Source organism: Solea senegalensis, linkage group LG2, assembly GCF_019176455.1.
Source record: "Solea senegalensis isolate Sse05_10M linkage group LG2, IFAPA_SoseM_1, whole genome shotgun sequence".
NCBI lineage: Eukaryota > Metazoa > Chordata > Actinopteri > Pleuronectiformes > Soleidae > Solea > Solea senegalensis.
This window is the reverse complement of record NC_058022.1, coordinates 31,180,800-31,324,978: the sequence shown is the minus strand read 5'-3', so window position 1 is coordinate 31,324,978 and position 144,179 is coordinate 31,180,800. Positions and strand designations below refer to the sequence as shown.

The 144,179-nt window shown below is 41.2% G+C and overlaps 4 protein-coding genes and 1 long non-coding RNA gene across 14 annotated transcripts; 4 read left to right on the top strand and 1 right to left on the bottom strand.

Annotated features, from left to right (window-relative positions):
- The first annotated feature begins 17,590 nt into the window (after window positions 1-17,590).
- Window positions 17,591-23,957, top strand: LOC122765076 (cyclic AMP-responsive element-binding protein 1-like). Its single transcript, XM_044019145.1, has 8 exons — window positions 17,591-17,745; window positions 19,206-19,299; window positions 19,409-19,555; window positions 19,713-19,813; window positions 20,073-20,212; window positions 20,900-21,082; window positions 21,169-21,322; window positions 22,086-23,957. The coding sequence occupies exons 2-8, from the start codon at window positions 19,213-19,215 to the stop codon at window positions 22,228-22,230; spliced, it is 957 nt and encodes a 318-aa protein (XP_043875080.1). The 5' UTR covers window positions 17,591-17,745; window positions 19,206-19,212; the 3' UTR covers window positions 22,231-23,957.
- A 279-nt stretch (window positions 23,958-24,236) lies between these two features.
- mettl21a (methyltransferase 21A, HSPA lysine) lies at window positions 24,237-26,002 on the bottom strand. Its single transcript, XM_044019146.1, has 3 exons — window positions 25,803-26,002; window positions 25,242-25,353; window positions 24,237-25,162 (listed from the first exon to the last, which is right to left on the bottom strand). The coding sequence occupies exons 1-3, from the start codon at window positions 25,947-25,949 to the stop codon at window positions 24,765-24,767; spliced, it is 657 nt and encodes a 218-aa protein (XP_043875081.1). The 5' UTR covers window positions 25,950-26,002; the 3' UTR covers window positions 24,237-24,764.
- A 644-nt stretch (window positions 26,003-26,646) lies between these two features.
- On the top strand, window positions 26,647-30,925 carry LOC122765631 (cyclin-Y-like protein 1). The gene is made up of 10 exons (XM_044020028.1): window positions 26,647-27,514; window positions 27,603-27,677; window positions 27,776-27,810; window positions 28,326-28,426; window positions 28,655-28,690; window positions 28,828-28,879; window positions 28,980-29,099; window positions 29,677-29,843; window positions 29,931-30,093; window positions 30,201-30,925. The coding sequence occupies exons 1-10, from the start codon at window positions 27,355-27,357 to the stop codon at window positions 30,315-30,317; spliced, it is 1,026 nt and encodes a 341-aa protein (XP_043875963.1). The 5' UTR covers window positions 26,647-27,354; the 3' UTR covers window positions 30,318-30,925.
- A 4,069-nt stretch (window positions 30,926-34,994) lies between these two features.
- LOC122759685 lies at window positions 34,995-45,874 on the top strand. Its single transcript, XR_006358289.1, has 4 exons — window positions 34,995-35,023; window positions 45,145-45,241; window positions 45,330-45,471; window positions 45,771-45,874. It is a non-coding gene; the product is annotated as an uncharacterized LOC122759685 (long non-coding RNA).
- A 2,320-nt stretch (window positions 45,875-48,194) lies between these two features.
- On the top strand, window positions 48,195-142,064 carry tns1a (tensin 1a). Of its 10 annotated transcripts, none has more exons than XM_044014691.1 (35): window positions 48,195-48,280; window positions 75,428-75,542; window positions 78,153-78,190; window positions 98,035-98,073; window positions 99,725-99,766; window positions 102,032-102,081; window positions 103,049-103,220; window positions 103,308-103,358; window positions 103,463-103,585; window positions 104,083-104,147; window positions 105,467-105,550; window positions 109,167-109,279; window positions 109,364-109,424; window positions 109,529-109,604; window positions 110,137-110,266; window positions 111,055-111,126; window positions 111,239-111,364; window positions 125,073-126,755; window positions 128,251-128,331; window positions 128,638-128,801; window positions 130,025-130,142; window positions 133,679-133,753; window positions 134,946-134,972; window positions 135,230-135,311; window positions 135,786-136,399; window positions 136,961-137,047; window positions 137,131-137,259; window positions 137,355-137,450; window positions 137,534-137,611; window positions 137,769-137,840; window positions 138,338-138,364; window positions 138,883-139,051; window positions 139,408-139,476; window positions 139,560-139,589; window positions 140,118-142,064. In XM_044014691.1, exons 7-35 carry the CDS (start codon window positions 103,071-103,073, stop codon window positions 140,245-140,247), a joined length of 4,782 nt encoding a protein of 1,593 aa, XP_043870626.1. In that variant the 5' UTR covers window positions 48,195-48,280; window positions 75,428-75,542; window positions 78,153-78,190; window positions 98,035-98,073; window positions 99,725-99,766; window positions 102,032-102,081; window positions 103,049-103,070; the 3' UTR covers window positions 140,248-142,064. The 10 variants fall into 10 exon arrangements, with proteins under 10 accessions (XP_043870626.1, XP_043870578.1, XP_043870551.1 ...); XM_044014643.1 differs by lacking the exon at window positions 48,195-48,280 and adding an exon at window positions 52,605-52,744 and having other exon boundaries at window positions 111,055-111,120; window positions 130,025-130,106; XM_044014616.1 differs by lacking the exon at window positions 48,195-48,280 and adding an exon at window positions 52,605-52,744 and having other exon boundaries at window positions 111,055-111,120.
- The last annotated feature ends 2,115 nt before the right edge of the window (window positions 142,065-144,179 follow it).

The following is a 144,179-nucleotide window of genomic DNA, read 5'->3' as shown; positions in this document are numbered from 1 at the left end:
ACACACATGCATACACGTATGCACACTGTTTGCAGGCAACAACACTGTCACACCTCCATGAGAACATGCACAAACAAATGCAATCATTATTTAAACCTGCGCCTAACATGTACGTAATTTTCACTAATAAAAGAAAATGTTTAAACCTGGGGTTCAAACCATAGACTGTCAATAAAAAATGGTTGTGGTGACATAGTTGATAGGCCTAGGTGATGTCACCAGTCCATCGCAGGGCCACATAAAGACCAACAACCATTCAATTTACCTAATCCCCATATTGCATGTTTTTAGACTGGGAGGAAGTCAAATAATAGCATAATAAGCTATTAACAACAAAATGTTTCTCTTTATTTTACATTAAATGAAAGTATCTTTTTACCAAACATACATAAGATTGGACTCACTGGCGGGGCCAGTTCCGGCCCGCGGGCCGTACGTTTGACACCCCTGATGTAGAGCATCATACGTTTGCATCCATGGTTTTTTTCTGACTTCTCAGCTAGAAAGTGGTCAACTCGGAGGTTCCTAGTTCCGATTTCCGATGTGAATAGAACGTAGCATATGTACACATGTTTTGACATAGGTCAAGGGTTTAAACAGGGATTTTGACCAATGGGAATGCATCACTCCTCGCAATGCTAGGGGGTTTTAATCTGCATAAGTGGGAATGCAGACACACATTCATGAAGGTTTTTAGTAACCCTCAGTTTTTACCACTTGGGACTCTGGTCAGTATTTTTCATTTCAAGGACTTAAAGTAAGAGATACATGATAGTAGCCACTGTTTTGTTTTCAGCATGTTTGGGACATAGTGATGCAGTACAATGGAAATGATATTAATCACCTTTTTTTTCTTTTTGGCCAGGGTGACCCAGGTAAAAAAAAAAAAAAAGGTATACTTTTACACACAAACTGTCCAGCTACTGTACCTAAAAACCCTAGTGGCTTAAAACAAAAAGTGTGTGGGACCCCAGCAGAGACTGTCTCTCTTCATTAGGAGTTGGAGCACTCCTGCACACACACACCCACACACACACAGAAGGGCACGATGCAAATGCCACAGTGGGTTGCGCTGACGACTCTGCTGACTTTGCACATTGAGAGGCTGCAGCAGGAAAAGGTTGCATCCATTTTCTCGAGTGCGGGGAGGAGGATGAGCCAAGAGGAGGCTCGAAAGCAGAAGTGAGATGTGCTGAATGTTGTAGCCGCACAGAAAGTTTTGCAACGCGCAGCGAGTTGTTTTAAATCTCCCTCACTCATTAAAAAACACGTCAACAAGGCTGTTGGCCTGAAGCCTGCCTCTTAAAAGTCTGCTGCTTCCCTTTCTGTGGTTTAAGGATCCACATCTATGAGTTTCATTTTTGACGAGTTATTGCAAAAAAAAACCCACCTCTGCAGCATAATCTACATATCCTATAAGTGTTTAAGAGTGAATTAAATTAAAATGCCCTTATTTTACAGTGTTAGAGAAGGTGAAAAGAAACGTATCCATCCCCTTAATCGGATAAATCCAAACTTTCCTGGTATCTCGGGTTTAAGTGCGTAGACGGAGACGTTTCATCTGTAGACAGTGTGAAGTGAGGCAAAGGAAACATTTCTGCTCCTCCTCGCTCCGAAATGCTTCCACACAGAAGAGAAAATGTGAAGCGCTGTCACAGAAACAGGCGAATTCTGCGTCTGCATCAGTGTGTTTCGGCAAAACGCACTTACTCTCTGGCGGGTTGTTACAGTTTATCACGTCTTTATTGGGGATAGTCGGGCTCGCAGTCATTAATTCAAAGAGTAAATTAAGATTTTTTTGTTGTTGTTGAAGTGTTCTTTGTAAAAGCAGTTTCACTACCGTGCCGCCGCCTGAAATGGCTTCATTTCACACACTGTTGCAAAATCGGCACCACCTCGACAGCTCCTCGCCTTCTCGACATCAGCAGGTTAAAGGCGAACGCCGCTCTCCCCCCCCGCGAGGCCTCTGCGCCCCCATCCACCCGCCCCGACTGCCAGCAAGCCTTACAGCCAACCTTCGTCAGCAGCTAATTAAATCTACCGCTATTCATTTGGCTCTAATGTGCTTTTAATTGAATTACAGGGCCGGGGCGTGGGGAGGGTTCAGGATGGGGTGAGGAGGATGACAAGGGAGCAAGAGTGAGGTGAGGAAGAGACAGGCTGTTTGACACGAGCGCGAGCGAGATAACCTTATTATTCCGTCCAAACAGAGGGGCAGAAAGAGGGAAGGAAAGAGACGGTGGGAAGTGAAAAGCCTTCATAATGATGTGACGACTGCTCCTTTGTGCAGTCAGCAGGATCCGTGTTTTCAGAGAAAGTTTGCACATCTGTAACCAGCAGGGGAGGGGCACAGAGACGAGACGGGCGCTTTGATGTGGCGATAAGAAAGTTACCGTATATGCAGGTGTGTTCTGGCATCCGTGAGTAAAATAAGAGCAGCGAAAGAACGACGGCACCCAGTGATAGCCAGAGAGGAAAGAAAAGATCAGAAGAGCAGGAGGAGTGACACGAATATGAATGTTGGGGAGAGGAAGTGAAGTTGTGCCGCCGCAGAGAGAATTGTTTACTGTCAGAAGTGGAAGTCCTAAGGGTTTGGGGGAGACGCCGCAGTTGTGAAGAGCAGAGCGTAATAGTCTCGCGTTTGAATTCTGAAGCGAGGGGGGGGGTGGAATGTGGAAGAAAAAAAAGCTGCTGTTTCAACACAACGACTTGTTTGAACTTTTTTTTTTAGGGAATTAAAAGGCCCCACATTTGACCGCTGGCTTTTGTATTCCAGTCACTATACGTCCAGCAAGATTAAAGGAGGGGATTTTTGAAGAACGAGGTCAATGTTTAATTTTTGGTCGAATTGATACATAAATTACAGGCGGATCGATGGAGGTTTAATCTGCGCCAGGTCTTGACAGGCAGCCAAGTCCTGCTCGCCCTCCCGCCCACTGTGTGGAGCCAGAGCTGGCTGCCTGATTATGAATGAAGCTGGTGTCCAGCAGTCTGACCCTTTATCTCTGCTGCCCACTTGATTCTAGACTGTATACTTTTTGTTTAATCTGTTTATCTGCTATAATAAAGGTTTAAATGAAAATTGGCCATGGGAGGATAACGTTTTCTGTGATGTGGGTTTTTTTCTGTAGTGATACAGCTTCAAAAAATATAACAAATGTAATAACAACCGTTTACAAAGGGCTTTCGAAGACCAGATGAATAAAAAAAGAGTCGCCAAGACACAAACAAACGTTACAACAAGGAATTTACAAGTGTGAAATAATAACTGTCAATATAAAGTGGTCAAGGGCAGATAGATTAATGTAGAGATGAATGAATAAATAAATGAATAAATCAAATAAAAAGACAAGGTCACAAGAATGCCAGTGTAACCAGGTAGATATTACAGATTGAGGGGAATTTTATGGATTGGATTTATATATCGCGAGTAAGCTGCTTCTGGACGTGTCTTGGCGAGGTTTTTGAGATTCCCTGTATTTAGAAAATTCAAATTCTGCTTGGCGAAGGAGAGGGCGAGCCACCTTTGAACCCCTATCACCTCCTTACCTCAAGGAAGTAGATGAAGGGGTAGGAATGTTAAAGAGATATGGAGGTGTACTTACAAACATGAAGTTATTTTTATGGTCAAAAACCTCACAGCCGATGTAAATGTCTCATCACTGACGCTCTCGTCAGCCGCGCTGTTTCAGACCCAACTGGCTGAACTGATTGTTATGGGTTTACAGAGAACGGTCCAAAAAGAACATCTTGGTGTCCTTCGTACCTAATAAATTGGCCTGTGAGCTTAAGTGAATGCAAAATGTAATCTCCCGTGTAAATTAGATTGTTTTTATTTGTGTAATGAAACAATGCGGTGGGAAAAGTGGACACTGACTGAATGAGTGCATTATTTAATGTGTTTTCTGTTGTACAGCGGAGCAGCAGAATGTGGCCCAGTGGCCCATTACGCAAATGCAATGCAGAGGCTGTTAATTGGTCTTATTTGTTTGGCGTAATTAAACGAATGTGTCAATAAATCAATGCAATAATGATTTATTGATGAAGTCACACCGTAATTTGTTTTTTTTCCATGCCTACAGTGTACAGTGTCTAATTCCACCAGCAGTTCTGCTTGTCTGGCTCTACTGTGTTTTCCTCTGCAGGTTTGTTTTTTCAGCCACCCATTGTTTTCAAAAAAAAATCCATTAATGGGCACTGTTTTCTTTTCTTTTTCTATTACGGTGCACTGCTTCATACTTCTTCTGGCTGCAATGAAGTGTCAAAACAAAAAAACCAACAACATAAGGCAGAGTGGCAGGCAAATTTAGGTGCAGACTGCGCATTGATTTCCCCACTTTCTAGTTCTGGTAGAATGCAGCCACTTTCAATACCAACGGAATGATTGCGACATTACGGATCTGCATCGCTGTGCTTGGTAAAATTAAAAGGGTCATCATCCATCCAAGTGATGAATCATGTGTGCCAGTGCGGCAGCGACTGCTTTAATTCACTTTTGAAAACAATGGGAGACTGTGACCTCCTCGGTGGGAGGCAAACCTGCAGCGGTGAAAAGAAAAACTTGTTCTAACACACTTTGTATGTAACTTTTGGGTGGCTTTAGTAGGATCGTTTCAGTGTAAAATCGCCTTACAATTATACGTATTTTGGGCATGGGTCTCGTTCTAGCGAGGTCACCATGGACAAACTGAATAAATGCTTTTTGTCCCCCTGCCGTCTGATAGTATTGCATGACATGAAGGCCACACAGGGGATAATAACATTGAAAAGAAAAAGAAAAGTGACACACTGCAGCTTTGAATAAGAAACTTTCTCGTCTTTGACCCAGCCGCAGCCAGTGTTAAGCTCGGAGAAGCACAGCTGGCACCTTGATGGCCCTGGAAGCCTGCTGACACAAACAAGGTGACATTTTGGTCACCTTGGTTTAAGACCAAGCCTCTAAGGCGCATCCCGAGCAGATGATGTCAAAATCAATAAGGCAATGGCAACAGTGTTTGCTCCAATGGCTGAGGCCCCTCAACCTGCTCTGAAGTCATACACATGCACACAAACACACCCACAACGCTCCTCCCTCCGTCCCTCCCGCCCCCATTCCTTCATCATATCATCAAGCCCATCGCGAGGCTTAATGGGGAAGAGATCAATACATCGCAGGGGTCGAGGTGAGTGAGGCGAGCGCACTGGCGGCTCGTGACACTCGTACTAATGGCCCTGCGAGGCCGAACCTCCTCCACCCGTCACTGTCAGAGTAACTGTCCCGCGTAAGCCGCCCATTGTCTTTATCATCACTGTCCCCACCCTTGCTTAAGCCACTCACTGTCTCTCCGTGCGAGCGGCGTGTTGGATGATAACAGGCCGAAGGTCAATCCCTGTTGATACTGCTTGGTCTTTAGTTAAGTGCGGAGAACGACGCCACTCCTGACATCCAAATGAGAGCTTGCGGGATTATAGTCAGGGGTTTTCTGAGACCTCTTTTATTCTAAAGTTAGTGATTGTTTTCAACCCAGGTGATTTTACCTAAAAAAAAAAAGAAAAAGGGGGGGGCGATTAACTCCATTCCAGTTAAAAATAATACAAGTTGGAGGAAGAGGAAAACATCAACAAAATGATTGCATTTTGAGCCACTGGATCAAGCGACTCTCTGGATCTGGATCAACTGACGGTCTTTGAAACAGGGGAACATGCCCATATATGCATTCAAAAACTGAAATGCTATGATAGTGTTGTTTTTTACAGTGTAAAACAAAAACAACACACAACAACCAGCTATTTGTCTACACACTTCACTCGCAAAATCCACACAGGACTGAGGCAGAAAAGTCTCCAACGTTGTCAATCAAAAACTGGTTCCGCCTTCCAGACATAACATTGGGTTACTGCATTCAGTCGCTCCGACCTTTTGACCTCTGATCTCATTAAAAGTGACTGTATCATCTTTTTTACCTACATCTCTTCATATGTTTCCATTATCAGTAAATCTGCGATGGACCTTTACGGTCTACTTTAAACTTCAGGACTTCTCATCCTGGTTTGGTGTTCGTGCAACGGACTAAGCCGGGACGAACTTAGTAGCACAGGATAAGGCCATCTTTTTGTCAGATATCCTGGATATCTTAATTCTACCTTCGTGCAACAGGCCCTAGGCATACTGACGGGGGAGAAAACAAACAGACAAATAACGAGAAGGAGAAAAGGACGGAAACTACACAGAGACAGGCAAAAGTGCAGGAGGAGGATCGCATTGACAGACAATATGTTTTTCTCATTCTCAAATGATTCGGAAGAAGATCCAGCATTTCTGCAGGAGGGACGTTTCAGTCACATGATTTTCTAAACGTCCTCCTTTAATTTACTGATGCGCGATACTTCAAGACTTATTTACTGTCATGCGACAGTTGTTACTAATTTGTACCTTTTACTTTTAATTCCTCGTTCAAACACAAGCTTGAGTAAATGATTTGAAGCCACTGACAAATGAAGGGGAATGTTCTAAATAAAATAAAATAAAATAAATAAATAAATGTCTTAGAGAATTTGCATCAATTTGATTTGATTTGTGCTGCCAAAAATTAAGCAGTTGAAGAGGAAGTGAGTTCACCTGGGCCTTTCTCACATTCTCACTAAAGCTGGAGCCAAAACCGATAAAAACCTGTGTGCATTGCAGAGTCATCTGACCCACAGGAGTGAATGCTGATTAAACGCATCCCCACTGGTGAAAAAACCTGTTTAAACCCAGGATTAAACAGGTTTTTGACCAATGGGGAATGGGTTATGAGATTCTTTGGGCCCAGTGTGCTCATTTCGTGGAGTGCAGGTTTATGTTGAGTCTGTCGCCTCACCCTAACCCCTCATTACCGCCAGTTTATCATGCCAGGAAGAGAGTGGCAAAAAACAAATTAGTCCACAGAAGGGGAAAATAGCCGGGGATATCGATTTCGCCTTTTCATGCCAGAGTGGAGCACAGAAAATATTGGGCTATAAAAGGGAAACAAGGATATAAAGCCATTACGGTGCGCACTTAATTGATCCCACTTCCCATAACAAATTAATTGAGCGGAAAATGGCAGATGGCTTTGATGAATGTCATAAAAAAGGCTTGTCAGCAGGCCCATTGTGAGCGACCCTTTCCTGCTCACTCGCTGTATCACACGGAGGAGCCGCTCAGGAGCGGAGGACGGCGTGCAGCGTGCGTTCCTTCCAGTAGTTACATCCCAGTGATCCTGATCTTAACCACGTTGACATATTGACATCATTGCTAATTGCATCCTGCTACTTGGTGTTTTTTTTTTTGTTTTTCCCCTCCTTCTCCCCCCCTTATTGTCTTGTTTCTCTCCGTGTGTGTGTGTGTTCTGTCGCTGCAGTGTGGAACACAGGTGCAGCTGTGTGTGTGTGTGTGTGTGTCAGTGCATGTTTATACTGACAGGCTGCTGCCCCCAGTAGCAGAACAAATGCTAATTTAATCAATTGGCTATAAATCCTACTGGCCGCTGACTCATGCGTCTTCTGCCCAGGGGAGTCCAACAAAAACCCTGCCAGTGCAGTTTGTTCAGCACACACACACACACACACACACACTCGTGCCCACACACACACATACGCACACACTGGTACACGTACAGTAGAGGCATCCATCTTCCATACTCATTTTGTTTCCTTTCTTGTTTTCAGGGCAACATCAGAATTACAGTTTGAAAGGGCCAGTGAGTACAAACACACATGCAGACGTTGACACACTCTGTGTCCAGCTGTAAATATCCAATTGTGATCTTTCTGGAAGATATTGCAACTGGTATTTGATTTGAAATGGTCTTTTCTTTTTAAGTCAGGTGTCATTAGAGAATTTCCACATAAGAAAGAAAATGTTAACTTTAATAATAGCTGACAAGCATGTGGATTTCAACCACAATGTCTATTATATATTACCCCTTTAACTGGCATGAAATTAACAACAACACAAAATAGAACACTTAAATAGCAGCCAATGCCATTTGCTAATTGCCTTATTTCACATTGACATTGCACAATTTCTGTGAATAAAAACAAAATTTTCTAATTCGGCGATGTACCTGACAATCTACCGGACATTAGAGCAGAGACTGAAAAGGGGAGTTCACCATTCATCCATTACCAGGACTATAAACACAGATTTCTATCCATCTATTCTAATACCTAGCACTTGTTCTGTCATTTGTAGCTATTCTAATGTATAAAAGCTGCATAGTATACCTTTAAAATGACTCATCTCTGAGGCCTGTTGTGCAGACGCTGCAGGTGATCTGGGTTAGAGTTCATGAACACACACACATCCATCTCACGTTGACTTTCCTCCTCACCATCTTCACCAGAAAATTATTTATTTAGCGAATATACTCCTCCCCACTTTTGCCTTCTCCAACACTCACACTCTTGTCCTGTCACACACACACATACACACACACACCTGCAGTTTTGTGACATCCAAGTCTGCAAAAGCTGCTGAGACAGCGCATTGGGAGAGAGAGGCAGGAGGAGAGGGGGGTTGTGTGACTGGTTTTGTGGGGCAGCAGAGCACAGACGGGCATCAGAGTGACAGAGACAGAAAAACAGATATGCAGAAAGCATCAGAGTGACAGAGAAATGAGGGGGGGAAGAAGCCAAGGCGAGCAATAGAGCGATAAAGAAAAGTTGGACAAAAAAAAAAACGAGAGAGAGGAGCTGCCGTGTGCCAGAGCAGCATGGCTGGGTGGGAGCCACAGGCGCTCTGTTCAGAATTCTGCAGGGCCTCTGTGGCCCCCATATTCCCCATCAATCTCAGCCTGCAGTGGCAGCCGCTAGCGGCTGCATCTTAATCTGCTGGGGCTGGACGTGAGGACAGACAGGTCGCCTGGGCCATGCAGTAAATAACCCCTCTCCTCACTGTCCCCTCCGATTCCCCGATGAATACACAGGCATGGAAACACACACTTGTACACATGCACATACATTTATTCTGTCTGCTTGCACACTACACAAATGTTTCCACAACTTCTGATGGCCAAAAAAACACAGCAAATACATTTCTCTGTGTCATGTTATAGAAGATTTGCCATCATGTGCATGCATAGCGACCACATATATGAAAAAAGATGTCTTGGAAGCCTCGAAATTTGCAATTTGACAATCGCTGAGTCAGTTAGAGGTACAACCAGGCAAATACTAGATGATACCATGTTTATCATCAATTTCACATCATTTATAAAATGTACATCATGTTTCTTTGAAGAGGACATAAAAATTTGAACTGATATTTTACATGCAGTTCTATTTGCAACCAGCATAGTTGCCCCCTGGTCCTGGTATTCACTGTGTGATTGTTTTCAAAACGTCATTAAGCTCTACCACAAAACACCATTGGAATATGAACTATAACTAATTTTAAAGTTGGCTGTATTCTAATGCGGGAATGGGAATTTGAAAATATGAAGTATATTTACTATGTGTTATCGACATATATTAAATTATTTCAATTGTCACAGACAAACCGCAGCCAATCACATGGTTTCAAACTGCGATTTTCATACGATAAAAGTAGAGTGTGCAAGAATTAGTGATCGATCGGTGCAGATTGTAACAAGCGGAGGACTCCTCCATGCAGAAAGCTACAAAAACCAAGATTTTTTTTTATTTCTAGAGCAATTATACACTTATACAAATCTACTAATATTCATTTTCTACCATTAAATCATCCTCAGTGTTACATTCTGTAAGGAAAAGTAACTACTGTGTGTCTTTTTCCAAGGAACGGTATGAAAACACTGTGCAAAAGCAACTAGTAAATGGTTAAATTTTACTGAGGGTTTGCTCCTAATTAAACTCGTAATTCATGTAAAAATAAGCAATTTTAGGATTAAGGATGGTTAAAATGAAGAAAGAAAAAAGAATAAAAGCTGACGTTTGTATGCTTCTCGTTTAGAATGAATATTTCACATTAATTGTGCGATTTTCCATGTATATCACACACACACACACACACACACAAGTACAGAGCCGGCATCATCCTGACAAGCGGCAGCGGTGACAGCTGCAAAGATCTGACACAATAGATGCACTATCTGAGGAACACGGAGGAGGCAAGGTGAGAGAGCCTCGGCGGATTAAAGGGCGGCTATCTCGCTCGGCCAGGGCCCCTCTGAAATCCAGGAGGCAGCTGGCACGAGTCTCCGGGCTCAGAAGTGACGAGGCCACTCTCCGCCCACGACACTGCGCCTCCTCTCAGTGAGGATCAGTTGAATTTACAACCCCTGCTCCACTGACACCTCCCACCCCCTCCCTCCGCTGCTACTGCCCTCCAATGGTGTAAGACCTTGACGTGTCAAAGGTCAACGTATTCTCCCTCCCTACCCCGCCAAGCACGCTTACTCCGATGGCTCCGGGGCAAGAGCGCATTGTGTTCCCACTGGGACGCCGGTAGCCATGGCAACCTTTGAACTCGGCAGCAAGAGGAGGCGAGGGATGAGAGGCGGGTTGTGAGGTATCAGTGTTGGGCCTGTGTGAGTGACAGTTTCCCGGGCTCTTGCTATACGGTGTGTTACATCCAGAGCTTGTGCATAAGTCACCACTAACTTTGTTGTTTTATTTATTTTCCACTCTCTTTATTAAGATAGAGGCAGAAAATGCATGAAATATGTATGCATTACTATGTTAAAACATACAGTATATACAGAGGCTATAAGAACGTGCAATATAGAGTATCTTATATCCTTTTTTTTCAGCACAACTGAGGCAATCTGATGAAACAAATACAAATGTTCACCCACTACTTTAGCACACCTGAGCAAAAAGTACTTTAAAATGGGACTGAATTTGTGAAATTTGTAAATACATCACAGCTCAAAGTTCACTCGGCTCGTTTTTATGAAAAAAAGAAAAGGACAGCGGTCTATTTTGTGACTCCTGCACAATTATTGCTACTTGAAATCGCTATACTAAAAATGCGATGTAAAATCAGAACTTTGACTCAACACATAAGACAAAAAAATGCTTATTTTAAAGCCTGAACATGTGACCTATAAACACACACGCCCCCAGGATGTCCATTAAAGGAGTTACGTATTATTCCCACAGCAATTTACTAAGGTTTACTAATACTATGACAAATAATCTTCAGAGCAAAATCATCCAATTAGTTGAAGTGTACAACATCTGCATTCAGGCCATTTTCAACACATGTGTCATCAATGACATCAAGTAAGGACACACTCCGTGGCTGACTGAAAGTATAAACTAATAAAGAGGAAGAAAATGAATTATATAAATCATAGTGCAGCCCAGACAGAGAGTGTATACGTGGAAAAAAAACACACATTTTCATTCTGTACAGACACACACGCGACGCACACTCGGCTCCCCTGTTTGACGGATGACCTTACGCTCCGTGTCACTGAGCCGCAGCGTCTGCCTCTGTTGGGAGTAATAGTGTCCAGAATGACATGTTATGACGGGAAGGAGCACTGCGGTACATTCACACAGAAACACAACTCCACACACAGTCGAGACATTTTAGTGAATCACTGAGGGGGGGAAAATGGGAAAATGCCCATATGAATGCATGTCCAGACACCAGTCTGATGTGACTTTGGGTATTTTAACCTGAACTTCCTGAGCGTGCATCAAACTTGCGCAGAGGTGGGACCACGTGTTCCACCTACAAACGCAAGCACCTGAACAAGCAGTTACTGTATCTCTCAGTGCTGCAGAACCCTAATTAAAGCACAATTAAAGAGCTCTTGCATCCGTCTGCACTTCCACTACATTCACAAATGCCCCTCTACAAACACAGGCAAAGAGTCTGTGCACTACGGAGACAAAGCTTCAAAGTTGTGACGATCAAAGACGCAGCTGTACAAAAAAAGAAGCTGGCGTAAGAAGCTGGAGCTAAATTTAAAAAAAAAAGAAAAAGACATTGTGTTTGCAGGATTGGTGAGAGCTATTTCCATTTGATTTATTTGATATTGGCTGAGAATGAAGCACAAAGGAATGGGAACAATACGATTTAGAAACAAGGATATTTTTGTTGCGGGATCTTGTGGGATCACAGCTTCAGTCGTAAAAAAAAGAAAAGAAGAATCAGTCAGCTATAGCTACTTTTCAAAATAAAAGACAGTTCTGTATTTTTGACGCGTGGTTGGATGAGATGGTGATACATTATCAATCCTGGAAATCAGTTCCTCCTGCGCCAAAGTCCAAATAGAAAATCAGTGATTTTACATCACAGCAGACAGGAGTTCTTAATTCACCGTTTCAAATATGATATATAATATGAATATTTTCTTAATTGGAAACCACGTTGTCTGTGAGAGTGAGTGTCCGGCACACAGGAAGTCAGTGTTAATAATGTCTCACTAAATCTCTTTTGCAATTTAACAAGCAGCTGGCTCCAGTGCTTCCTCTACTCATTTAGATTGTATCCATCTACTGAGATTAAACTACCGATTAAAGCAAGTATAAAACAGGTTTTTAGTGTGCAATCTTTGCGCTTTCAGTTTTAAGCAGATTCTTTGAAAAGCTGATTCCTTGAAACTGTCACTACTATAACTTTGGCGCACAGCAAACACGAGTTGTCAGTTCCATGCGGTGAGATATACAGATATTTTATTCACAAGAAAGAGAGGAGAAGTGAATGTCAGAGGTTTCTGAATCAGAGTGAAAGGGGCTGGGGGAAACACACACACACACACACACACAAGTGGGTTGGTGCATTCATAAATTTGACTTGGCACCACAGTGTAAAGAACACCGGTGGAGCCGCTGGTGTTGTTTTAACACACAGTTTTCCATCTGAATGGCCTGTAAAGCAGACTGCTCGCTCTGGCTTAGCTTTATGTAAAAGGAAACTGCAGAATTTATGACTCATCTCTGAAACCAGGAGAGTCACTGACCTGTTGTGTTCAGGTTAATCCTGCGTTTGAATGTGCACCATCTATGGGCGAGGGACTACTTGTGCGTTGACGCTGGAAGTCGGGGCGTCCTCACATCGGGTTTCTAACCTTGCCATTTAAAGTGCCTTGAGAGAACATATACTGTGATTTGGTGCCGTACAAATAAAGTTTTATTTGACATACCTCGGAATAGGATTTCAAGATGGCCGCCGTTTGCGTCAACAGTTCAAACACTCCGCTACTTCCTTCTTTGTTTCACGTTGAACTTTTATCAGTGGCACGTGAACTTCCTCTGCGTCACCTTATCTCCCGCTCCATCTTAATCTAAGAAACAAGAGAAGAAGTTTTAAAGAGCTTTATTGACTCCTTTAACCAGCAAACAAAAGGGAAAAAACAGCTAAACGCTAAGCTAAACTTGACCTTAAATAACTGAGAAACAAACAAAAACATAAGCTGGACCAACACAACAAAACAGCTCTTTTTTTGGTTCAGAACCTGAAGTGGCACGGACACTGACAACACACGGAAGACGCTCTTGGCAACAGGAAAAGGGAGAAGGGAGTATATTTAGGGAGTGAGGGTGAAGGAGCACCAGGTGAAAACAATCAGGTAATCAGGCGAGACAGGAAGTAGAGAAAACCCCCTTACCAAAATAAAACAGGACGTGACACTGAACTAAAACTAACTAAATATTAGTTTTTGTATATTTCTAATGAACTGATTCTAATGATTCAGTTACACTGAAAACAACTGCTTTACAAGTCACGTGCCACTCGTTTGTGCGCGTGAAACAAAGTCACGGCAGTTTCATGCAGCCGTGCAGTGATGACTCCGCCCATGTTGAGTATGTGCTATTTTGTCGTGGAAAAACCAGCATAAACAGCGCCGTGCCACGCTGTGCCGAGGCGAGCTGGGAATTGGAGTCGAAAAGGGCCTTAAGTGCATGAAAAGTGCTTAAGAAATGAACCTGCCTTTTTGTTAGTGGACCAACGTCTTATTTCAGTGTTCTCCCTACTATTTAGACAGACTTACAAAAACCTGTGTCCAAACCTGTGTCCAACTTGTCCAAGAAAGTAAGACAAGTGATTGTTCAGATTAAAGAAGCAGGGGGAGGGGAGTGAGAGGGCGAGAGGAGGGAAAAAAACGCTTGCAGGAGGAGAGGATACAGAGGGAGGGAGGTGCTGACACCTTGACGGATTGATTGAGATCGCCCAATACACGATGTTGCCTGCAGCCTAGATTAGCGAGAGGTCTGGGTCAGCACAATCTCGGTTTGTTAGATAACGCTCCTACCTCGCAGCTGTGGCTTGATACTGCACCTCGGCAACAAAATATTTCACTGGGTATCTCTGAAACTCACATCTTCAGATTTGAGAAACCTGTGCATGTATGATAGAACAGGAGCGAGAGAGGGAGGGAGAAAGAGAGACTGCGGGGCCTAGTATCCATGGCAACCCCAGCCAGGTGCAATGGTTCATATGCAATTCAGGTAATTCAACCTACAATGAAAAGTATGCATATAAGGTCAGTGGTATTCAAATGCAGCACACATTCTCCCCTGTCTGTATTCATATTTAGCCACCGCTATCTCCCACAATGCCTCGCCTGACTGACAGGTATGATATTTCCATGCGGTTTGATTGAGGACTGCGTTTTAAAATTCATCGACAGCGTTGACAGAATATATCAGGCACGTTATTAATACACTCAATATTGCGACAACATGCGGCTAAGACATGCCCGACGCCGTGGTGCGCCGAGTACATGCGCCGCCTCAGGCTGTGATTTAGGTAAGGGTCGTGATTTTTCATGTGACCGTGTGAATTAAAACACACACACACACACACACACAGACAGACAAGGACAGCTGGACAAATGAAGTTAAACAGAGGGAAAAAAAGAGGAAGAAAAAGGGTAAAAAAATTGGGTGGGGGGGGGAAAGTGTAACAAGGTTTGCTGTCGATAGGGTTTTTGGAGGCTTGTGTTAAGCCAGGAGCTTTGACAGCTGGGTTTAGGAAGAGAGAGGAGAGTGCTATGGATTGGAGTCAGGTCTTTGCTTTCATATTCTGAAGATTAAACTCCTATCCTCCTCCTCCCACACTGCTGTGGACGTCTATGGCATCCTTTTCACTCGGCTGTTTGTGGGTGTTTTTCAGCAGCAATTTACACACACAGGGGTCGCTGCTGTGGTTGGGGCTTGCTGCAGAGCAGAGCTTGAGAGAAAAAAAGAAAAAAAAGAAAAAGTAATCAGACATTCTGCACCAGAAGCTACCAAAGCATTGGCAGTGAGAAAATTTGCTTTAATCAGTGGGCACACCAAGCCATGTGTTCCAATGCTGTCAGGAAAATGTGATGTGAATGTGATGGAGAGAAGAATAATGAGAGGATATAAGGGACTGTGTGATTCCATGTGTTTTCAACAATTTAAAATAGTGCTTGTGTGTCCCTAATAGTGCTCGTCTATGCATTGTCTAATAGTAAATCGACAAATGTGGGTTTTTCTATCTCATCTCGTAAAATTAAAACGGTTTTATAGTAACAAATTATACACAGAGTTGTTTGAATAAACATGAATTGAGCAAACACCAATGGTCCGTCTCCCCGATCTGCATTTGTGTCTGCACTACAGTGCGCGTCGTAATAATAATAATAATAATAATAATAATATGCATTATTTCAATTAAAAAACAAAGTACGGAGTAGATTAAACACATGAAACGGACCATTTAGAAAGTGTAATTTGTCAAATGAACTTCTACAAGTTGAGCAACATTTATCAAGTGTTTAAGAAGGAATTTCAACTAAGAATGCCTGTTATTATAAAATGGAAGGAATATTGGCTCAATAAATTGATGTACCTCTATCGTTCCGCTGTGGACTTTGAGTTGCTAAAAAAACTTGTGGGATATTGTATGTTTTAGTAAGTATTTACTAATAGTATTCCAATTTTTGTTAGAAAATGGCACAAGGCTTGTGCCATTTTGTTTTCCTTTTTCCAGCACATCCGAAGCTTACACTCTCTCTCAAAGATTAATCGACTGATATATACTGTATCATGAAACAATAGCAAATGTCACAATTAAATTGCCGCTTTTTCTGTTTGCAAATTGCATTTACAAGAGGTCTCCTCTTGTGTAGGGAAGCAAACGCTAGACAGCGGTTAATATAGAGACAGATCAATCACTGGTGTAGGCTCAGGAGCAGATGCCTCTCTGAGACTAATATTTATTTTATTTGCGATGTGACTTTTAACGGATGAAGCAGGTACAGTTCATTATTAGTCTTTTTCTTTGGTGGAGAAGGTAAAGGCTGTGTTGCAGAAAGCTATTTGGCGAGTTGTGCTAGTAAAGGCCACTAGATTGGTTGGAGCAGGATAGTGAATATGTTTGCAGCAATAGGAGCAGTCAATCACTCGATAGGTGAAGATGGGTATGTTTGACATCTGCGTGTGTATCGAGAGGGCCTCTGAAATGACCTCGCACATCGAGATGATGGCCATAAATTGGCCTGAAGTCTCATTTTCCCCGCAGGACTCTGACCAGCTGCCACAGCTTGAACCCATTTCACTCGCGCCGCTCCAGTCCTCACACACCGAGTCAAGTGACAGAGTTAATGAGCACATTTTATGGCCGGAGACGATGAGCAAGGAGAAGAAAATGTGAATCACGAGGACTGTAAATAGTGCACAATAATAATAAGTAACACACAGCCAGGGCCCCTCTGGTTTTCTCATTAAACGCAACAATGTGGCTTGGTGGTTCAAAGACAGTACCACGATTACAACTAATCTAATCTAAGTCATCATATCAGACTGGGATAAAAGAAACGTGTCCCTCTTCATGACATAACGGGACACAGTCAGTGCCTGTGCCTGTGGTGGGAAGACATAAAGAAGGATTTTGCTGCCACCAAGCGGAGAGATTGTGAATTTTAAAGGCCATCTCAACAATATGACTAATTACTGAAAGAAACTATTTATTTCATTAAAATAAAAATATAGGATATCAGTGTTACATTTTTGTATGAATGGTGTTCATACAAATACTAATTTTATAGTTTGTGTGTTTTAGCTTCAGTTTTCTTACGGTGCACATATTTATTTATTCATTTAATTTTAATGGTACAAAAATCTTGAATATCATTAATATTCTTGTATAAATGTATACAATAAAGACCTTTTAGCCGTCCATTTTGTCAGTGAGCATCCACTGTTGCTTTTTGTCTTTCCACACCCCCACTTATTTTTGGTTTTAGTGTGTCAGTCCTCATTGTTGTTTTACAGTTTCATAGAATAGAGCTTGAATTGTAAAATGAAAATCAGTTGATGACCATTTGAAAAAGACAAGGGCATAAAGTGACCAAAGTGTACTGTGTGTGATAATCTTAATAATTAACCATTATTATTTATTAAATGGCACTTGGTTTACAACAGTAATCCCCACGATATCCTAAAGATTACCACTATTGTTAACATTCTTTTAACATTCTTCTATTTTACCGAGTTTATTAACCTAGAAATATTTTCATAGATAATAGATACATGTTTTTTTATTTCGTTAGTTTGCACAGCGCATGCGCAGATAAAATTCGAGGGACGCAAGTCATCGGCTGTGTCCGTGGTTTTACCTCGTTTCCTCGGCGGACATTCGTGGCTTTCCGGCAGCCTCCGTATCCACTCGGGTCCCGTCGACGGAGCTGATTTTCGCTGTCGTCGTCTGCCTCGTCCTCCTCTCATTGTTGTTGTTCTCGGTGACGCGACGGAGGTGTAGCCTGACGCGGTCTCTTACGTGTCGGTCTGAATAAAAGTGGAGCTCCGTAGACTCGGGAGTGACGAAGCGAGCCTGTGTTGGTAAGAGGATACGCATCCGATGTTTGCTAGAGAGATAGATGGCTGCCCAGAGAAGTTGTTTTCGCCTGCTATCCGCACAAAGCCAACAAAGAGATCATGGCGGCGGTGTTGCAGAGGCTCACAAAATGAGTCAGTCTCTGCAAGCCCCGTTGGCTTCCAACATAGGTATTATTAAGGGAGTGGGCTTGAATTATTTATCCGTATTATTAAACTATTTAGAAATAAGTTACAAAAGCAGCTAATCATGTGCATCTGGCTCACGGCAGCATCGTGTTCTGGTTGTTTGAGTCAATAAAAACTCTCAAGTGAAAGTGGACTGTCTCAGTTAGAAACAAAACTGGCATACAATGCATGCAGACATTTCCCTCCATGTAGGCTCTCAGCTAGCAGCCCAGTGCTAGCACCGTTAGCTAACGCAGAGCCACTTCCAACTGTGTTTGAATATCACTATGAAGCGGCAAATTGCAACACGACATGCTAACTGTTAACATGACTAATAACTTTTTTTCATTTTGAATAGCTGCCCGCTGCCGCTTAAATGCTGTGCAGTCCCAATAGCTTGTTAGCATGCTACACGCTAACTTAAACTTGGTCACCTACAGAGAGACAGGAGGAGCTGCGTTTAGCCTTGGGCGTTTATATGAAATAGAAGCGTGTCGCTGCAAGTCTTAATATTTATTTTGTCGAATATTGAGCATTGCAACTTATACATGTATTTAAATCCATCTGTTTCTACAAGGGAACAGTATGAACGAATCGTGAACTAGCATGCTAAGCTAAGCCACACCCTCCTTTTAAGGCATCAGAAACCACTGAAGTTGACACTGAACCTACAACACCACCGTATCCAATGCTGCTTTTAAATTTAGTAGTCACTTAGCCAGTCTGGAACCTTTTTTCACTGCAATTTAACTGTCAAAATTTATGTTTCACATATCTATAATGCCATTACAGATATTATTGATTCCACAGTGTGAGCAGATGTCTGTAAATAAATCACTACAATCCATAAATGTTTTTTTTTTACCACTTTATCCTCCACACAGTTATGATTCAGTCATAATTCCAGTTAAATATGCATTCATATGTTATTGTTAATTGTGAATATTATTGTTAATTGTGAATATCATAAGTCTAAACAACAGTATAGGTAGTCTTAACTGTGTAGCTTTTAATTGTTGCTTGCCAATGTAATGTTATAGATGTGTTTTCCTGTTTATTTCCTGATTTTCAAATTATTATTATTATTATTTTGATACTCTTGTTGAATAAACAGAGAAACATTTTGTACATCTGACACCAAACATTCAAAGCATTTGCATGTGTTCTGTCTCATTGTGTTTACTTTATGCATCTACATTATTTTGATATTGAAAAAAGTTATTTTTCAATAAATATTGTATATTAAGACTAGCCAAATTTAAGGTAGCATTTATTTATGTGTCTATCATGTATTTCAGATTCTAAATGACCATGGAGGCTGGTGCAGACACACAGCAAAGTGGTGAAACGGGTGTCTCAGAGTCTGAGGTCCAGCAGATCACTCTGACACAGGTAAACCTCATCTTTCCAAATGCGTAACCAGCACCTAAATATCACAGAAATTGATTGTTTGTAACACTGCATGTCGATAATCAAGGACTGAGGCTTGTCGTCATTGCAGGCGTCCATAGCTGCAGGCCAGGTGACCACCAGTAGTCCCACAGTCACCCTTGTGCAGTTACCCAACGGTCAGACGGTCCAAGTGCACGGGGTGATCCAAGCTGCACAGCCCTCTGTCATCCAGTCCCCACAAGTCCAGACTGTACAGGTGAGAAGAGATAAAAACAACCTTTGTTTTATCACAGCGCAGCACATCAGGTTTTGATATCCTGCATAAATGTTGTAATACTACCTGCAAGCTTGTTATTCCTTTTTTAGTCCACTATTGAGCTAAAGGTGTGATTTTTTTTTTTTCTCACATGCAGATCTCAACTGTTGCTGAGAGTGAAGACTCGCAGGAGTCTGTCGACAGCGTGATAGACTCTCAGAAAAGGAGAGAGATCCTGTCCAGACGACCGTCTTACAGGTCTGCCCAACGTCTTGTACAAAAAGTTAGGAATGAGTTTTGTCGATTTTATGACTTGTGTGCTTGTATACGTTAAGCTGGACCATCTGCTTTACATTAAATACCCAAAATGTATTCTGTTTTTTACTGCTTTGATCTTGACCTAGTTTGGGAGAAAGATAAATACCTCTTCTTAGGGAGAAGTTCTCTCAGTGAAATTGTTAGGTGTTGGTTTTATATGCAATAGCTGAGAGCTCTCTTTGACTGTTCTCCTCTATAGGAAGATTCTCAACGACTTATCATCAGACGTGCCAGCAGTGCCTAAAATCGAGGAAGAGAAGTCAGAGGACGACACGGCTCCAGCCATCACCACAGTCACAATGCCCACTCCCATCTATCAGACCAGCAGCGGCCAGTACAGTGAGTACTATAAGACTGTGATGCCGCAACAAACCTATCATATGTGAATTTAGTCTGATGTGCAGTTGTTGCAACATTGACGGAAATGTTAAGATTCCTCCTTGGAGTCGGTGTGTAGCTTCCTACTAATAAATCCAGACATCTGGCCTCATGTCAGTGGGTCTTTGGGGGTAAAGGGATCGTTGTCAAATGAGCAAGTGCAAGAGCAAGTTTCAGTGCTGTGCTGTTGGTTTTTTATCCGGTTGCCAAGCAACGAAATTTCATTGCCAGTTTTCACTGCTGTGTTTTCTGTGCAATGACAATGGTAGGAAGTCTAAGTCTAAGTGTTTAGAAAATAGAAGGACAAAGATGAACAGAAAGAAAGATTATTGGATTCATTAGTCGGATTATGTGTCTAAGGAAAACCTGAATTTATAGACTGTTGGTCTGCAAAGTCTTGATCATCAGATGTCATATAACGCTGTGACACTGATGATTATAAGTTTTGGCCTAGAATACTGTCTTTTTTTTCTTGGACACGTGTTAAAGCCCCTGATCATCAATAGACACATTGTTAGATGTTGTCACACACATATGCTGCTACTGAACACATTACAATGATTTGTCTGTGTCTTGATGTGCTGTATTTGCAAGGCATTAGTTGACTATTTGTTTTTAACATGTGACAATGTCTTGTGTTTATTTAAGTTGCCATAACCCAGGGCGGGGCCATCCAGCTGGCCAACAACGGCACAGATGCAGTTCAGGGTCTGCAGGCGCTGACCATGGCGAACACCGCTGCGGCCCAGCCTGGCACCACCATCCTGCAGTACGCGCAGACCAGCGACGGGCAGCAAATCCTGGTGCCTAGCAACCAAGTGGTTGTACAAGGTGGGAAATTAATTCTAATTTATGTGAGAGCCAGTTTCAGATGTGACGCGCGTCTCTTACCGTAAAATAACTCTTTTGTCCGTCAGCCGCCTCTGGTGACGTCCAGGCCTATCAGATCCGCACAGCCCCCACCAGCGCCATGACCCAAGGGGTTGTCATGGCGACGTCACCCGCTCTGGGAACAGGAGGAGGAACGGAGGAGGTGACGCGTAAAAGGGAGGTTCGACTTATGAAAAACAGGTATGTGACTTGGGGGCTGGGCAATACATCATTATTGTGACATTAGACAAGATAGGGTCTTTGATTTTGGATGTCGTCAGTTCGTGATAACGTGATCTGTGGTGACTTTTAAAGGCTGTTGCGTTGATGATAATCATATTATTTATATTGAATAAATTAGTGAAATGCAGTACGTTTTAAAAAGTCTGTAACATTTAATTTCAAGCCTTATTACTTGTGTTATAGCAGAGTTTGATTTCGTAATATCCTTCATCAGGTATTATATGAAATAATTAACAGTAGATATTTTATTTTCTAGTGTATTTGCGGTGTAGTGTCACTCTCCTTTGTGAAGTGCAAACATCTCAAAAGAAAACTTTTAATGAGCCTAGAGAGACAATCTTGGTGCAGCTTTTTGTTTTGATATATTTTATCACATAGGAGAAATCAGAAGCATTCATTCATTCATTCAGTGAGGCTGCATCAACTTCAGTCATTTCAGCAGCTTTCAGCTTGTGGTTGCAGAAGCACAACCCCTGAGCACCTTAAAAATGCATCTGGCGGTAAACAGTTGTGTTGTAGCTTTTTCATTTTCTGTTGTAATGCATTGGTAATGATGCAACAACACCTTGTTTGCCTTTTTGCATCACACATAATCTGGTGTTTAAGTAGTTAAGAGGATTTGGGGTCAAGGCCTGGGTGAAGCAGTTGCTTCCCAACTCTTGCTTTAATATGTGCTTTAACTGCTGACACACAATCACCCCCCGCTCTTCATGTCACACAGAGAGGCAGCTCGCGAATGTCGTAGGAAGAAGAAGGAGTACGTCAAGTGTCTGGAGAACCGCGTGGCCGTGCTGGAGAACCAGAACAAAACCCTCATCGAGGAACTCAAAGCCCTCAAAGACTTGTACTGCCACAAATCCGACTAGAACTGTTACCAAATGCCTGCCGGGGGCTCGACAGGTGAACAGAGACTTAGCACAGAGCTATGCACCTGGATGCTCCTTCCCCCTTTTCTACTCCTTTGCTTTCTTTTTAAAAAAAAACTGCTGAAAATCTATAAAGTGACTCACCAGGAATACACACAATTCCTCAACTTCACTGGTTTTAAATTTCCCCGCTCCTATCGGTTTCACGTGAACAAGCGAGGCAACGAGAAATGAGGATGCGGAGGAGTTTGTAAACTATACAGGGTCCTTGTGGTGACGTATGATTTATTTTTATTTTTTTTTTGGCACCACTAAATGGAACCATTCCACTCTCTGGTGTGAAGACATACTGGGCAACATCACCAGCAACAGGACGACATCACCCCTAACAACGGACCTTTTTACACTTTCAACTCCCAAAGACACTCAGATCATCTCGAGGTTATCTTTGCGTTTGTTATCGTACTGAGCTCTTGCATTAACCTCTGTTACTTACTAATGCTTTGACCTGTAGATGGCGCCTGTGTCATGGATATTTTATCTTTTGAGCTGTGTTTCGGTTTATGTATAAGATTATCTGCTCTGTTAATGCCATGTATTTCTTTTTAGTTACATTTTATTTACCATGCCGTGATACATGAACAAAAAAGCAGACCATGTAGTCAGGTTGTAAAATTGTGTTAATGTTAATTGCAGCTTCTTTTTTTTTTTTTTTCAAAGGGTAAAAATACTGGAGAATATGGACAAAGTATGGAGACACCATGTCTTTTTAGCTATTTTTTGTCCCCATTTATGATTTAAATGTCTTCAAATGTCAATAATTGGGGGAAAAATAATGAAAACAAACATGGTTAAAGTTTTTTTTTAACTGATTTTGTTTTCATTCATGTTTATGTTTTGTTTTTAACCCGGTTTTTAAAATGTCTCTAAAAATAATTCCAGAATTATGGACAAAAAAAAATGAAGCCACATGTGTCACGCTACAGGACACATACTTGCGTAATTATGAACAAATTTGACATCGTTATATCTGTATTTTCAAAAAGAATTTAACTGAATGCTGTCTGAATTAATTGTATAACCTAAGAGAAAAGAATCCTGCAGGTAGTTGTTGGTAAAAAAAAAGTGGGAAAGAATCCAAGTCAACGGGACGCCTCTGCATTGTCGACCCCGCCCCCAGAGGCTGCGTCCACATTGTTTACACAATTACAGAGTGGCATTCGCACTTTTCTTGCCTTGCATATACAATCCTACTACATTTCACAACAGTAATCTTGCCACTGCAGGGTAAGACACCCCCTTTAAGATTGTACTTGAAAGTAACACAGTACGTGATATAGCGTCAAAGTGTCTACTACTAATAATAATTTCCAGCAGGTGTAAAGCTTTCCTCCACAGTTTGAAGTTTTTAAATCACGTTTTGGTTATTTATCAAGACGTTATCATGTTTTGATCTTAATCGGACATCTTAAATTGCACCAAACCATCAAACGCCCAGTGAGAGGATGGCAGATATTTCACAGTGAGCAAATGAGGATAATTTTAAATACTTATGGACTGTTGTTCAGTATTCTCTTAGGTATTATGTATAGTCATGAAAGTATGCTTTTTTTTATGTTGCTTTTCACTGATTTTATTTTCACAAACTTGTGTTATACAGTGCATTATGTCAGAGCAACTCAAATATTACATTTTTTGGCAGCTGGTAATAAATGTGTTTCTGGTAATATTTGAATGAATTTATTAAAAAGAAGGAAAAATCTTTCGAGTAAGGTAAGTGGATTAAAGTAAAACCTTTATGCTCATAACTCTCTTCTCATTTACCATATTTAACTGTGTTTACAGCCCCAAAACAAAATATTTAAACTTTCCTAAACGCATCTATCGCACTTAAATATTTTTTTTTTTTAAATTTATTTATACAAATGTAGTTGTCACCCAGAGCGATCGGAACTCCCAATTTTTCCAATTGTGTGCTGTGAATTACTCGTAAGTGCGGACACTTCTCATTCAATGGTTTTTCTTTATTTTTTTTGCATTGTAGATTAATACTGAAGACATCCAAACTATGAAGGAACACAGACTTGAGTAGTAAACAAAAAAGTGTTAAACCGCCACTCGACTAAGTAAAGAGAAACGACAGTCCATCAGTACTTGATCATATCCTCAAGTTACAGTTGCAAAGACCATCAAACGCTGTAATGGAAGTGGCTCTCATGAGGTTCGCCCCAGGAAAGGAAGACCAAGAGTTACCTCTGCTGCAGAGGACAAGTTCATCAGAGTTACCAGCCTCAGAAACTGCAAATTAAGAGCACCTCAGATTTGAGCCCACGTGAATTCTTCAGAGTTCAAGTACCAGACACATCTCAACATCAACTGGGATGCAAAGAAGCCACTTCTGAGGAAGAACAACAACAAGAGAACTACCACATTATCATTACTAATCATCACTTGCACATGATTTTAAAATGTATTTAATTCATCTACAACTCTGAGAAATTATTACAAAGCAGTTAGGACACGCAACTCAGTGGTCACAAATCCCTCCTGTGTGGCAGTTTCAGTGCTTTGTAAATATGGATGTCCCTTTCTCTCTCATAGTAGACCTCATCGACCGTGAACCGTTGTCTGAGCATGCTTAAAAAGTCTGTATCCCGCTCATAGCGGATCTTGCAGGCCAGCAGTACCACAGTGGTGTCCGAGCACAGGTGCTCCAGGGTCTGCAGCAGCGCCACAAACGTGTCCTCCAGGTAAACTATGTCCGCTCCCAACACAAGGTCAAATCCTCCTGCTGGGTAAAGGTCAAGCTTCTCGCCCCAGGTCAGCTCAGACACTGTCACTGATTCCTGGGAGTCTGCAGGCAGGTTGGCCTTCACATTGGCAGAGAGGAAGTCCAGTGCAGCCTCTCTATCAGTGATAGTCACTTTGGCACCTGGAAGAGATTGAAATCAGTTTTAATTTTCCAACTTGTGATTTGTCATGAAAGCCATTGTTGTTAAAGATATTCTCACCCAGTAGAGCTGCAACAATCCCCACCAGTCCAGTTCCAGCTCCCAGTTCGATCACCGCCTTGCCCTTCAGCTCCACCTTCCCCAGCTCCAGGTACATGCACATGACAACTGCCTGGAAAACAAGAATGAATTGGAATTCAAATACGTTTATTGTTTCCTATTTATTTAAATAAAACTAAAATCAAACATTTAGCTGTTTGTTTATGTATCTATTTCACATGTTCTTAGTGTTGCATTTAATATTTTCTTATTGTTTAAGTTTTAGTTCTTTTTTCATCCTCGTTTTACAACCGGAAGTGTTTAACTTATTTGTAAAATGAGCTCGTTTTGTTTGTTGGTAGTATGAATAAATAAAGTTTTTTTATTTTCAATCATTGTGCCTACTCAAAACTGAAGTACGGAAATGTCTAACTGTATAATTATTTTCTCGTTATGGCTAATGTTAATTCCGGAAAGACGCATTTATTTAAACGCTTGGCATACATCGTATGTTGTTATTATATACTGAGTAAAATATAGCGAACAGCATTAGACGGCAGGTAAAACTGGATGCTAGCTCACCGCATCCCACACAACTGCTGCTACTCCAAACTTTTTCCAGTCCTGAGAGAGACGCAGCTGGTGACTGGCGAAACTAAACTGAGCTGAAGAATTGTGGAGCTTCGAAAGCGCAGGTAGCGAATTCTCAACATAAGGAACGAGAGCCATGTTGAGAAATAACAGTAAGCAGAGTACCTCCCCTTCGTCTTTTACTTCTTTGTGATTAGTTTGGCGGTCGGCAAACACATTGTAGGTGCATTACCGCCACCTACCGGACGAGTGTGGAACAGAAGATTGGCGTGATAAAAAAACACATGAATTTTGGGCATCCACAGGGCTCACTTATTGTATTCAGTGTGTGATTGAGCGCCGTATACACGATCATGAGTCGTGTAATGGTTGTTTTAGGGCTATCAGCAACGGTTGATGAGGACTGTACTCTCCACCGCAGGGAATTCAGAAGCAGGAAGTGTACATTAACACATACAACATCTTCTGGTATATTTTCTTTACTGAAAAAGTCATAATTTACTATTTAATGATTTAGTAATACCCAGAGACACGCTTCGTGTCGATAATGGAGTGTATGCACTTATTTTTCCCACTTCACGCACAGTGGTAGGAACCTTGTGTGGGATGTACTGTACAGTACAACATCCCACACAAGGTTCCTACCATGGATGTATTATAAGAACTGGAACTGGACACTTTTAACTACTAAATAATTTTACCTCATAATGTTATTTTATTTGTAATAGTTTTAACCGTTGCAAATTAGACCCTCGAAATCGTTCGGTCTAAAATCAATTGTACGTTTGTGACGGTGGGAGCTTTTAATTTGAAACGCTGCGTAACAGGAAGTTTCCTTTAAACTTCTCGGCTTCGGTAGTTTTGACATCCCCGAAGTGTATGCGAAGCTATCGTCGGCGCTGAATTAATCCGGCTCAGGCTGCGTTTCTACTTCTTAGTTTTCTCCGGGGGTGTTCGACACTCAATGAATGTGCGTTTTTGTCTTTTAGGAGGGGGTTTGAGGGGCTACAGAGACAAAAAATGGAGTGGTCTATGCTGTTGAAGAAGCAAGCAAGAACAGATTGAGGTGCGGTAGCTAGCGTTAGCCGGCTAGCCATGGAGGCGGGTAGAGGAGCTAGTTGTGAATTTGAAATGTTGGCCTCTGTGCCGTATAATGAGTTTAATAGAAGTCACTCCACGTTCAGAACCGACCAGTCCACGCATGTAATGGTTATTAAAGTGCGCAAGTGCTGTGTTGCGCACACGCCATGAATGTGACAACTGCAGAAACCTACTGGGCTGTCAGTGCTTAGAGCCCATCCTCCTCAGAAGCTGCTTGTTTTCATTCTACAGCCAAACACACAGGTCTGGCTACTTCCTAATACACTGAATCAAAATATATGAGATCATTCTAAATCCGTGTCCACCAAACTAAATTGAAATTTAACTAGTGCTAGAATTACATTGATCTTGAAGTTCCACTGTGCAAATCAGTGCATCCCAGTCTGAGTGGTAGTTGTATGGGAAACAGTAGTGGCTGTAGTAGGACTGTTGTAGATCGACAATGGGAGGTTCAGTGTCTTGCTGTATCTCCACTGGAGAGAGTCCCAAGATCTACAGGAGAGAGGTGGAGCTGGAGGAGTGTCCCATCACCACAGCCGAAGACGTGAGTGAAGACACTGGGACCTACCTGCAGCACATCAGTGACAGGGAACTTCCAGACGGTGGGTTTTTATTGCTCTACTGCTGATCCAAGTTGATCACCTTTGTTAACATACATTTGTAATTTAATATATACTTTTCATTTTACAGAACTGGCCCAAGAAGCCAACCCTTCGGACCACCCCAGAGCCAGCACGCTGTTCCTCAATAAGTCACAGACTGATGGTATCTGAATTACTCTGTTTAAGATGCTTGTGTGTGTCTTAGTTTCCCACTCCTCTAGGTCTTCCAATCTAACGATACTTTTTTTTTCCACTTTTCAGTGCGTGAGAAAAGGAAAAGTAACTACTTGAATCACGTAAGTGACATATAGGGTTCAGGCTTTCTGTGCTGGCTGGAAAACAACAGAAAACAACACCTGGAAATGTTATTTAAAGGTCCAGTGTCTAACATGTAAGGGGCAGAAATATAGCAGTACAGAATATTGTACTGAATAAGTGTATAATTCCCTTAAAATAACAATCGTTTTATATTTTTTAGCTATGAATAAGCTTTTTCATGTACTTTAGGCAAAGGGTCATGCTTCGAGGCCGCCATCTTGAGTTTCTAGAGGAGTCCATAAACACAAGTAAAGTTTTTGCAATCAGAAACTAAGTGCTCTAAAACTTTTCAAAAACAAATATCTTGATTTGGCATAGTGTAGGTTTTTAATTCATTGTATTACTCACAGTCGACCTCTAGATGTCACATATTTATACACACTGGACCTTTTAAGCATTTATCACTGGTCTATTAATTGTATTCAATCAGACTCTCCGATTTGTGCTTCTCCAATATTTATTTCTGTAAACATCATTATCGTTTCTGTAACAGATGTCCCCAGGTCTCCTGACAAAAAAGTACAGCTCCTGCTCAACGATATTTATCGACGATAGCACAGTCAGCCAGCCCAACCTCAAGAGCACGATCAGATGGTAAGAGACTTCACCGCCTTTCCTCGTTGAGCGAGTTGAGATATTGTTACAAATGTTCAAAACACTATCTTTTATCCAAACTTGTTCATGGAGTAGTGGTGCACGGTAATTCTGGATTGCAGGCGAATTAGTGAGATGCAGCAGAAAGACGCACTGGAGCTCCTGTTTGCAAAAGAACACAATCACAACTAATAGTTAATCATCTGTGTTGATTTCTTTCTTTTCCAGTGTCGCACTGGCTATATACTATCATATAAAGAACAGGTAGGAAGAATTTAACATTTTGAATTTAAAATTGTTAATGGAAGCAACCCAAACCTGAAAAAATAATAATAATAATAATAATAATGTTATAAGCATGTTTGACATTTAACAGTGAGTTTGTTCATGTTCTCCTGCAGAGATTCAAACCGCTCTCTGGATATTTTTGATGAAAAGAAGCATCCTCTGTCGGTGAGTCCAAGTGTTAAGATTACATGAAGCAGCGTGAGAAAGTGTCCGCAAACTGGTTAGGTCGATGACTCTTTTTTTTTTCTTTTTTTTTTCCTGACAGCGGGAGAAGGTCCCGGACGACTACTCCGTGATCGACCCAGAGCACAAACTCATCTACCGCTTCATCAGAACGCTCTTCAGCTCGGCACAGCTCACTGCCGAGTGCGCCATCGTCACTCTGGTGAGTTTGCAGTAGTGGATTTGTGTCAAGAGTCTAGAAAATGGAAAGAAATCGGGGGGTGGGGGGGAAAGCTATGTCAGGTTACTTCTGGTGTGTGTGTGTGTGTGTGTACTCAATAATGCCGTGCCAAAAAATAACAACACAGCAGAATAAACACCGTGCTCAGATGTGTCTGAATCAAAATGGCAGCAAATGCTCTGATGGAATGCTGGCTGGAGTAAAGCCAATGGGCGGCGGCATAGTTCAGTTGATGTGACAAAAACACATTAACAAAGTAGCCATGTATTCTGTGTAGGAAATGGTCAAAGGCTGACAGATTTTTGCTATTGTCGTAAACAAACATTGACTTATGAAGCACTTTTTACCTCAGATTTGTGAAAACATTGTCTTTCTACAAGTGTTGTTTCTGACCATATACAACTTGAAAATCACAATTTACAATAATTTATCATGATAATCATGAATATCATCTGATTTGAATATAATGATGGCGATAACCGTATCATCCAGCTCTCACCTTTCATATGATGAGGTTGTGGTATTAACTCTGTGAATGGATGGTCATGTGCTGCGTTAGGTTTACCTGGAGAGGCTGCTGACTTACGCCGAGATGGACATTTGTCCTTGTAACTGGAAGCGCATCGTCCTCGGTGCCATCCTTCTGGCCTCCAAGGTCTGGGACGACCAGGCCGTGTGGAACGTGGACTACTGCCAGATCCTCAAAGACATCACCGTGGAAGACATGTGAGAGTTGTGCTCTGTCAAATACAGAAACCTACTTTTTTTATTGTGATAACTAAAATCTACCCCGCTGTGCTCTGTGTAACACAGGAATGAAATGGAGCGCCACTTCCTGGAGCTGCTGCAGTTCAACATCAACGTCCCAGCCAGCGTCTACGCCAAGTATTACTTTGACCTGCGCTCACTGGCTGATGACAATAATCTTAGTTTCCCGCTGGAGCCGCTGAGCAACAAGCGGGCGCAGAAACTGGAAGTAAGTAGATCCGTTCCTGCAGCTGATTGTGTCCAAATTCAGATTCACTTTTTTGGCACTTTTTTGTGGGTAAATAAAGAGATTTGTGCATATTTGGTTGTCCCCAGGCCATCTCCAGGCTGTGCGAGGATAAGTACAAGGACCTGAGTAAATCCAACATGAGGAGGTCCGTCAGTGCCGACAACCTGGTTGGTGTCAAGAACTCGCATGCCGTGCTCTCTTAAGCCCCGCAAACAGCTGATTGTAAGCATGCGGAGGAAGTGGAAGAGCGCGATGCTTCACTCAAAAAGTTCATCAAGAGAAATCACCAAAGCCAAAAAGTCACTATATGTCGACTTTGGACTGGAACAATAAAAAGAAAAAAGAAAAAAACAATTTTACCGTTAAGTATCTCTAAAATATTATTAATTCAGCCTCTATATGTCCACTACAGAGACCTTGAGGCGTTAAACTTGTATAGCATGGTAATTTGGTGAAATCCTTTTTATTTCAAATCATGGATGTACCAACTTTGGAAGGACTCGGCACGGAAACGCTTCCCCCGGTGCCACAAATTCAGGACCTCGCCATCTTCTTTTTTTTTTTGCATCATGCAGTCATTTGGGCAGTTTTTTCTCTCTCTCGGGCTTCATGCCTCTCTTCTCTCGCTCTCTCTTTCTTTCTCTCTCTCCTTCATTCAGATGATGGCAAAACTTTCTTGAACTACCCTGTGGTGTAGTTAAGCACATGGACAAAGAGTAGACTTTGTTTTGCTTACTATGTAGGCCTCTATAGCTGTGAAATGTACTTCATTTAATTCAAAAAATAAATCTGAATCGTTGGTTAAAGTGAATGCTGCTCAGGTGGACTTTATTTTTTCCAGAGTAACTTTCAATATCTGGCAGATATTTACAATTGACTGCATGGTAAAAATGTGTATTAACAATTTAGATTTGCTATCAAATCTTGTTTTGATCTAATTCTGCAGCCACAGTACATTCTGATTAAGAACATTGCAGCCTGCAGTTTCAGGGCTAACAGTTGGAGCGCTTTCATCACCCCGCGCTCCCTAGTGCATAAACAGACGCAGATCTTCGGAGGCTGGTGCATCATGCAGTTCTGCATATTTGCGCTTCCTTTTCGCGACCTCTCAGATGACCTTGGCTCTCATGGCTGTGGAACACGACATATTCATCTGTCACAGCATCCACTACCACAAGATGATCAACAGCATGAGTTTGGGAGTTATTTGGCTGACTAGTGGAGTTTTGAGCATTCGGGGGGGTTGGTGTTGAACAGGATGAAGAGTGGCCAACACTTTTCCTACTACGAGAACCTGAGCATATTTGGGGCCCCATCTGTCATTGCAATTGTCTGCATATTGTCTGCTATTCTGTTATTGCTACGGCTGCATGTATAAAGCAGCACTCAAGGTGAACAAAGCTCTTAAACTCAGTAACCTGCGAGCCAACTGCACCATGGGACTCTACCTGTTGATGTTCTTGCTCCAGATGGTGCCATGCTCTTTTTTCATCATCCTCACGTTTGTGGGGAAAGCGAAACCTCCCCCCTCCCCGTGTGATCACACCACTGCTGACACCAGTGCTGATAATGATACCTTCAGCCATTCAGGCCATTTTCTTTCTCATCCGCAACTGGCAGATTAGAGCGCTGCTTGGAAAATGTGAAAATTAGGTAAGCGATGATGACGTGCCGTATACAAAAAATGTAATCCCTTAAAGCTCCAGTGTTGAGCTGTGTCATTTTTAGATTAATTACCCAGATGTTACCATCAAACAGATTAGTTTGGTACAGTAAGGTTTGGTTTGCAAAGCCTGGGTCAGGCAACAACAGACGGGACATCAATGGAGGACATCCAGCAGCTCTTTTTATTTTCCCAGCTCAGTTTGTGACTGTTTTTCTCATCAAGCTTTATATGAGAATAGAATGCCAATGTTGAAGAAACACCGGTAGCAAAGTAGTGACTTTTATTGACACCCAATCAGCTGACTGTCTTGGGTGCAGCTAGACCTGTTTAGTGTTTCTGAGAGTGTTGTTCTAATGATTACATTACATGTCATTTAGCAGACGCTTTTATCCAAAGCGACTTACAATGGAATCAAGTACAATTAGCCAGGGGTGGAATCGAACTTGCGACCATGATGTCTTTGGTACACAAGGTAGGGTCTTAACCACTGAGCCACTCCACCCCCTAATGATAATGCAAACATGTCAATGTTAATATCAAACATCAAATATGCATATATGTATATATATATATATATATATATGTATATATATATATATGTATATATATGTATATATATATATGTGTATATACATATATATGTATGTGTATATACATATATATGTATGTGTATATACATATATATGTATGTATATATATATATATATACTGTATATATACACGTGTGTGTGTGTTAAACATTGTCTAAATGCATTTCAAATGTGGAACTTGAAGGGTGAAATGCTGAAAAAATATATACTTTTTTACATGATCAGGTTTGATGCTGCTATAAAAAAGTACTTAATATCAGTTTGAGTATGATACATTTTGTGTTCATTGTAAATAACTTGCATGAGATTACACATTAACCTGTTTTCAATGCCAAGATGATCTAATCTGTGCAATGCCAGTCCAATGCACAATAGCGATTGTGTTCATGATTGTGTTGATGATTAATTGTATTTATAGCATTTTTTGCATGTTTCTAATGTACTATGTCTAATTGCAATATTATTTTGTGGACAATAAGTATGTAAATATGAATTATGAAACAACAGTAAACAAATGTATATTTTCCACTCCTGGGGCAACATTCAGAGTTTATAGAAACTGCTTTATATCATATTCTTAATTCTGACCTTTTGTGTTTGAAGTATAAAAATAAGAAAAGAGATAGATAGTAATAAAATATAATTACAAAATATTCAAAGAAAAACAATGATGCCCACATTCCACAGGTATACACGGAACACAAATAACAAGTACTACATATTAGAATAAAATATTGAAATCAAAAAGTAAGAAACATTCCACAGCTGTGCAAAGAATATAAAGATTAAGTAATAAAATATAAGACTAAAATATTACAAAATATGTATAAGCTAACAATTATACAACAAGTGTTTAATATTAGAATATGACATTTAAGTAATAAAAAGAAAAGAAAAGAAATGTGTTTTACATCTATATAAAGAATAAAAATACAGTTTAAAATGTACATGATATTATTAACATGATAAATATATGCATTACATTGAGCAATATGCAATGTGTGGAAGGTGTCATGATATCATTTTGTCATTATTACGTCAGGGATCACGTATGGGTATAAAACAATAAAAGCCTAAATACTGTTTAATCACAATTATGGTTAAACATACAACATACATTTTTTTTTAAAAAAAGACAGAAATAATAATGGTAAAATCGTATTTTATTTTACTTCAGGACTCCCCTCCAGTCTGGGAAGTGGTACATGCCCTGAGTTTGCAGAGCTGTAGTACAGATTTGAAGCCACACGGGGGCAGTGTTGTATTTTTAAAGAGCACGGCAGTGACTGCAGGTGTGCGACGATTAGTCCTCGTGTTAATGCGACATTCAGCCGAACTGTGGTGCAGCCTTCTCGTGTCATCGTCCGACGGTGCGGGTGCACGAGACAAACCGACCACTTTAATCTACGAGAGGAAGGTTTGCACATTTGTTATTGATGATGCGTTGTTGTAATTGCCATGTTATCCTGTAGTACGCCACTGACATTATCAGTGGCGGAGTGAAAGATTTCACTTGATGCTGACTTCAGTGTGAATGTCCCTGCCTTAGTATAGTACATACCTGCTCCCTGTAAAAGGAATAGTTCTGGGTTTTTAAAAGTGTGGTAGTATGAGGTTGTCACGACCCCCGGCGCTTTTTTGTTCGACTTTTTATTCATCTGTTTTCTTTATATTGTGCTTTTAGTTCTGTCTGGTTTTCAGTTCTTTGTTTCCTGTTTTATTTTGAAGTTTCACATGTGTGTACCTGTCTTGCTTCCTGTCCTGTCTTCCCTGTTGATTGTCTTCCCTGCCCTAATGTGTTTCACCTGTGTCTCGTTTGTTTCACCTGTGATTGATTGGTTGTATGTGTTCCTCGTTTGCTCCCCGTGTTTCTGCTCAATGTTGTTTTTTGTTTTACTTTTTGCCTTTTTGATAGTTTTAGTTAACTGAAGACTCTTTCTGTTCATTTTTGGCAAACTGCATTTGGGTCCTCCACATTTTACATCCTTGTTACAGAGGTATGTGTGTATATGTATATGTAACTTCAGGTCATTAGCTACGGTCATTTTAGACCTAATAATGACCATAATTATCCGACTGTGTAGCATATTCTGCTCCTATAAAGATTAAATAAATACCCCTGAACATAACTTTGCTAAAATGCTGGTTTTTATTCAGACTTTTACAGTCTCCATAGAAAAGTATGCAACGCAAGCAAAATGGAGCTTGACATAGTAACAAATAGCTGGCAGCTAGCTTAATAGCTAAAGTTGTTTTGCTATCAACAGGCTGAATTGGGGGCAGCTAGTGCAGAGGAGACGGACACACTACATTCAATTAATCGTTTCCCTGCTAGTGTTTTTGTATAGGACACTTAAGTATAGCTCTTAACTGTGCGTGGAAACGTCCTGAATGAAAACATGGCTGCCAGGACAGACGGAAGAAAACAAATCAGATTTTAGCCACTTAACAGAAAGCCCACTTAATAAAATATACACCTGCTTAAGTCTATGACATCCTAATAACGCTGCTCTCTTATCTTGGCGTTTAGATTTCCAACTGGAAAGAAAAGTTTGTAAACTGAATGAACTCCTACACCAAAGTCCATGTATAAAATTGAGGTTTTTATTTTGCAGGGGATAAAGGAGCTGCTGGTCTACTGCTGTCTCATTTGGTAAGTTTGTGTCACTCAGGTCAATCTAAAAGGATTTTCAAGTGCTAAAGTCATAGTTTAATACATTTGAACTTCGGGACGGAAGCAACAGTCGGGCATCAACTTATATCTTCTGTGATCTTAAATTGCTAATTTTCCCTATGGAGTTTGGTGCTGGAGAGTGAGCAGTCAACAAACTTAGTTTCCCTCTTTGTCCCTGGCTGCTGGGAGCCAGGTTATAAGTGAGAGCAAGTGTTCAGGGTCCCAGGCTGCTTGACAAAGTCGTGAAAGTATTGATGATGTGTCAATACCTCATACTGCCACAGTTCAATAAACCTGAACTATCCCTTTTAAGCTCACATCAGTGCAGGCACATGGAAACTGATCTGAAATGAATGGTGTCTGTGTGAGTGTGTCCTGTAAGGGATCACAGTGCCAGTGCAGCTTCATTAATCTCTCAGCATCCTGGGAGATGTCCGAACTCTAAAAGAGGGCTACAGAGAACAAGCTGCCCCCCCCGGGAGTCACTCCGTTTACCCTCCACACACTCGGGTCACCCCTCATATCACACAGTCGTCAACTATACAATGTCAAATCCTCCTGCCGGGCCTGAAAAAACTCATACGCCGCTGCACATCTTCACAGAATGTGGGCAGTGTGCCTGTACTGTGTATTTCGGTTTGTCTGTGCATGACGAGTGATCCAAGGTGAGATTAGACCGTGAGACATTTGTGTGGGTCTTTTCCAGTGTGATGTATGATTTTTCTTTTGTTTTTTTTCCAAGTAGAAAAGTCTGTGCCACAACTGTATCATTAATATTCATCCTGCCCTTCAATATTGTATAGGACAGCATATAATACATAGCAACATTTAACATTTTAACAGTACTGGGTATACAACTGATTTTCTGTGTAACGCAAGTGCTATTAATGGTAAAATTAGCAGTGTTTATGCGGTGGTGTTGAGGTTGGTTACGTTGTTTTGAGTATCAGAGTTGGAGAAATTCTGACATCTGACCGCAAATGGAATGCACCAAGGTGGCGTCTTGGGTTGCCATGTTTCTACTGTACTGTTATTGAAAGCGCAGACTTGTTATTGTAGCAGAAGGCACACTGAATTTGATATCAGAAAAATAAAATCCAAGACAAACTATGAACCCTTAATCGGTTTCACAGAGACTTTTTCGATACCACGTTAATGTGACAAGGATGAGAGTGAGATGCGTTGTATTTGAGGCATCATGTTTTTGACGTGGCTGGTTATTGCTAGGTTGTACGTGCATTAACGCAGGTGTCTTATTAACAGTTGTTGTTTTTGTTGGACCGATATTAGTGTCAGTAGAAGTAGAATTCAAATTCAGGTTTGTGATATTGGTATGATATTGGACCAAAAAGTGGTATAGAACATATTTTCTAGTATAGAGTAATCCATTTGTTAATTTGGTGCCTGAAAAAGCTAACGTTATCTTTCACACCTTTTGCACAAGAGTTGAAATTCAAAGTCTGTTATCATTCACAAGCCCATAATCAAATCCCCTGTTTTCTTCTTAAGATGATCCAACACTCCCACAGATCTGAACAGTCCCTAGTGAATTCACCACATGAAGATTCTGCTTGTGGAGATGGTAGTTTTCCCCGTGTGGAAGATGAATGAGAAAATAAATGGCACTTTTAATTAAATTAGCCTGGAAGGATGTAACACATTTGGCTTCCATGCTGCTCTGATCCACAGGCGAGTCCCTGACACAGCGACTCAGCGGTTTCCTCCTGGTGTGTCATGGTGTGTACATTACGGGTGCTTCTTTCCCGAACAGCAAGATGTCACAGCCTCATGTGGGTGGCATGTAAAACTGTGCTAGTTGTTTTACCTGCTTTATAGAATCGTATAAAAGTGATCAGTTCCGTTTACCATGGGGAAAATTGTCTTGGCTTTGTGTGGAGTTTTATTTTGTATTATTGTGTATCGTATCTAGTTTACTTTCTAGTTTCATTCCCTCTCTGTTTCCCTTTTTATGCATTGCCAATTTGTCTCATTTGTTCAATGCATACCATTTGCATAGGAAGTCAGAAACATGGACACAAGGCCAGGCTAACCATTGCGATTAGCAATACCAGTCGACATGAGTATGAGTTATTGTTTTAAACTATTGACGAGTAAGGCAGCACTGTCTTGGAATACTTTTGTCAAGGTTTGTGACGTTGCTTTGACTTTCCAAGTTGGAAATCCGAATTGAGGGTGAATTCCTTCACTGTGACTGTTTCAAAACCTTGTTTACATTTGTTTCTCACTCTCTAATTGGCTCCCTTTCGAGGTTGGTTCTTTGTTTTTGTAAATGATGAAATCATACAGGGGCTGGGGAGTTTTTTCCTACTTGTCTTTATCATATTACCTTCATGCTTTTAGTGGGTTTTCTTCCTTGTGTGAGCTTGGAAATGGTCAAATGTTCATACGTGGTGGAGCAAAATATGCTGGTTGTCCGATCACGGATCTCTAATCCAACCGCTGACCTTGTCAAGGATGGGATTTGCCACCCCACTGTTGCTGCTACTGTGCTGGCACATATGTCTGTCGACTGCTGGTTTGTCTTTCCTCTAATGAGCTTGGCGTACCATTTCAAACTTGTCCTGCACCCCTGGCCTCTGGCATTGGAGAAAACCATTTGTCGGGATAACCAGTTTGTCAGTGTTAAACCAGACATTAGGCAGATGCCAACAGTCAGTTTGGTCCAAAGAATGTCCAAAGGCGCAGAAACCTTATTCCTCACCGCAGGCTTCAACATTAAAATGGTAGACGTAGGACGCCGTGTGAATTATAGCACATGTAGTGGTGACGATACATGCGCTGCGTGATTGCAAATGTCATACATGACTGAGCCGCTGTGTTGTGCTGGCTGGTGGGAGTCGATTTGTCCCTTTACACAACAGCTTTCATCACAAACACAAAAGTGCTTATCCATATACTGTACATGTTTTCATTTTCACAGCAAATGACAAAATGTTGGCTGTGCTGTACTGGCAAGCTGAGGGTATTCTGATGCGATTTGTCCAGGTTTTTAGCTTTTCACTGTACAAAATGTGTATTTGCATGATCATATACACTTATGTTTTTGAAAAGAAGAAGGGGTTTTATTTTGGATTCCCATATAAAACGGCGATTGCTAATACCGATTGGAACATTAATATGTAAGGATTGTCACTGTCAAATTTGACTTTTAAAGGTTCACTGTGTAAGAATGAGTGACCTCTAATGATGAGAAGAAGAGAAAAAATGACCAAACTGATAAATTGTATTACATTAACCAGTTTGCACAAACAATCGCTCCATTCATCTCTGATCTTGATGTTGCATCAAAAATGCCATCAGGACTCTTTCTTATTCCGCTCCTGAAAATTCTGTTTTGACTGAACTTGTAAAGAGGGAATTACAGAGGAAAGAGTTTTGGGAGGATTGACATGCGGCCCCTTGGTCACCTGGCAACAGACGCAGCCTGTGTTTTAATGTTCCTCCATGTGCTGTGATCAGCAGATGCATTAGAATGATGATGACGCGCTGAGTAGAACAAAACTGTGTTTAATGGGCAAGAGGCCTGGCTGCTGTGCAGTGTTGGCACAGTGTAGAGCGGAGAGCGACGGATCAAGCTTGGTTTCCTGCACATGGATGGTACTCGTCAGCCTATGGAAAGGATTGTAGTCTCTTCTGTTCTCTTATGATGGGAAGTTTAGGATATAGTTATAGTTGACAACCAGGCAACTGTAGTTTAGTTTTCAACAGGCATGGAAGACATTTTTGACAGATCACATATCGGAAGATTACAGATGTAAGCAATTTAAGCGCTGTATGAAGAATGGTTGAATGGCAGAACTTCAATGTGACGCAGCTCTGATTTGGTGTCAAGAATAGAAAAGTAACATATATATATGTATACACCATTTAGTTGTAGTTTTCCAGCAAACAAGGGTCAAAATGACAGCAGTGCAAAGGGCTTGTGAAAATTCTAAAAGTCTAAATATTGGCTGGTGATGTTCGGTGATAAGTCCATTGATGGTGTTCTTGCAGTTTTAGCTCCCTTTGTTGACCTCAGACAGGAGTCACCACTTTAAGTCCGTTTATATCTCCACCACTATATCTCACCCTCTAGTAATCGCTGAAAATATACGAGTAAATATACTCAATTACCAGGTTTTTTGGGCATATTCTAAGGTGACAATGTAAGGATTAATTGGGCTCTAAATGTGAAAGACTGGTTCAGGGAACATGAGTCACTATTTTCACATGCGTATTGGCACATATACACATGTATAACCGTATTGTACATTGAAATAAATGTATAGCATAAGATAGTCAGAGCAATGTTGTAGTCAAAGCTAGCTTGACATTTTTGGTCAGGCAGTGTGTGTCGAGTTCATAATGTCTTCAGAAAAGATTCCCACCCAACTATTTTTTTCCCCCCCGTCTATATTCCTAATGCTACCCACAAGCTAGCTTGCGTTGCCTAGCAACAGTGTTGTCAAATTTGAATGCAAAGCATGTCGTGCTCAAAATGTCCTTTTGTCTTGAATACAGGTTGACAAGTCCCATTTGTAGCTATACCAAAAGCCACAATGACACTATTGTTGGACTTCAAGAGATCAAGTGATCAAGTCACCTCAGCCAAGAAGCTGTAATAAAACCAATGGGGCAAAAGACAATAGAGAAAATGGGGGGAGGAGACCAGGAACCAGGAGACATGCACGCATATATAGGCTCTTCCATGAACTGTATGTACGTGACGTGTCATCATCCACGTCTGCTTTGGCTCAAGCTCTTCTCTTTCATGTCTGTATAATCCTCTTTCGTGTGACTCGTTCATACGGTGTGCTCCTTCATCAGAATAATTAGGCTCAGACTTCTCCCATGCCACTCCTTTCTTGTAGAAGATGGTGGACACAGTGTTCACGTACTGAATAATGCTGCCATTAATAAAAGGATAATCGTCAAAAAAAATTATCTAAAGGTTATAATTCACGACAGCGGTGAAGGTTGAAGATAAGGCAGCTAAGGTTGGGGTTTATGGTCCGTGATGCTTTGGATTGTCCCGGACAAAATCCATTTCAGTGACAGGGCCATATACACTTTAGAGATGTGAGGATACAAGGCTGCATCGCAGGATCCTTCTCCGCTTTCTGTGTCTTGCCTTCACTTATTGTCTCTTCAGCTGTGCCGACACAAAAGATCTTTGGTCACATGTGATCACGTTTGGGCAGGCATAGAAATTTTATCTCCTGGTAGAAGTTACGGGATTAGCATCAGCGAGTTCTCATTCATTTTTAAAAATGACCTTGACCTAAAGCTGCAGTGGGTACCTTTTCACCGAAACAATGCAAGATTGTGTTTGCTGCATCCTTAATGTGAAACAGGATCTGTCAGTCAAACCTATCAGCCCTGAATGAGGGAGCATTTATGTGAATACAGTGGCAGAGCAAAGAAGCATTTATCCCTTCAAACTGCAGCACAACTGGGTGTTTTTGAGCAGTAGAATTCACCTTATAATTCAGGTTATAAATAAAATGCTCTTTTGGTCAGAATTTGGAGATTGATGGTTTAAGATTAATTTAAAATTAAAAAAAAGCTTTATGACTGCAAATCCTGTATACAAAGAATTTATTTATTAATTAATTTCTACGTGTATGCCCCTTTAACGAGTCTTCCCCAGGCAAAAGTGGACAATTTTCACTTGTTTCAGATTAAAAAAAAAAAAGACAGTATTCCATAAAAGGGCATACAGTAGCAGATAGACATTTTTTGCAATACAGCATTGCCAAGCACTTATGCTGCTCAGCAGCTGCAGTAACCATTAACAGGATTAGACATGGCTTACATAAACATCTCCCATGGCAACAGTGCACCAGCGCCAGGCGAAGGCAGGGAGAGGAAAGCATCGTCGTCGCTCTGGTCAGTCGTTGGCGTTTGCAGCCACGTGTTTCCTGTGCATATAAAACATGTCCATCTCAGCTTATCCTTTTAATCAGTCACCTATATATCAATCATACCATCAAATTATCACAGCTACCGCCATCAATTTTTAGCCACTAAAAATCAGTTTGGTAATTGATGTGTATTTTAATCCATTTCATCATAAATATGTTATGTGCAGCTCTAACAGTTTCTTGTAGGGTCTGTGTGACAGTGTATCGTGGCCTGCCAGTGTTGTGACACTTTGGCAGCGACGCCTGAAGTTGTGTCCCTTTTGGATATGCAAGGCCTTTAGAGCGGTTCATTTCCCATAATTCCCTCAGGAGAGGGAGAGACGTTGCTCACTGCCTCTCGTGACTTTGGATATCGCTCTGAACCCTCTGAAATGTTTGCCATGAGGCATTTTTATTTTCAGACAAAGTTGAAGATTCAACTGTAGTGTTAGTTTGGTGTTTTACCCCTGTAACCACACAATTGTAATAACATAAACATAGTTTTATTGGTTTTTAACTTGTTGTTATGAGGTATATTGACACATTTTCAACAAAAGGATAATAAACTCTACACCTGCTTATATGTCCACCGCTATATCTCACCATTCGACACCCTTTTCCCGCCAGAAGCTCAAATTTGTAAATCGTTCACACCAAATCCCATAGAGAAAAATCTGCATTTTTAGCACACAGGAATACATGAGATGCGGGTCTATTGCAGCCTTGTTTGATAAGTTTGTCACTTTATTAAATCCAAACAAAGTATTTCAAACATCAGTCATAAAAACAAATACACGTTTGAACTTACTGATGGAGGCAGAAGTGGATCGACGACTCCCTTTTGCGCTGATGAAAATTTGCTGATTTTCTCTATGGACTTTGGTGCAGGGAGTGAGTGTTTTACAAGCTTGAGTTTCTAGATGGCATAAAACATAGTCTTTAGATGAGAGAGCCTTAAGTGGGTGCAGATTCTATAGCCTTTTGTTAAGTGGCTAACATCAGTTTTTCCTTAACCACACCATCTTTTTAAGAGATGGTTGATTTGGCAACAGACATGTTTGTTTTCATAATTTTTACGGGACCATCCTTATTTTCTCTCCACATCCATTTAATCTCTCCTTGTAATCGTCACCCCATTCAGTCTCCGCTATAAATTTGACCTCCTCTCTCTGTGTCTGTGTTGACGTCCACTTTGCTGTGTCCTTTCCCAGTTTGTCCCTTTTTATTTCTTCTCTCAGCTGAGATGAGAAGATTTCCAGAGGAGAATTGCTCCAAGCACCTCATGTGTTCTGCCTTTGCTTTATTTATAAATTTTTTATGGTCAAGGTCTTTTTTACTCAGAAATAGACGGACGTCAGTGCCATTATGTAAATGTACTGTCACTCGGTGTGCCAGTTAAGTATTGGCTATCCAGTTTGTCCTCTCCCTCTCATGTCTCTATATTTCGCTCTTGTTCAAGGCCACTGGGCACTTGATGTCACATGTGTCCAGAGAAAGGACGCTGGTTTTGAAATCACCCTCATGAAGTGTGCAAAAATTGTTTTTTACACATTAATATTGTATTTAAAATATGTAGCACAGCATATCTCATAGCAGCCAAACTTAAAAATGTCACAACTTATTTATGTATATATATATATGTATATACTGTATGTATTTATATATATGTATTTATATATGTATTTATATATATGTATATGTATGTATATATGTATATGTATATATGTATGTATATGTATATATGTATATATGTATATATGTATGTATATGTATATATATGTATATGTATATGTATGTATGTATATATGTATATATGTATATGTATATATATATATGTGTGTATATATATGTATATATATATATATGTATGTATGTATATGTATATATATAGAGTGTTTTCTAAAGAATTAAAACCAGTCTCTGTGACTTTTCAGCTTCTTAAAAGTGAATATTGTCTAGTTTCTTTGCTCCATGTAACAAAGAAATCATTAAAATGCAATCGTTTTGGTTTTGTGGACAAAACAAGTCATTTGAGAACATCGTCATTTCCAGGTTTGACAAACTCTGATCAATATTACTCAACATTTTATGGACTAAACGATAGAAACTAAAGTCGTTAGTTGCAGCCCTAATAGAAATTATAATATATAGTGTATTGAAAGCATAATTTCACAATAGAAAAACCTTTCTATTTGTATGTCTTCTTGTGGAAATATCAGGCTGTACACAATTGCATCTTATCTTTAAAGTTCATTTCTATGAACATTTCCATGCTGCGTCACGGCGACCAAATTAAATAACAAACTGTGTAGTTGGTCCCTGCCCTCCAGAACGACACATACAGGAGTTTTTCTGATCGGACGCGACGATCAACAGATTGTTACTGTAGGAACGTCGATGAGGGTTTTTGAAACAGAAGGTGTGCGCTTGTTTAGTTCATAGAGACGAGGCGTGAGCAAGGCGACCTGCCAAGAACACGGCGTCAGATTGATGACTTCCATTTCTGAAACTCAAAGTCTCCTGCAGATTGGTCCAGACAGTTCTCTGTATCTTTCTGCTGCACTGTAATTGCAGGGATTACTGCATTTTCTCGTGAAAGGCTGGAGGAGCGCGAAGGACCACGCTCTGCCTCCTCTCATGCAGTCTAAAAGGCAATGTTCTGTGAAGACATACCGCCTCGTCCATACTGTGCACCCCTCCTCCCTCTGGTTTCACGGGTATTTTCTCTCATCTTTATCCCCAGCTCTGCAAATCACTTATAACCCCCCCCCACCCACTTTATATCACGTTGCTGAGTCTTGCTTAAACTGTCCGGGACTGGACTATCACTTTGCCTCCACAGTACAGCAAAGTCAAATCCAAGGCTGTGATTGGTGATAAATGCATATAATTAGACTGAGTAAGACCTTGTTGTCTTCCCATTGATTTCATGGCTCATTTAGGGAATTAGGAGGTCTGCGAAATCCTAAGCAAAGCAGACAGAATAAAATGAAGTGGAGCAGGCTCCATCTATCAGGGAAGAAAAGTTGATTCCTTGCACGTGCTTACAGTACTTTGTTTAAATTCTTGTAATTCAGATGCAGTTGTTTTAAAATGTGCCTCGATCGTGTTTATCACAATGTTTTCTTCCTCCGCTGCCACTTAGAATAAATCAACCACAGCTGAATTGTGTGTCTGTGACATTGCTGTTCCTGTCCTATTTGCTGTTGCCGGTCCCCGTGAACGGGGCCGTGTGCGTGATCTGAACACGGTGTTCACCTTGAGATGTCTCCCCAGGCACTGGTGTGTTTTGTCGACCGCAAGGGGGTCTTTAACCTACATAGGTAGCTACATTAGCGGGGCTAAAAGCATGTCAGAGTAGAGCCAAGTCAGCACAAAGATGCGGTGTATGTGTTGGATGGAGGGGTGGTGGTGTGGGGAGATCTTCCCTTAGGGTTTTTGTTTTTCAATTTTGCACCAAATGGACAGTACACTATCCTTCCACTATGTTTCAGGCTTGTGATGACCAGAAGGAGAATGATTTGAAGCAACTGAGGCATTTTCAGGAAAAAAAATATTAACGCATAGGTCAAGTTATCAAGTAGCTCAACTTTATATCCTAGTAGCTGTCAATGGTGCTGTGTCCATGCCCTCATAAATTTCAGACATCCCCAACTACCGGGACACACATTTGGTACTGGGGCCCACAGAAAGACTGAATAATAGAAGTATTTTATTGATCATCAGAGTCTGAAAGATCTTTTATTTTGAGAAAAAAAAACAATCTTCTCTGTCACGTGATATGGTATGTCAAAAACATAAAATGAGTCTTTGGAGATCTTCTTTGGAAAGGGAAAAAGGCCCAAAGAGGAGACGGAATTCAGTAGACAACATCAGGATTCCTACTTAAAATATAGTTTTATTGCTACAGGTGATTCTCACACACCGAGCCCGCTCTGCATAAGCACCTTTCTTAGTTTTTAGTTGTTTCTATACCAGTCCGTGAAAATATTGTTTTACATGAAACTGGTCCATGACGCAAAAAGGTTGAGGACTGCTGGTCTATTTGACTCTAAATGGGATTTCATTCACAAAACGGATGTCCTACCGATGAAGACCTGAAACTAGGAATTGAGACCGTTTATAGATGAAGTCGGGAGTTTGGTGTCGAGAGTAAAGTGGTTGAGTGAAACTACGTCTGTCATACATTGGAAAAAGGAGGGGAGGGACGGAGGATCGGCGAAGCCTGCCGTGCATGCTTCGTTTCGACGGCAACAGACGCTCATGTACTGAGAGCAACATGGAACGCACACCGGTAAGCCAACGGTACAGCTAATATAAATCTAAAAGTACATTTTAGCATTTTCTGTTGTGAATGTGTGACGTTTCTTCTATTTGTCTAGAGAGTTTTGAGAGAGAAGAGTCTGCTACACGTAGAGGGACGATGGCACCACGCCGTTGAGGTGCATCACTCTGGGGTCGCCTTGTGTGCCCTCAACACCCGATGAGTCAAGAGTTTAATTGCAGAGGATTGCATGTAAACGTGTAAGCAGTAGTCTTTGTAAATGCAGGGTCTTTAATTCAGACTGTTCTTGACTGTTTTTACCAACACTGTTATTAGTATTTATTCATTTACACTGTTATTTGTACGGTTGTTTTTAGCGATTTTGCTGCTACCATAGAGCTGCTTTAAGTTTCTGTTCTACTTAAGAATAATATTCTAAATTGTTGTTTTTTTTTTTTTAAATGCAAGCTATTGCTTATCAAGTAATATTTGTGTCAAGATATATTCAACAAATCTGATATTTTATGTGATCTGCCATTTACCTCATACCCCCTCCCAGCTGTGTCTGCGGGAGGACTACCATGGTGCATCTGCCAGAGGAGCAGGGAGAGGCCTACATCAGTGGAGGAAATGCTGTAGTCAACAGCCAGCGATGTGCATTTCTTCTCTACCTCACATTGATGCTTAGTATTATAATAAATATAAAGTATTATACTGTTTTTTTTATGTGCATTATTATGAAATTCAATTAAACAAGTATATTTAATTGCACGGGCTTGCAGCTGCTGGTGCCACTGTTGCACGTGGTCTACAAGAGGTTATTGACGGTGTTGTGTGTGTGTGAATTATTTGACGTTCCGGTAGATTGCCCTCAGTGTTCAATCTGTCAAAATGACGGACAGCCTTCAGATTTTTCATGGTAGAACAAGCGGAATTCTCGGTTAACATGAACCAGTTTTAAGTCCCGATGTAAAATACAGGTTTCAAGCACTTTTTAGAAACCTGGTGACTGCACCAGTTTTTACATCGTGTCTATGATTTTAAGTTTTTAAAATTGTGACTACTCGCTCAATATAGTCTTTGCATTATTTCAGTGACCGTTATATATCACTAAACCTCAACCTCCGGCTTCTAAACTTGAAGAAATGCAGTGGCGAGTCGGAGGTCGATTCTAATTTGGCCCCCGGCCTGCAGCTGATTGAGACGATAACGGTGCTGTTGAGTTGCATTATGCTGCTGTCGTCTGGCTGATACCTGATTGCCGCTTATCGGGAGCTTTTACATCGCGGAGTACCTTTAGCCTGCTGCTGCTGCTGTGTCCAGATCCTGTGTCCACTCTATTAGACGGTAAATCTGACAAAAATCCGTCATCTATTTGTGAAAATAACAATTGGCGCTTTGAAATTTTGCAAGTGTCGACAAGAATGTAAATAGTTCATAAATGATTGTGATCTGGGTGGTATAATTCAGTTACAATGCTTGTTTATGCTCACCTACTAAAATCTACAATTACTAAAGTTTACTACACCTCAATACCTCAAGGAAGTTGATGGTTTTTTATATTCCTCACACTCCCGCACCAAAGTCCGAACTCATCAAAGAGGCAGCAGTCGATCAATAACACCACTGTGTAGTAATGTAAAATTGTTGATTTTCTCTGTGGACTTTGGTATGAGGTTTACAAAATTCAGTGCTGCAAACTCTCAAGATATCATAGGAGTAGATCGAAACGGTAGCAGGACCTCCATACAACGAAAACCCTCAACAATCCTTTTTGACATGATGTCGACAGTCTGGCTAATCTGTCAAAGGTACTTGTCCTGTGTGAGTTGTTGGCAAACGTTGCATTTGTAGAACTCAACAAGCGTCCAGATTGCATTAAGCTTCACCTCCACTTTGTCAAAGTTTTACAAATAAAAGTAAAAGCATGAAGTACCAATCATGTTGTCGCTCATGTCCCGAGAGAGAAGTGGTCCACTTCTCTGTCAATAGCCTCATTATCTCCCCATTTCCCTGGTGCCCTCCTTTTTCCCTTGGGGTCAAAAACGAAAGGTTGGAAGTCACACGTGTGTGTGTGTTGGGGGAGGGGAGAAGAGGGGAGGGGGAGTAGACGTTGCTGGATAAGTGAGTTTCTCTTGGCAGCAGGCCCCAGAAGCGTCAGCGCTCATAGCCCTCCACTCTAAGCACATCCAAGCACTGTCCCGCCACATAATCTGCTCCCTCTAAAGATGAACCTGTCACCTGAAGCGGTGATGTACACCCCACACACACACACACACACACTGTGATCCTAATGAGCATGTTCCAGAAGAATCTTTACCTTGATTTTATTTTAAGGGAAAAAGAGGAAAATCTCACGGTTTTGGGGTGGGGGGGGGCTATACGAAGTCAAACACCCGTGACGGCCGGTTCATGTGGAGATCACCGAAGTACAGTGAGCACTGTCATTGTAGGATTACTGATCAAAGCACCTTCACTTAATAGACTGACTCATTGATCACAGGCCACAGGGGTCACCTCTATCTCTGCAGAGCTTTCTCTTGGATTAGATGAGAGGGAGAGGGATGTTTCTGATACAACACGGTGTTGTCATTATTATGTATTACGATGTGTTGAATATGGCTCCCTGCACGCAGGAGTCAGGACTAGAATATTCACACAGCCGATGGACGAGCTGTGTTGTGTACATTTTGTTGGAGAGAAGGTAAAAAACACAAATATCGCAACTGTTGGCTCAGGAAATTAAAATAAAATTTAAAAAAAGAGTTACAATGGAGGAGAAGTATGTAAGTGTGAGTGGGAGAGAAACTGAAGCCAGATGAATCTGCGTTTTAGTGAATGATGTGTGCGATGGGACCTAATCTGCTGTCTGCTCAGTACAGTGCACACTCTGTGCGCTGAATGTGAATGGGATGCTGGTGCAGAAAACTAAACTCTGCACCTCCTGCTGTTGTCTCCTGTTTCTCTTGTAGCGCGTGTGCAGCAGGCTGTTCCAGCTGTCTCATTGCCACCAGCGTGGCTATCCGGTCTCCAATCGTGGACGCCGGCAAAATCTCCACGAGTCTGACGGTGAGCTGCTTTTTTACGATTGGCTGATTATTATCCATTATATTTTAGTAGGGGATAGGCGAGATATATATATCGTTGTTCTACCAGATATGCAAATTGGCATCATGGTGTATTTAAATGACTTGGCAAAAACTGACGAAACGCACACACTGAAACTCCACACGTTCCCTGAATGCTGCAGCAGAAGCCCTCCCTGCTGCAGCAGTGAGCAGGATTCAGTGTCACAAGACCACTCGTGGGCCAATGTGATCACATGAACTCTCGCTACTCGCCAGCATCCTCCCTGCCACACAGGTCAGCCACATGTGGCGATGCCAATAGAGAGAAAACATGAAAACACAACTAAGTATTTGAATTGTTTTATTGTGTTTTTATTATTTTGATATTTAATATTTAATTTAATTTTTTTTTTTAAATGCTGAAGAAACTAAAATTTGTTTTCCTGAAACATTGTGTCCATTGATATAACCTATTATTTTTAGCCAACCAATTTTTTTTTTTACAAATTACAAAGCCTCAAGTCTGTGGAGGAGGGACAAAGCTCTCCATTATTTTAAATTTGTCTCGCAGTACCCATTTTAAATAGTGGTGGCTTCAACTTTTACATATAGCTCCTTTTTATACCCTTTGAAATACCATTTGGCAAAAAGATTGAACCTGAAACTGGGTTTTTATTTTAGAATCAAATCCTGCCTTTCTTTTAAATCAAAAAAGAGACTGGTTGCTGCCACTTTCATGTCTGTTCTGGAATACGGTGATGTTGTATACATGCAAGCCTCGTCTAAAAGCTTACATGCTCTTGACACTGTACACTGTATGAACGGGTTGGATGGTCCTCCTTATCAATACATGGACTCAGGCTAACTTAGGTTTTATTCCTTCTTACCTTTTGTCCTTCTTACATTAACCAAAATAATACTGGGACTTATAGTCTTCAGTCTGGGGATTTGTTCTTACTGTCTGTTCCAAAAGTCAAAACTGAACTGGGAAAGAAAGTGTTTAGGTTTGCTGCTCCCTCTGCCTGTAACATGTTACAGAAAACTTTCAAACAAAAGGAGTTGGTCTCATTGAACACTTTTAAAAGGAAAATAAATGACTTGGAGGCAGAAACATCTGGCTTTTTTTCTGTAGCTGACCCTGAAATGTTTGCAGTTTTGGATGATAAGTGATTTTGATGTTTGTGTCCCCCATGTGTTTGTGTGTGACTATGCTGCTGCCTGTCTTGGCCAGGACACTCTTGTAAAAGATGACAATCTGAGTAGCTAACTATGGTCCAATCAGTTTTATTTGAACATTAAAGGCAAAAAAAAGCATGAATAAATGAAACGAAAACAAATGAAACGTGAGGTTGTTATACCTCAAAGACTGTTGCATACATTAATAGTATATCAGTATACAGTATCTCTAAATACATCATCATCTCGTGTGACATCACGTAATTCTAATGGAAGAACACACACACACACACACACTGAAGTTATTTTTTTGTCGGCTGCACTTTTTCACAGGTTTTCCCGTCAAAGGGATAGACAGTGTGACAGGCCAGTCAATAGAAGTCAGCAGTGATTATGCAAGTTGCTTATGCCTAATGAGAAAGGTCAGCGCATTGCCAAGAGAGTGGGACACATGCCCAGTCTCACACTGAGATGTCCAGCACCAGGCTGCACAAAAACATATTCCTGTTTTCATGTGCGCCGCAGAGAGCAAAAATAATCCCACATTACGTTGTTGCTCTGCTGCAAACTACTAACAAACGCAGCCCAGTTTCAGTGTAAAAGGAGGCAGCTCCACAACATCATTAATATTATTGACATGAAGGGGGGGGGCGGGGGGCGTCCTGTCTGCTTTGCATTTCTGGGTCCATTTGCGTTTTTGGAGACACATTTGTCTTATGGCTGCAGACAAGTACTCAGGCATTCTCGTGTGTCTTCAGTTTCTTTTGGAATAGTAAAAGGCTCAAACCCTTCATATGTATATATATATATATACGAGTGTGTATGTATATATATATGTGTGTGTATATATGTATATGTGTGTATATATATGTACATATAAATACATACTATATGTATGAATCCTATATTCTGACATGGTATGTGCTGCATGCCATGTTATTATAAACATACTCATTGTGTTGTATCAACAGCTGCAAGTGCAAATTCTATTCTTGCTTCCAGATATCTTTTGTTACATTTTTACTGTTTATTTGTTATACTCACTCACTCACAAACATTGTGAGTAACATTTGCAGCGACAGACTCAAACTGCTGTCTCCCTGTACCAAACCCACCCGTCAGTGTCTGAAATCATTTGTTTATTTCTACACAAGTAACACAAGCTTCACAAATGAGGCAGCACTAGACTAGCAGCTCCTGTTTCCAAGTGAGCTAAAAACACCAATTTTCTCTATGGACTTTGGTGCAGGAGAGTGAGCGTCGCTTTGGTGAGGTAAGCTTAAGTACCTCCTACAATCACACTATTTATCCCTTTAAGCAAGTCATTGGCGGATGGTGTTCATTCAGAAACAAAAGGACACATCACGCACCGTATGTACTGTGTATAAAGCAGATATTAGTATAATGTTTTGATAGCACAATTCTCATTGGGCCAAACTATTTTGTGTCATACCCACCACCACCACCACCAACACCACCTCCCCCAACCCCTTATACCCATCTCATCCACCTCAGGCTAATCTAGCTGTGGTTGACAGAACAGCACCCTCTCTCTCTCGCCACACTTTCTCTCACTCATTGCTTTGATGTGTTGTGATTGTGTTGGTGTGGCAGTTGTGCACAGGCTGGGAGGCGATTGTGTGTGTGTGTGTGTGTGTGTGTGTGTGTGGGTTCGGAGTGGGGGGGGATGTACGTAGCAGAGAAAAGCGTTCTGCAGTAAAAATGTGCTCCCACTGAAGCGTAGAGAGACTGCAGCAGAGTGAACGAGCCTGTGCACCACCTGCAGTCGTTTGTGTGTGTGTGTGTGAGAGTGTGTGTGTGAGGGAAATAATCAGCCAGGACACAATGATTCAACACCCAGCTCCTCTCCTCTCCTTCCACCCTCCATCCTTTCTCTCTCTCCTCCCTCCTTTGCTGCCTTCGACCCAGTTCCTCACACATTCTACAATCATCTCACCCCGTGCCTGCCTCGTAGCAGCCACTGCACATCCATTTGTGTGTGCGCATGTGTTTTCACCAGTCGTCATTATTTAACACACTTTTCCCTCCTCTTCCAACTGACTGTCGTTGTTTCCCCCCCTCCCCTCACTCTCTCCGTCCGTTCTGTCACTCCCGCTCCACCTCTCCTGGCGATCACTACTTGATGCGCACTTTTTCCTCCGTGTCGTTTCCCCTTCTCTCCGGCAAACACCAGGGCTCAACTCTGAAAACATAAAACACAGAATGAATACACGCGATACGTCATTCACAATAGAAACCCCTTTTTTTTTGCCCCCACCCCCCTCGTGAACCGTTATGTTCCCAATCATTTCTCTCTCTCTCTCTCTCTCTCTCTCTCTCTCCCCTCACTCTTTTGCTACCCTCCTCCCACACTGGCTGAGTGAGTGCTGCAGCATCGGTGCATGTGTGTATGTGTGAGAGAGCAGCACACGGAGGGAAAGAGAGAGAGAGGAGTGTGTGAGTGTGAAGCACCGGGGATCCTGAGCCTGGAAGAGGGGATCTGTGTGATGGGGAGGGGGGGCTCTTCTCCCTGTGGATGTATGTGCAAGGAGTCAGGACAGCGTCTTTTGATTTTTCCTTTTTAAATTCTTCCTTCTTTGCAGACAATTGTACATGTGCATGTGTGTGTGCATTTGCGACTGAGATAACGAGTGCAGGCATGCCAGTGTGTTTATGTGTAACAGTGTCGTCGATCAGTGCCAGGCTCTTCGCATTATGCAGCCGACGGTGCTCGTCTCACTTTGAGGACTGACTCATCTCGACTGGACTGTGGAGACGATTTAAAAAGAAAGAAAAAAAGGGGGTAGATGGCAGGACAGGAGGACAGCTTTAGGCTCTTGATGCTCTAGTCTGGGTCCTCCTAGACCTTCCAAGGGTCTAGTCCGTTTCTGGGACACCAGTACCCTCACATCATAACCCCCATCCCCCCCCATCTCTTGTCCCCCCTTCCCACAAATTGGAATTGCAGACACACAGGCAGACAGCTAGCAAGACCACCAGACCTCATTAAAGGAGAATAAAACTGCACACTTTAAAGGAAGACCTTCAGTTCGGGATCTCGTCCCACTTTGGCATCGTTCTTTTTTCGGGCGGTGGGGGTTTGGGGCAGGTGGGGTTTTCAGGATCCTAACCCGAGCCAAAAAGGGGCTGGGGGAGATAAGAGGCTGGCAGACGAGACGGGACAGACGCAGGCATGGCTCGCCTCAACTGGTGCCTGGCTGCCGTCATCAGCTGGGGCAAGTTCCTCTTCGCCTGCTTCTTCCCGCTGCGGGGGGCCAAACGAGACAAGGTAAGACTTTCACAGAGGGAGGGAGGGGGAGGGGGGGTGCTGGGAACGAGGGGGAGGGAATCAAAGGACTTAGAGGATGTGCTTCAGCCTGTGCAGGTGACTGTCTTTTGCAATAGAAAATACATAGAGCATTATTGTCCTGCATGAAATATACATCAGGATGGGCCTCAGCTCAGTCATACCACTCAGCAGTGACATGGCGTCACCTCAACTACCAAATGACGTAGCAGCAAAAACGACATGGACCACAGGCTCTGGAAGGCTGGTTGGTGTCCCTTGTAGTTGCTGCTTCAAGGTCAGTGTTACATCTCCAAGTGGTCTCCAGGCAGCAGCTGCTCCACATAAACATGGTGGTGGAGCCATGGAGATCGGATTTTGTTCTTGTTTTTTTTTTTGGTTTGTTTTGCTCCCACGAGCACCTGGAGGACAATCTGAGTTTCTCCACATACTTCAGGTCACCTTGCTTTCACAACTGCAGAAATGTGATGCACCATTGTTTGGGAGATTTTTTTTTTCTCCTGCTGTACACCCACTCATTTCCCATGCCATGCTGTATTTTCTCATTTTTGATGGGGTTGAGTGAGAAAGAAAGGCCAACTTCAGTGAATGTTATCAGCCAAATGCACACCTTTGTGTCTTTGTCCGTGTCTGCAGGAGCCAGCGTTATTAACAAAACCTGCAACCGCAATCTTTGCTTTATGCCCCAAAAAAGATAATCATTCATGTGGAACAACTCTAGCTTGTCCTAATGGCACTGTTTCCTGTGACACACTCCAACATGCGCACTTACACATGTGCAAGGACCAGGAACAGAGCCCTAGGTGATCTTCTGATGAATGGTTATATGGTGGGATGCTTTTTGGAGGCTGTTTTTTTTTTCCTTCGCTTTCATCTTTTTTTTTTTTTTGTCTTAGAGCATAGCAGTGGACCAGGGTTTGGAAAAGCAATCATTGTAATGCTCTGCATCCTCAGCAGTTTCTTAGGGAAAAAAATGTCCCATCAATCGAAATGTTGTCGTCGCTGAGTAAAAACATCCCTTATTCAAACGCCTTCATATCCTCAACGTGGGGTAATTTCACCACTTCATAAGTGGAACTTCAGTGTTGCAGTGCTGTAACTCCCTCAACTGTTCAAGCAGCAGCAGCAGCAGCAGCAGCAGTGGCGGCGGCGGTGTCATAAAATCCAGCGATGGCGGGATTGTGCGTGCGGCGACACCAAAGCGCACGGCACTGCTGCAGGCTTCGGCCCATTTTCTTCGAGCCCCAACTCCCCCCCACCAGCACCAGCGCTCCCCACCACCCACCCCTACTGCCGCAGCTCCTTATCTCCACAACCATGCTCAATCCCACCACACACTCCCCCTCTGTCGCACTCTCTTCTGATTGTGTGTGTGTAAATGCGTGCAGAGCTTGTTAGTGCATTTGCACACACACACACACTACGTGTATATCTCCTTGACCCAACACAACAAATCCCCAGCCCATTATGTTCATTCACTCACTGCTTTGGCTCAGGCGGCGCTTTCGCTTTCGGCACTCCATCTATTTTTCTTCAATCAAGAAAGAGGATTTCCTTTTGTTTGAAAATTTCACACCATCAAGAGGTCGCAAAATGAAAGCTTTAGCACCGTTTTTTGTTTTTTTTTAAAGCCGACCCTTATGCGGGAGAGAGGGGGACGGAGAGAGTCGGCGGCAGTGCAGCCTCGTCTTCATGCCTTTACCTGTATTTAAAAATTGAGCTCCAATAATATACCTTTAGACTACATTCGGACTGTTCCTTTTACATAGGAAGGTAAATAAATGTAATCACTGCACTGATCAATTTTGATCAGTACATCTTGATTTCATTTTCTTTATTTATAATCTCTCCATAAAAGTTTTTATTCTTTTTCTTGTAAATTAAGAGAGAAAATAGCAGTCAATCCATCTTGGATACCTTTTTATTAGTTTTCTTTCTGCTGATGACTGTGAAATATTACTGTCAGGGGGGCGATGTAAAATTGTGGCCATTACACGGGGACGGCAGACCGGATTCGAACCCTCCCATTGTATGTTTTGTTCTTATACAGTTCGAACCTGTTTGATTCGTTTTTGCCTGTCAGCTAAAAGCAGAGATTTAAAAGTAAAAGTGTGTCTGCTCCGTGCAGCAGCAACCACAAATTTTCTTAACCTGAGGCAAGAATATAGTACAGGGCTGGAGGGAGATGGAGCGGGTGACGTCGAAGCTCAAATGCGTTACTGGACAGGTAGCGCTACCGGCCAAAGAGACTGTCCGTGAAACTGTGAATTCACTGTTGTTATCAGTAAAGCCAGTATTTCAATTTAACATGTTTCCCTAATGTGTGGGTTTCCTCCCACAGTCCAAAAACATGCATATTAGGGGATTAGGTAAATTGGACACTCTGTAAAAGGTGTGAGTGCACCTATGTCAACTGAGATTGGCACCCCACGTGACCCTCATGTGGAAGATAATACATTACATTACATTTCTTTACTTCTTTACTGCTAAGTAACCTGTAGAATTTCCACCTTTGCAGCCAGATTTTTAAATGCTAGCTCTGCAGCTTCCATCTCACTTGACTGGATCTGCGTCTTTTAAAGTCACTTTTTACAGTGCACACGACGGCGGTTCAGGCTGTTGCTGCACTGTTGCTCCAGCCCGCAGTGCCAGAGTTGCGGCCACGTGACCGACCGCGAGGTGAAAGTGGAGAGGTAAGGCTCTCCGAGCACCACTGCTGTGAGGTGTTCAGTTTCCATGGCAACGGCGCTCACACGGCAGTCCCCACATGACGGGGCCGGGTTACTACAGGAGATGTGCTAGGATTGTGGCTTGTTGATGATGTGTGTGTGTGTGTGTTTGACTGTGAATGGGGTGGTGCTTTCATAAGAGATGCGGAGAGAGAGAGGGAGGATGTGCGATGATGATGATGATGATGGTGGTGTTGGTGCGTTTTCTCCATGTGTGTTACTATGGTGACACTATTGTGGTACTACAGAGGGGTAGCCTCCTCTCCTCGTCTCCCATCCTCACCTCTTCTGCATTTTCTTTTGGTTATCAGCCTCTCCCCTTTCATTCATTGGATCCATTCGTCCCCTTCCATCTTCACTTCTCATGTTTCCTCTCCTTTCCCTGTGCACTATTTAATTTTTGTATCATCTCTCATCCTCACAATTTATTTTCCTTACTCTTTCTTCTGTTTTCTGTTCATTGAATCCTTTTTCCTTCTTGCCTCTCCATTTCTCATTTCCTTTCCCTTTCATATCCTCCCTCCTCACCTTGCATCTTTCCTCCTTTTCCCCCCAATTCCCTAGTTTTGTCTCATTTCCTTGTACCTTCTCCCCTCTCTTCTTGTCTCCTCATTTGTTTTCTTTCAATGTTTCCTTCTCCATATCTTTTGTTTTGTGTGGCTTATTTCCTCCTGCCTCCTTCTCCTCACCCTTTGTTTCCTCTCCTCCATGGTGTTTGGTGTTTACTTGCCTGCCTATTCATTTAACTAATGTCTCCTGGGGCAGTAAATTCACATCAGGCAGCCGTGCAGACAGCCAAAAGAGAAGAGGCTGATGGGAAACCTGTCCACTGAATGGCTCCTTATTCGCTCCCTCCAGATTGCCTCTCCAGCATATACATGAAAACCTCATTTATCGCACATTGTGTTTATCACAAGCTCAACAATAAGTTTACCTCTCCAAGGTGAGAAATGTTTGCCCGCGAGCGGCGTGTGCAGGTTTCCACGCTCAGAGAATCTTCTGAAGCAGACTTGGGCTCTGACTGGCCTTGCCACGTTCAGGATGATAGATGCTTTGTTATTCTAGCATTAAAGCTTTAATGTGATGTGTTCTCCAGTGACAGAGGAGGGGACTGCAGAGCTGATGTGGAACGCTTATCTTTCAACTTCTTTCTCTTCTCTTCTCGACCAATGTAGGTTTTTCTATGCCCGATGCTAATTTGAATTTTTAGAAATCAGGGCACCCAATGGCCGATACATGATGCCAATGTGTTTTGGCCTATGTTTGACTTATTTTTCTTTTAAAAAGTAGAACTGTTCAACAGTGACAGTCAAATGGTTCAATAATAACAAATGACGCATGCAGTTCAAGTTGTAATTTTTCCATAACACCTATGGTCCGGCTCTCCGATCTGCACATCTGCTTCATAAATATCCTGGTTAACCTAAATATTAACCTACATAATATCATCAAAAACTTTAGGGTGAAAAACATAGGTTTTAATGATTTAGCTGTATCTAAGAACAGAAATTTGATAACTTGCATCACTAAGTAAATAATCAGTAGGGCTGCTTTTTATTTTCTTGATTAATCGATTAGTCTTTTTTTGTCCACAAACCAAAGATAACTTATTTGAATTATTTAAAAAGCACTTAAAGAGACCAATTCACAGATTAATCAAAGTAGCTTGCGATTCATTTGGTCATCAATTAGTTGTTGCATCCCTAATAATCAGCTGATACCAAGACTGTCTTCTAAGGAAACTTGACTTACTGTATTATTAAAATAGGCGCCCCTAGTGGTAGTTATGTGTCAGTTGGAGGACAGGTTGCCGATACCGCATATTTACAAAAAAATTGTAAAAATCGTCCGGAATATTCTCCCCTCTCTTCTCACTGCGTCTTATATAATGCCCAAAATATTCGGGCATCATACTAGCTGTGGGTCAAATATCGCTACTTTGTGTATTTGCCAGTTTATATGTGTGCATATTAAATTTCCACCAAGCTGTTAAGTAACTACAGCAGCTTGCTAACACCATTAGTCTGAGCTGTAATGGAGAGTTTTAGTTTCCCGTGATGGTCTGAATCCCCCTTTTCTATGAGTGCAATTCTGTAGGAGGTGGAGTGAATGTGTGAGCGCATGTGTGTGTGTCCTTGTGGCTGCCTGCTTGTGTGTTTTCACTGAGCTCCAGCATGTTGCATTGGGAATAAGGGAGTAAGAACCTGACCTCACTGTGCAAAAATGTTGTACTGAGAAAATATACCACTCCCAATAGCAGCCCCGAAATCAATGCTTTTTTTTGTTTTTTTGCAGGTTGTGAAGTAACACTTAAATGGGTGTTCTAGCATTTAGAAATAAATGGATAAATAAAACACAATCTGCATGCTTATGCAGAAATGTATAACATTGCCCAACATCTGCAGTGAGTGTTTAAAGGGTTGGTTAGAGGCCACTAGAGGCTGCTAGCAACCCAGTTTAGACCAGCTGGCAGCAGGAAAGGACTGGCTGTCATGTATCAAACACCAGGCACCAAATCCATTTAAAAACCAGTCCACTTCAGTTAACATGGCTGCTGCCGCTGCTGCTGCGGCTGCTGCTGCTGCTGCTGTACTTCCAGCAACATTTCCCCCAATGTGTGCATACTCTGCTCTTTGCTGACATTATGTTAATAGAGTATATATACACACACACACACACACTCACAGAGATTATGTGTCAGGTTAGCCTATGGATCGAGGCAACAGTTCCAGTGGAAATGATGGAGTGCAGCAGGGATCAATAGAGGGTGTTTTCTCAAAATGAATTGGCTCTTAGCCCTTTATGGATCTGACTGTAGAGTGATGTAATGTGTCCGCACTGCTGATATAATGTTGATTCAGTGCTGTGCATTATATAGGTGTACACATGCATATAGCAGTCTGTCACGCATGTGCTTAGAAAATGCGCATTGGTGTATGTTTACTGTATGCACACATACACGCGACACGGACTTATGAAAGACACACACATTATGCAGGGAGGAAGTATTTCAACCCCCTTTCAACTCAATCTTTTTATACTAGGACCTACTTATTTCAGATGGCAAACTTTAGTGACCCAGTTCACACTGTAAACCATGACAAGAGTTTGTGCACACTCTCAAGGTTTCCCAATGCTTTCTCTGCTATTTTAAATTGGTAAACCCAGACTTTTAGAAAAAACATGATTTGAGTTATGCACAGTTTTCGGAACGCTACTGGTGCTAGTTATTTGTGTCATCAACTTGCACCTGCTTATCCCTCTTCGGTCCCGACTCGGACTTTTGCCCCAACTTCTGCCTGTCGTGATCAAACTCCCAATATTTCATTAAAACACATAAGTTGCGTCTTTCCTTTTGCCAGTTTGTGATGCATTTTAAACGAAACCTGGCTATTGCGATTCATTTCAGATCACTTACGCGACTTTGAGTATATGCTTTAAAAAAGTTGGTTTAGCAACAGTGGGTTTTTTTCTACGTCTTCACCAACTCGCAGCAGTCTCAGCAGCGAGGCCCAGACACTACTCTCGCCAGCCTCTTCACCCAGCTCTCCCACAGGGGCACTGAGTTGTTCCCAGGCCTGCCGAGAGATGCAGTCTCTCCAGCATGTCCTGGGTCTGCCCCAGGGCCTCCTTCCAGTCGGGCATGCCTGAAAAAACACCTCCCCAGGGAGACGTCCAGGAGGCATCCTGGCTATATGCCCAAACCACCTCAACTGGCTCTTCTCAATGCGTAGGAGCAGCGTCTGGACTACAAGCCTCTCTCCGATTTCCAGGCTCTCTTAGGGTGAGCCCCAACACCTTGTGGAGGAAACTACTTTGGGCTGCTTGTATCTCGTTCTTTCTGACACTACTCAGTTTGTGACCATAGTTGTTATGTTGGTTTGGAACGTAGATAGCCTTTCTGCATGGAATTTGGATGTTCTTCCTGTGTGCATGTGGGTTTTCTCTGGTTTCCTGCCACACTCCAAAAACATGCACAGGTTATTTGAACACCCTAAATTAACAGTAGGTGTGAATGTCAGAGTGAATGGTTGGTTGTCTATGTATGATGGCCCTGTGATGGACTGGCGACCTGTCCAGGGTGTACCCCGCCTTTCGTCCTGTGTCAGCTGGAAGGTTAGCTAAAAATGTGGGCATTTGAGGTGGACGACAGATGCTACACAGTTGAATCATGGGTAGTTCTGAATCGAGGTTACTCATAAGATAAAGTGAAGATAACCTGTCCTTTTTGGCATCCATTCAACCTGTTGTGTTTCTTTTTTAACTATAAGGGGAGTCACATTGAATTGTTGAAGTACTGTGAATGTTTTAGGTGAGCTCCAGAGAGACTGAACGATTCTCAGGAGAATTTTTGAACATGCTCACTGATTGTTACACATCATTTAATCTTTGATTTGTGCTTACTGTTCATTTCCAATGGGACTTTTTTGCTTAAACAGCCAGAGCTTGACATTCTGGACCAACATTTTTAGTTTTATGGCAAAGTTCTAGCAGAAGGGGAAGAAGTAACACAGTAAATATAAGAAGTGACTGCTTTGATCCTCAGTCGCAGACGGCACAGATAGATCTGCACAAAAGAAAAGTGGAATAATTATTATCTGCCTCTCAGAAGAGGTCATGTCACTGCTTTCACTCCAGAAACACTAACACCTTTGAGTGTTCGCGTGAGTCCACATGTGCAGCAATGATACTGCACATCTGCTACATCCTTGAGTCATCCCAACAACAAGTACCTGTTAGTCAGCCGCTGAGGCCTGTGGACGGGACTGAGGAAGGGGTTGGCGATGAAAAATTGAACATTTTCCTTTGACATGAGCAAGCATGCTTGCATAGGAGAGGTGGAGGGAAGGAGAGGTGAGGTATGCGTTGCGCTGAAGCCAAAGGGGTGGAGGGTGGTCAATGAATGGAGCGTGTGAGAGGGGTAAAGAGAGCGAGGGGAAAGGAGGGACTAACGAGGATCATTTGAGGAGAGGGGAGGAATTGGAGGGGAGAAAAATAAAGGCCAAGATTCACCTCCCCCTCCCTTTCACTACATGGAATAAAGTTACCACACTTCCAGAGTAAGGCAGAAGTGAGTGAGCTAACAAAAGGGAGAGTGACAGAGCAGGAGAGAAAGACACAGAGCTAAAGGGAGAGAGAGAGAGAGGGAGAACTCACATGAGGGACTGAGGCCATCAAAGAAAAAAAAAAAAGCAAGAGCAGTGTTGTCTTCTCCACCCTCAGTGCACCTCGCATGTTTGGCATGGATCCGTGTCACAAAACCCTGCGTGGAAGAATCACCGGGAATAGCTGGGAATATTGTGGATTTCTGCCGTGAACTCAACCCAGGGAGGCTTCGGGTGGCAAAGTCCATTGACTTTGATCATTTTAAAAGATGCCCTCTGATGTGTCTCTGTCTCTGCCCTCCGCTCTGGCAGGGAGGGTCAGGACGTGGGTTTGTCTCTCCTGCATGTTTTGGGTAAGAAATGATGGATGTCCACACGCGTGAATATGGGTCAATCATCTGCAAACGGTCGGAGATTTTCTTTTACGTCTGCTCATAGGTTTAAATGCTCCATGATACCTGTATGTGAGAGGTCATGTTTATATGTGTAGTTCAAGGTCAAAGGTTATTTATTTAATAAGTAGCACAATGGCTCAGGTTGTATTTATTTGTCTGTAGGATTTAATGATTATTATTTTTTTATTACTGTGTGTCCACGAACGTCCTTGGTCACTAAGTGTCGAATGCACTTGGTCCTTTCTCCTTCATCCCTCTGTAGCTGCGAGAGCATGATGGACAAATCTCCTGTAGTTGGCTGTGGTCGGTGATCCGTGCAAGACTAATCTAGTTGACTGCTCTGTGGACAACTCACATCGGCGCATTCTTGCATCGGGGTCCGTGTGGCCTCGGCACTGGAGCTATTTCTGGTTTCTCCTGTATAATTTAATCTGCTGCTGCTGCTTGCTTCTCCTATCTGGGACCGAATGAGTGTATCAGGAACCTGGGGTGGGGGGTTTCTTAGCATCATTTTGGTCCGGAAAAGGAAAGAAAAGTTGTGGTGGACTTGGAAAAATTATTCATATGAGAGAACATCTGTTTACATGTTGGCTTCAGCCACGTGATCATATGCTAATATGAATAACGGGGCCTTTTATGTTAGGGTATCGCGACACATGAATTGGGGTTTACGGTCTGAACTGCGCTGTAGCACCATCTGTGGATTTATCGTATTTTTGTGGTTAAATGTATACGCAGCATTTCATGATTGTACCCAAGTGTTAAATGAAGCATCTGCCCTACTTTTCTCCAGCTTGCAGTGGAGGAGAGGAGGAGAGAGCCATTTAGATACAAGGGGAAAGAGGGGAGGATGGGAGGAAAAGCTCCCACGCAGTTTATATGCAAATTAAGGCACTGAGTTGTCGGCATGCGAGGATCCCGAATCCAACATGATCACCCTTCAGAGTACAATGACAGAGATATGGACGCTGAGGAGGAAAGACGGGCAAAGAGTGACGAGTGCCAGCGAGGTGTGACATCAGCAGAGAAGGGCGGAAGAGCAGGGAGCATAAGCTGAGTGACGTGCAAGGAGCCAGGGTCGAGGAACGCTCCTCACATACACACTATTAATAATTTACCAGAGCTACACACAGAGAGAGAATCTTCAAGTTGACATGCAGACAGAAACAGCCACAGATGCAGATTAGTGCCTACATGGCTGGCCAAATACTTCCGTGAGCTCATTACTGCTCCACATTATGCGGAGCATCTCCGCCATGATTAACAACAGCACCCGCCAATGTGACTTTTAACACATTCACTAAACAGAATTTGCCGCAAATGTTTACAGTCAGGTTGCTCCGTTAAGCTCCGGGATTATGTTCTCCAGTGTCAAGACGAAATCCTCAGATGTTTTTCATCCCCAAGCCTTTCTCCGTTTCATCTTTTCTGTCGCTCTTTACTGTAAAACGTGAGGCAGGCGTGACATACTGCGAGTGAGAGGCTCAGGGTATATTTTGTTTTTGTTTTTAGAATTTCTGTTGATATGAAACAGGTTATTGAATAAATATTGTCATTTTGGAACATAAATGCACTACATACATGTTGACAAGGAGACATTTTTGCATTGAACTAACATGACATACATTTGGACTCTTATCTTTTGTTTTAGGGTATATTAGCTGTTTATTGTCAGAGTTATTGCAGGCTTTGCATTTGTTTTGTTTTTTTAAATCTTGCTTCCCTCTGAATTTAATTGATTTTAAGTGTTACACTACTGATTTAAGAAATGTTGACCTGTCATGGGGAGCAGCCCTGAAAGAAATTTTAAAAGCAACATTAACTTCTTGTATCTCTGAGATAACCCTGGTGACACCACCAGCTGTTACTTGGTACTTGGTCTTGAAGATGGCATATTTTTAATGGCAGGGTTGTGCACACAGATGTGCACCAGTCAGAGTGTGGTGCAACTTGACAGCATGGATACAATTTATTTCACATTTCAGTGGGGGGTCATTTGCATTTAAAAACTGTATGTACTTACACATGTTCACCATTTTATTAGGTACACAGGACACAGTAAGTGTGGCAGTTGTGGCACATGGCGTGTTCTTCTGCTGCTGCAGCTTTTGCTTCACAGTTGTGATGGTTTTCATACTTGTAACAAGTTGTAACCTTTCTATCATTTCAAACCAGTCTTGCCATTGTCCCCTGATTGTTTTGGACCATTCTCTTGAGATGGTTACACATGAAAATCCCAGTTTCTAAAACTCTCAGACCAACCCAACTATGCCATGTTCAAAGTTGTTGCCGCCATGTAATTGGCTGATGAGGTATTTACATTAACAAGGAGTTGCAAAGGTGTCATGAATAAAGTGTAGCAAGTGTCACGTTAAAACTGACAGTTGTTTGCCTTGAATAATATCCATTATCACACAGTTTAAAGATAGTATCATTTAATGTTCTGATACAATAATGTGAAAAGAACATGCCCTGACATTGAAACAGCTCAAAATACAACTCCTGTTTTATGAGTGCAGCTTAAAGACTGTAAGCTAGGATGTATGGTAGATCCATCATGTCTTCAGGTGTCGAACAGAGTCCCATATTGACTGACCAGAATCCCCCGAGAGCTCTGAAAATCAATCGCACTTTGATTGGACATTATGCCTCTGTGTGTGTCACCTCTCTCTCTCTCTCTCTCCTCTCTATACGTGTAGGTGTGTGCGGCATATGAAGAAATTTCCCTCTGCTAATAAGAGCACATCTTCTAGCCGTGCCCAGTGATTAGATTCCATTGAGTTAGGCGATCCATCGGAGTAATTAATCCTGGGGTGTGCACTTGTGTTATGGCATTTTCATCGTCCAGTGCCGTGAGGAAGGTTTATTGGCAGAAATATTATGTGCTATCCATAAGTATGTATGTATGTATATAATCGCTGTGTCATAAAATGTGTTTGGTTTTTGGCGAAGCCTTAGAATAAGCCGTATACTACTACATACTTAAGGTCAGGGCCTTTTTTTTTACATCTTGCCCCACCGTGTTTTTACAACAGACACGGTGGGGGCAGAAGCATACGATAGAGTGATATTCCAAAATAATGCAAACAAATCTGGAAAGATAAAGTCTGCAATTAAGTTATCCATCCATTTTCTACTGCTTTGTCCTCCACATGAGGGTCGTGGGGGGGTGCAAACAACCATACACTCACACCTATGGTCAATTTAGAGTGTCCAATTAACCTAATCCCCAAATCTCCATGTTTTTGGACTGTGGGAGGAAACCGGAGAACCCGTCGAAAGCCCACACACACACACGGGAAGAACATGCAAACTCTATGCAGAAAGTCCGGAAATTTAGTTATGATCATACTATTTGTTTGGTTTTACAATAATAATTAGATTTTAAAAAGCAATACATCATTGACCTTGATATTATTACATATCATCATTCATGTTTTTATTGTTCTTTAATATGTAGGGTATCAAACAAGTTAAGTTTATTTCTGTAACTTCACAGTATAACCCTTCTTGCATAGTTCTGTTTTTATTTTATTATTTTTGGGGTATTTTATTGTGCCAAATAAATGAAAACAAATCAAAAAAACAGAGCACATGAGGACAAAAAACAAGGTGATATTGTGGTTGCAATGATGATGTCCACTTACAAGTGACATGAAACTGCACTCAGGCCTCGTTTTGGCTTACAGCCTCCTTTGGGACCTCACGTCCTCTTCCATTGGCACACAGGCCGTCTTTCTACAGCCACAGCTCCCTCTCACTGCAGCGTCCACCATGCTCTCCCCTTTTTCTAACCAGTGCACTTTATGTCACCGTGTGTGCATGCAAAGCACGTGTTACTGTATCTGTGAGAATCAGAGCGTCCTCCGAGAGTGGACAGCCATCGCTCGAGCAAAGCCATGTATCTGTGACCTGGTGATTTATAAGTGATGTGACCGAGCGCCTCCCTCCAGACCCCCCAGGCCACCACCAGTGTGACCCAGCTTTAGAGCACTTCCCCTGGGCACTGTGCACTACTCCGCCCACATAGTCTGGATCTCAGCTCTCAAAGTTTCGCCGATGCATGTAGTCCAACTCAAACCACCTTCCAGATCTTTACACTTGAATGGATCAGTGGTTATCCAGGCTGTAGAGTTTCAGCTCAGAGGAGGAAAAAAAATATATAGGTCTGTCCACCGTTACTCACTTTTAGGCATTTGCAGTTTGTGTGTTTGAAAATACATAAATTCTTGTTCAGATACACTTGCTGTTCATTTACCCCAAAATGGAGATACTTAAAAGCTTTGCTGACTGTGCCAAAGGGAATTACTCAAGTTCATATGTCAAGCAATACTATCAGACCTGACCGAAGGAGTGTTTGTGTGTATACAGCTGCAGCAGAGGGGCCAGTGGAGACACTAAGTTGTTTATCTCATCAAACTGTTAAACAATTTGGTTTGTTTTTGAGTAGTAGAATTAATTTCTGAAACCTTTTGTTGACATTTGTTTGCGTTTTCATGAGTTATAGTCAGCCGTCTTGCTTTACTTGCGCAGTGTTGTTGTTGCCTCTGACTGTCTGGACATAAAACAAAACACTTCCTGTGTGCAGTACTGGATTTTCGCCAGGCGGCATGAGCCGTGAATTTAATATAGTTATTGCACTTCATATTTGTTTTTATGATGTAGCTCGCCTGAGATCACCGTCCCCAAGTGGGATGATGATGAAGTTTGATGGGTGGTGATATATTGAACTGCTCACTGCAGGGACATCAGAGAAGGTAACAAGTTCCGCGTCAACACAAAGACGTGTCACTGCGGCACACACCTGCTCACAACGGTCTACATCTCATAGCTGCTTCTCTGTTGTGAATATGTGTCACCGTTTGAGAGCTAATTAGCAAAATGTGACACGCTCAAAGTTCATTAGCGGCTGACTAATGATCATATGAGCAGCCTAGACTTCATGATCACAGCCCATCGATCTTTACGTCTGCAGCTGGTATTGATAGTATCACACGACACTGTGACAGCTGTAGTCCCCGTGCGGACGCTCACAAACATACGTGTTTACAGCTTAATTTGATGCATTCACATGGCCACACACGACAAAATGAGGCAGTTACTGTACACACACACACACACACACACACACATATACACAGTGTTTCTCCGTTTGCATCAGCAAACTGAAGGAATCCACTACAATCTGGCAACTGGCCCACAGTGTCAGACCTCAGGGATCAGCTGCACACAGATCTGTAAATAAAACATCCTGCACTCAGACGTATGTTCTTGTACGGCGATCCACGCTCCCATGATGTACAGATGTAGAAACGAAATGTGCGGTTTGGTTTCTTGGTTTGCGTCGCGCTTTATGTTTGTAGTCTTAAAGCTGTGGCTTGAGTTGAAATCAATGAGCGTATTTACGGTCGAGCGATCAGCCCGCTCGACATGATTGACTGTGATTGTGGGTACTTCTGTTCTGCCAATCACCGATGTGCCCGTAATCACAGTGGAGGAAACTCCTCGGGGGTTGAAATCAGAATAACGACCTATATTCCTCTAACACTGTAGAAAAGGGTCACGGGACAGTTTCCTGTAATGCCGAACAGGTTGGTAAATAAATATAGAGTAAAGATTACTCGTAAATATAAACTTGTCAGAGTATTCTGTTGTTCACAAGTAAACAAGTACAATCTGACAACTGAAATCTAATGCAAAAAAACTTCAATATTACAATATATATCTAAAAGAAACCATACAGCCTGAGACGATTTGGTGCCGAAGTGGAAAATAACAAATTACATTTACATGTGTTATGCAGTTCTCTGTGTAAATGAGACATTATACCCCTCTAAAATGTTTTAGATGTGTGACTTATTTTGTTGTTGCTCTTTAATATGTAATTAAAACAAATAGTGTTGCTAGTCTTTCACTGTAGCAGTACTTGTCCAGACTGCATCCTGGAAGCAATCACGTTCATGAGAAGCTAAAATCATGATTGTGATAAAAACAAACACACACAAAAAAATACCTCGACTGTGAACATCTGTTAAAGATGCAGGTTTATTTTTAGCTGTAGAATCCACTTCTGAATGTTTTAATGGGAGCTTCTGCTGTATGAAGCTGTCTCACTCGCTGTGTGCTTCCTCCGCCTCGCATGCAAAAACTGCTTTATCAGCATTGTGTGAACTTATTACATATATATATTATATGAAGTTAAGCATTACAGGTTTAACATTTATACTCCTTTTTTTGCACGAAACAGAAGAGAGTGCCCTCCTGCTGCTAAAAAAGTAACTTATTACTTGGTATACATGTTTGGTACATACATACCAAAGTCACAGCCAGGTGTTCAGATGTGGACGAAAATCGTTTGTGTCTGCCGCACAGGAAGGGAGATAGGATGTGAACAAAAAGGTGCGATTACAGTGCATTATGGGAAATGTAGGATTCAGACATTGGTCAGTCTTGGTTTGACATTAACTAGGGGCCAACATTTCAAGGAGTGTCCACTTCTGCTTCTCTGAGTCACCGCTTGTGTCCTTTTCAAATTCAAATTTGAATTTTTTTAAGCCCCATTCCCCCTTTAGATCAAGTGTAAGTCTGTCAGCGTGCCATAGAAACACAAAGGCGCATAAATATGGTGAATATCACATCCTGGACCGCATTTCCTTCTCTTTTTTTTGTGTGCGTTTCTCAATCTCATTTTCTCTCAGTGTGTGTCTCACAAAGGCGGTCATTGTTCCTGACAGAATTTCAATTTGGTGGAAATTGAAAGCAGGTGTGGCTTGGCGTTTTCGGCGGGTGGAGGGGGGGCGGATGGTTGAGAGCGGGGGCAGTGGCTGCAGGACTTTTCTGTTTTTTCCCCCTCGTTTGTTACTTTCTTTCTCACATCATCCAGTGTTTAGGTCAGCGCTCGTCCATCTTTTCTTCCCCCCTGTGTGACTCATGCGCTCTCTTTGTTCATCACCTCCCCTAACCTCCTCATTAGCCAGCTGTAATCACCCACTCACTTTCTTTAAAGAGGGAGGCATTTACAGGTGAATGAATACATGTTTATTTATATTCATTTGCTGCTAAATGTTTTTAGGAAAGAAAACAACACTCACAAAAGAGAACGTAGTTCATAGAGCATGTGATCCCTCCACTAAGTTTGATACAGACCTTTAATCCCCAAAGGTCTGCCTTTACTGCTCTGTGGTTCCTTTTCGACAGTTATTGCACATTATGGGACAGAACGATAAATGCTCTGCAGGGACTGTGTCAAATTACATCATTATGCAAAGCGATACTGTACATCTTTACTCAAACATGGCCCTCTCCTCTGTGTTTATAAACCATTCTTTCCAGTCCATGCAGAAAGACTCTCCTCTGACTAAATGGAACCACATGTGGAGTTAAAACATTAGAGCAGGCATGTTGGACATGCATATTGGGATGAAGCCGGGGGTTTGTGTTCATATGAGATTGTGAGACGGTGGATTTTGAACCTCTGGGTCCTAAATATGCACATGGAGGTTACTACAGGTTAATGTGTTGTTCTGGATTGGATAATCTGCAAATTGAAGACCATGGTGTATTTTAATTGAAATTTCATCTTTGGATAATATCCAAGCCAATTTTACAACAACAGAACACCATTATTTAATTAAAAGCTTATGTTAAATATCAAATTGCAAATCAAATTTGTCCTATACACTCTCAAGCTATTAAGTACTGTTAACAGAACAGACCACTGGCTAAATAGAATTTAAAAACAACAGCAAATGGCCAGAATAATAAATGTGGGCTGCATTTTTGGCCGAAAAATGTTGACAAAATGTCCAAGAGGAAATGAACCAAAGCCCAAGCCCGAATCACTCACCATCATCATCAAACTTTGTTATCCCACTAGGGGAAAAGACACATCAGTGCAATGTAACACTACACAACAGTAAAAAAGAGTGAATCCTTAAATGAAGGATGATGTATGGCAAACATAACTGAACTGGGCCAACATTACCAACGTCATGGACAAAAAACATTAACATTGTCTTCTAGTTTCCTCTTGAAGACACATAGGAACATAGTACATCGTTATTGTCACTGTTGCAGCACCAATGGAAAACAGTTTAGCAGCTCTATGTTTAGCAGCATCTTAATTAAAAAAGTGCAGCAAGCAGCCAGGCTATATCAAATATATGGTGCAAAATGGAGTCAGTGACATCACGACTGGTTTCCACTTGGTCTGAACATAACTAACTAATAACTGAAATTGGTGCCACCCATCATGTGTAGCTATCAGTTGCTGATGACCTTGGGTTGGTTATCCACGCTTTAGTTAGTTCATAGCCTTTTTCTTTGTCCACTTAGTGATTCAATGTCCAAATTTCACTCCCCTTTTTGCTCTGTATTTGGTCTCCACCAGCTGTCAACAGCCATTTGATCACATGGTAATATATCGACACAGGTCTTTTTGGATCATTTTAACTCTAAACTAAAGTTTTGACACTTAGGCCACATATTTTATTTAAAAACATCAACTTAGAGCTTGCAAAATTGCTTACAGCTACATAATCCACAAAATAATGGCTACCATTGGACTAAACACTATTTACAAATCATATTTCACGTCAACTTCTTTTTATGTTTTGCTGTTCCTTTTCATTGCTTTATATTTTAAGGAATATTATGTGTGACTGAACTTTTGACCTTAGATGATATTCGTCCACGTATGTCCTCAGTGCTCACGCGCACGACTCCATACATTTTTGTATGTGCCAGGACTGATCTGTGTTTGGGCGTCATCTCTGAGCAGAGAAGGACAGAGTGGTGCCTTTGAGAGAGAGAGAGGGAGAGAGACGCTCCCACTTACACCCCGCAAATCCCACCCACCCTCCATTCCTTTCACTTTCCTCCTGCTCCCACAGCTTGGCTGTAAGTGGGGCTTGTGGTCGAGGTAGCTTAGTGAGGCTTTTCATTAGCTAAGTGCAACTAGAGGAGAGGAGCACAGTGACTTGATTTACTGGGCCTGCTGTCTTTGTGCCTGACCACACACACACTCACACACACCTTCTCTTCTTGTCCTCCATCCTTGCCTTAGACTGTGCACTCTATCCCCTTTTTTCCTCCATATACATCCATTTCCATTCCCCTCTCTCACTGCCCTTCTCTCCCTCGTCTCTCGAGGGAGTTGCCTTCCAACTCGACACTGAGGATGAGGCTTTCTCTATATTTTCTCTGTATGCTTGTTGTGTGGAAGACTGTTCTCAGAAATGCACCATGGTTGAGAAATCTCAAAGCTTTCATCACCAGCCTGGGACCGGGACACTGACAACATTGCTGCCTTTAGTGAGAGAAAAAACTCTTAGCCACTTAACAAATTTGCTCAAAAGCTACACCTTAACAATAATGTTTGCCCCTTTATCTCACCATGGGACAGCCATTTCTGGCCGGAAAATAAAGATTTTAAATTGCTCACTCTTGCACCAAACTCCATAGAGAAAATCAGCATTTTTATCTTGCAGATACACAGGAGCTGCTGGTCCACTGCTCTTTTGTCTAGTAAATTTGTGCTCCCAAACAAAGTATTTCAAACACAGAATTCACAAGATAATACATTTAAACTTACGGATGTTTTGGTGTGTGTGTGAGTTAACTGACTGAAAACAACTGCTTTACAGTTTCCACCAGCTTAAGTTGCGTTTCCACTAGTAAAATCCGCTCGCTCACTCGCTCTCCTCTCACGGCATTCACACTCACATTGCCCTGTCTCTAATAATCTTGCTTTCTCCAAACACCGTCCATACGCAACCTTACCCCCTTGTGTAGAGAGTTGAGGAAGCCAATGATGGTTGTGTCATCTGCATATTGAAGGTAGGCGGTGGTATGTGAAGGTTCTTCAATCAAACACAATCAGACCACAAAGACCACAGCTCAATTAAACACTTCACAGAACGTTGGTTGGCTTCTTTTTCACTTGAACAGTCAACAGTGTTCATTCGACTTAATGCATGTCACTTGAGTTGTGTGTAGCGGTGGTGGGAAGTAACTAAATCCAGTTCAAGGGTAAATTAGTAGCGCCAGGTAATAGTCACGGATGGAGACGGGAGAGAACTGCTCCTCAACTAGTCGAGCAGCGCTGTCTTCTCACACACATGAACCAACGCGATTCCAGTTGCAGCTTTACTGTTATAAACATAAATATAAACTTTAATTTCACATTCTCTGTGTCCTCCCATTGGTCCAAAAGTCAGTCAGTCTTGTGAGCTCATCACACTATCCTGAATAGGCTTTTTTTTCTTGATATAAACATTAATGGACAAAATGTCCTGCACCAGATAATAAAACCTGCCACAGATGGTAGAGAAAGTGATGATATAGTACTGAATTAGTTTTGCACTTCCCAAATCAAGTCTCATTTCCACTGTGGAAGACAGAGACTGAGTGTAATCTCTCTGTCTTTTGTCAATTACCTGTTATTTCAACTGCTGAGGCACTTTTTTACTCCCGTTGTGTGAAAAACAGTCAAATCCCAGATGCTACATGGCAGCCGTCCAAGAACCATTTGCACTCTTGCTGTGGTGATACTCGCTGTGGGCCCGTGTGCCGGCGTGTGCATGCATGTTCCTGTGTGTGTACACTTGAAGTTATATGTTTTTTTTCATACATTCTACCTCATCCATCATTGTTTGACAGGACACGTTGACCCAAGTTGCCGTGGCAGCCAGGTAACCATGGCGCCTGCCTGTGACACAGCTGGTTGCATCTCATTGGTTTATCCGGTGGCTTTCTGCCAGGTCATTTTTGACATCGAGGCTGTCGAGTGGCTGTAAGCACTATTTATAAAACAGGGCAAGCCCAGATGACAAAGCGTGACCCTTAGCTCTTCATTTTGGAAATCACCTTCTTTCAGTTTCTCCTGTTTTTCCCTGGTGTAGATTGTTTATTGAGATAGGAGAGTGGAGAAAGACACTTGACTGTGGCAAATGGAGAGACAAATAAAAATGGGTGCTTCAGAGAGTTAATAGAGAAAGGATTTGTTTAAACAGGGAGATTCAAACGTGCAAATAGTCGGCCTGGGCAGCAGTGGAGTGTGTGTGTGACAGGGTGAGTGGGACAATGTGAAGCTTTGGGTAAGATCAGTCAACAGTGAAGGATTTTCTCTGGTTATCGTGGCAACGTGAACCCAAACATGAGTTTGACAACTCATGACGAAGGGGATAACTTTCCTATTTTAGTCAAATGGGGGAGAGACGTTTGAGAAATGCAAATGACGGAGAAGGTAGCTCACAAAATAAGCTTTTTGTCTACAAGGAACTGCCTTACTCCTTAAAACACAATTTTTGTTTGTTTTTGTTTTTCTTTTATGAATGAAAATGTGAGCATTTTGCTGTGGATAAGGCTGTTATCTATTAAATTTCACTTCTTTTGTTTATATTTCATTGTATTTTGGTTTATGGAGAACCATGAATACTAACTGGACAGCAGTATGTATGCAAAGATCTTGAGAAATTTCATTTAAAAAGGTTCAACAATTGTAATGAGAAACTTTGCTGTTGGATTTAAATGACTATTCACTCATTTTCATTCTTTAATTCAACAATTCAGGTAGTTAGGAATGTAGCAGAACATTAAGATTATTAGAACGTGTCAATAACACAGTCACTGTAAGTATTCATTCATCAATCACAATTGACTGTCTTCACTGCAAGATTCACCGATGTTATTGCATGTTATCCCTAATATTGTGGAACCCTCATAATATTTAAATGTTTTCTCTTTCGTTCATGCTCAACAGTGGATTCTAATGGAAGTGGATGGGAAAGTGCCGTTTTCAAGCAACTCTCTGTATTTAGCACAACAGTTTGGCAGAAAGGGAACACAGCTGAAGGCTCTCACTGATCATTTCTTTCATGGAAATGTTAGCCTTCATTATTCTTCAAGGAACACTTAGGTGATGGAACAAGGTGAAGATGGGGGGAAAAAACCAAACGCTTTTCTTTAAAGATTTACAATCCGGCGGTGCACCACCCAGACGGACCCAGCTGCACAAATACACAAAGGAAATGACGTCATCACTATGACTCACTGAGGGTGTTCAGATAGAAGGGTGGTGGGTGAAGACAGCCCAGGAGAGGAGTAGAGGGAATTCCAAGAGGTTGGGTGATCTCTCCGCTCGGACTTTGGCACCACGATGGCGGAATTTGAACTTGGAAAAAGGGGAAACTAATCCAAGCTTGTACCATAGCATTAACATTATGAGCATTAGTTAGCTATAAGTTAAAGGAATGTTTTATTGACACTGACTTGGATGAGCATAAGTCAAACTCTAGCTTGTAAATGAAGTTTGTAAACTTCTAACTCTTTGTACCAAACTCCATAGATTTTACAACATGGCACACAGGAGTTCATCCCTTGCTGCCTCCATTGCTAAGTTCAAATTTATTGTCTTGTGACTTTTAGGTTTGAAAACCATTGTTCGGATTTAACTCAAGGGCGCATTCACACCAGCCCTTCTTAATCGAACCCTAGTTTGTTTGCTCGGAAAGTCCGGTTCTTCTGCAGAGGTCTGGTCTGCCTTAAAACCTAGGTCTCGGTTGGCTTCAAGTGAACCAAACGCAGGTAGAATTTTAGGTGTGAAAACCACTCAAGTCACACAAACTTACTAAATGTAGCAGCAGTAGACCAGAAGTTCCTGTGTTACCACAGGCTAAAAACACTGGTTTTGTGTTTGAACATTGGTGTGGGAGAGTAAGCGGTTTACAATAATAATTTATAATAATTTCCGGCTGTTCTTGATGATATTGTAGACTTAAGCACGTGTAGTAGACCTTCTGTCCCTGCTGGCAGCCGTGTTATCAGTGAGTGTGTCGATGTCCTGGGCTGGTTCACACTGTCGATCAATAACATGCAGCCGCACTCCATACAAAAAGTGAAATATCCCTTTGAGACGCCTTCAAATAACAAAGTCAGTGAAGCGGTTAGTGAAGCGGAGTCTGTCCAGGTCTGACTAATGAAATCAGCACTGAGTCATGTTCAGCTGTTTGGTCACGTGCCGTGAACACGTCAGGGAGACATGAGATAAGTTTTGGACGCAGGTTTTGCAGTGGGATCACCAGCGAACCCACCTTCATCTTTGTCATTTCTGCCGTCATCCTCATCCCCCTGTGTATTCCTGTATGTCTTTGTTGATGTGGAAATTATAATAAAGTTGGGTGTGCCCTTTGCTTCAGTTTCTGGAGCTGCCATGTCCTCGGGCTGCTCCAGAAAACTCGCACCGTCTCCCTCATGCTCCATCTCATGTGCGCAGTACAGTGCATCTACTCTCTCTAGAGTTTTTGAGGATGTTGTCTGCTCTGAGGCTTACTCCTCCTCCCCCCTCCTCCCCCCTGCTTTTCATCATTAATTAGTCATTCAATGAGAGAACTTCAAAGTGAAAACATCCTCTGCTGCTGGGTGGATCGCGTTGGTGTGTGTGCATGTGTTTGCAATATTGTCACGCCTAGCAATATCAGTATTTTATGTTTTTTTTTTTGTTTGTGGAAAGTTTATTGGCATAAATCAAACATATTACCCATAAGTATGTTTGTGTCAGTCTATAATTGCACAATATGAATATCCTTTGGTATTTGTAGCTTTGGGACACAAAGCAGCTCAAATGGATTTGTTTTGGGTTTTCAGGAGGAAACTTAGCATGTAAACAAAGAAGAGCATAGCTCCACACACGTAAATATGACACAAAGTGAATTGTGAAGTATGTTTCTGGTGTGTGAGGGCCACCGTAGTTCCTTGACATGCTTGGGAAAGGTTAGGAAGTCTTACACACTGGACTTTAAATGGCAGAAAATAGTCTTATGTGGAGCACAGCACTTCCCAAAGTGTGCCCTGTGGCCCACTGGTGGATGCTGGAGGTATTGCAGGTGGGCATCAGAGAGTGGTATAGAAATTCTCCCATTCATCAAATAACCAATTAGTTATTGATAATGTCTTACTTCACGTCTCAATGTGGCCCTTAGGGGAATCACAGTTATTTTTAACATTATTATTTATTGGAAATTGGGACTAAGAATGTTTGTTTACTTTGTTGCTGTTTGTTACTTCAAAATCTATAATTCATTTTGGGAAGGTTTGGCTCAGCAGAGCAAAACTGAGTGTTACTTATGAGCAAATGTATCGATTTTGTGTGAACACAACGCTGAAACTTTACTTTTGTTATTTGGTTGGTGGCTTCAGTTCGTGATGATCCTTTTTTATTTCATAAAACACATAAAAGCAAAACGAGAATTATTGGTTTGCCGTCTCAGAAAAAAAAAACAGTCAGTCTGCACCAAACGCCAGAGAAAGCTGAGATCAGATGTGCAGGCACAGACGAATATATCATCGCTGATTATCAAGTGTGTTTCCATTGGCTGCCAATCCAACCGACTCACTCTCTGTCTGTCTCCCTCTCTTCCTTCCTCTGCTTCCCTTCAGCCCGACGAGCTGGAGGGCGTCCACACACACGCCTTCAAGCTGAAGCCGTTCAAGAAGGCCAAGAGCTGCGATATATGCAAGCAGGCGATCACCAAGGAGGGCCTCATCTGCAAAGGTGAGCACCCGTTCACGTGTCGGATCCGTGTCCAGACGGGAGATCAGACAGTGTGATTTGCAGCCAGACGGCGGCCGGTTGGGTTAAATTCCAGCACTGGCTGAGGCAGAGTTTCATTCACAAATAATATGTTCTTCTGAAGGAATGAAGCAGAAAAACATCCATTAAAAAAACAGGGATTAGCAGCAGAAAAACGGTCCACAGCTGCTTCCAGCATTAGGTTGTGTTTTCAAGATCTGTGTATTTTTTCTTTAAAATTTAGATCAGCAGAAATTATAAAATCTCTATGAACTGCAGCAAAGATGCATCCATGTTTTTGGCACGTGCAAAAATGAAATGAGATGATTAAATATTATATAATTATACTAAAATTAGCATTTATTATAATAATTTTATTGGCCATTTAAAGATAAATCAACTGGTAAAACTAATGTATAGGCCAAAGATACGCATGATGCCTCAGATTAAAATGATTGTAAGGGAAAACGTGAACATATAGTGAACATAGTTGTTGAGTTCTTAGTTTCGAGTTAAAGCCAATTTTATTGGATTCCAATAATTCTCATTCAATAAAAAACTAATATGGTTTGTAACAGTTCTCTTAAGGTTTTTCAAACTCTAGATGTAAAACTAAAGGAAATGCTTTATTGAGCTGCTGTTGCTTGAAAAATGAAGATGCATCATCAATATTTCTTTTAGATAAATTACACAATTCAAGCCTTCCCTGTCAAACCTGTTGTGTGTGTGTGTGTGTGTACAGTATGAGATCCTCCTTTTGTTTGTACTTTGCTGCGTCTCTCCTGTTGAGGGTTTTTACAATCCAGTCACACATTTTCGAGTCTAATTTTAGACAAAACAAAGGTTTTATTGTCACTGCAAGAGAAGTCTGAGGGGAATTATCATCAGACCTTTTTTTTCCCTCTCCCCCCCTCTTTCTCTTTCTTCCTTTTTGAACTCCAAACACGTCGTCTTTAGCACAAGCAGAGCTGGCCTGTATCAGGCTTTGGCTGAGGATTTACTGTGCAAAATTGGCATTGCTGCTGCTGCTGCATTAGCCTAGATAAGACATTGGGAAAGGGTGAGGGATAAAGGCAGGCACAGAAAAGAGAGAGAGAAATCAGTGTTTAGGAGGAGACCAGTGCAGAATTATTATCTTTTCTGTCCTTTATTTATTAATCCTTTGTCTTACAATTCACTGGTATTCAATTCTTAAAGCCGCAGTGCGCAATGTTTGGTCATTTTTCTTTTATTTATCTGCCTCTTTTTGTTCTTTGTGGAAAATAAACACGGCAGCGACCTTCATCTACAAACAGGCAAAACTATCAGACCTGACTGAGGGAGCGTTTGTGCATGTTTATAGCAGCAGCGCAGGGACGGGAAGAACAGTAGAATTCACACACAAAACTTTTCATGGGTGCTTCTTAGTGTTTTCAATCATGCTCCAACTCCTCTCGCTTTACTAGCGCCAGGTTTTTGTTGCCTCCATCGGCCTTGACTTAAGATAAATCACTTCCTGTGTGTGGCAAGAATGTTGTCGGGCAGAACAAGAACTATATACTGCTATACTGAGAAACAAGTCACTAGCATTGTGTGAACTCATTAGAAAATAGTTTCAATTTAACTTACACTTGTTTATGAAGGCACAGTGACATATCAACCTTATTCCTGTCCCCCATGATACCTTGCATGCATTATGGGCATCCTGTCACTACAGCAGTAACTGGCGTTCTCAATGGTAACTGGTCAGTTTATTAATTTTAGGGTCAAATCTATTTAGGAAAAGGACCGGACCATGACTATGTAGATTAAAAGCGGCATTAGTGTCCCACATCACCATTTTAGTTTCAATATGAGGTGATTTGCAAACACCCACAGCAGTCACCTTTTTATCTTACTCACACACACACCTGTAGACCACCTAAGTTGACAGTGAGGCAGCAGGTGAGCAGGGGTCAATGGGTCACACATACACACACACCCCCCAAACATTGAAACACACTAATTTTCATGCATTTGTCTGTTCATTCGTGTCAGTTCACATCTGAAACCTTAAGTAGGCAGCAGCTGCTCATGACTGCATTTTTTTGGCTTCATGAAGCTGATGTTTTTTAGTTAATGTTGTTCCTGTGTGACTTTTGCTTCCATTTATTTTGCACAATGAAATACCAAAACGTTTCAAATAAATAAATTGAGTATAGGAAAAGGCAACTATTTAAATGAAATAGGATATTTTAATATTATAATAATAATAGACTAATATGTGTTCGCTCTATGTGGCCACATGGGAGCAGCATCACTGCATGTTAACATCAGGACTGACTGAGCAGCAGTGTGTGTGTGTGTGTGTGTGTGTCGCTTTGTTCGCTTTTTAGGACCTTTCCTGACATAAACACTGACCTTGTCAGGACCAGTAGTCCTCGTGGACACCAGAACCTGGTCCTAATGAGGCAAAACATAATTTCTGAGGAACTGGTTAAGTTCATGGCTAAGATTTTATTACTGGTCATCGGTATTAACTGGTTATGGTTAAGGCTGGGTGATGATGCTTTGTTTAGCCTGTCACTGCAGAGTTGTGAGACTCATCGTCTGCTCTTGTCTCTGTCCTTGCAGCTTGTCGATTGTCCTGCCATAAAAAATGTGAAGTGAAGGTAAGACACGGAACATCTTTTACTGCTTATGATTGGTGTCTTTGTATGATTTGTTTCCATGCACATGTGCAAATGCAATTCTCACATACAACACAGAGAGTCAACAAATACATGTTTTTACTACATTAGATTGGATTCTTGACATTTTCTATTTTCCTGTTTCCCCAAGCAGAAAAAAGCAAAGTCTCTGCATGTTTAACATTATTTTACTGATCTTTAAAACTCCTAAAAGTCTTTCATATATATCAAATTTGAACCTTGACCCCTCTAGGAGCGAAAACCCCATGTTGTGGCCTCCTTTCATTCAACTGTGTTTTAACTGAATTTTATTCCTTTATTTGTCTCTTCACTTGAACCTTTTACTTTGTTTGACTCCCTGAATTCTACAACCTTTAGTTTCTTTGTAACTAAATGATATGTTATCATATTCATACTCAATTATCATATTTTATCACTGTCTACTGTGTTATTTTATCATTTTAACTTTTGTTCTGACTCTGAACTTGTATTTACTCTCTATTGCGACTAATGGTGGCGTTTCCTCTGTCCTGTTTCTGTTGCTTTTGGTTTATTTGCTTTATATGTTGGTAGAAGTGGACGATGCCTTTGTTTAGTGTGAGGGAAATTGAGTCTGATAGCCATATTTCTATATATTCAGACTGATGCACGTCCATTTTGACATATTTTTAAATCAGGAATCCCAGTTGTGTCTCCATGAATGATGCAGGTGTTTACCTAAGCATGTTCATACTGGGGGAGTGACTCATTGGCCGTGTAGAGGCAAACATCAGGGTTGTTTGTTAAAATACCTCCCTCACACTCAATTTCATTGAGGACACAGTGCACAAAAAAAAATGCGTTTTTGTTGTTTGTCATTTTATTTCTTCTTAAATGATTTTTCCTAACACAGTGGTGCAGTGGCTTGCACGGGTGACTCCCAGAATGAGGGTCTCATCCCACCTCAACACATGGACAAATAGTATATAAATTGTGGATGTAACAGTTGATTAACTAGCCACCAGGTGGCGCCTCTTCTGGTTGCAGTTTGAATTCTCATTTTTTGTATATACCTCACTCTTTAGGAACTTTCCTGACATAAACACTGACCTTGTCGGGACCAGTAGTCCTCGTTGGAGACCAGAACCTGGTCCTACTGAGGCAGACCCTAACCCTAACCCCAGAAGATTATCATAAAACAATCAATCTAGTAATTATTTTACAATTATTTGACTGACTTATTGAGTAATTACTCGATTAATTAAAACACTAATTAATGAATTACCAGTTAGTTTCCCATAACTTGATTAGGAATATTAGGAAAATCCTCAATTGAAAGCTGTAATAATTATATAATAAGTGAAAGAATATGTATCATAGCTTCATTCATACATTCTTCTTCATGGCAGACAATTTAAGCAACACTGCCCCCTAGCACTTCCTGTAGTAGTTACACATGCACATGTTAAAAAAATAAAATTAAAATGTTAAAATTAAAATGTTCATGATCATAAAATTGTTGATGATGTCCAAACCCACCCGTGTAGCCAAGTTTCCAGCTTTAGATTTGATTCAACAAACCCAGTCTAGTGGCTTAAACTGGATCGCAAACACATTCGTAGGCTACATTTATGCTACATTCTGATCCTGATCCTCAAGATAATGTGAGCAAAATAATCTGAATTGCAAATTTTCCACCCTGACGCGTTGACACTCACCACATTCGATCCCATTCGGCAGTCGAAAGGCGAGAGTTAATGAAAAGGAAGGAAGGGAGGAAAAGGGCGGAGGGGAAGAGCATAGCTAGACTGTTCTTAGTGGTTTTAGTCGGGACTGGTTTTGGAGAAATGTTCCTCTTCTCTTCCCCTCTCCTTCCCCAGAAAGCCGTCACTCTTCCCAGATATTAGTGTAGAAACAAAAGCTGCGTATTCCCAAAACATTGCAGGGAAAAAAAGAAATCTGCCAAATACCTCAAAGACCAGGCAAAACCATTTTGTGGTGATCATGAGCACAGCCAGAATTATGAGTCATCCATGATTTCATGGTGATGGACACCAGAGAGGAGATGTTTTGAAGAAGTGGAAGTCAGAGGTGTCTGTGTCCGAGATGAGGAGATGGTGGGAATGTTGAAAGTAAAATGTTGGGTTAAAAGAATCTCAAATCTTTATCCCCTTGTTAGCTAATCCTGAAGTTGGGACCTAACATTTACATTGGCTTCATCCACTCAAATGACCCGTGAATTAAATCTAGTTTCAGGCTGTAAAAGTGCTCAGGAGTATGGACTCGGGCTCTCCGGGCTGACTCCACGCTGACCTCTAGCTGTAAATATTTCATGACGCACGATGAGGTTGTCGCAGTTGGCGTGCACTGAATTCACTTAACGTGTTTGTCATTCGCCGCTGCTGCAACTTCCCTCCTTACACCGCACGTGTGCATTCACCAGGACAGTAAAAGACATTTGGATATATATTAACCGTCCTCATGCTGCGTCTTTGTGTTTTTATGGCATTTCATTGCATTGAGTCCATGTTCACAGCTTGAAGCCTTTAACCAAATTTTTTGCAAATTACAGTCCGGGCCAACAGCTGTCACTAAACACACAGGAGTCATGTAACGTTGTTATACATTTAAATATAACGGAAGAATGGCATAATAACAATTTCACGTGAATTTTCCAATGCACATTTTAATATTTTACCAGATTCAGTGTCTTTCACTAACCCTCAAATTGTCTGTCTGGACTTTTTTGCTTATTTTAACCATAAAAGGGCCACAAAATGTCCTGTGAATAACTTTCAATATCTGGCAGTGATTTACAATGTACTGCATGTTAAAATAGTGTATTAACAATTTAAAAACAGAAGAAAACACGCTGCAGTTGTACATGGACACCAGATTTTGCGTGTTATTTGAATTTGAACAGTATAAAACATGTTTAAAAATAACATTCGTTTGTGTCAATGTGCAAAAACAGAACAACAAAATTGAAACTATGTACAGGTGTTTTCTGCGATACACTGCGTTAAAGGGTTAAAGGCTTTCTGAATAAAATTGTATGTCTGCTCGAGTTTACTGTGAACTCTTCTGCACCAAAGTCCATGGAGAAAATCACTGTTTTTTATCTCATCTGAACACATGAGCTGCTGATCTACTGCTGCCTCATCTGTTATATTCTTGTCACTTAGGTAAATGTGACATAAAATTTTCCTTGAATTCACAAAGACACCACATTTATATGTACTGATCAAGGCAGCAGTGGATTAATAAAACATCTGTGTGCTGTGATGTTAAATCAATGATTTTCTCCATGGACTTTAGTTCAAGAGAGCGAGCGGAACAGAAAGAAGCATTTTACGTTTGACGTAATCTGTAGATTTACAAAGATGTCTATGGTATCATGAGGTGACATCAGGGAATATCTTCAGTGCAAGAACTCTACACTCTTGTGATGCGTTTCCTTTTTTCCAGTCTGATTTCGGGGGATCTTTAACCATGCTCGGTTTCGGTCATGAACTTTTAGAGTCCATGAAAACGTCTTTGCAGATCATCCAGAACAAAAGCGTCCGCTGATGTGGCTGACCGAATAAAGGCCCGTCATCTCTGGCTGTGCTTGATGTTGTGTTTTCGTCCGGCCGCAGCCTCGTCTCTGTGAGCGTCTGTTATTGGAACCCCCCGAGAATGCTCCAGCTCGCCCCCGGCACATGCGCTCTTGCTGCACGGTGTAACAACGACAGACATTGGTGAGCGTCTCTGTAGCCTGTTCTGGGTGTCTGTGTTGAGGGGAAGGCTTGTTGGGACAGTGTTGTGGCTTGGATGCTGCTGGCCGGACACCCAAGATGCGGGTTGGAGACAGAAGCTCCTGTTCATACCTGACTCCCCAGGCTGTGGGTTCTTCTCGGGTGTTTTCAGTCATGTTGGGAAATTTTGGAGTAATAAATCAGATGAAGAGGATTTTTTTTTCTTTTGCTGACTGGCGTTTTATAAAATATCTGACCCAGCAGTTTAAATGACTTTGACTGCCCTTATTCTGTCTTGGAGTAGAAGAAACACACACTTATTATCAATATACCCACCAGCCAGCAGCTAATTGGATCCACTTTTTGCTGGAAAAGTAACACAGCTGTAAATGCAAAACAGTCTAAAAGGGTATTTTTGTGGCAATGTGTCATCGTTCATATGATTTAATCTCTTTCTTTTGTGAATGACTTATTTTATATTCACACAAAAGGCCATATTTTTACTCAGACAAAATCATCTAATTAGAATAAATTAGATTTTATAATGGGGGAATTCAGCAACAATTACAGCAAGAAAAAAACGTCAAAGGTCAAACAAATACAAAGAAGGTTACAGACTAAATTGGAAAATAAGCAATAAAACAAGACCAGGGTCTGGTTATATATTGTCATGTATACAATGGATACTTTTTTAATATGTAAGTAAATGAACATGAGAACGTGCAGTAGCACAGAATTGCAATGACAGGTGAATTTTAATAATGCAAATTACAAGTATTTGACAGCCTAATAGTGTTATAACGCCATGCTGGAGTAGTTGACAGGTTGCTACAGCGTTTTACAGCAACAAAGAAGAAAATGAAGACAAGACGACTGTGCCACTTGATAATCGCTTTAATGTGATTTTTACCATTAAACTAGAAAGAACAGTTCAATAATTCATGGTCATTACACAGAAACCTGTACTACAGGTTTTTCCACGTAACGAGTTCCTGCATTAACATTAATATGCAGAGTTTTCATTGATCATAGTCCCCCATTTTGTCCCCTGATCAACCTACAGGGCAATAAAACACCAACTAGTGTGTTGTATTGAGTAAGTAGCTGTGTTTGTATTTGAACCCAATTTTAAGTATTTTTGTTCCTGCTGCACATCATACCTTCCCCCCCCCCATTATGGGATTATTATCATACTATTACCTCAGAGTTATGGGATTATTATCATACTATCACCTCCCTATTATGAAATTATTATCATATTATTACTTCAGAATTATGGGATTATTATCATATTATTACCTCAGAATCATGGGATTATTATCATACTATTACCTCATAATTATGGGATTATTATCATACTATTACCTCCCCATTTTGAAATATCATCATACTATTACCATGCTGTTTCAAGCCTCTGAGTTGTTGACTACTGTGTGCGTGTGTGTGTGTGTGCGCGCGCGCTATCATCACCATGGAAACCTGTCTTGAATTTCACAGATTTTATGAGTGAACTCCTTTCAGGTCAAGCCTCTGTCTGGAGTCAGTTTTTTGGCACAGTAGCTTAAAAAAATATGCAAACAGATCCACCCAATCACATACCATTAGTGTCTGTGTATGTGTGTGTGTGCGTGTGTGTGTGAACTGAACTGCTCAGCGTCTATAAGCTCTGTGTTCTTGAAAGAAGTCCTCATTATTCCCCATGATTTATCCCTGCCATGTCTTGGAGGAGCCTCCTGGAATGCTGCCGCAGTGGTTTCTGCGCTGCTCGGGTTGGAAGACGTAGGCGGAGGTTTGGCAGAGGAAAGGCAGGGCCAGAGGGGGATGATGGGAAGTGGTTGGACAAGGCAGGCAAGAGCGCAAGAAGTTTGAATATTCCTCATGTAAACAGTGTTGTTGGAGAGCTTCATTTCTCCCCCTGCCTGTGCTTTATGAAACCCCCGTGTGCATGTTTGTTCTATTTACTCAATTCACTGTGGTCCTGTTTGACATGCCACATGTGTTGATGCTGCAGCTTGACCTCTGCCACAAGATAAATACATGCAAGTTTAGATTTGACTCCGCTTTTAAGGTATTTCATCTTAGTGTGCAACACATCAATCTGCATGTTTGGTTGTGTAGTACTAACAAGCAACCAGCAAGGAATCAAAAGACCTTTACCAGACTGTTTCCCTAAAACTTGAAAAGCCATGCCACTGACACTTAGTACGTTTCCATACATAGTTAAGCATCCATCATTCCATCAGTGGCAATGTCCTGTGTTGTATTTACATTTCAATACTAAACGTGCACTAGAACACTGTTCTGTTTATCACAGATGATGGATTGTCTTACGTGATTTTCAGATTCCTGTACAGTAGTAATTCAACTGGGTGTGTTCGTCAGACTTTAAGAACTTCGTTTTTGTACAATTTCAGTCATACTGACATGTTTAAATGTATTTTAGAAGTCCAGTTTTAATCGTTTGTGTTTTTTTTGTAAAAGTATGAGTCAGCTGTTTCTAGTCAAAGTCCAGCCCCCTTGTCGTTGAGTCTGTCTTAAACAGATTCTTCAATGGTTTTGTGTTTTAAACTGTTTACAACTCATCTATTTTAAGACATATTTGTGTATGAATGGGGGCAACATCATTCATATGCTAATTTGATGAAGGTCTAGTACTGAAATGTTGCATTTAAATATAATATTTCAAGTTAGACAGTGTGCAGGACTCTGTTTTATTTAGCTCTGACCATCACAGTGAAGGTCAGCAGGTGAGAACCTGGGAGGGAATCACTGACCCTTCACTTGTTTCCAGCTGGTGCCATTCCATGTTTTCAACAGTGTTTTTTTGGTTCAGCGTGGGTATATGTACCACTCACTATGTGTGTGTGTGTATCCCATGGCTTAGTCACTTATCACTGCAGTTAGCCGGAGCTGAACAAAGCCCCCTCGTAATCAGGCTTCCCCACTTCCTGTGGTCGTAGATGTTCACAGATCTTGCAGAGTGAGAGGGAACGAAATGTTGCAACTGGGGAGTGAGTGGTGCAAGAATAGCACAAGAGAGGGTGTGAGAAAAGAGCATATTTCTGTTGACACTGTTGATGTCATGATTGTCATGTTTTTCAGCTAGAATAACCCCTTATGTCTTATATGTAGAGGTTGATCCATATGAGTTTTTCCTATTTAAATACATTTTTAAATTAAACAACACTGATTGTTTTATGTGTGCACTGCAGTGCAATTGTATCCAGTATTTTCAATCAAAATAATGCATAACATAAACATTAAAGGCATGAAACAGATCATCAACAAACAATCAAAGTTAAATCTTTGTGACTCAGCAACATATATTAAGTTTCTGGGAATAAAAAATGTCTCATTTGTAATAGTTTGCCAATCAAACAATAATAATCAGCCTATGCCAATCATTTAAGAGTGGCTAATATTGTTCGGTACAAAGTGATTGTTGTGTGTCAAACTGTGGGAGAACAAGGCGACAAGATAGAACGAGATTTAAAACTTCTATCTAGCAGATATTTTGTCACACAAAAGAAAAATCCTGTGCATATTGATGCTGCCGTTTCATCTCCATCTGCCCCACAATCCCTGTCTCTCTCAGTCTGCGCGAGTCCTCTAGCTCATGGAGGCTGTGTCCGACTTTAAACTCACAGTCCACGTTTATGACATTCGTAAACTGTTTTTATTGTCGCTAACTGATGAGTCCATTCATGCACATTCCAAACTGAGTCGGGTCTCTTCCAGCGCAGAAACTTTGAGGTCGAGGGCTTTAATCCTGGCATCCTCGCATTTGAATCCACATCCTAACATTTATGCATGTGTGAAAACTGGGAAAGGACTTTAATTAGACCTCTGGCAAATTACATGCCCTATAAACTTTAACCTATAAGCTCTTTAATAAACAAGAAGCACAGTTGCAATGCAATTTTATCACCCACTGTAAAAGCCAAAATGCTAAATTTACCTTTTCCTCACCATGCTTCCTTGACTCCATTTATAAAAGTGTTGTCGAGGCTGTTTTCCTCCTAATGTTCTTCCCCCTTTTTTTGTCTTCCAAAGGGAGAAAGTGCATGGAGCAAAAACCACAAACCAAACACAGTAAGACGTGCTTGAAGGCAGGGATGAGGAGTGTAGAAGAATGTTGGCACTGAAAAGAGAGCAGGCATCCTAGCATGAAAGTGAAAAAGGTAGAACAAGGGAGGGAGAAGTAGAGGGTGAGGGAAAACGGGGCAAAATTATCACACACATTTGTAAGAGCCAAGCCTCCTCATTCCTCAGCAGCCCCTTCACAGAGGCCGAGTCTGTTTCCCCCAATGCGAGCATAGCACATCAAAGAGCCACAGCAGCGGGTCTCCATAGCGACGCCCTTCAGCCGCCGCAGATGCAGCAGCACCGTCGTCGGGAGATAGCGCTGGCAGCCAAACCGTGCAGGCAGCCTAATAACTGGGTGCTAGCAGATGACTGATGAGCCAATTTACCTCCGTCCTCGTCTGGAGGTCAAGAGCTAAGTTCACCCAAATGTGGCCGAAAACGCACAAGGGGGTGTAAACATTTCACCAACAGGTGAACTAAAAGTCGTGCAACTTGACAATATTTGCTCATGAGAACTAGTTCAACCTCTTTCATTTGTCACCTATTGAACGGTAATTGATCAAAACACTAACTCCTCTATACTTTTCTATTCCAAGGACCAAAACTTCAAGTTATGAACTTGTCCAACATGTATTTATTACACTTTTTTTTTAATTTCCTCTGAGGATAGAAGTGTCAAAATAACTTAAATTGCAGGTATTATGATTGTGTTGTTTCTAATTGCAATTTCAATCAATTAAACGGCCCGAGTATACAATGTGTTTTCATGCATAGACCACATAAAACATTAAATATGTCATGTTTCCTTTATTAACATATTCATGTCTGGACTGCTTTTACCTGGGGTTTATAACTGTTGTAGAAGATTTAAGATGTACCCTTTAAGTTGTTTTATTCCTTTATTTATGCATTTCAATTAACCAGGTAGTAAAAAGGTGCATTCACTGTCTGGCTCTGTGTGAGCAGTGATCCCCCCCCCAGCAGAAAAACATGAAAACCTTACACTAAAGTATTTACCTATTTGTCGCAACTCAACATTTTCAAGCTTTGATACGTGGAGCAGTGTGGTGTGTGTGTGTGGGAACCTGAACACACAGAGTCTGCGTTATTTAATTATTGACAAATATGAGCTGAAGAATTTGTGGCAGAGAACCAAAAACAAGCAAAAAAAAGTCATTTTTTTTCTCTTTCACTCTCTCCGTCAAGCGTGTGTCAACAGCTCCAGGGAAAGGCATATGAGGAAAAGAGAGAGAGAGAGAGAGAGAGAGGGAGGGATACAGAGAGATACAGTTACTGTCTGCCCCCGCATGGCTTTTGCTCTCTCTCTCGTTTTAGGTACCGGAATCATAAGGAGCCCCAAGCCACTGTGTTGGCCTTATATAGCATGTTTGAAAACTTCTTGGCGGTTGACAGGAGGGACCGGGGCCAGCAGTGTAAAAAGTCTTATGTATCAGCAATGCAGTGCAGAGACTGAGCAGACATCCACGCACATATGCGAGGAATGGCGTGTAGCAGTAGCTGTCTGGCACACATTTGCGATCCCTGCTGTTGTTTTGAGTGAGAGGAGGAGGAGGAGGAGGAGGAGGAGAGCGGCTGTATTTGGTGCTCCCTCTCTTGCCCTCTTTCTCTCCCAGAGGAGGAGAGAAAGGAGAGGTAGAAACAAGGAGAGTGTGAGGAAATAGTGGCACTGATTTGCAGGTAAGAGTGTGTTTTTTTTTGCATATTCTTCTACCTGTAGTTTAGGTGGTGCATTAGGAAAAGCATTTTTTAATTCATGTCTATTTTTTTGCAACTCCATGTACTCTGAGTGACTTTTTTAAGGCAATAATAAAGTGCTGCAGGTGTATGAGGTCGAATAGGAGAGTTTCTGTGGATGACACCGAGGCTGAAAGTGCTTCTCTCTGCATGTTGTGAATGTAGGCGAGTCTGCCACACTCTCACGGGGAAAGACGTTCCCACGGGAAGCAGAGCAGACACTGCTCCTTTTAGAGTTGCTCGTTTGAGGCTCTGAAGTTGTGATTTGTGGTGGAGCAGGGTCGTGGAGGAGGCGCGCGGCAACTGGTCAACACGGCCCCCGACACGTGTTTTCTCTCTCAGCGTAAACTTGCATCTGCTGTGGCATCACAGGAGGTGAAGGGGAGTGTTTGAGAAAAGTCTGCCTCTCTTCAGAGAGAAGATGCAGACAGACGATGGTGAGCCTTCACCTCTGACCTTGTACTCACACAAGGATGGCAGTGAAACATGGATGCTCAAAGGGTCACAGAGGCTTGGATCTCCTGTGTCACGCTACCGTGTCAGAACAGCAGAAAGGAATGTAGTTTATTTACCATAAAACCCAAACGCTTGTGTTGACATTACATAACTTTGAACTCAGTGCCCTCACCCTGGCATCACACATTTCAAACTGCTCATAAGTGTCACAGGAAAGTGCTCTGCCACCTTGTCAGAAACCCACTCTTTAACCGCCTCCCTGGTGTGTCATTAACATTAGGACTGATGCTCTGGAGCCGCCGCTGAGCTGTCCCTCTTGAACTATTCTCTCACTTCTGTCTGTTTTCTTCTATTCCTCAATTACAAACCTGTTCTCCGCCTGGGCGATTTATCTTCCGACATGTCAGAGAAGTGAAACCTCGGCAACCTTGAGAAAAATTTAATAAATCACATGGAAAAAGGCCTACCTTGTAAGAAAATGGTGACATCTAATGGTGGGACAGCAGATTTCACACACACCTCTTTTTATTGTAGCGCACATCAGGGAACTACGGTGGCCTTTGCATACCAGAAAGGATTCTCTTTTGATTGCGGAGTAATCTTCCACTTTATAAGTTGAAGAATTGTGTCGTTCAAATAGCTTTAAATGGCTGTAGGTAGTAAACGCATCAGCACAAATGTGTTGCTCACAGCGTCATATTTTAAAAGATTAAACTGGCTGCTATTGGTATCAGTTTTGATCAATTATCTGACATAAAAAAAGTGATATCATGTCTTTTTATTGCATAAAATACGGCTCCAACTGCAAAAACCTGCTACTTTTTGCATTATTCAATATGGTGGCCTAGCACAATAGCATTGGTTCATTTAAACATTTCAGGTAGAAGGATATGTTTTAAGGTGATAGTGATTGCAGTGTTTACATAGGCTTCTAACTGTCATTTAACAACGTTAAGGTTTTGCAGAGACAAGCAAACAAACACACAGAGATCTTGGTCAAACATGAACCCCTCCGGCTGCGTCAGCTCCAAAGTATGTGCTGCGACGTGTTATAAAAGCAATAGTGACCAGGGAGGATGGCATTTAGCGCGCAACCACGAGTGACCAAGCTGGAATTAGTGGACGGGGGGCCAACGCGCTAACTTATTCCTGTCAATAAGTGACCGGCTGAGGAGGATAAAAAGCAAGCGTTTAGATTCTTTTTAAAGGAGTTGAAGCACAAGCGAAAGCAAGCAATCTGTTTTCAGATTTACACTTGTAAGAAAAGTGCAGACAAAAACATAAATTGATGCTTTTGCTGAAGTAATTGCTAGAAAACCAGCCTCCACGAATCCATGTGTTCTAGAAAGCCTATATTTTCTTGGACTTCTCCGAGTGTGTGTATATACCATTGATTTTGGTTTGGCGCTGTTTCTTTATTCTCGCTTCACTGTGCCATTTGTGGTCGAATGAGAGTAAGCATCCTGTAGCCACCCCCTAATTAAACAGGAACTGATAGGCAAACGCCGCCCCCGTACAGACCCATCGGTGGTGTCCAACGTTGGCTCCGTCCAGTAATGATGAAAACATGCTTGATTTCGGCTTCCACGGCAGTGCTGCCCTTTTTTTTTTAAGTGTTAGAAAAATTGAGATCCTGCACGTCAGGTGAGCTTTGGTTTTGAGCTGGTGCCAAATGTTAAACCTCTCTCCCAGCATTCCAACTCCAGTAAAAATGACTTCACATCTATGATAGTCGGTCATGCTCCCCGCAGAAGGCTTGTTAGAGTCGGGGGTTTTCAACCTGTGTCCAAAGCGAGCCACAAACACACATCTGATATTCATCATGTCTTTGTTTAATGGGCTGTTTTGTCGTCTGTAGCTCGCAGCGATTTGGTCGTAACCGTACGAGGGTTGAGGCAGCCAAGCCAGAGCCCACTTACCACTCAATGTGGCCTGACCGTGATCAAATAGCTGCTCCCTCAGTGAAGCATTAGCTTTGGCCTTGTGCTCGTCCACTTGATGAAGTTTCCCCGGGCCTCAAACCCGACATCGGCATGTCGGTTTTGAGGTGAAATAATGTTAATGGCAGTCAAAATTGTTGAAATAAGAAGGCCGTTCAAGGTGATGAATCTCACTGTAAATAACCTCCTTTATGTTGTGGTACATTGTGTCTGAAGCATTTATGGTGGAAGCAAATGTGTTTGCCTTTTGCTGGACGATGTGTTCGGTGCCCATTTATAGTGTGTTAACCATGGTGAAGTGTAAAGAAAATATAGCCCCCTCTCGTGTTATCCACAAGATTTATGGTGAATTCTTCACCAGGAGACGAGGAACTCGCCGCGTATGTTGATATCCCGACGCCAAAAAAAGCCTCCAAAGAGCTTCAAAGCATTTTTTTTTCCCTTTTTTGTCCGGTCTCTGTTTTGTCATTCGTACACAACCATCACAGGGGGTGGTTTTCATGCTGTGAGAAAAAAAGCCCTGCTTGTGTTGCGATAGCGTGTGTTGATGGACGTCAGTGGAAACAGCTGGTGGGCAGCGTGTTCTGCCTCTGCAAAAACAACTATTTAGGCTTTCTGTTTATACACCCAGACCCTTTTCATCCTGTTTGGGGCCAGCAGCTTCTGAAACAGCAGTGAGACGTTCACTGTCCAGCCTGTGACTCACCGTGAGCGTGGTTCTGCGTAGATATTCACCAATAACATGTTGACAGAGCTTATCCGTTGTTTTAAAGGGCCAGTGTATAAGAATTAGAGACACCTAATGGTGAGATTGTGGATTGCACATTAAATGGAAGGACGCCTCGGCTCACTCCTCCCTTTTTTAAGACCGTCTGAACGTTAATCTATTTGTTTCTAATAGTTGAAATCTCATTTCATATTATAGCAGCGCGAGTAGAGCTTTGATTCACCGGTAAACACACTGACAACAGACACATCTTTACAGTCAGTGTGTGGAGCTTGTTGCTCTTAACTCATGCGGTTGGATCACTGATAAGAGATGTCAACATCAGGTCTGAACAGGACCTCAATTACGTTCACGCCACTGTGTTATAAGCTTTCGCTTCAAAATGGGACGTAGAAATCACCTATAAATGCAATATTTAATGTTATATATACGCACGCACGGGGTAGTATGTTCCGTTTCTCACAATAAAGCCTCCTAAATGTTACTCACTGGACATTTAATTAACAATGAAACATGGGACTCTTGTATAAATGACTGATAGCATTCTAGTGGTAAATCTTTCCCATTTCCAGTTCTTGTGTTTTGGCAGGACGCTGCCAAGTTTTTATTTTGCCAATCTCTTACTCCTCCTCCATTTAACTCTCGCTGGCTGTTTGAGCTTCGGTCCTTATTTGGCCCCTGTTTGGAAAGTTAAGAATTTACATTCTCCGGCTCGCTGCCATCATTGCAGCAGTGGCTCTCGTGTGGGCAGGAGCGAGTGCTTGAGAAATTTTGAGTGTGGTCGAACCCATGGCAGGCTTATTCACCGAAGCTAGAGGCATGATTTATGCCCAGTGGCAAACACTTTAGGTTGAACAGCTGAACGGGACTACAATAATCCTGTCACCTGGTTACACTGTCACTTTAATCTGTTACCGTCACTTTAAACCCTGAAACATGTCACTTTAAATCTGTTAAATTGCACAACCAGTGTTCACTTTATGTACAGTTCTTATTTCTTGTTTATATGCATATGTTTACACTTATTTTATGCATATATGTTATGTTAGTTTTTTTTTTTTGTAATACTCTTATTCCTTGTATATATGCATATGTTTACACTTATTTTATGCATATATGTTATTTTAGTTATTTGTAATATTTATATTTTTCTTATGTATATTTATACTTTTTTTTCTACAAAAGCATCTCTTTTTCTACTTTATGCTGGTGTTTTGTGAGTGGACAGCAAAGTAAGAATTTCATTGTACAGGGAAACGTGTTTCTTTACTGTGCATATGACAATAAACACTTTGAATCTTGAAGTAGATGAACTAGGATCAGACCGATTACTGCTGCTGAGACGTCAACGGGGAAAGATTTGTTCTGCTTTTCCTGCTGCAAAACTGACACTTTTTGCCACGCTGGATATCAAAAAGATTTTTTGTTTGTTTGTTTTAAAAAGCACAGAAGAAGGGCGTGAGCCAGGTGTATTTTGAGGTCCAAGGATGCAGTTATTATACAGTGATTCAATGATATAATATGTAACATTTCTGCATTAAAATATCTAAAAATGATGGGTTTCCATACCAGCTTCCTGCCTTTATACTTACGAGTGTCGGCTAGGGCCCACATGTGCGTCCAACCCAAACATTGCGATAAATATAAACTAATAAAAAACTAAACATTTTAGGCAAAGAAATAACCATAATGTAAACAAAAGAAGCTATACTAAAAAACAATTCTATTAACTACTGAAATTACCACAAAGAACAAAAACTAATAAATAACAACAAAGACCACAATTCCAATAATCCCGTCCTGCTTCCTGAGTTGTTGTTTTGATTGAGAGACACCTTGAGAGCAGAACTTCCATGCTGCGCAGGTGTTAACTCAGCGGACCAGACTGCTGAGTCATGCTTCATTATCATTCACTCTCCATTCAAATGAGAATAAAGAAATCGTTAAATCTATTCCTAATCAGCGCTGTCAGTGTAAGAACAGCGAATGTGAATAAGACGAGGGCAGTTGAGTGAACTCCTTGAGTCTCACCTTAGCCCCTTGACCCTTGTTGTGGCTAATTCGCCCCTGTCCCACCTCAGGTGACCTCTGTTTGCCCCTTAATGAGGCCTCTTGGCTGGGTTGAGATTGTGTAGGCCTCCCTCCCGGTGACTCGCTTGACTCCTTGTTATGTCTCAGTAGCTTCCCAGACGCCCCTCGTGACTCAGTGAGATTATAAACTCGCTGTTTTTAAATGCTTAAACCCACTATGACTCTCTCTCTTTCTCTCACTGTTGGAGACGTTGCGGTGATGTGATTAGGGAGACGTGTGTGGATATTCAAGAAAAGGTCAGAATTCGCTTTATTTCAAAACATTTCTTTAAAGAAAATCTCATATTTTAGCATTTCTCTGCAATATTTTGTATATTTTTAGTGAGGAATTGGCTGATACAGACAATGACCACATTATTAGGTACACATGCTGCTGTAGCTCATCTGCTTCAAGGTTCAATGTACTGTATTGTGCGTTTGTCTTCACACCTTGGTTGTACTTGAGTTCTTATTTGAGTTACTGTTCCTTTGTCATTTACACACCTGTCTTTGCAATGTTTTTGCAATTGCTGGTTATAGAGAGGTGGTAAATGGACTGGTTAACAGCTAAGATGAATTCAGAAGGCTCTATCAGGCTGATATTTGTTTCTGAGGTTGCTCAAGGTTGGGCCGCACGGTTGGTGTAGTGGTCAGCACTCTTGCCTTTGCAGCAAGAAGACCCAGGGTCCTTTCTGCATGGAGTTTGCATGTTTTCCCCATGTGGAGGATAAAGCGGTAGAAGTTGCATGGATGGATGGATGAATGGATACTCAAGGTTATGATGTCGGAATCATGAACATGCAGTTGTAGCAGGTGTACCTAATTAAGTGACCAGTATGGTGAGTTTAAAAACAAATAACTGAGCTGGATCCTTTCACAGACTGTGACGTATAGCAGAGATGAAGCTGCACAAACAGTAAGTGATGGATGAATGTCAGGTGTTAGTCTGGTCTGAAGATGATCACTTCTCACACTATCTCTCTGAGCAGCTTCAAACCAACTGAAGCGTGAGTCAGTCTCTCTCTCCCGCCTTATATGGATGAAGTCCATCGTGGCTGTAGCTGATGTCCTGTGACGTGGTGAGGATGTTATGTTACAGTGGAACACTGTATTTGTGTTAGATTACTCATAAACAAAATAGTTTTTAAATGCTTAATTCTGTATTTACATACATGTATACATATGAACTTGCATGCAACATAACCCAAAAATAATGGAAAAGACGGAATATAATTATGAACATAAAGAATATAAAGAAAAAATATGTTTCCTTAAGTTAATCACTTCCATTTCTGCCAATTTTTAATTCTCATTTATCTTATAAATCACCTTTGCTGTGGTGTAAACATCCTTTAGTGTCTCGTGTCTCGAAAGTCTTTTTGGACACGTTCCCACCGGTATGTTGTGGTGTTCAAAAGAACCCTGCTTTAAATATCTCTTTCTTCCTTTTTTCTTTTTCCATGTGAAGAAAAAGCATGTGTGCGGTCTGCATTGTCTTCTCCACATTCCCTCCAAAAACTGAAATAAATAAGCACTTTGATATGTATATGGCCAAATGTTCTGGATTCTCTAGAGTGATGCATGTGTTTACAACAGCAACCATTCTGTCAGCTGTGAATAAAGGCAGATACTCTTCAGGGCCACCAGGTCCACCAGCACTGATGTATGAATGTCAGCCGCGGCTCCAGGTTGGTGCAGGAACAGTGAAGAACAAGCATGAGCTGACTCGCCTCTGGCTCCACTGATAGCAGAAACGTCACGTTACCTCAGGAAAGCTGCAGTGCAGCAGCAGCAGCAGTGGAGTTGTTATTTCAGACGTAGCAGCTGACAAAGAGAAATATGTTCATGAAAACCTGGGAATATACTGCACAGGCGTATTCTTCAATTTAATTAAAAAAATTAATGAATTATGCTGGAGTGTTTAAGGCTCTGTTTTTGTTAAAAAAAAAACTCCAGGGTGGTATTTTATTTTATCCTGGACGTGCAGAAATCAAGACGTCTGGAAACCATGACGACAAGTTACCTGCATTCACATCATGACTGCTTCTCACTTGTCGCAAACTGGACTATCAGCTGAGAATGGAAAGTTCCATTTAAACTTTGAATTCCTGGTCCACCTCGCTGTTCATCTCACAGCAGAGAATCTTACTCTTACTTTTGTTATTTCACCCCATGGCGTGGAAGTGAAGTAACATATAATACATGGTTTGACCCATGATTGACAGACAGTGATTTTTTTTAACATCCTCTCAGACTGTATTGTAAAACCGACGTAACAGAAGATATAAACCACATTGTCTAAGATAAACACATGTACATAAATCAGCATCTCTTGGTTGAAAATGTACAACTACTGTATTGTATTACATTTGTTTTAATGTGTACCTAATAAACTGGCAACTGCCATGTACATGCATGAATCTGGACTGCACTTTCCCCTGAAGCTGTTTCACCGTAGCACCTGCAGCAACAGCAGTTAAATCCTTTTTATTACAAAACCTGACCAGACGCACAATGACTCACAAGTTGTGGTGATGCAAACTCCATATATGCACTAGCACTATGCACTTGTAAACGTTGGCCTATAAATTCAGATTTTATGGTATTAAAAATGGCACGGAACAGCATCGACTGGCTGACCTCATGGTGCAGATCATGTTGCAGCAAAGCAGAACATTAAGCCACAAAATAACTGCAACATGTATGCGCTCTTAAAGGAGGCTACGTTTCAGATATATCAGACAAATATATAGACGTTTGTATCATGAGTTGTTTTGTCATAGCATCTCCCCATATTTGACCTTCTTTTAAATGTTTCATTAAGTTCATACATGTAAAACTCTGGCTACTAGTGTTTAAATTTTTCTTGATCACATCATATTAAATGAGGTGGCACCTGCTCTGCTGTGATTGTTATCCAGCTACTGTATTCTGATACACTTGATAGTGGAATTACAAAGTCAACAGGTCTTTTGTTTTCCCACAGCAAAGTAATTACAGTCGCTTCCTTCCCTGCCTGCGTCTGCCGTCCAGCGATTAAATGTGCTCCCAAAACATCCAGCGGTTTCACCGCAAACACATTTGCAGCTTCGCCTTAATTTAACCATGCACACATTCCCCTGCATGCATGCACGTTAATGCTAAAGTAAATGGAAGGCGCCCTATTTGCGTTTGTTTATTCCTCGCAATCAGTGATGTGTGGTGCAGAGGGCAACGCAGACTATTAGGAGCCTGTCACGGACATGATCTGCAAAGTGTTTTGGGAACTAAATTAGCCTGAGATACCCTAACGGCTATTTAAAGATGCTACATGCAGCATTGCAACATCAGGAAATCAAAGCCGCTCTTATTTTGAGGCGATATTATAATTAGGGGACAAGTGATACTGTTGCTGGGAGGTCTGGCAACAGGTACTGGCTCTGGACTCTGCATTTTCTAGTGCTGCTGTGCCACCCAGCTGCATCTGATGGCAAACCTACTGTTAAACATGTGGAGACGAGATGCTGTTTGGAGCTGAGCATTATAGTTTCTCACTGTGAAGCTGCTCTGCAAAGAGAGATGTCAACAACAATACAATATAGTTTGTTGTTGTTGTTGTTGTGTGTGTGTGCCCTGTTTTTATGCTGTCTCTTGGCCATGTTGTCATTGTAAATGACATTTGGTTCTCAGTTGACTTACGTGGTTAAATAAACACTACATTTTCGAGATATAGTTGGTTATTTGTCTAAATTTAAATGTCCAATGTTCAGCAGGGTGTATTGGCAAATGAGTATGTGTGTACATATATATACAATTATTTTAAAATAAAAGCATAGTTTGGTTTTGTAGCCTTGAAACACACTTTTCACATGTACTTTAGACAAGGACCTTGCTTTTGGAGGTGGCCATCTTGCATCACCATGTTTCTATGGCAGCAATTTTGCTTTTGCACTTGCACATTCACTAAGAAATAAGACTTTCTTTCACTGGATCTTTAAAAGTTGTTTAATAGTTGTCAATTTGTTGTTTAAAGGACAAAGCATGTCTTTTGTTTTGAATTAGAAAGTGGTAGACTGGCATTTTTCCATCCTTTTTTACAGACTAACAATAGACCCACTTTATCCATCCATCTTCTACCGCTTTACAATTGACATGAGGGTCGTGGTGGGAGCTGTGCCAATCTCAGCTGACATTGGACTGTAGGCGGGGCATCGCACGGCCACATACACAGACAAAAAATGATTATCCTGTGATGCGGACCTAAAACTATCAACAAGACAACAAGAAAACAACCTCACCCACGACCTATCCCATTTCCAAGTGAGGCTTTTCATACACATCTGATGACATGGTTCAGTCAATATCCTTAAATGACAGTAAAGAGACACAGTAAAAACATAAATATATAATGTGCAGGAAAAAGTTAATAACTTACTTGAGTTATTTTTTGTCCTGTGAATTTCTGCCACCTAATTGTTTATGTGTGAATGAGACAATGCTGTCTGCCTTGTCCTTCAGCCAAAGGACTGCATCTCTGACTCTCGGATGACCTAATCCGACACAGTGACCATGTGAAAAGGCAAAAATATTATTTGTGTGTGTGTGTGTGTGTGTGTGTGTGTTTGAGGTACATGAGTCATCATTGTGTCCTCTCAGAATAACATGCAAAATGTGAGTGAATGTGTGTCCTGACAGTGAACTGTGCAATTCAATCGTGAATTGTTTTCTGACGCTGACATGACTTTCTGTTTTAGTGCAAAGTCAGCGCCGACTGTGCTGTTGCCTGGAAAGGCCCTGAAATGTTTCCCACACAGAGGAGCAGTCTGGTTTTTGGGGGCAGTGGCTATTTCTGTGCTGCTGAATGGGAGTTTGGGAATATTCAGGCATTTAGAGAAAAGATTCTTAGAAGTCTCTCCCTCCCTTGTGAAACACGGGCCTAAAATATCTTCAGATTTTACAAAGAGCCACTAGTTTATATCCCTCAATCATGGTTGGACTTCACTTCTGTCCCCTTCCGCTCCTCAGCTCTGACATAAAAGCTGTCACATTGTGTTTCTCCACTCGTCTCACATCTGTTTCTTTTTCTTCCTTTAACAGGTCACCACATCATGTCAAACAACGACCAGCTATGAGGTGGTGAGTAAACAACGTGCATGTTTGTGTGCTTGTGTCGCATGTGTGTGAAGTTGGCCGCCAATACGGTCACAAAGGAAACACTTAAAGATCTCGTTGACCTCTGAAATCCCTGTCGTTACGCTGCTAAATCCTTCCTGGAACTGTTTCACACACACTCACACACACACACAGGAAACACTATGAGGCCACTGTGGAAGGTTTAAAGGTCAGACTCTGTAACCATAAGAGCTTCCGCCATCTCTTCAAAGAAAAATCAGTCCAGACACCGTGTGAGCATGTGTTTTCAGCTGAAGAGGTGATAAGACATTTTGATTTAATGGAGGAGCTGACTTGTTGACTTAAACTCAAAATAATAATGATGATAAAATACTTCATTCATTTGTGTAATGAAACAAGTAAAAATTCAAGAAAACTATGTGTTTAAATCCAAGAACTGTACACGTCTCACACGTGCGCAAATGCAACTGAAAGTAGCAGTGTCGCCGAATTGCATTATGGGTCTGTTGCTTCTCTTTGTGTGTGTCAGAAGTTGAGAAATATTGGACATAGCAAGTTAGCTGTGTGAGTTTTAACATTATTGTTATCAACAACAAAGGTGCTAGCCAACCAAACCACATTTAAGAATTTGCTTAAACTCTACACAGCTTTCCCACTCTTTCAATGAGGGACATCAATTTAGAGACGTTAGCAACTCTTGCTATGCAGTTAGCCATGACGGACACTGCTGTGCTAACCTCCGATAGCCACCGAGCGTCATGCTCGTCCACTGTCAAGTGTTAAACCGGCACATATGTATGAGTTTGCTGTGTGGAATAGTTTTTGTCCTCCATGTTTTAAGGGATTGTTTACATTTACAAGTATTTAGGTTTTAAGGCAGAAGAAAATACTAATTTAATAATTGAATTGACAATAAGCCCACAGCCTTAAAAAAACAACTCAAAACCAACAGTTTAAAAATGTATTATGCTGCACCACACAGAACACTTCATCAGGCATCACCAAAACAATCCCATCTGAATATATTCAGATGGGATTTATTTATTTTATTTATTTGAATTTCAGATAATTGATTTCACTGCATCACTTCGTGACCATTCAAGAGTGAATTACAATGACGTTTCCCCACACACACACAGTCTGTGATATTTTAAAATGCAAAGATTACTCACACTGATGTTATGACCAAATTAGGAGCATTCCGAACTCCAGTGGGCTTTTTTAAATGACCACGGCAGCTTGTTTAACAGTCCTCCCCACTTTTGTTTACAGAGCTCACATCAGCCTGAGACGCTGCACTTAAACTCTGCGATGAGATTTTCCTCAACACATTGATCACTGTCAGGGTGTGTGTGTGTGTGTATGCATGTACTTCCTTTACGTTCTCTCCATCCTTGCCGCCTTCTGCAACTACACTAGCCAGGAAACAGTAATTTAATCATTTTTAAAGTTCACTTTTCACTTTAAAGACACTTTAAAGTTCATCCCTCTGATTTAATGTGGTATTTGTGTGCATGTGTGAGACAACACCACACAGACAGAAAGAGAGCTTCTCTGGGTCTCTTTCTCACCCTTCCTCTCACCGTATTGTTTCTTCCTCGCTGTGAGGGAAACAATGAGTAACCCACTGTCTCTGTGTCGATTCTCTCTCCAGCCTCCCACTCCTCAGCTGCCATTAAAGCATGTAGATACCCCGGTAAGTGCCGCCTCTTATTTATCAGTGTTACCTTTGAGGAGACATGCTTTAAAATCTCTTCCTTTATAAAGGCTGTCATAGTTATTGCAACAAAGAGCAGGAATCAGTGTACATTTGCGTACATTGTTCATGGTTTGTACCCACCGTCCTTTTTGGCCATTGACATTGTTACTCAAGTGTTACTCAAGGATTCCTCTTGCGGTAACTACACCCTTGCATGATTCAAGCATTCATTCATTGTTTATCACTTTATCCTCCACATGAGGGTCTCTGGGGCCACTGGAGCTAATCCCAGTTTAAGGTTGGGGTTAATAAGAGCAAGACCAATAGCATTTTAAAAGAAGGGGCTGGTTTTGAACAGTGTTTGTATTTCCAGTGTGTTCTTGTGTAATTTCAGTGTTTTCTATCTTTTCAATAAAACTAATACTTTAAAAAACTAAGGCTTGACTTTGTATTGTAGGCATACAAATCACAAACCACCCATTATAGACAACCTGTCCATGTGATGTGTAAGTTTGCAGCCACAGACTATATTAAACTCCTAAATAAAGCATAAATCAGAGTCAAGTCCCAAGTTAAAAGGTGCATTTATGAATTGTTTGAATTCATATCGAATTGAGCAATATATAACTGTTGCAACAGTGCTGTGCCCAAGTCTAAGGCCACTATTTGATTTGTTGCATTTGCATTACAAGCTCAAGCTACATAGAATGTGTATTTAAATTTGTTTTTAGAAAGTTTAACTCATTGCTAATGTATATCAAAAAATTTCAGTCACATCATCCCATTCAAAAAGCCAAACGTCGCAGTCTTTGACTGGCATAAACTTCATAAACAGTCTCCTACTGACTCTTCTGAATTTGCTTATTTCTCTTTTTCTATATTAGTGTTTTTTTGGTTGCATCTTAATATATATACCTAAAAATTAGCTATAGTCCTTTTATAGTTTATATTTTAACACTTGTTCTGTAGTTGCACACTCCATGCAGGTGGACTTTAAGCGGCTCTCTTTTCTGTGCCAGTCTGACAAAATATCTGGTACATACCTGACTGACAGAATATAAAAAACCCCAGCCGTGACGTCTATTTGTGCAACTTCACTGCAAATTCACGCTTCATCTGTGCCAGAAATGGTCCTGGCTCTGAAATTGCGCATGCATGTTTAGCTTGATATTGCTAAACCATGAAGACTAGGGGGGGGGGCGCAAGATTCCAGAAAAATTACAGCAGAACGAACCATGAAAAATGCAAAAAGAAAACTTATTCATGCCAGCAATAAAAAAGAAAAAGAATGTGTTATATGTTGGCTTGTTATATAATATTTTTTAGATTTTAAGATGCTCCCATATCTTTATTTGTCCCCTCATGAAACCAAGAGATCCCATGTTTCTCTCTCTCTCTCTCGTAAGTCACGATAACGAGTCAGTGTTTGCGCCACTCGTCGTCTGGATGTTTAGTTTGGAGATGACTCAAGAGTCAGATTATAAACACCAGATCTGTTTGTGTCCAGCAGCTTGTGTGCAGAGTTAGTTCACAGAATCCACGTACACACACGCACACACGGAAAGCAAGAAATTAAAGTCCTCTAGAGAAATGAATAGAAATGTAAAAGTGTGATTGCTCTATTTATCATTTTAAATAAGCAGACTATAAGTATAATACAGACTCATACAGCAGGAAACAGACGAGGAGTCGAGATGAGAGAAAGGAAAAGGAGAGTTTGAGGGCGGAGTCAGACATAATGGGATGATGAAAGTGATGGAGGACAATCTCAGAGAACACAAGTGCCTGGGAGGAGAGATGGCAGGGAGAAAGTGGGGAGAAAAAAAAGGTCCAGAGCGAACGGAGATACATAATGTTAAATGATATAAATGCTCAAGCAGGAATGACAGGGAAGCACGGTGTCTTTTTATTGGGAACTATGTTTGTGATCTTTTTTTAAAAAAAATTGTTTTTGCAAAAACAATGCAGAGGAGTTTTTCACACGTGTGCTCAGCATGGAGGTGGAGCACTGGCTACCTGTTTGGGAAGGTAGGATCCACTGGGAATATTAGCAAAATAACTGAAAAAAAACAGAGAATAGAGCAACAACAATACTGAGTATCGTTTTTTTCATTCTCATTCTCTTCTTCCCTTTGTTTTACTCTTATTTAAGTGTTGCAGTTCTGAGTGCAGACTTTTCCTGAACTTCATCGTCATACCACATTGAGTATATACTATACTTGAATATGTATATTTGTTTATGTGCATGTGTGTTGTCACTAGGGATCTACGAGGTCCTGCAAGAGTGTGGAGATAAGGCGAAAGCAGTCCGGGTAAGACACGCATCATCAACCTACGCATATGTTTGCATAGATTAATTAAGTTTAAAAAAGTTTTTTTTTAAATTTTCCTTTTTTCAAAACTCATTACTATAACTTGAGACTAACTTGTACTATAAAATTAAATTTGAATGATTTTTGGGTCAAAACTTCCTTCAGTATTTAGACCTGAAATGATCCATTTTGCTCACACACAGACATTCGTCTTTACTGGTTATTCCGCCCACAAATGTGTTATCGCAGTCTCCACTCACTGTTGTCTGCTGTTTTTCAAACATGGAACTTTCTCATGCAGGACTTTACTGTCTGCTCACCACCTGACTGCTGCTTGGCCAGAGGAACAGATTGCATAATAGCAGCAGAGGTCATGTAAACAGTCGGCGAGGGATTGTAAATCTGTCCACCTCCGAGAAACACAGAATAAGAGTGAACAGCGGGGGTTTATGTTTGATCGAGTGGATGTTTGCGATGAACTTTGTGGGTTGCTTCCCGAGAGACAGTGGAGGGAGTTTTCGACGTGTTCTCAAATGGGGGAAAAAATGCAACTGCAGTCCTAAAAATGATCATGTCTGGAAATGAAATGTAACAAGGCTGATGGTTATGACTGAAAAAGGTCAAAGCCGCTTCTCCTGTGTCCTGCAAAAATCATCAAAATTCACACAAAATCCAAACTTCTAACAGAGCTGTTTGAACACCAAGTAAATCAAGTATTTTTAATGATTCATTACCATATAATTGTCATTAAATAAAAAGGACAAGAGCAATCTAACTGTCTAACAAACAAGGAACTCGTTGCTCAAGGCTTATTTGGCCAATCCGGTTACCTCGGATGTTTTATTTTTTGAACGTATTCAGCAAATCAGGACTCCAGTATCTGGTTCAAGGAGAGCGAGAGAGACTAGATGGACCTCAGGCATTTTCTGCCTCCGACCATGACACCGTCTTCCCTCTGCCTCTGCAGGAGTCAGAGTGTGGTTCAGGCCATGGAGGAGAGCTATGAGGTGGACCTGGTCTACATCACAGAGAGGATCATCTCTCTCTCTTTCCCTGCCGGCGCCGAGGAGCAGAGCTATATCACCAACCTCAAGGAGGTGGCGACAATGCTGCACTCCAAACACGGCGAACATTATCTGGTGAGGAAGACCTCCTGACTCACCTCTCAGAGTTTCCTGTATTTGCTCCTATATGTATTTTCATGTTTGTTCTCTTTGCAATTTAAGATGCTCAACCTGAGCGAGACAAGGACTGACATATCAAAGTTAAACCACAAGGTACACACACACACACACACATATTTCTCATTTAACCTCATGTATAAAGAGAAATGAAACCACAAAAATCAAACTTCCCTTTTGCTCTCATTGCTCCTGCCCAGGTTCTGGAGTTCGGCTGGCCAGACCATCATGCACCAGCGCTGGACAAAATCTGCAGCATGTGCAAGGCCATCGACACATGGCTCAACGGTGACCCACGCAACGTTGTTGTGTTACACAACAAGGTAACGCAGAAATTGTGAAACAAATGTCCAGGAGGCACATGAAAAAAAAAGCAAAAGTGTGGAATGTTTGGTTATGTTTTATCTCGTCTGCTCTGAGGCGGCTGATCTCATAAAATTCCATACTAAATCACGCAGTTATTGAATTCTTATCGTCAAACAATCCATTATGTCCTGTTCAAACATACAGTAACTGCACAGTGTTAGTTCACCTTTTCCAGATGGAGCAGGAAAAAACGCCGGCATTTTCCCCCGACTTGACAGATTTGTGGCTTTTCAACAAACAAAGTGATCAAATATTATTAGGTGATTTGTATTATTCCAGCAAATGTAACTCCTGCAGCTTGCTGACCAGTCTATCACTTCTGAGGCTGTACAGTATTTGTTCTTCTGTCTTAACATGCCTAACAAATATCTTTGAATAATTTCGCATGCACAGTCCAACTTTAAATCACCTGACTTGACAAAAGTTTGTATTTTCTTCTGCTTCTGTGTCCCAGGGGAATCGAGGTCAAACTGGGGTTGTGGTGGCGGCGTACATGCACTACAGCAACATATCCGCCAGGTATCAGTTTCATTTTTTCATGTCATGTTTTTAAAAAGATTTGATTTTTCTCTACTTTACAGGGAAAGTTGAGGTTTTAAAAAGTGTGGTTGCATGAGGTTATGACGTCAACGCCGACTGACCACTGCTTCGTGCCACTGTTTGAGTGGACATGCCAGGGACAAAAGGAAAACCAGGTTTTAGCCAGTTTTCAACAGGCTCACCTAGTAATATCTACACCTGCTTAAGCCTGCGATAGCTTAAAACATTTATTTGCTACCTTACTTTGGCGTTAGACGACCTTTTTCAGCAGGAAATTAAAGTTTACCTGCTCCCAACTGCTTTTTTTGACTTGGCTGTTGGATTTACCTTGGATTTACCTTAGTGGCACAAACTTATTGAACAGCTGCCATTCCCTCTGGAGCTAAAAATGTACATTTTCTAGATGCACTTTGGTGTGTTCGAGTGAGCCGTTTACAAACTTCAGTTTCCAGCTGTGAAAGTTTAGCGTAATAATGAATTCTGTCTCTGCTGGCAGCGCCATGTAATCAGTGAAAGCGATTGTCCGGCTCTCAGCTAAGTCCCTGGAAAGCAATGTGCATGCAGCAGTGAGGCAAAGCCAGTGTTGATAACACGTCAATACCTTATACAACCACACTTCAAAAAACTGAACTATCCCTTTATAGCTCCCCCTAATCTCTGAGGTTTTGTGCCTGCACATTTAGGCCCCCGGGGTCTGAGACCTGAGCAGTCTTGACTGAAAATTGAAAACTGATATGATTATTATGGCAAAACACTGAATCCACAGTCAGCTTATTTTCCTGGCTTTGAGAGAAGAAGAGCTTCAATCTGTTGTTGCTCTTTAATGCGGGCAGATGTTACCAGGTGGGATGGAGCCAGGAGGATTTACACTGTTTTAGTGATGGTGAAGACTGGAATATTTTTCAGTCTCATATATACTTATTAAACTTACTTATTATTACTTATGTAAGTCAATATACTTATTTATACTGTAAATATCAAGTCCATACTGTGTATATTCTGCTAAATGTCTATAATGTACATTCTACATTCTATTTTAACTCATTTTTTATAGTCCAAGTGTTAATATCTTTTTATATTGTAATTTTCTTTTTTGGTAATGCATGTTTATTATTTATTATCTTTGTAACGATGTAAATTTCCCCACTGCGGAACAAATAAAGGACTGTCTTATCTTATTTCAATCTCTTTATATTTTTTATTTACAAAAGACAAGCAGTTGTTGATCATTTTGAAACCGTTAAACACAGCCTAGTTTGAAAGATTAAAGCTCTAATATCTAACTGTGTGTCATTCAGTGCTGACCAGGCGTTGGACAGGTTCGCCATGAGGCGCTTCTACGAGGACAAAGCACTTCCTGTGGGTCAGCCATCGCAGAGGAGGTTAGTAATTACCTCACTTCCTGTTTGGGTTCACTGCTCTGCTACTGTTGTTTCTGTGCACCCGAGGATGAAAACTGTGGTAGTTATTCTCACAAAAGTGAACAACTGAAGCAAAATGTACTGAAGTGGCGTCACCTCCGAGTTGAGTCGAGAACATGAGCACGAACATAATTCAGGTTAGCCATTGTTAGCATTAGCAGTCAGATTGCTGCTGTTTTGCACACACAAACATTCGTAACATTGATTAAAAAATTGTATGACTGAATAATTATGAAATGAAAAGGACACAAGTGCAATTAACAGTAAAAACAGCATGTTTTCGTTATTGAGATACTAACTTTCTGAGTGAGTAGGTGTGTAGGAAGTGACAGTTTGCTAGGTCCTGACATCTTGCTCAGGCTGCTACACCACAAAAATTACAGCTCAAATTGAATCAAAACAGATTGTTTATTGTTTATTATGTTGCAATAGGGCTGTCACTTCTTCAGCCAATATTACGTGACACACCATACAATACACCAGCATAAATTAAACGATTTTTGCTTACAAGTTAAAGAGGCAGTGTGGGTTCATGAAATTATTTCCAGAAATTAGATTCAAAATGTTTGCAAACTACCACAAGTCAGTAGTCGCTGCCATATTCTGTTGTGTTTTTGGGGGTCAGGAGCTGAAATGTTAGGCAAACCAAACCACAAAATAACAAAAACAACCAAACTCCATCAGTCTAATTTAGTTTCAGAAGCATTTTGCAGAGGAAATGCTTTCCTTTTTTTTCCTCTTGTTTATCTGCAGTTTCATTTTAATTGGGATAATTGTTAGTAAATGTCACGGCACGGACAGAGGCCATCCGTCTTGTCTGTCTGAGGGATTCCACTGGTGTCTCTTGGGGAAGCTGCCCAGGGTTTAGTGGCAGTTCATTCCTGTCTTCTAAGGATATCGGAGCATATTTTCACCCAATTCTTTTCCATTTTTAGCAGTGTGTGTTTTGAGATAATGCCCTTTCCATGAACAGAGAGGAAAGCAGCCTCAAACCAGAGCAAGTCAAGCCAAGCAGAAGTGGTTTTAATGGGTATTTAAACTATTTTTTTAATGCCTTCTCCTTTAAGTCATAAATCTGCTCCTGACATTGTATTAGTCCCCACTGCATTATTAGACAGTCAGCAGCTGAAAGGCTTAACCCACACAGTGTCTCTCTCCTTCACCTGCTGTGAGAGGACTCTTGACGTGAGAGTCTCGGAAAAAGATGAGCAGGGGAAAAAAAGAAGAAAAAAACAAGGAAACGGCAAGCAACTCAATACCACTTCATTTTGTGAATTAGGCAGCCAGCCAATTTCTAACAGGTCTATAGGCTTGCCCTCTGCCCTGCTGCTATTTCTTGCTTTGGATATAATTACCTCTGCCCCCTGGAGTCTGCTAGTATTATGGTCTGGAATGTGTGACATTATCATCAAGAGTAAAAGGTGAGCTCAGTTCGAGCTATGAGAGCTTGTAAAAAGTTTGGATAATCAAATTGACAGTATATACACACAAATCTGCATAAGAGCAACAGCATAACGAGACAAGTGATCAAGTTAAAACTTGACCCACGTACAAAAAGCTATGTGTGATATGGCCAGTGGTATTATTATGGTGGATTATGGAGAAGTAAATGAGCTTTAGCTATAAATTAAAACAGGAAATTGATTTTGCTGGTTTGATTGCCATCCAAGTATTGAAGAAATAGACAAAATTATTCTTGCAGGGTTTGTAGCCACTGTTTTATATCATGCATTAGCTTTGTGTGACCTTACCATATTTAAGTGTGTCGTTATAGCTCAATGATTTCTGGTTTAGGTTTAAGGTGCAATATGGGTTACAGCCACCACTACTACTACTACTTTTGGAGTGTGAAATAAATGCTCAATCGAGGTCTCGATCACAGTCCTGAACCCAAAACGCAATGCAGAGTCCAGGGGGAAGTATAGAGGGACTGATAGCGGATGTGCAGAGCCGTGTGGGTTACATAAACACAACACACCAAAGTACATGGAGAATATTGTCATTTTTACATAGCAGCACACAGGAGTTGTTGATCCACCACTGCCTCTATAAATGTGTTATTTTGTCCCTTCAATGTTTGAAAACTTGTGGTTACCTAGGTAACACAAACTTATCATACAAGGAAGTAAGTAAAACAGCCAACCTAAAACGTGGGTTTTATCTATGGGATTTGGTGCAGGACAATGAGTTGTTAACAAACTTGCGTTTTCTAGCAGGAAATACTGATTTACAGGCATCTTACCTTTAATTTGTCGACCCTAGTGTCCTAGTCAGAGTCTGCATCACAGAAACAAAATACCTTAACCTTAACTATTGCTTTAATATGAGATCATTACTTAATAAAAGACAGAACATCTGCACGGCTTGTGATTACAAGCCCCTTCCTCCTCTCAGCACTGCTTATGTGGTGTTCCCTGCTCTGTCTAATTGAATTTCAGAGGTGAAACCATCTGGCAACAGACAGCAGAGCAAGAGGGGGGTGGGGGGGCGACTGCATGTGTCGACCCGACGGTCAGGGTCACGTTCGGTAGCATCGTTGTTATCATCACTTACAAGCAGACCACACTGACTCCAAAGGTGCACCCGTCCAATGTCACCTTTCTACTGTGACATTTGCCATGAAGGCGAGGGTTAGTGGTTAGTGGGATTAGCTGTGTGGTTGTGAGCTTATTAAATTTATATGTGTGGATATTAAATTTAGTAAATCTCAATTGTCTATTGGATAATCACAACTCGATATCACCCAAATTAAAACCCATTTTTTGGTCCACATCAAAACTTATTAAGCTATATCCTATAGCTTATAACACCTTTGTGACCTCTGAACTTCTGTGTAAGCAAGTATCATCAGGTCCGTTAGCGGTTACACCTGATCGCGTTCCTTTTGTCAGCACCTATGCAACAAGATATCACGTCTTACTTGCATAAAAGTAAATTGTAGTGCTTCATTTAAGGGAGTGTAAATTAATTGGATGAATTTAATTCAGGTTTATTATTTTTTTCATCTTGTTGTGACCTAAAAACATGATAAACCTGACAAATAAAACTCAATACATTTTTGCCCTCATGGAGTATCGAGGTGTAGTTGCAAGATTGCAATTCAGTTTAACAAGGTTCCATAACCATTAAGATTTTGTAGTTTAGACACTCAGCATCAACAAAAAAAAAAAGTTTAGTCAAACAGACATAATTGTATTACTATTTATTGGAAAATACAATTTAGAAGTGATTCACTTCTCTTATATGAGCTTAGATGACATACTTTTTTCTATATCTATTTCATATTTATGGAACCAACTGCAAATGCGAGAAAGAACTAAGATTCTAGTGTTTTATATTCTATGTCATGTGATTAGTGACTTTAAACCAATGCACAATTATTTTAAAGCCAGAGAAAGAGAAATAAGATGCAGCACTTTGTATTGGAATTGACCACATTTTCTATTTTATATGATTTTTTTCTTTATAAATGACGAAAAAACCTGCACAAGATACCTATGACCCAACTTGATGTTTGCGACATGAGCAGTATTTGACAACATCTTTACAACTCTGCCTGCTCTTCCTCTGTCTCCAGGTACGTGCGCTACTTCAACGGCCTTTTGTCGGGACACATAAAAATCAACAACAAGCCTCTGTTCCTGCATCACGTCATCATGCACGGCATACCTAACTTTGAGTCCAAAGGAGGTGAGTATCTCCCTCTTCCACTATTCGCAGTCACAACTGTGTTCCTGCTGCTAGACCATCTCCTTGTTTTACTTCCCTCCACAGGCTGCCGTCCTTTCTTGAAGATCTACCAGGCAATGCAACCAGTCTACACATCAGGAATATAGTATGACAACTCTTATTCCAGTTTAAAGTGGTTTGTTTTAGTTTTAATTCAGGGGAATGAGAGAATCAATACATTATTTTTTTTTATTATTATTATTAACACAGTAATGTACAAGGAGACAGCAACACCAGTATCTGCATCACAATTGAACCAGGCCTGCTACTGAAGGGAGACATCTTGGTAAGAGCTCAGTCGCAAAACACTGAACTTTCTCCAGTTTCAATGTTCTTTTCAAGTGTGGTTGTATGAGGTATTTCTGCTTAGGCCTGGGTATCACCACTAGTTTCCTGAATCAATTTGATTCCGATTCTCAAGGTCTTAATTCGATTCGATCCACGATTCGATTCTGATTTAATTTGGAATATTTCAGTAACATTTTTACAGAATTTAATACTGTTAATTTTTTTTTTCTTTTACATTAACAACCGAAACCAAAGCAGTTACATGAATGTACTTTTTATTCAACATGACCAGCGTGCTGATCACATTTTTTATAACCAACCATGTTGTCAGTGAGAGCATGTATCAAGGTTGATTGATTGACTGATTGATTGATATACTATGTCAATACCTCACATAACCACACTTGAACAATCCCTTGAAAATGATCAATAGAAAAACAACTAAACTATTAGTTATCAGAATCAGCATGCAGAGATATGGGCTGGTTGATAGACAAATTCATATATTGATGATTTCTTTTTCACCGCAGCTGAAGTGTTACCACAAAAGGTACAGGAACCCGACCAGAGACGTGGTGTTCAGGGTTCAGTTCCACACCTGTGCCATCCACGACCTCGGTGTGGTCTTTGGGAAGAGCGAGCTGGACGAAACCTTCAAAGGTAAGCGCTCTCTGGGTGTTCTCCACATGTTTGTGTTTGTTCGACCATCACTTTGTAAATCAAAAATCTGAATTTTCACTTGAGAGCAGAAGTGTATTATCAAAAGAAATGAATAAATATCTGAAAACAACTCGGAGGCCTCACAATCGCAGCAATAACTGTTGACTAACTAAACAATAAGTGACCTCAGGGCGTAATAGACTCCAGAGCTGATCAAGGGTTTATTTGAATTCCCACGTGGAACAGTAGGATTTCAAAAGCTATTTAGTTGTTCTCCGTAACCAATGGGATTTGAAAAATTTGGATATTTTTCAACATTCCCTATTTTCTATATCAAGACATTTGTGCTTTGCTGCAGCACAAATTCCTTCCTCACATTTTAGGACTAAATAGGGTCCTCTGGTGGTGAAAGCTGCATTTACTTACAGAGGCATAACATCCAATATGAAGATTTAGAATAATAATTTAACCTTTAGTTTTAATTCACATTGAGATTTAGGTTTAAAGTTAAGTTGACCATTTAGACTTAACCTTTAATGTTATATTTAGATTAAACCTTCAGGTGTAAACTGTAATTTCAATGCTGTATGACTTTGAAATTATATTTAACCAACTTATACATTAAAAATTAGCTTTAAAACATTGCCGCTTTAAGCAGCCACTTACAGAATCTTGAATAAAACAAATTTGAAACTAATTAATATAAACATATTTATAATTAAACGTGTATTTGTGAGCACGTATCATAAAACAACAATAAAAAAAGGCCCTACTGTGTGCCTGTGCAGATGAGAGGTTTCCAGAATATGGGAAGGTGGAGTTTGTCTTCTCGTATGGCCCGGAGAAAATCAAAGGTAAAGGTAAATCTTCAACTTTCTTACTGAAATATCACTTCTAATTCTTTTTTTTAAATTTATCGTGGCCTCTTTCTGTGTTGAGCGTCTATTACCCATCACCTCTCGTGTTCCGCAGGATTGGGCCACCTGGAGAACGGGCCAAGCGTCTCGGTGGACTACAACACCCAGGACCCTCTGATCCGCTGGGACTCGTACGAGAGCTTCAACCAACAATGTGAGGACACTGCGGACGGCGACCAGGGTACGTGCAAACGCACACACAAAAACACATCCACACTGGCCACTTTATTAGGTACAGAATGAGGCAAAGGGTGATTTAGGTGTCTTTAAGTGTGGCATGGTTGTTGGTCGGAGTATTTCAGATTAAATGAGATTTTCACGCATAGAGAAGGGTTTGAAAAAGAGGAGATATCTAGTGAGTTGCAGTTCTAGACAAAGCGAAAAACAGATGATACACCAAGTGTACCTAATAAAGTGGCTGAAAACACCGAGAGGATAAGTTTTGTGGTTGGAACGTTTGTGGTTTAATTCTTGTACATTAAAAACTGAGATAAAAAGCAGATCAATTTAGATTAAACACCAAACGGGAGAAGATAGATTTTAATTTAAGGAGGTTCGACATTGAATTGCTTTCTATTGATTCAGTGACTTTAAAGTGATGAGTACATGGAAAGCCTTGTATGGGCGGCTACAAAAAACAAAAATTGTTTTATTTTGAAGCCACATTACATTACAAACACACCTTTGGGTAGTTTATAAGACTCCTAATGTTACACACTTGACCTTTAAAAGGAAACTGCTGCCGTGTTTGTATTGCATGATGGGAACGTGTCACTAATCCAGCTCCCACATGAAATCCATGCCGTGATGCTTCCTCCTGAGGAGATGCACTGTGTCTCTCCCCTTTTTCACCCACCTTTACTCCCCACCCTTACCCTCACCCACACACACCCTCCCCCAACCTGTCAATGAGGCCTTTAAATAGCTGCTGCAGAAATAGGGTCGCGTCAGTCACCCCGCTACTGGCTGTAGCCCGGTGGTTGTAACTTGAAACACCACCAACCCTACTCAGTGTCCCATAAAGTGCTTAAACCCACCCCCATCCGCTCACCTGCTTTTGCTTCTGTGCAAAATTTGGGCACAAAGTTTAACATGCTGTCACATTCAGGGATTTGGGACTCATACAATAACAAAAATCTCTGTTAAGAGAAAAGTGTGTAATCTGTTTATAGGTCACATCTTCAGGCTTTTTACAGTATGTGTTGTTGGGTCAAAGTCATATTCATTCATTTAATATTGCAAAAATACACAGATTTTCAGCCTAAATGCTCTGTGTTCTAAATAGTGATAACTAAAACACAAAAAACTGCCCACAAAAAATTAACTCTACTTAACTCTAAAAATGACTCAACAAACCTGCTCATTCAGCTGTTTGATGTCCTCACAAACGCTCCCTTACTAGGGTCTGATAGTACTGCTTGACAGAGCCCATTTTCAGATGAATAACATAGCACACAAAAAAAGGACATCATTTATGTTCACAAAGAACAAACACAGTCAGAATAGTGACAAGGATGAAGCAAAAATGACCAAACGTTACTTGCAGTGCAGCTTTAAATCCAGTTTAAAGACAAACAGAATATGATAGCATGGTGGATTTAAGAATCTTTTTCTTTTTTCTGCTGACCTAAATGTCATGCATACTTGCAGACACCGGCTAACTCAGGCGTTTACACAAATGCTGAGTTAACACAGTTTTGATCGTTTGGTTTTTGGCTAAATATAGACGATAAAAACATTTACTTTACGTCCTCAAACGTCAGCAGTAAATTTTCAAGTGTTGGTGTCGGTCACCGAATAAAGAGAGTTGCTTCTGTTCAAGGAGATTTCCAATGACTTTAGCTTTGAATTTAGCTTTTGAAAAATGAGTTTCTTCTGTGTTTATATTCATCCGGCTTTGTTCTTATAGTAAATGAGTGCATGCAGTTTATGAATGGGTAAAGGAAAGTCTCTCGGTGGGATTGTCTTCATTACAGGATAATTCCTGCAATAAAGTGAACACCATTGACAGCATCATAAAATATCCCATCTTTGCTCCATTCAGGACACAGTGTTGCTACTTAAGGAGACTGACAGTCTTGCAAGGTCCCTTGGAAACTCTTAGGGTTGATGAGATTCATGATCACTGTTGTTAATCTGAGAAATTTGCACAAACAGTTGAGTCAGGCCTTGGCAGCCATTGTGTTGCTGCATCCACTTTTATATATGGGATTTTTTTTTATAGCTTTGCAAAGACCCATTTCATTTTTATGAACATCCCTAGAGAACTGTTGCGGTAATTGCTGTGTTGGAAGAAGGTCATTGGGAATCGCCAGGATTGCAAGTTTGATCCTAATTGAATGGGCAGCAGTGTTCTCAGCACTCAGCAGAAAAAAGCTCTCAGCCAGTTTATTCATTTGTCTAATTGCAGCGTTCGCTCTTGCTCTCTGGACGCGAGAATCTCGGCGGTTCAGAGGGAGATGGTGCAGGAGTCAGGTGGCTATTCTTTACAAGGACTGGGCAGAGAGTACCTCAGAAAAGGTCACACTTGTCTTCTGGAAAATGCATCAATGACATAATAACAAGCAGCTTATGCTGCCGGGATATTTTGTTGCAAAATCACTTGGTTTCATGTTTCATTTAAATATTATAGCCCTCTAAAGGCCCTGCTATACTTACGCACACACATGCTGTGCGCCGAAGTGTGCCGCAAATCTCGGACCCTGGTATACTCGCGCGTCAGAGTCCTGTAGTATCCAACTTCACCATCGGGTGGTGGTACACGTCTGGATGCAGGGAAAAGGACGAATAAGAGCACTTTTCGGCAACTGGAATACTGTTACAGTGCATAAAAGGGGCTGATAATGTTTACAGTTTGTCACACACAAATGAAACCAAGTGACACACTACTCAGTGATTATGAGAAAAGAAAAACACATTTTTGGCAACTGAAATGCTGCATATTACTGTTTGTACTAGCCGTTTACAGGCATTTCAACAGGTGAACAATTACTCACTCCATTAAGATACTTTCTTTATTGAAAAACAAAAAAAAACATCCTTTATTGATTTTAATTACAGTGGATATCAGACATACCAACCTGAGTCGTATCTTTGCTTTTACCACAGACAGAATATACTGTGTGTTTGCGCTGTACGACAGGTTTAATCCAGAGAAAAGCAGCTGTGTTAGTTATTTGAATTCCAAGATACGGCTTTAATCAGTTTCTGGCAGAAAATCACTCTTTGGCACGACGCTGTCTTTCCAAAGTGGAGTCCCCATAAATCATCTCTTGGTGTGAACACAGACATTTCGGTCCATAGGTGCAGGAACTCGTTCAACATCTCGTCGTAGTAAATGATACGCTTTATCTTTTAAAAATAACTAATAACCTAACCGCTCATCAACAGCATTTAAACATTGACCAAAACGACTTTGGAGTATATTTCAGTCACACATATCCACAAGGGGAATAAGTGTATTTATAAGAGGGTTGTAAGTCAGCATAGAGAGAATGTTAATCATGTGTAAAATACATGTTTGAGTAAGAGAACTGAGATGACCACACACACTGATGCCACATGAATAACGCTGATACTATAAGTCCCATGACAGAATGGCCTATTTTAGTACATGCTGTACACACAAAGATAGACTCTGTCCAATCCAGACTTGTTTATTAGTGCCTCTGTGAAACCACTGTTTTCGTCCTGCAGTCTGAACGCATCCGGGGCGCCACTAACTAAGTCCAGTGACCTTGAAAAAATCCAGTTGAGAGGACTCAACGAAAGACGGCAGTCTTAAAGGGGGTCGGTGGGATTAGGCGGCTTAGAGCTGTGTGTATTTCACGGTGATGCACACGCTCAGTGAAGAGAGGTGACTTTAGTTTTCTTCCACTGAAGGAATTTGTTGTGTGTTGCACTAAAGCAGTTGTCTGCATGTGGTTATTGTTTCTGTGTGTGTGTGTGACTCATGCAGTATTTATAGGCTTGTATATCCTTCCGTGCAGGCTTGTAAGTTTCTGTGCATTTGTGTAGGTCTTTTGCAGTGCACCTTGTGTTTGTCAACTTGCCTTTGCTCCACTAATAGCCCTGTGCTCTGGGGCAGCTGTCGACCTGGAGGTCAAAGCCGTCAAAAACGGCACTGTTTAGGCTACCGTGCAGCTTCTCCTGCAGCTCCTGCGGTGCTTTATGGAGGAGACACGTGAAAAGTGTTAAAATACCAATCCAAATGTGTGTCTGTTTCATTTAAAGATACAAACAGGATTATTTTTATATATTCTGGTGTTGCTGGTATACTAAATTTATACTGGGGTAGCATTCATACAACACTAAGTAGATTTTAAAATCCTTCAATCTGGATAATCTGTACCTCGGCCATGTCTCATTTTTGAAACTGAAGCTGCTACAGGTCATTTTGGCCGCAAGTAAAAAAAGATTTACGTGAAAATCCAGGGATTAACATGACTGCATAGTCTGATTTTGCAGTGTATTTGACAGAGGGTGACGATTGGCTAATGCTGTAAATCTGCATAAATAGGGTTTTTTCTTCCAGGTCGGTCACAATGTGCGCCCTAATAGAGCTACGGACGTCAGGTGACTTGGTTTCTATGAACGTAAAATGCAGCAAAAAAAGAACAGTGCTGGATTCAACTTGTGATTGTTCACTGTGCACTTTGAATCCACAGAGATCAACTTGTATATCGCAAAACTTGACAGACTGAATATGTCTGATCTTTATAATGCCCCCAGGTGTGCTTTTTACCAGTTTGGAAACAGTCAGTGAGGACTTCAACTTCAATTCATCTTACTCCAGAGAGTCACTGAAAGTTTACAAGCGCCTGGAGAGAAATAAATGGACTGGAAATCTGACTTTATGAAAAACATTCAACTCTGAAATCTACTGGACAAAGGTAGCGTTATTGTCCCTGGAAATCTAATTCCATAGATACCACTTTATGGTGGGTGTTTGATACCAATACTGATATTGATATTTTACACCACTTTCTGTGCTGATGCCTTTTTTACCTAGCTACACACAAAAAGTTTTGAGTTTAAAATAAATCCACACCACTGACATGTTGACAGCAACCTGGCTTACATGTGTGCAGCCCTCTCACATTCTGGTTACTAGACATTGATGGTGCGTGTCTCTCTACACAATCTGTACTTAGTGAGGTATTTATCTGAGTGATATTCAGGGGTTTTAGTCTGCCAGTATCATACAGACACTCGTCTGTGTATTTACATGCATGTTGAAAGTTGATTTTATGTCATGGAAACAAGTTAGTTTGACAAAAATCGACCTAGTCTTAGTCGGACTATCAGACCTAGATAATGCGACTCATAGTCTGATTACTCTGGCATGTATACGTTTAACCGGACTGGAGTTGGACTTGCCGTTCTGCACAAGCACCAACATTTCCTCCACGGTCTTTGAAGTGGAAGTGTAATTGGACGACGTATAAAACTGCAGTACTGTCGCACCTTTCGGACTACACCGCAACCACACGAACCGTGCTCCATCTCATTTGTGTCATGATTAGCATACGCAGGAGGTACAAAACACACAGAACCACACACACACACAACGCGATCCATCTCTGCGTCCAACACCGCCATTTGCGGTTTCTTTTTCTGTGACGTAAAGGTCAACAGGAAACTGATTCAATAAACCCACTAGCTTATAGTGAAATACAACTTAAAAAAAATGGACAATTTAACTTTTAATATCTGATATTTGAAGTGTTGCCACAGCAGAATAAGAGTTAGTTTGTGTGTGTGTGTGGTGTACAGTATGGCCCCGTGACAGCACCCAGCCGTCTCCCTTGTTCACTGCCCTCCTTCCATATTTGGCTGGGGCCGAGCCCTGAAACATGTCTGGAATAGCTGGATGGAGACAGACAGAGACACTTAGTGATAGTGAGACACACTATCACTATCACAGAGACACAGAGGGCCAGTGAAGACCAGACCTTGACGACAAATTATTAGCATTTTTCTGTCTTCGTTTTTGCTGAAACGTACACAAAGAACAAAAGGAGGAAAGAATAAGGAATGAAGTAATATAAATGAGAACAGCTGACCGGTGAGTAGCTCTTTGAAGCCTGTAGGTCCTAAACTCTGAGGTCACATCACCTGCCTGTGAATGTAAAATTTTATCAAATGACATGTTGAATGTCTTCAGCGTGCATAATGCTTTGCATTCTTTTTAAAACACAATTGTTCACACTTTTAAAGCAGACAACTTTACAACACCCTTTTGAATGGCGGGTCTGTTTGTCTGTTTATTGCGTTTCCATGTCAACGCGGTGGCATTCGTGGGGCGTTTGGCTTCTATATGGCTTAAAATGAGTCATGGAGCCAAGCAATTTGTGTGTGGAACATTTTATGAGCAGGCTGCAATTTGGGTGCACCAAAACTATGAGGGACCCTGGTTGGTGATTTTGCACAAGGATGCAACTCTGTTTTTACAGTGTGTTGCTGTGTCGCTGTTTCTAAGTGTTAATATTCAAATTTCCATCCTGTTTTACAATTACCTTGATCTATGGATCAAGGGTCATTGTATCACCACTGTAATTTAGGAACAAGTGACTTTTTTAAGGTTAAATAAACACAATTCCAGAGTGTATTTAACTTGTTTAGTGTTAACGGAACTATAGCATAGTTAAATGTAGCATAATTTCTGTGTATTTAACTCTAACTTTAACAGAAACACAAAAAATGTTAAATATAACACAATTCCAGAGACTATTTAACTCTTTTTGTGTTAAAGGAACACTAATAGTATTAAATACAACACAATTCCAGAGTGTGCTTTACTGCTTTTATGTTAAATGAACAATAAAACCTTTAAATTTAAGGTAATTTCTGTGTATTTAACACTTTTAATGTGAAAGGAACACTAAACATATTAAATATAACACACTTCCAGAGTGTGTTTAACTTTTTTAGTGTTAAAGGGGAAAAACAGTTACATTTAAATTACTTAAACTTAATACAATTAATACATAGAATGTATTAAATTATATTGGTGATACAAGACAGACACAAGAACAGTTTAGCATAGTTTATCTTTTTAGTATTTAAGTATACTATTTACCTCTATTAAATACACAGTGTGTTTGGTCCTAATCAGATTTAGTGGTAAAAATGAATCTGTTACTTTATTCATTGTGTATAAATGAACGATCTTTGCCATGTAGATTATTTCTTAAATTAACCCTTAAAAAATGAAATAAAGACAAAAATGGGGGAAGTAGGGGAACCAAGAAAAACAAACGGAGCAAAATAATAATGAAGACTTTTTCTATTTTTTCATTAGTTAAGTTCTTGTAGTTCCTTACTGTTGACTTAATGATACATTTTTCTGTATGTGTATGTGCATGAATGTGTGTTCACAGTGGTTCCAGTTAGAACTCTTGCTGACAGCAAGGTGAGCTGCAGCAGCAGGTTCAAATCCCAGCACTGGGACCCAGCTGAGCCGGTCCTCATCTCTTAATGCCTCCTCTCTCCTCCCATCTGTCTTGAATTTCCTTCATGTGGCTTTGTCTTTCTCATTTCTCTGGCCTTCTTTCCATCCCTATCTCCACCATTGTCTTTTTGCATTTTTTGTATATTTTTGCTTTTGGTACATTCTCTGTGTCTGGATTTGAACCGCTGTATTTGTGCATCAGAGCAGGAGAAGAAAGTGTCTCTGAGACACATCTTTAGCGAGACAGCCGGCAGATGATCCTCATGAGTGAAAGACCGATGGATGATGGTCTCGGCTGTTGAAGTGATGTCAGATGAATATTTCGGCGGCTGAAGTGGCTTCAGGTCAAATACAGGATTTTGCTGTGATCGTTTTGTGTGGTTAGTTGTTTCACGTGGTCACATGAAATGAGTCGAAATGGAGCAGATCATCTAGCCTCCATCTTGCCCTATCATTATTATGGGATTAATTGTATTTATGTCATCTCTGGTGAAACTTAGAAAAGTACTTATTCGACACATTTAGATTCCATAAATGTAAGACTGTTACCACTCTGCGTCAATCCACAGTGATAAAGTTGCTTTGCAGAACAACACTGAATGTTGAACTCCACTTGAATTGTCTGACTTTGAGAGACGCAGACTTGGAGACGTTGCACTGAAGCGCTACCTGTCATCTGCCTGCCATATACTCTCAATCACTGCCAACATGGCTGCCAAGAGGAACAGACGGATAAACCAATTTTAGCCACTTTAACAGAAGTCTCACCCTATAAATTATATTCTGGCTTATGTCTAAAGTATCTTATCGGTATTATCTTGTCATTAGGCAGCATTTCCTGACTGGAAAAGTTAGTCTGCTTACTCAGCTTACCAAACTGAATCAACTGTTGCCTCCACTTGTAAGATGAAAACTCTTTCTTTGTGCCTTTGAAATCTTTTATTCAGCTTTACCTCAGTGACACAAACACACCAAACACAGCAGCTCCAGTGTCCCATGAGTGAAAAATGTTGATTTTTTTTGGGGGGTCCAGGGGAATTTTGGAGCAATGACATGAAGTGCAAATTTAAAACTAGATGACATGGATCAGCTGTGGAGTGTCGCTGGCCGTCAGTCAGATACACTGACAGGTAGTTTTTTTATGACAGCCACTCCGATGGCAGCCAGGCACACAGATGACATCAGCCTGAAAGCAGTCTTGGAGACAGACACAGATACGGTCACGCCACGTTACCTCAAACTGTGACAGCTGGACACAGATAGAGATAGATGGACAGAGAGGCAGACACGGTAAATATAAAACTGCGACAGTTTTCCTTGTGCCAGACACTGATATGCCAACCATGACACCTTTTTCCCCCAACTGACTGTCATGTCAGCACTCATGAGGATGTCTCTGTTTCTCGTTCATGTCCGGCAGTAAGGAAATAACCAAATTTTAAGTGTTAATATCTCTTTTGAATTCTGACTAATTATGAGTACAGTAGGGATTTATTGTCTGCTGTGCCAGTTGCACACACGTGGATCTTGTTGGCGTACAGACTATGAAAGCTCTGAAGGTGGATGTCACATGGTTCGCTGACATCACTGCACGTGCACATATCGACCTCTGCACGTCAATAGTGTATAAATGTGCACTTGAAATGTTTGCGCCAAGTGTTGAAAGGTGCAGGTTGGACTCAAATCCATGTGGCAAAATAAATCATGTACACTTTCTAATGGATAGAACTCATGTGCACTGATTATAGACTTAGAATTATACACTTGCAAAAGGCATTCTAATCTCAGCGTGACATCTTAGTAAAATAAAGATGAAATAAATACATTTAAAGAAATAAATATCAGCATGAGCTAAAACATGCATTTAAGGGTTTAGTTAAAGTCAAAACAGAATAGAAAATGCAAACACGATTTTCCTTTTACAGCATCATATATATGTATATATATATATATATATGTATATTAAATCACTTTGAAAATGAGGCACTTTCTCTACTTTCTATGTCTTCATCCAAAATATTCTTTCTATCATTGACGCATTGAACAGAGACTGTTTTCTGAATCACATCAAAGTTTAGGCTCTGCATAGTTTGGGTTTGTCTCTAATAAGCTTTGGACAACATGTGGATCTTGTTTCCCCCATCATCAGCGTCTTCCTCTTTGGAGAAATGTACTTTTCCAACCTCCCTTTTTAACTGCACTCTTCCATACACACCCAAGTTCCTTCTATAACCTGACAGAGACAGCAACCGAGCAGAGTTCACCGTAAAATTGCCTCTCGTTGTAAATGCTTGTCTGAGTGTGTGTGTGCGCGCATATGAGTCCATAGATACATTTATAAACATACGGTGTATGAAATCATACACCCTATGCAGTAAAACCATGATTGCAGAGCTCATTCCTACAAGTTCGTGAGGAGACCCACGAGAGGAGCCTTTAATCTTGCACGTAAACATTAGGTGTGTTTCTATATTTATGTGTGTCTGCATTTCATAAAAAATGGGTTTGGCACATTTTATAAGGTCATGATGTCCCACATTAAAGTGTCAAGCTTGTATTTAAGTTTCCACCACCACTTGGGAACTTTGTAGAGAAGGTGATGGGAAACGATGCAGAAACACATTTAGATCAGTTTCTGATCATAAACGCTGCATTTCGTGAAAAAAATCAAGTGGTCCTAGAGCAGAGCCAAGAGGAACCTCAGGTGTTCAAAATACACAGAATGTAAAATAATTAAGACTATATAGAGTATAGACTATACGTCTTTCTTGATAAAAAGACTCATTCTATCATTTTTGAGGTATAAATAAAACAGCTGCACCGTGTAGCCCCAGAATGATACGAAAACCACGATCCCATTTCTCTACATTTATTTGATAAACCTGCATTTGTAATTTAATCTCAAAAGTCTTAGCTGTGCTAACTTGTGCATCCACAACATCCCCGCTGATCTATTTTAATACAGCAATAACGGTGGTTGATGTGCACATGGTCTATATTTAATAAACCATTGGCCACAGGTGTTTAAATGTTTGTTTTATGGCTGTTAAGTCTGCGATATGGCAACGAGACACTGAAGGGAGCACTTAAGAGAGCACAGCCAACGCGTGTGTGTAGTGATGTATGAGCAATGACCTGAGCACTTTCATGAGAGACAGCACCTGTCACATGATAAAATACAGAGAGTGGACATGGGTGTGTGTGGTGGTAGATTGTCATTTCATGAGTTGATTACTGATTTAAAAAAGCATGATATACTGTATGTAATGAGCGTTGCTGAACGTGTCTTTGAATCATATGTACCACAGTAGGAACATTTTTGGCAGCCAAGCCTCGCTGACACAACCGGACTAAACTGAGGTCTGCTGCAGGTATTTACTGCCTCTTTGTTACATTCATAGTCGTGGTGGGTGGAATTAATACTCAACTGTAGACACTGCCACATTTGGTGCCGGTATCTGTCTATAAATGCAGGGAATGTCTGTTTCTCTGTCTGTTCATCTCATATAACTGTTCAACAGTTTGCTTAACATGGCAGGTGACTTACTAAGAGCACCATCAGTCATTCAATCAATGAATCGTTATTTATATAGCACTTTTCATACATATAACGTGATTTAAGCCTATGACGATTGTGGGGTAAATGTAAAGGATGTGTCCCACCACCCCACACCACCACTTCCATCTCCTGCTGGTGAGAAAGCACAAATAGCAAAGAAAGACGTTGCGGAAACTTTCATACTTCACTTGTGAGTCAGAGCCGTGATAAAATGTCATTTCTAAGCATATTTAAAGTAGGAGGTAGATTTGATTTGGAAAATCCAAAAACGTTGCTATATATGATAACTTTTTTGTTGAATAATATTTCCTGAAACCATCTGGGAGTGCCTTGATTTGGATTTTTCTCAATTTTTGGATTGCCTGAAACGCTGTTGACACTGGCACTGACCACTCCCCCGATTTAACCTCAGGGTCAAGGTAACTAACAGCTGGAAAACGTGTCATCCTTTAGTTGTTTTTGCCACAGATTGTCTTTCATGCGCTAGAACAAGCGCATTCCCTTTTCTGTTCAAGGTCAGGGGTTAAACGGAGACAGAAAGCGCACTGCTGGTGGGAGATGTGTACGATTGTTCCCTGAGAAAAGGAAAGCGAGAATCATGCATATTTAAAGCTGCAGTGCGTAATTTTTGTTGATGTTATTACTCTGCCTCCGTCTACATTTATGTAGCAGGGAGAGAGTCATGTGGAGCTGATTGATTTAACCAGGATTTTGTGAACTCATTTGACTATAAATGCAGTTTTAAGGGATTTAAATACCAGAATGCAATATCTTCTTACGGCTTATTAAGAAAAGTTGACGTTTGCTTTGTAAGAGCTGTAGCTGGCGACTGCAGGGGAGTGAGGGTGATCCCCCCCAATGATGTCACCAAGCAGGGGAGCTGCAGTGCGAGTCAGACAGATGGCATGGGAGTTGTAGTTTATTTGAAATGACGTGTCTTCCCTGGTAGCAGACAGTTGGTGTGGTGGTGATGGTGGTGGTGTACTACTCACTCCCCCCCGAGTGCCGGGAACAGTCAAGAGATCTTCCCCAGAGTGCCAGCTCACCCCTTCCAGCCGCTCTCAGTGGTTATAGCCCCACCTCACCCCAGTGTAGAGCACATGTTGGGTGACAGGAGGATATGAATCAGAGAGAGGGACGGACGAAGCCCAGAAGCAGAAAACTCGCACAGAGGCCACTGAAACACTCTGTGTATAGACAGAAACGTGGACGTGTGGGTTTTTGACAGTCTAGCTGAAGAAGAGGATCTATTTCATTGTTTTGGGGGATTTTTGAGGAAAAGAGAAAACAAGGAGGAGGGTTTTTCACACAGGTAATGATGTTTTGACTGAATTTGAGATATATAATTTGAATAGCTTTTTAAAGTCTGATTCTAGAACGTTGTGGTGCTCTAATCATTATTGCTTGCTTTTGAAATTAAAACCTTCAAACTATAAAGTTTTCTTTGCAGAACGTGTGTGTTTAACAATTCTAACAAATCATGTTACTGGGCCATCAAATTGTTAATCTATGTGACATGATCAGAAACAAGCACAGGGACACACAGTGTTTACATGTCACTCGCCCACTCTCTCCCGCTTGTCTTTGCTGTGCCAGGGAGCTGTTGTTGACAAGGGTTTTTAAATAGCCACGGCCCGAGTGATCCACCATCTGTCCCTCGAGGGGTCGCTTGATTTGGAACATCCCACCGTCATCGCATAATAATATGTATAATTTTGAAAATGATGCTGGATACGGGACACTTTCTTTCTTACTCGTGTGACCACAGAATAAGGTGGTGCACGTGTGATTGTTGTGTTTTGGTGGAAGTCAGCCGAGTCTGAAATGTTGCTCTGGTGTTTAATTGCAGTACATGTTGTACTTCAGCTGCAGGAGTTGCACTGTACAGGATTATATTTTCATGCGCCACAAATGAGTATCTTTAACCCCTTTATGGGACTTTCCATCATGGCTGCTCCTTGCTGTGGGAATAAGCAAAAGGTTTCTTGTGGTTACTTGATTTTATGGTGAGGCTCTTTCCCAAACTGTTTAGATTTTGTTTTGTAACTACTGTTTCTCTTCTTGCTGACACTTTACATTAAAGTACCCTAACAATATGTTACAATATATTAATAATATTGTTTGTTATAAAAATGTTAATTCATTTACTCAGTAATGTGTTGTATCTATGGTGACAAGTAATAGCTTAGTAATAACAATGGAAAATGTGTGTGTGTGGGACATAATCACTTTTGATTTACAAATACAGTAGCTTACAGTAATTCTGATTAGGTTATTGCCTGGATATTACTTTGGAAATGACGTAATTCTGGCCTTTTTACGACACTATTACGTTGGTATTAGCAACCTGGATACTGGATCAGAAATAAGGTGGGATAACTAAAATATGACCTCCCTTTTACAAAATGATTAGCATACTGCGAGTTCTAATTCTAAGGATTATGCAATATGTATGTAACCTGTCTAATTTGGCAGAACAGCCAGAAATCAACTTTAGGAAGACAGTTTTCCCTCTTTCACATGCACTGCTGCTCTACTCTCTGGCTCCCACTCAGCTGCTTCAGTCTCTTGGACAGGACCCACCCTGGTTCACAACAGAACATATGGGCCTGCACTGACGCAACGTGACAGGGGCTTCCAGCTATTAATAGAGCTGGAGAGGCTGTGTTACTGGTGGCAGGGCTAAATGCTGAACTTCAGGTCAAACATGACGGGTGCAGAGGGGGGTCACTGTGCGTGTGGTGTAAGTGAATCTGCCCCATGCAAAAGTGACGTCATTATCAGTACCAGTGTAAACTTACTCCTTTCTATCATCTACAGAGAGTAAAAGGCAAATATGTGTTTTAATTGTTTTCATATTCCTTTCATCTCTTTCAGATGTTGATCATACCCAAGGTCCACTTGATGGAAGCCTATATGCCCGGGTCCGCAAGAAAGACTCCCTGGAGGGAGTTGTCACCATCAATGGCCTCCCTGTCCATGAAAACTCCTTGACCAATGCCAAGAACTCTTTGCAGCACACCAACCATCCTCTTCAAACCACTGACAAAACACTTCCTGTGACAGGCCACGCCTCACTCCCCGCTGTTGACCACACCCTCTCTGTGAGTAGTGATTCGGGCAACTCCACTGCCTCTGTCAAAACGGATCGTACAGATGAGCACAGCCAGTCTACGCAGATTACCGCCAATCACAACAACCCAACAGCAACGCACCCACCGCTCAGTCCACAGGAAAAGAGAGAACTTGATCAGCTTCTGAGTGGTCTTGAGGCGCCAACTCACCTACGACAAGCTTACCTGTCCACATCCACCAGTCCAGGAGGAGGAGTACGGCACCTGGTCCCAGCGCAGGTTCACGTCAACGGCAGCCACACCAAGCCAGCTGGTGCCCCATCTACAGAGGAGCGTGAGACAGATATTCTTGACGACGAGCTGCCCAACAGCCAAGAGGGCAACAGTGTTGACAGCTTGGGCACAATTTCTTCCCTTGAGGGGCAGGCGACACCAGCTGACCTCTACTACCAATCTGAAACGCCTGTCAGTGTGAAGAACGACGGGCCATATCTTGAGAGAGGCGTTCTGGGGGAAAAGTTGAGCGAAATGCCTGTGCATGGAGTACGAACTCCCACGGCGATGCAAGAGAGGTCTGTGGACTTGGCGTCACCACAGGGGGGATACGACAGCTACCAGAATGGAGGAGGGATGTACCGTTCGCAATCCTTTGGCAATCCGACTCCTGGCAGTCCTGAAACCAATCCTAAACTTATGCCAAGGGCCCCTGAGAGGAGCACCAGTAGCCGAGAGGCAGTTCAAAGAGGTCTCAATACTTGGCATCAGTATAGCCTTCCAGATGATCCCTTTGGCCCTCCACTTCAGTCAACCCACAGCTTGCCCCACTTCCCCACCCCAGCTTCACAACGGGACATAGAACAGTCCATCGAGGCACTCAACATGCTCATGCTCGACCTTGATCCAATCAACTCCCACATGTCTAAGTCTCACAGTGCGCCCCCTGGGGAGAACAACCTGAATTCATCGCAGGTGACCTTCTGTCAGACCCTTGCTAGACCTTCTTACCAAGCGGACTCTGCTATCCAAGGCTACAACAACTCTGGGTCGCTGAACAACTCCTTCCATCAGCCCGCAAGATCAGCTGGGAGAGTGTCAACAAACCAGAGCCCAGTTATGGATTCTCCGGTGTATTCTCCCCAGAAGCCGAATGCCAACTATCAACACCAAAACACCACCCCAACACATACCCCAGAGCCCTACCTCCAATCACGCCAAGCAACCCACCACTACGCTGCAGATCCCCCTTTGAATTTCAACCAGCAGGCACCAGTGAAGCCTGTGAACTCGCACCCAAGCAGCGGGGTTTCCCACTCCCCGGAACTGCAGGGTTCATCTCCTTATCCAGGCTACAGTGCCTGCTCTTCACCTGTCCCAGCTGCCACGCCCCAACCCAAGGATACCTCCTCTACCTCCTTGGTCCGAGAACAAGATAATACCGAGGAGGAAAACTTAAACTTGGAAGGCCTAGTGGCTCATCGCATTGCTGGTAAGACTAGAAAAGTAGTGTCTTGCATCAATAATTAATATGGATATTTTTATCAGTTGTATATCCTGCATCCTTGGAATTAGGTATGGCTCGATACCACTTTTTGTGTCCGGGACAATACCATTATCCATCCTCGAGTATCAACCGAAACGCTATCAGTCAAACAACTTTGCAGCTTATTTGTGCTAGCCAAAACCAGCTATTATAAAATTATAATGCTCCAACTGTGTGGCAGACATTCGTAGCCCTCACTTACATCTTTATCACATGCCAATAGTGACGGATTTCTCTTTTTAATCACGTTGCATTTGTTTAGTGAAGCTTTTACATGTATGTCATATGACATTTTTACATATTTAGTATTTGCGGATCATATTGGATTTTATTTTAAACACTTAGCATTGTATCAGCTCACTCCTACAGTGATTTACTGTAATATGATATTGTTTTAACACATTTGCTGTCCCGTATATCAAATACTCAATTTAAGAATAGTTGCAAAGGCTTTTAATATTTTAATATTATTTCTGATGTTAATCCAAAACATTTTGGATAATGATGACCTGGATAATTCGATGTTAATGTTTACTTTTTACAGCTATGAGACCTCCCCTGTTTTCCGTTGATTTTCATTTACTTCTGTGTTTCATGATAATGGACACGTAGACATCTGTGATAGTGAATACCAGGGCATTGTGTGTACTGTATTGGTTCTTACATCTGCATTTGTTTTTAGTATTTTACTATTATTAGGATGTCAGAGTAGTTTCCCAAATCCAATACAATAAAATTACTCCAAATATCTCATAAATGCCTACAGCACAGACTATAAAAATTATAAAAACTATAAAAAACGGGTGAGTTGTTTACAAGATGTAAAATGACTATATTGGACTGGTATTGGTAGATACTGTGAAATTGGTATCGGTGTCCGTATGCAAAAGTGGAATTAGAGGTTTATTCCATGGTGTGAGAACATATTTTTAGTGCACCTCACATGTTATTCAACCAAACAGCATGTGAACAGAGCAGCTTTCAACAGTTTCTGTTACAGTTCATAAAATAAGCCCTGCTGCTGAAATATACCAATGCTGGTGAGAGGGGACACAGGAGTAGAGTAAGAATAGCCAAGCATTTTTAAGCTTCCATGCATTGTCTGCATTCACATGTAGCCTTTATTTGAAATTGTGTGCAAGCTCACATGCGCCACCCAGTGGAATAAAGTTTTGAATTCCTCCTTTTCAGGTTGTATACAGTAAAACTGATCATACTAGAGAATTTTAAACTATAATCTAGGTTTCATCCCATTTGAGTACACTTATTTCCATTCATTTCTCCTCTGATTTTTCTTTCTCCTCTCCTGTGCAATCCATCTCTCTGTTGTATATGTGCTTCCTCCCCTCTACCTCTCTCACCTTCATCCACCTCTGAACGCCCAACACCCCAACCCCACCCCCCCTCCATCCACCACCCTGACCTCCCTCCCCGGGAAAAGAGTACAACGCTCGCATACGGGGCATCAGTGAAAGCATGTCACCGCAACAATCTGACCGCCATCGCTCCTATTCCTTCTCTGGTTTGTCCACTTTCCCTCGCTTTGATTTTCTTTCCCAAACATTTTATTGCAATGACTTTATACATTTTATTTAGTTTCTTTTCCTTCATGAATTTTCCTCACTTCCTCTTTCTGTCACTTTTCACTGCTTTTTATTTTATTCCCTAAACATTACTTCTTTCACTCCTTGTCCAGCTTCCCTGTTAAAGGCCAAAGTTATATAGACAAGAAAGCATGTCTATACTGTAAGAGTTTTGAGTTGTACTGTATGTAATGAAAACTACAGAAAGACCGTTGCACATATTGACCATTTTGGGGCTGTCACAGGAGTTCGCTCTCGAGGTATGACCCCAGAAGTGACTCAAGAGACAGGCCGACGTCGAACCACCAGTGAGGGTCAGTACCAGGGCAGCCATGAAGACACGGCGGTGGTCCATTCTCCAGACTTTGCCAACAATCTGGCCCTCAACGCTGGAGGACATCCCAGAGAGGTACAGCATTCAGCCATATGGTCCCATTGTTTCACAATGAACACCTTAGCATACCCGCAGTAACCCTTTAACACCGAGCGCATCACAGAAGACACGTTTGTACAAGCACACTTTGTATTACTGCAGTTACGCAACGGTGTGTGCTATCGGAAAAACTCTAGCCGTTTCTGAAAGCTGAGAATTCAAAGCCAACATTTTCAATCTGTCACACACTGTTGCATGAAGCCGGCGAATCGGCGTCTTTGTCACCAGAGAGGAGAGAGTTGGAAAAACGCCTGTGCATAGTTTCCATTTTTTGGCCTATTTTTGCACATTGAGACAAAGACTCAAACAAATGTTATTTTAAATATCTTTTATGCGGTTCAAATTTCAAATTGAACACGCAAAATCTGGCAATCGTGTACAACTACTTTACTTTTAAAAACCTTTAAATTGTTAATACATTATTTTAACATGCAGTAAATTGTAAATAACTGCCAGATATTGAAAGTTATTCTGGAAAAATGAGCAAAAGCACTTAGTTACAGAACATTCTCTGGTCCTTTTATGGTTAAAATAAGAAAAAATGTCCTGGACAAAATGGACATTTTGAGGCCTAGGTTTTAAAGGGTTATTCATAAAGTCTGCACTTGTTCTCTATGTAATTATGCTTTATTATCATATATTATATTATAAATGTTTTTGACAAATAACTATTTCATATGAAAATCAACATCAAGTGCGAATATTCAGAGCTGGTATAACTTGCATCCTCGGCTATCCAATCACAACAGAGTTTAGTATGACTGCTCACACCTGGTATTAAAATGTGTCACAATGCATCCTGGTACCAAAATGTGATCAGATCTGGCCTCAACCAGCCTGTATTCAATTCACTGACGTCACATCTGTAAGTGAGAACAAACGTGTGTTTGTGTGCATGCATATGTGCAAGGGAAGGAGAGCAAGAGACGGGAGGACTAATCTAGTCCGACTTTACAGCCCCACTTCAATGTGAAACCCCTTCTATCAGGTTCTTTTTATTCATCATCATCATTATTATTAGTATTGAATCTTCATGTAACTAGAACGTTCCCTGAGAACTTCAGTTCAGAGAAAATCATAAGAACTGGGTAGAGTCGCCAACCAGTGAAGTGGTATTTATGACATTTATGATATAATGTGATGATACGATGTGTTTTACTAAGAGTTAGAATTTGATTTTCCTTTGTGTTGCCTTCAAGGGTCTGATGCACAGCTACCGGGAGGCGTTTGAGGACGACAGGACACATGGTTTTGCTAACAGTCCCACCTTTGGAAGCAGTGGTGAGAATTCTCCACAGAGCCCTCACCTCCACATGTGTAGGGGTGCTCTTAAATCGTTTTTCCTTTTGAAATGTTTAAAAAGAAATCAGCAAAAATCATCATAATTTTTATCAGTGGGATTTGCTGTGCAAAGAATTCTTTATTATTCTTTTGATTATTTTGCAAGATATTCAAACCATTCAAACTTCAAAACGTTCAGCTCAGTTATTATCACATTGTATTCAGCTATAGAAACATTTTCCGTGCATCGTTCCATTCCTTCAAACTTATACATGCTTTCTCATAGTCACACCATTGAGATTTCAAAACGTTCACAAGTTCTTCAATATTATTTGGTGTATTCAGCTTTTCAATCCCATTCAGACTTTTTTCACAAACAGAGTTTAAGCGTCAGAGTTTAACAGTAGTGTGTATGACGTGAGCCAGAGTAGAGAGAGGCTGTTCAACTGATTAAAAAAGAAATTATTCAACCTCAACTCTCAAATTTCACTCTTCATAAATGATTTTCTACCAGAATGTTGACACATTTGTAAAATATCATCAAGCTATTATTCGTTTTTTTTTTTTTCTTGTTTTGTTTTTTTAATCAGCACAAGACTACAAACCACACAAAAAATACTACTGCTGGATTAAATTGTAAAATCAGCAACATTGAAACACCACTTCAGAAAAACTGCATATTAGGTCGAAATTGGAGCCGGGTTGAACTTGTTATCTTCATAGCAAACAAAAGAGTGCCGCTCCTCACAGTCAACCGCCTGTGTTCCTCCTGTCTGTAACACAGCACAATCCTTGTAGACACTTAGAGGACATGGTGGCTTGTAGTCATCAACCCAGGACTCGTAAATCAGCGGCTGCTTGTCCACCCACAGCCAGTCACCAGAGAGGAAATGCAGACCGACCCAGGCGTCTGTGATGCCGTGTTTTTGTAATGCTCCCTGTATGAGAAGCATCTCTGTCTCTGACGCAGTGCTGGCCAGTTCACGGTGATGCTGTCTGCAGTATTCCATGGCTTCAACCCATGTCATTTTCTCCCCCACCACAATCGCATTGTAGCACACAAACTTATTTGGCTTGTTGTTATTAGTATCGTACCAACCTAGCTCGTTAATCGAACCGTATATATCCCCAGGATATACATTATTGTTTGATGCCCATTTCAAATGGGGCACCTGACCACCTCCTGACCACATCCATTCCCCAGATTCAGGGGATTTTGTCAGTCCTATCCACAAAAACAAACTTTCACGTACAGCAAGTTGCCTAAGCAGGTTATCGTCCTGACTGTTACTGATCGGAGCCAGGTCTATATAGTTATTCCGACAGAAGTCCCGAGCCTCGAGCCAAGTCGTAACTTGGTCGACGTACACATACTTGCCAAATGCTGCGGGCAAGCTCAGTAGGAGCAGGATGCAGGTGAAGGTTGGAGCCATTGCTGTGTTGTGTCAGGGATCAAGAGAGTCTCGCTGGACAGTGTGGATGGAAGCAGATTTTGTACATATTTATGCGGCATGTTTGCAAGTATTTGCATAAGGTGACACCGGAAGACAAAGCCACGGACTCCTGCAGCACGACACCATAGAAAAACAAAACATAATGTCACACTTTTCATCATGTGAGTAGAGCTCCAACAATGTGCTGATAAAATGAATAGTTTCCTCAACAATTGCCTGCAAATTATTATTATTTGGTGGCCATCCGGTGTGTAACATTTAGGAGGGTTAATTGGCAGAAATTGATTATACTACTTCTATACTACTAAAAATATTGTTTAAGTGTATAGAAACCCTTCCGGAGCCATCATTTAAACCACCATGATGCGACATCAGAGATGAAGTAAATACGTTGATCGGAAATACTGCCTTCTGCATACTACAATAAACCGGCTAGTATCACTTCAACACACTGGATAACAGCAGAGCGAGCACATGGAGCAGCTAGCTGCAAAGCATCAGAAATTCTAACTCAGCTAATTAATTAGACAGTTGAAAGCGGAGAGGAAGTTGACAAACATGTCAGTGTTTTTCCCGGGACTGGGAAAGCAACTCAGGGAGTAGGGTCGCCAACCGTTTTCTGTATTTTTGATTATCAAGTTAGTGTAAAACCATGACAGAAAAAGTTAGTCCACTAAACGAAGATTGCCCGATTTCTATGAGGCAAAATAAATCTTGCCTACCGCTGTCAGGCTCTCTCCATCTCTCTGTCATTCCTTATGATAAACAGAAAATGAACACTTTTAATTCACAATTCACTGTGCTTCCTGTGTATCGTAGCAACGGAGATGCGGCGATATTTACAGGTAAACTGGCGACACGTGATACTGCTGCTCAGGCAGGAAAAGAAAAGGGAAAAAAAAGCCCAACAGATCACACCATGAGCAAACACGAGGCAACGAGAATAATACCTCGGCTCGTTGGGGTGAGGACGGAGGAGAGGTGGGGGACAGCGACAACAGATCAACAAACAAATAATACAACAACTATGTTAAAATAAAGCACCGTGACTTCATGGTTTGGTGCTATCACGTGTCTGCTGCATTGAACACTTGCACGCGTGCAGACACACCAAGGTCATCTCATGTCATTTTGTGTCCATTTAAACAGTGGAATGTAAATTCCAATAGCGTTATTTTGGAATGGAGAGTGTAACACCAGGTGTAAATGGAGAATTTGTGAACAAAGCATATGCAGTTTGCAATAGGATCGCAGTGATTGTTATGAATGGTAACGGTCACTGTTGTACATACAGTATATGTTACATGTCATCTTTAATATGTGCATTCTTTATGTGTGTTTGCATCTTGAGTTTAATCTAGCTAAATGATTCATTCATATATGAAAGTGTATCAAAAATAATAATAATAGTACTAATAAGTGCACCCTTCTGGGAGAAACTTGATATATAATTACAAGTGAGAGGTTTTTTTTTTCAGTCGTCAAAACAAAATACTTTTTGCTTCAGGCAAAACACGACCATGGAAAACAGGGCCGTGAAGGACAAAGAGGACACAGAGCAGAGGCAAATCACGTATTTGAATGACAAGGAGATGCCTTGTCACAGTGTTGGGTTTTTCCTGGAACACAAATGTCGAAATGTAAAGAGGGGTGGATGTGAGAGGAAATGCAAAATTAAAAACAAACAAAGAAGGACTATGAAGGACGCAGTAAAACAACACTGCAAGTACCAACTGCTATTAACTAACTAACTAACAAAGTGCAATCAATTTATGATGATTGATTCATTTTATATCGCATTTTAGTAGTGATATAAAGTAGCAATAATTGTGCAGAATTCACAAAATAGATCTTTTTTTTCTCCTTTTCTTTTTATTCTTAAAAACGACCCAAGTGAACTTTGAACTGTGACATATTTCCAAATTTCACAAATTCAATCCAATTTTAAACAATAGTACATTTTGCTCAGGTGTGTTTACATAGTTGGTGAAAATAAAAAAACCTTTCATCAGATTGCCATGGTATGTTGTCATGTATGATTTTGCTAGTTTCTTTTCATTAAATCGTACTTTTTCCCTCTGTGTGTGTGTGTGTGTGTGTGTGTGTTTGTGTGTGTAGCTCGCTCTCCTCCAGGTTTGATCAAGACTCCTCTGTCGCCCCTGGGCCTGCAGCCACATCATCAAGGTGGTTCAGGTGAGTTTTACACAGCATAACAACACACAACAGAGAACACAGTGGTTGTTTTACACGCACACACACATGGAAGGAGTAGATATTGGATCATTTGTCCAACTCACGATCATACGGTGTCATCTCAGGCTTCTCAGAATAGTGGTTAAGCTCTTTGATTTCAAGCTTACAGTCAGTATGCTTGGGAATGTTGTTCCTGTACTATTATATATATTATACATATTTATATATTTCCTTCTATTAGCTTCTAATCTATTCTACTTTTTATTATGTTGTATTCTGTTCTGTTCTTTTCTGTCCTATTCTATTCTTGTATGACCTATTCTTTTCTGTTCTGTTCTATTCTGTTATGTGCTATTCAGCTCTATTCTACTCTGTTCTATTATGTTCTGCACTATTATATTTTCTTCTATTCTTTTCCGTTCTATTTAGCTCTATTTTCTATTACGTTTGTTTTATTCTATTCTGCTCATTAATATTTTATATTCTATTCTATTTCATTCTATTTTGTTCGTTTCAGCTGTGTTGTCAGTCAGTCATCATCTACCGCTTTATCCTCAAGTGTTCTGTTCTATTCTATCCATTTTTTCAGTTCTATTTTGTGATATTCAGTTGTGTTCTATTCTATTCTGTTCTATTATGCTCTGTACTATTCTATTTTCTTATATTCTATTTGATTCAGTTCTATTTTGTAAGACATATATTCAGAGTCCTGAAGCACTGTAAAAATATATATAAAAAAAATACATTATCATCATTATTATTATTATTTTTGTTATTATGATTGGTAATTTATACTACGTCCTGGTCTAGAAGTGGAATTTCCCTTATCATAGGTATCTGTAACATTTTAAAGGTGCAGTGCCCTTGACCTAACCTTTCTCTTGTAGCGAGCCCATAGATACAGAGTCATGTCCAGCCCGTGTCTCATCTAGGTCATATAGAAGCTTTGATACTTAGCACCACTGCATTATGTAATTTTGCAACAGAGTGAGCAGACCGTGGCTCCAACACTGTATATGTTAGTCTCTGCTGCCCCCTGGTGTTCACATCTCTTTCTACATCTGGAAACAGTCACACACTTTAGCACCTTCTGCTTTGCACTCAAGTTTCTCCTCCTTGTCTTCCCCTTCTCCTCCACACATCTTCTCCATCTTCCTCTTCCCTCGCTGTCTGTCTTTTTCGGGGCTGCTAGACTCTGAGTCTAATGACGGAGAGCAAGGTAAGGGCATTTCTGAGATGGCATACTGTGAGCATCTTCACCAGCACAGCCTCCTCAAAAAAAATTTTTTTATTTAAATTCTTTGTGTTTTTCACTGCCAGAAATATTATCTTTTTTGCGTTCCACTAAATATTTGCCGTATTGTGAATTTGTTCACTCGGATGCCTGATAACTGCATCCCGTTATCCTGGACAAAAGAAGTGTGAGACTCACAAAACGAGACTCATGAATGTTGTTTTTTGCTTGTTTTTTTGTAGATAATCACAGTTTTGGGGCCTCAAGAGCACAACCGTTCAACACTCTCCAGTCGTCCAGCAGTCCTGTTCACAGTGTTGATGGGTGAGTATTCAGATTCAGTTATAGATATGAAGCACAGATGTGAATTATATGATACCTACCATAGTCTGTATAGGAAAAGTGGACACCTAGGGGTTTGAAAAATGAAGCCAAGGAAGTAGGAGGAGCAGTTAGCCACCACAGGGGTGAAAATAGAAGTCTGTTTCAATTGAAGTCATGGGAAAAGTAGTCCCTACTTCATTGAATTAATGGTCTCAATCACTAGTTTCAACTCTTCTTCAATAGAATATGATAGAATTTTGTAAATGATGTTCCCATTTAGAGGAAAGCATGACACATGTGAGTGGGCAGTGTGATTGACAGCTGGTATCTTCTAATAGGAACCTGGTTGCAGGTGATGTCTGTGAATTACCAGTATGAAAAACTGAGCATTAGTTAATGCTATCGGATACTGATAGTAATAGGGTTTCCATCAAACACAAAGACATCCATAATGCCTTGTTTTTTAAACCACAGGAGGAGGATTGGATCTGCAGATGGCGCCCCTCACAGCCCTGCCTCCCCCCACCCCTACAGCCCTGCTTCCCCCCACCCCTACAGCGCTGCCGCCTCCCCCCACCCCTACAGACCTCCCCACCCCTACAGACCTGCCTCTCCTGAGGGCTCCCAGGTCAACATCATGGGCGTCCACACAGTCCCCGGGAGCCCCAACACCCTCCACCGCACAGTGGCCACAAACACGCCACCAAGCCCTGCCCTCCAGAGACGCCTGGGTCAGGCCAGCCCTTCACTAGGCAGACACCCGCCTCCGACCGGCGTCCCCTCCAGCCCTCTGATTGGCCGCAAGTCAGCGGCCTCCGGTGTTCCCCCCAGCCCCCTGATGGGGCGGCGCACAGCAGCAAGTGGCCATAGCACACCTGACGAGCTGGGGGCTGCCTCTCGCCAGGGCAGCGCCCAACCGCCCCCCACGCCTGCCTTCCCCGTCTCCCCACAGCTGCCAGAGAAAAGGCACATGTCCAGCGGGGACGCAGAGAGGATGGACAACAATAACCTGACACCGGCCAGTGGTGGAAGTACGCCAAACCTGTCTGGCACTCACACACTCCCGGATATCCCCAAGTCCATATATGGTGAGATGCTAAAAAAGAAATGTCCTTGTACCACTTAGCTACCCCTCTGTTTTGCACATTTATGTGAACTTGCACTGTGTTAAGGTAGGCAGAATTTGTAGGGCCAATTAGTCATTTAAAGCAAAGGATAGGATATTCACAGATACATTGCAAACTTACTTACTTTTTATCAGAAAAACTGAATCTGAGGAAGCTAATGTTACCGTCATAAAGCTAACACTGGTTAGCATATTGTGTAGCAAGGCTCAATACAACAAAACTTGGCTTGGTCATGCCATAAACTGGTCCACAAGTTTTTCCAGGCATTGAGGATGTTTTCTGACATGTCTCTTGTTTTGGTGAAGATAAGCACAAAATATCTTACATTAATGATTCGCAGTATAAAAAGCCGTTAGCAGCTTGTTGACCAGGAAAAACTTGTGCAAAAAGCCACCTGAGACTGCTAATGGCACGTAATGTTGTTGAAGGGGTGTCCCATTTCGTAGGGGGGCAAGAGGTAGGAATTAGAAATGGGATTGGACCATGTGTATTCAGATTTCTTATCCACCCTCGTCCACACAGACGGTTGTCCAGACATCAAGATGAACGTCAAGTTCGTCCAGGATACGTCCAAGTACTGGTACAAACCGGACATCTCCAGAGAGCAAGGTGAGAGTCCAACACTTTATGAATAATTTCCTCGGGATTATGTTGGTTTCTAACCCTATCTCCTCTTCTCTCTTGACATCCAGCCATCAATCTGTTGAAGGAGAGGGAGCCCGGGGCGTTCATCATAAGAGACAGCCACTCCTTCCGCGGGGCGTATGGTCTCGCCATGAAAGTGGCCTGCCCTCCACCGACTGTCCAGCAAAACAAAAAAAGTAAAAACAGAAGTGATTTTGAGAGAATAAAGGGAAAAATAACCCTTTGTGTCCTCACATTTGCATTCATCGCGTTTTTTTTGTCTTTTTCCCAGTGGGCGACATGACCAACGAGTTGGTGAGACACTTCCTGATTGAGACAAGCCCCAAAGGCGTCCGTCTGAAGGGTTGTCCCAACGAACCCTACTTTGGTGAGTGTATTGCTCCGGTTGAGAGAATCAGGCTGAGCAGTGGCGAACGTGCATTAACGGCGGACAATACTTTGTGTTTGAAGGTTGTCTGTCTGCTCTCGTCTATCAACACTCCATGACTCCACTGGCTCTGCCCTGCAAACTGATGATCCCCACCAAAGGTTAGGCCACGCCCTCTTATTTCACTGAAACCCGTTATAACAAACCTATCCAGTAGTGATTTGTATAAACATTTGAATAATGTAGTCAAGTGTATCAGACTGATCACAATATGCTTTCTTTTCCTTTAATTCCAAGTTTGTTGTTATTTGCTCACAGACCCAAATGAGGAAGCGCTGGAACTTGTTACACCTACTGATCCAGTTGTTGAACTCATTAAGCAAGGAGCAGGTAAGCATTAAAGTCACTAGTTGTTTTCAGGGGTTGCTTCTTTTTTTTTTCCATAAAAGTACTGCCATAATCCCAACATTAAAGAATTAGCATGTCAGGAAGAAAGGTTTGTTGGAAAAAATTTATAAATTGTAATTATACACTTAAACAAACATGCTTATGGGAAACGTATTCAATTTCAGCCATTAAATCATCCTAAATCCAAAAAAACATTTGAAAAGTTCAATGCTGGACCTTTTAATCCTAAACGTCGAACATGTTTGGTTATAATCTGATGATTCTGGGCAGTCTGGGAAGTTAAAAACTGGCCATGTAATAATAACACAACCAGGTAATCTGGGCTGAACATTGACAGCGACCAAAGGTTTCCTTCAGTTTTCTTACCAGAATATTCTGGAAACCATCATTCCTGTAATATGAGGACAACTGTTCCTGTTCTACAACTGCTCTACACAAACCAGCTCACTTTCACACACACTGTCCCCTTTACCTTGCAGTTCAGAAGGTTCCTGAGGAAGCCCATGGTAAATACTCGTCTGCTCTGTTCTGCTCTGCCATGCACTCTGACCGACCGTAAAAAGCTCTGATGCCTGCTCTCACAGAAACAAGCAGTTTTGTTTGGCATGTACAGTCTATTGCCTTCTAAAAATGTACTATTATAAGATGCCGCACATTTAATCCCACTTTTACCATATCATTTTGTTGTATTTTGCCACTACAAATCATATTGTCAATCTTACACACATTTTGCTATAGTTTATTTGATGTACATTCAGGGGAATGGGTTGCATGACCTTTGGAATTTTTGTACTTATAATTTTACAATTTTTTAGCCCTGTTTTTAAGCTTGCTTACATAATGGTCACTCTAGAAGTGAAGGCTCATGTTGTGTATGCTTGCAACGTTGCATGACAAAGCGAACTAAACAACAGCAACATCGCACGGTGAACTGCATGGGCACCACCCGCCTCTTCCATTTAAAAAAATAAAATAATATATACGTATATATTATTATTTACTAGCGGCTCTATTTGACTTTTAGCGTGCAATGTTCTATACATCAACTCTGTCGACATGGAGTCTCTCACGGGGCCTCAGGCCATCTCCAAGGCAATCAGTCAAACGCTGGAGACCAACCCTCTGCCGGCGGCGACAACCGTCCACTTCAAGGTGTCCACACAGGGCATCACGCTCACTGACAGTCAGAGGAAGTGAGTAAACACACACTCCATCTTTAAAGTGGATGAGTTATTATAAATAATAAATAGGATACTCCTATTATTAGTATTTTAATGTTAATTAGACACAGTTTGAAGACTGCATGAGTTGTAGTTATTGTAGCTCTGTTGTTAAATCCCAGATTTCTCCCTCTGTTTTTTATACAGTGGCTCATGTGTTGTTTAGCACAGAATTTAAAAAAAAAAAAAACATAGCGGTGTGGACAGCAATACTAAATCTAGCTGTGTGGCGTATGTGAGGACTGACCTGACCACTGAATGTTCTCACACATACAAAGGAATTCTCTCCATAATATGATAACTTGTTCGTGTTCTTTGTGCCACTGCAGGATTTTCTTCAGGCGACATTATCCCCTCAACACAGTAACTTTCTGTGACACTGATCCCCAGGACAGAAAGTAAGATTTTATTCCATGTAAAATCTCGAAAATGCCAGATGTGGTCGTCATTTAAGGCATGTTTCTTTATTTTCTTTGCACAGATGGGGCAAAGAAGGTGGCGGCTCAGTGAGGTAAGTGTAAAATAGTGGTTGAGGGTCACAGAGCCAGGGAAATGGACACTTTCTTTTGTTTCTCTGCCAGTTAAATAGCTTTTTCCAACTGGAAATGGAAGTTTGGAAAGTGCTCACTCTCCCACACCAAAGTCCATATAGAAAATCACTGTTTTTAGCTCACCGGGACACAAGAGCTGCTGGTTGACTGCCACCCTTTTTGTTCAGTTTGTGTCACTTAGTTAAAGCTGAGTGAAGGATTTCAAACACTGAAGTCACAATAAAACAAATGTGAACTTCCCGATTGAGACAACAGGGGATCAACAACTTCTGTGTGGAGATGTAAAATCGCTGATTTTCTGTATGGACTTTTGTGTGTGTGGGGTGTGTGCTGATAATAAACTTCAATTATTTATCAGTGAGTACAATCATCCAAACCTGGCCTTTAGTCAGAGCCAAACAGGGAGTCAACACTTCATATAACCACACTTTAATGAGAATAGAAAATAAAATAAGAAAGCAAACACAGATCTTTTCTTGTTCTTCCAGGCTTTTTGGATTTGTTGCAAGGAAACAAGGAAGCACAACTGACAATGTGAGCCACCTGTTTGCCGAGCTGGACATAGATCAGCCCGCCTCTGCCATCGTCAGCTTTGTCTCCAAAATGATGAAACGGTGAAACCCCCGAAATTGAAATGGCAGCGGTCGTTTTGAAAGCTTCCCTCTTCATCGGTGTGTTTTTTCACCAGGACACGATGATATCCTCGGGTTCCTGTTGGTTTGTTTCCATCTCCCTTCTCTCTTTGTTTCTTTCTCTCTGCCTTGCTGATTTGACTTTGGTCTTTTTTGGAAAGAAAGCCTATTTTGAAGGATTTGGTGCCGGATCAAAGGTGTGGGATTAGAGGATGTGTGGCATGGAGCTGAGAACGTGACAAAAGTGGAGGCAACGGAAGGGAGAAAAGTGAATCACAGGGTAACCTGTTCATGAGGAAAATGCTCGCTCAAGACTTGAGGAACAATGCTACGTTTAGTTGGGAGGCAAATGCGTAAGGACTTGTATGTTTCAGGGTTTTCTGTTTCTGTTTTTGTTGATTGATTTACCAAAGGTTGTTGCAATACAAGTGCAAGAATGATGTAGCTTTTAAGCCATTGTAATTATTTCCTCTTTTCAAAAGATTAAGTGTTGAACAGAACAAAACAAAAAAAAAAGAGAGAGAAAAGAACTTCAGTTTCTTCTCGAACTTGTCTTCAGGAAAAAAGTTGGCCTTCGTGGCTTTTAGCAAAACAGTGTCTGAAGACCTTATGCATGTTAGCTTGATCTTTAAGCTTGGTTCTTCGACCTTCCACAAAAAAAAAAGTCATAGTGAAATCCTTAGAGTGGGTTTTTCCTCCAGGTCTGTTTTGTGTTGGAAAGGGCTCTGCAGTGAAACCATGACTGATCTAAACTGCGCTTAACAGACCAGACTCAAGAAGAAAAAGAAAAAAAAAAAAAGAAATGAAAAGGAAAACCCACCACATTAATGTCCACCACACACTCTGCTTCAAGTCCAAGCCTGAACTCTGTCTCTGTCTCTTTTCTGTCTTTCAAACCGTATTGGATTTACTCAAATCAGCATCCTCCCGATTGCATGGCAGACAGAGCGAGGGCAAACTGTCCACAAGATGGCGCCACTCGTTAAGGCTTGGACCCTGCACCCCAGCAGTCCCATAGACTTGCCCATCCGTGACTGCTCGCTTTAGTGGATCTGTTGATAGACGCTGCCACTGAAACACACTGGAGAAGACCAGGAAGTGGCTCAACGACCTGGACCTATGCACTGTTCTTTATGCATGTTTTTGTCCGTAAATGCAACCTCTCCCCATTCAGTAGCTGCATTCACCATCACTGAAAACATTCTTCTTCTTCTTCTTCTTCTTCTTCTTCTTCTTCTATGCTGTGTGCTTAAGAAAACAACTTTAAAAGAAAAAAAAACCTTCAGACACTGAGGCTGTATGACTTGTCAAAGACTGCATGAAATAGACAACATTTTTTGTACTCCTCTCAAGAGTCCTGAAAAGAAGTAGACAACCCATTGTTGAATTAGTCACATGATGGTGAGATGCTATATTTTTACTTTTCTCTCTCTCTCTCTCTCTCTCTCTTTAACTTTCATTTGAGCCAGGGTTACCTTTTCGCTTGATCGGGGACAAGTTTGTTTTTCCACAGTGTCGTCAAAACTTTACATTTCGATACGTAGAGCAAAAGAGGAAAAACCGAACAAAAAAAACAACAAAGGAACACAAGGAGTTTCCAAACTGTGCGTAAATGCCTGCTTGTCGAACACACTCAACCATTCACAATAAGCTAAGGAAAATTGATATTGAAAATAAATGTACATAGATATACTACTTTGAAAGGTGACATAGCGAAAAGTATTTATTTTTGTTGCTTTGGTCCCTCATGATTACTCATATATACATATATTGTACAGTCTAGATAAAGAAGATTACCTAATGGGTTGAGAAAAAAATATATACTTATTTTGGCTAATGATTTCAAAGTCTGACGATTTTGAAATGTGTTTGAATATATGGTGTACATTACTTTGTACATGTATATGTTTGTTTTCAGCTCATCGTTGTTTTGTTCCCCCCTTTCTTTTGGTTTGCATTCTCTCAGAATGAGGTAGGGCATGAGTGAGGTAGAAGCCGAGAGTCTGAATTGCATGGATAAAAGCGTGTGAGCGTGTATTTTTTTCTTTCTTTTTTTTAGTAAAAAAAAAAAAAAGGACAGCAGAAACACGCTCGTAGAAGTCAAAGCTGGTAGATATTAAGATTGAAAAAGAAATAAAACACGCAAATTTTAGACAAAGGGGAAAAAAAAAATGTTCACCCTCAAATGCAATATGAAAACAGCTGTATGCAGCCATGACGGTTCTAATTATCATTTGCCAAAGATTCAAACATGTCTTGTGTGTTCTGACTGGATGCATGTCGCATATATATATATATATAGATGTATATATACATACACATATATATATATATATACATATATATATATATATATATATATATATATATATATGCACATATACATGTATTATATATATTCAAATGCTCATCAGTCACCATGTTTTTTTACATTTCACATTTTAAAATAACACATTTTGCTCAACTTTAGCAGCAAGGGTGCATTTGAATGAGGCAAACGTGTGCTTGTCTGTCGTTTTTCTGGCAGACAACAGGCTGGGAAAAAAGGTGAAAACAAAGCACTTACACTCACAATACCAAAAGAGGAGTGACATGAATTCCGTATGGGTTTCAATTGCTGGATGGTAAATAAACACAAAACGCTGCAGCTGTAGCTTTTGTCAGACTGCCAAAGGCATTTTTCTCCTGCTCCCCCCAAAGGTCAATCGATTTATTTATTCTTATTTATTCTTTTATTTCTCCTGACATGTTTTTTTTTTTTTAATTTTCATTTTGTTGTTGACATTTTGATGGTCAGTGTTAATGGATGCAGGAATGTGCGGTGGCACCTAAATTGAAAGCAAAGAGGTACAGTGCTCTTAAAATCGACTACTAACTGGCTCCATTTCACTTTTCATTTGGAGAAGGAAATAATATTAAAAAAAATGTTGAAATTGAAAAAAAAAAAATTTGCATTGTACCTTTTGGCTTTGAGTCAAGAGTCACCTTAGTGATTTTGTTTTTTCTGTGACCCCTGTGTACAGATGGGACTTGTTTGAATGTGCTATGTACAAAAGGGTCTCAGATTTTGTTTGCGCTTAATTATCATTTACATTATATTGTCATGGCTTACCTGTTCCTAAGGAGAAAAAAGAACATTAAAGCAATAGAAGTCAGTTACAGTCAAGATATGTGTGTTGTTTTGAGCTGTTTTTTTTATGGCCAATGTTTTTTGTTTGTGTTTTTTTTAGTTAATTTAAAGTGTCTGCCCTTTTTTCTGGTTCACATCAGTCTCAGGCCTAGTCCACACATAGATGGTTATTTTTATTTGAAAAATTTGGTTTTCCTCTCTTTGATTTTTAAAATAATCCTGTCCACACATATAGACATGAGTCCAGTTAGCAACACAAGCACTAGCATTGGCTACATCTGATAAACAACTCTGTATGTTAAAACTCTTGTTAACATAGCTAACAATAGCACAACATTGGCTACATCTGATACACAACTCTGTATGTTAAAACTCTTGATAACATAGCTAACAATAGCCCAACATTGGCTACATCTGATACACAACTCTGTATGTTAAAACCCTTGTTAACATAGCTAACAATAGCACAACATTGGCTACATCTGATACACAACTCTGTATGTGTAAGTATGTTAAAAGTCCAGTTAGCATAGCTATCACTAGCACAACAGTGGCTGTGTTTAGTACCATTAAAAAACTCTGTATGCATAAAAGTCCAGTTAGCAAAGCTAACAAAAGCACTACATTGGCTACATTTGTATGTGTAAGTATGTTAAAATTCCAGTCAGCATCGCTAATAGTAGCACAACACATGTTTTAAGCCATTACAAAAATCTGTCTATGATTGTGTATTATAGTGTTACATTTGTTGAGCGTTCAGTTAGCATCAATAACACAAGCACCAGTTT

Bases quoted from the DNA above. Each gene is read 5' to 3' on its own strand.
- LOC122765076 (XM_044019145.1), top strand. From the start codon at position 19,213: ATGACCATGGAGGCTGGTGCAGACACACAGCAAAGTGGTGAAACGGGT. The intron at 19,300-19,408 runs GTAAACCTCATC...TCGTCATTGCAG, and splicing joins AGCAGATCACTCTGACACAG to GCGTCCATAGCTGCAGGCCA. The intron at 19,556-19,712 runs GTGAGAAGAGAT...TCTCACATGCAG, and splicing joins CACAAGTCCAGACTGTACAG to ATCTCAACTGTTGCTGAGAG.
- mettl21a (XM_044019146.1), bottom strand. From the start codon at position 25,949: ATGGCTCTCGTTCCTTATGTTGAGAATTCGCTACCTGCGCTTTCGAAG. The intron at 25,354-25,802 runs GTGAGCTAGCAT...CTTGTTTTCCAG, and splicing joins CAGCAGTTGTGTGGGATGCG to GCAGTTGTCATGTGCATGTA. The intron at 25,163-25,241 runs GTGAGAATATCT...AATCTCTTCCAG, and splicing joins GATTGTTGCAGCTCTACTGG to GTGCCAAAGTGACTATCACT.
- LOC122765631 (XM_044020028.1), top strand. From the start codon at position 27,355: ATGGGAGGTTCAGTGTCTTGCTGTATCTCCACTGGAGAGAGTCCCAAG. The intron at 28,427-28,654 runs GTAAGAGACTTC...TTTCTTTTCCAG, and splicing joins CTCAAGAGCACGATCAGATG to TGTCGCACTGGCTATATACT. The intron at 28,880-28,979 runs GTGAGTCCAAGT...TTTTCCTGACAG, and splicing joins AAAAGAAGCATCCTCTGTCG to CGGGAGAAGGTCCCGGACGA.
- tns1a (XM_044014608.1), top strand. From the start codon at position 52,649: ATGGCTCGCCTCAACTGGTGCCTGGCTGCCGTCATCAGCTGGGGCAAG. The intron at 126,756-128,250 runs GTAAGACTAGAA...CCCCGGGAAAAG, and splicing joins AGTGGCTCATCGCATTGCTG to AGTACAACGCTCGCATACGG. The intron at 137,048-137,130 runs GTGAGAGTCCAA...CTTGACATCCAG, and splicing joins GGACATCTCCAGAGAGCAAG to CCATCAATCTGTTGAAGGAG.